Genomic DNA, 144179 nt, shown 5'->3' with positions numbered 1-144179 from the left:
AGGATTTAATATTTGTTAGCCAATTAGAACTGTGATATATTCTATAGCTTTTTTCCTAAGCCAGGAACTGAATAATAGCATCATGCTTCACTGGCAGTGAAGTGAGCTGAGCCTTTACATTAGGAGAAAATCAGAATGGTATGACTGCAGTTCATTACTGAAATAGGTAACTGATGAACTGAAAAGACAAAGGGCATTGTTAAATGAAATGTCATTATTAGAAGTGCTCATGTTTAACAAATGTACTGTAAGTTAATTCAGTAGTGTTTTCTATAAAGTTCTTCCCCGAACGTTCACTGCTCATTTTTACTGTCTCTGCATACCTAACATCTCCTTATACATGTTTTAAAGGAAACGATGTCAACTCCCCATCACAGGGAGTAATTAAACCTAGGTCACGACCATCTTCTGAGCGCAGGTGCTTGTGGCACTGTCACTGAAGACCCCGACCAGAGGCAATTGCATTTCTGTTGCTAGATTTGCATGCGATCTGCTAGGACGTAAATAATGCCAAAAAAAAAAAAGCGCAATCATTTTGGAGAAGACGAGAGATGTTTCCAGCTTAAAGAGAAACAAAAGCAATGAAACCCCTTTGGCATCTGTGCAAAACTGTTTGCTTGGCTCTGGAGGTGATAAAAATAATTTATGAAGCTCTAGATTTTTAGCAAGAGGAAATGACCTCAGCTTTTGGCCAACTGATGCAGTTAGCGAAGCCTCTCTCTACTACTTTTATGGATTTCCTTGAGCTGCATATTCTGTGACCTGTATTTCAGATTTATTGACAGATACATAAGCCACATTTAGTAATATAAAATGCGGTGAATGCATCAAACAACTCAGCAGGGACCGACTGACAGCCGGCGAGAGGCGGCCTCTTCGAAGAAGTCACTCCGAATCGGATACCTGTTTATGCATCTGTCCAACCAGGCTCTGAATTTTTGTTTGAAATAAAGACATTATTTCCAAACAAAAGAGTCTCCAGCCAAACACATAATATATTGGGTGACAGGAAGAGGGTGTATGGCCAACTTGAAAATCTCAGCAAACCCTCAGGATTCTGAGCGTGAACACTGTCGGCTTCCAGTTGGAGGGGCAGCATGACGTCTCAGCAGGAAGAAGGGGGCCCTTGCATATTGTGTTTGGTTCTAAGCGAGACAATGGAGTGGCGTTTTGGTGAGGGAGATGCAGACTGACCAATAATGTCTTTTGGTAAATATCAGTACTTACTGCTCTGATTAAGAGAAGAAAAGGATCTGGGAGGAAATGGGTATCAAATAGGGCTGTACATCCAGCTCTTCCACAAGAGCTGGAAGAATTTTTGTAAAATCCATACTCCCATCTCTGATGCATTAAAAGGCAGGGCCCAAGGTGGCAAAGTGGAAAGAGAACCCGTGTGGCAGTCAGGAGGCCCGATTGCTGTCTGAGCTTCCTGGGTATCAACTTGGGTAACTCACACCCTCTCTCTGGAGCTCACAGTGGGACTCCTGGCATCCCTTCTGGCACAACACCCCTTAATTCTGGAAACAGTGGGGTCCAAATGATTGATGTAAGAGAAGTAAGATCACAGGATGCAGGGGACACCTCGACCAGCAGTGAATTACTTGGGAAGATTCAGGCACTGGTATAAACCCAAACAGAAAAAGGACGGACATGTGGTTTCATGGGCAACTTTTAATTCACCTTCTTGTGACTGTTACATTTTGCTATTAACTATTCCCTCGTAAAGATAGCCTTGTGGAACTCAGATAACTCTCCCCCAAAACACCTTCCAGGTGAATTCACCCTATGCTGGCCTCTCCATTCTCTGAAAATAGACCACTCTTAGTACCACTTAATACTGTCCATATGAACAAGTAAGCAGAATGATTGAAGGCTCAAGTCCTAGAGTTAGATGGCCCAAGTTTAAGATCTTGACCTTGGGCGAGTCTCCTAACCTCTCTGAGCCCCACTTTCCTCTTTTGTAAAACAGGGATGACAAATAATACTGTTTGTTTAATGAGTTATTGTGGTGATGAAATGAGATCCAATTTGTACAGCACTTAGCACAAAGCATGACAGCGTAAAATCCTCAATCAGTAATTAGGTACTATTATTATTAACATTATTATTATTACTCTCTTTCATGCCTTTTCTTAACAAGCAAGCAATTCATTAAAGGCAGAATCACTGCAAACACATATTATTTGTGTTCCCTACAGTGTTGGGTTCCCATTATGTTTTCAGAAAGTAAGTATTGATGGATAAAGTCCTGTTTAAAGGTGGGGAAAGGAGATGAAGCCATACAGCAATAGAATAAAAGTACCTGGGCTCCTGTTGCTTGAACAGCAGTTCTAATGATGGCCGCCATTATTAAACACTCACCTCATGCCAGACGCTTTACATAGGTTATTTCCAATCACTACTCTGCGAAACCTGTATTATTTTCCCTGTTTCAAGTTGAAGTTCAGAGGACGTAAGACATATTCGGAAGGGATACATCATGGAAGTGAAGGAATGGGCTTCAAGCCCAGGTCAGTCAGCTGCTGATGTCCATCTCTGTCATATAGCCCCTTCCACCACAAAATACTGTCCAATCAGACAGATACTCAACTTCCGAATGTGCCACACAGCTGCTGCATGGTGGGAAGGAATCAGAGATGAGGTCGCCGTAGGAGCCCTCAATGCTGAGTCACAGAACAATACGTATGGCAGGCAGTGTGAAATCAGAAAGTTGAGTCAGCCTTCAAAAGTGCACAGTATGGAAAAAAAAGTGCCGAGCATAGTCATGTGGGGCTCACACCATAACAATTATCATCACCAGGGCTCTCTTTGAACCCTAACAATGGTGACTTAAAGTCAAGGTGATAAATAATTAAAACATTGAACATGAATATTAAATAACAATAATACGATAACTCATTACTTGGAAATAACAGTCATGCCTTATACTTACAAAGCTCCTCTAAAATGTTCATTGGCGGGCTTCCCTGGTGGCGCAGTGGTTGAGAGTCCGCCTGCCGTTGCAGGGGACACGGGCTCGTGTCCCGGTCTGGGAAGATCCCACGTGCCGCGGAGCGGCTGGGCCCGTGAGCCATGGCCGCTGAACCTGCGCTTCCGGAGCCTGTGCTCCGCAACGGGAGAGGTCACAACAGTGAGAGGCCCGCGTACCGCAAAAAAAAAATGTTCATTGACATTAAGTTAAGGGTACTCAGATGAGGGAATTCACACGGGTAAAGCTGGGACATGACCTGAGGAGAAAAAGGAGATTCAGAGAGGCAGGCAAGACCATCCATAAAATCCCAACTGGAAGTGTCAGTGCAGGTTGTGGCTTGGACTGGGGCCAGTGGAGAAACATGTGGTCCATGCAGGACATGTTGAGGACCATATTTGCAGGAAGGACGTGGTATCAGGAATGTCTTTTGTCTGATTAAAAATATCTGGTCTCTCCAAGCAACCATTTCCAGATCTGAATGTTGTCTACCCTTCAGAAATGTTTCATCCTAGACCTGAGTTATCCCCATTGTTTACCCAAATGCCAGGTAGAAATGCTCAGGATGTTAAAACCGAGAGCACAGGAATCCATTTGCCTTGGGTAAACTTTCTTAAGGTGCTTCACGGCAAAGGAGTCCAGAGTTCTGCTCACAAATTTAGTAAGAGTTGAGGCAAGAACCACCTTTAATAATTCAAAGCTAAAATTAGACATTCACCTGAAAATTTCAGGTAACAGAAACAAAAATGGGGGGACTTTGTTTATTTAAGTTATGAGGATAATTGCCTCAATTCTCCAATTCCCCTCACTCGGGTAGGCTTGGCTTGACTGTACCAGTATCCATGGTGACTCATCTAATAAGTAAACTGCATTAGCTCTGCTACTAGCAGAGAGCAAAGGAAAAGGTCTTGAAATCTATCTTTTGTGGCTTCCTTCCAGAGCAAGGGATTTCATTATATCCTGAAGACATGAGGCAGTTCAAAGAGATCTGAAATATGGAATGAGAAGTGGAGAAGGAGAAGTTTGGGCTTATACACTTGCTTTTTAGTTTTGTTTTTACATATGAAGAAACAGAGACTCTAGGGGGAGGCTTTATTCTTCAGGTCCAGGATTTTATTTTTAGTTTGTTCTGTGGTTGGTATCTTTCCAAAGAGTTCACCTACACGAGGAAGCTTTCACGTTTACCCTTATGTACATAATTTCAAATAAGGATGACAGGGGATCCTGTAAAAAAATACACATGCATGATTTTATATTCCATGGCTGGAATGAACCTTGATGGAACAAACGCATAATGGTACCTGTTTATTAAACCCAGACACTGTGGAATGATAATAGAAATCATTCCAAAAGAGGCGCCGCCATGTCTTTCCAACAGCAGAACAATAACTTGCTTTGCCTCCATCTACTTCTGAAAACCATTTTATGATTATAAGCATGTAAGCTATTCTAATTATTACTGTAAATAATTAATCATTTCCTCTACAATCACTTATTAATTAGCTGTCATAACACTGTTGTGAATTAGGAGGAAGACAAGAATTCAATATTCAGTTATTAACACCTAATTAAAATATGCATTGTTTTCCATATGTTGTTTGTAGCTGTGCTTCCTCACACTTGATCGCAGAATTTCTCTAACAAGGAACATCCTCCATTTGCTTAGCGACATCGCCACCTGTTGTTGGGAAGTGGAAAATATCCTTTTCTGTTTTTTTCACAGAAACAATAGCTTAATCCTTCCCTCAGCTTTTATTTGGAATTGAAAAAGTTTGATCCACAGTGTTCTCTTCCTGAAACATTTTTCTAGACTTTACTTGCCCCACTACTGACTAAAGTATTCTACTGACTAATTTAAATAGCATCATCTAAGTGGTAAAGTAAGTGAACACACTAACAAATTACAGTGAAATATTCAGACTACGGCAATGCAGGTAATGTAAAAGAGCAGGAATTAGCTGGTTAACTAACTAGGTTACATAAAGTCATTACCGAGGGAAATTTAAGTTGATCACCAAATTTACAGATTGACTCTATACTAACTCATCTTAATAATAAGAGCGCACATTCATTGATTGCTGAGTGCCCACCACTATTCATTCTTGCAACAATCCAATGATGGAGACACTGTTTTTGTGCCCATTTTACAAGTAAGGAAACTGAGACACTGGGGAAGTAAAGTAATTTGTTGATGCAGGATGAGCTACATAACTCGCAGGGTCCAGTGCAAAATGAAAATAGGGGGTTTCTGGTTTCAAAAGCAGGGAAAAAGTGCCATTCAAGGTACTAAAATATAAAGCTTTACCCATTCTTCCCCATCTCTCTCTCTCAACTTATGATTTTTGTATTTGCTATTTAATGCCATTCTAAGCAAAGAAAAATTTAATTTTAAGTTATTAGTATGAACTTTACCATTCGTTTTTATATGGTGCGATGCCGGTTTTAAATGCAAATATTTAACTCATATGAAAAAGAACCAAAATTACACAATTCGTTATTTTGCAGTTTATACCTGTAGTATGTATTTTGCTCTTACCAGAACAGTGGCAAGGTGGCACGGAACTAACTCAGCTGTTTTGATTCCACTTGATACGTGCATGTTCTGCTGGCACTCTCTACCTTTGGCTTGCTGATGAGTGAGGAAGGACTGAAGGGAAAAGGAATTATAATCCTTTTTCCTTCTATGACATGATTTGCAGTGTAAGTGTTTGGCTAATACAGAGGAATAATATAAGAAAGGATGTGGTAGGGCTCCCTGTCATTTGTGTTTCTTAGACCATCACTGCCTTCTTTCCACGTTCAAAGCAAGTTCTGGTTCAAAGGGAAAGTCAGTCATAGACCACACACTTACCTTGTCACACTGGGAGTCTCACTGAACTCCCACGTAGGCGGGTCCACCAGAGCTATGTGCTTATGAGGCGCTGTGAACTCTCTAAGGGGATGAGCTGGCAGGGAACAGCGGACACCCACACGCTCTCATCTCCTCTACCAACAGGCAGGCTCCAATGTCTGGTGCAACTTCACTTACAAAACATAAGGTCAAAGATGAAACTATCAAGATATCCAAGAGAATGACAGCAGAGTGTTAAACCAAGGCTGAGGCTCCCTGCACGTGGTGTCCTGCGAGACTGCACAGGTCACACACCCACGAAGCCGTTGCCGAGATGATGGACACATGAAGAACCCAGGCAATCCAAGTCCAGAGCTCGTGCTCTGAGCTGCCATGCTCTGCTGCCCCTCAGATGGCACTCAGAGGCATCGCCAAAAGGTTCTGCTTTATGTCAATTATTCGTAGAATAAAAATAAAGATGATGGCAACTAGAAGGCCTTAGAAGTACAACCTCCTCACTGTAAATACAAGGGACCAAAACCCTGAAGATCCAGAATGACAGCCCTGATTCCTGAAGCCAGATCTCCTCATTCAAATTGTCGAAACGAATGCAGTATCTCATTTCCCCTCTCTACTCCTTCCCCAGCCCTCCCTTTCTTCAGGGACCCACTTCTTTCTTAGGCCGCAGCCATCCCATTCAGCCCCTGCACCAGGCCCAGAGAAGGACACATAGGCAGGTCTGGCAAAGCCCCATGATTCACAAGGGCCACGGTCCAGCTGTGGGGAAAGAGACACCCTCTTTCTCTGGGATCTTGAGACAAGTAAACCATGAAATGATGGAGCATCCAGTGGCCAAACTGTCACCATGTAGAGAGGACTGTGGGAGACCGAGGTCAACACAGAGGAAAGCAGAGCTAAGAGACGCAGAGAGAGACAAGTCCCCATGTGTGTACAGCTTTGAGCATCTTGGTTGAGTCTCCAGTTATATGAATGAGCTAATAAATTCCCCTTTTATTCTTAGGCAAGTTTGAATCAGGTTTCTGTCTCTTGCAACAAGGAGTCCTCACCTAAGACAAATGAAGATATAGATTTGAGAATCATCACATACACACGATCATTGAAACATGATGCGAGTGCAGGGAAAGAGGTCCAAAGATGAAGCTCTAAGGAAGCTCATGTAAGGAGAGAGCAAAGGAAAAGAAGCCAGCAAAGGAGACTGGGGGAGCGATAGGGGAGTTTTCAAGAGACTCATTACAGGAGAAAATGTCCACCAGGCAGGAGTAAAAAAAACAGGTATGCGCAAGGCCAAGTAAGACAATTTAATCCAGATGAAGATTGCAGAGTCTAGGGACCTAGCAATTAGGACAGTGGAGACTCCCACCAGGAGTTCCTTGGATGGTGGGAAACAAGGCCAGGGGGCTGGGGGTTAAAGAGTGAATGGAGGGCTTCCCTGGTGGCGCAGTGGTTGAGAGTCCGCCTGCAGGTGCAGGGGATGTGGGTTCGTGCCCCGGTCCAGGAAGATCCCACATGCCATGGAGCGGCTGGGCCCGTGAGCCATGGCCGCTGAGCCTGCGCGTCCGGAGCCTGTGCTCCGCAACGGGAGAGGCCACAGCAGTGAGAGGCCCGCGTAACGCAAAAAAAAAGAAAAGAGTAAATGGAAAAACGTTGTGTCAAAATTGGTAGGTTGGATCCACATATTGATGACCACTTACTTTCTCCTGAGACACAACTAAAATGGGAAGAAAAAAAAAACAGCTTAAACCTTAACCTGCAAAAACAATGAACGCAAGAGAGACCACAGTGGATGAAATTTGATGACTACAGATGAGAAATGTGATGACATTTCGGGAGTGGGAAAACAGACAGAGAGTTAGTATCTGGCTTCATAAAAGAGAGGAAGAGAGACCCTCTCCGAGCCCACTTGGGTTAATGGTGGGGAGTGATTTACCCCCGGGAACCCTGAAAACCACAGGGCTGAGGCACCTGGCAGCTTGGAGAGCAGGAGTTAGGCTCCAGGCTGATACAGGAAGGTTGTTTGAAGCCTCTACCAGAGCAATTGTCCCTAATTTCTTCTGTCATTTATAGCTGGGTCGCTGATTCCCTGATTCCCACAAGACACCAGAGAATTAATCTCTGGAGACAATGAAACCCTGGAACCCCTAGCAGAGAGAGGTCATGGATGAGGCTCTGTGCCCCAAACGAAGGGATTAGTGTGGCTCACAGCTCAAGCCCCCTCCTATCTCCTGTCTTTTACCGGGACGCCAGTAGTCAGGTGTGTATGCCCCAACCAAGACACTGAAAGAGCTCTCCAGGCACAACGCAGAGTACGAACAGTGGTGGTTTGTACTGGGGCACTTTAGCTAGATAGGAACTACACTTAGCAGAATCCCCTTCCCTGTGTGCTTCTGGGGTAGGGTGACAAGAGGGGTAAGTGTGAAGTCTGGAAAGAAGAAAAGGCAAGCAGCCCCCGTTATACTCTGAACGAGGCACCACTGCAGCCCCCACATGCTGTCACTGATCTGCTGGCTCACCCTGCTGCAGGGCAGCGCCTGCAACCCCACAGATCTTCAGCCCCACAGATCGCCTCCAGCTTCTCCGAATTCTCGGTCATACACGTACACAGCTCTTTGGCGAAATGCTCCAGCTTCTTTGGTAGGTTACCTGCATCACTAAGGTTGAGGTGGCCAGAGGCCCCATCGCAGACACCCCACCCCCTTTCCCAGCTTACAGAGGAGGTTAGGGAGATGAAGGAAGAAGTCCTCGAGTCAAAGTTGCCTAGAAGAGTCCCAAGTACCCCTCCTGGGCTCAGTCACGGGAGCAGGAAAGCGTGGCCCTGAGGTCAGCGCAATGATGGACCAGAGCCACTAGCAAACTGCACTCACTGCAGTGGGAGATCTGAGAGGTGCGTTCTCAAGGGCGCCTCAAAGGTGTCATCAGCCAGTAGGGTAGGGGGGAGACCTGTGGTTTTCCTTCTTCCTACGCTCTGTATTGGTTTCCTAGGGCTGCCGTAACAAAGTATGAAAAGTGAGGTGGCTTAAGGTAACAGAAGTTCATTGTCTCACAGCTCTGGAGGCTAGGAGTCCAAATCAAGGTGTCAGCAGGGCCATGCTCCCTTTGGAACCTGTAGGGGAATCTTTCCTTGCCTCTTCCTACTTCCGGTGGTTTGCTGGCCATCTGAGACATTTCCTGGTGTGCAGCTGCGTAACTGTATGTGGTTGGATTCGAGAATTTGTTTTAACTTTAGCTTCACTTCTTTATGTTTCAGGTTTTAAAGCTTCCATCCATAAAATGAGAGAATTGTGTTAGCTTTTTAAAAGGATTAACACCAACAGCGATAACAACAAAAACACTCCCTTTTTCGACAAAATGTCTGGGTTCCTTCTCTTCGCCAAGCACAGTCCTAAGCCTAAGGACATCCCAGTCAACATCACAGGCACACACTCTGCAGCTTCATGAAGTTTACAGTAAAGAGGGGAAGAGAGTCAAAAATATTCAGAATAAATAACCGGTGGGACATACATACAGTGAAATGCTACAAAATGCTAGTAAAATAAAATACTATTACACATGCCAATCTGGGTGCCTCTTACAGCCACAATGGGGAGCATCTGTAAGAAGTTCAAGAATAGGAAAACTAGCCTACGGTGATAAAAGCTAAAAAAGAGAATCATTTATGGGAGAGGAGAGCACAGCCTTCTGGGATGTTAGAAATGTTTTGTGCTTAACCTGGGTAGTGGCTCCTTGGATTTAGACATATGTAAAAATTCTTCAAGATTGGCCGGTTCGTTGGGTGTATGTTATACCCCAATACAATGTTAACAAATGTCCCTATATAGAGTTAATCATTTGCAATAAGTGCTACCAAGAAAAACTAGTATCCTACAAGGGCACCTGATCTGATCTGGGGGGTGGGGTCCAGGATGGCTTTCCCAAGGAAGTCAGAAGTAGAAAAGAGGGGTTCACAGAGGTGAACCTGCGGGAGGTGCTGAGGGGAGAACAGCTTGACCTCTGGAAGATGGGAAAGGGCGCCAGGGAGGCTAGAGCCACAAGAGGGAGTGTGTGAGGCAAGCATGAGCAGACTGGCTTGGGCCAGAGCCGGCAGCTACTTGCAGCCCGTGTTAAGGTGTTGCACTCAGCTCTGGGACCTAACGAGGGGCTTGCAAGGAGAGGCACATCATAGATTACTTAGAAAACAGTGGATGTCCAATTCAGGTACTTTTTCTACTGGCTGAGTTGACAACTGAGGATCTCTTTATAGCAATACTTTATTGTTCAGTTTGCATTTAGGGGGATCCCCTCATTTCATAGAGATCCCCACATTTAATATAACTTCTCTCCCACTTTTCCTGCCCATTCTTTACAAGACAACAGTCCCGCTGCCTAAGTTTCTGACATACATACAGGATCGTGCATGCCCGCCTCTCCCAGATAGAGCCTTTAGGGTAGATTCCACCTAAATGTACGGATCAAGACCCTCTCGCATCACCAGCCGGCACGGTCCTCAGAGTGCACCATTGCCCAGGCAGGCTTCCATGGGAACACCAGTGTTCCACGAGGCATCAATTGGTATCTGTAGTCAAATACATTTGTGAAATACACAAAGCACACAGTTCTTCTACGGCAGGATTCCTCCAGGTGTGACTTTCTAAGGCGGGGTGGGGTGGGACACAATACACCACATTTCTAAACTTATTTGACCCATGGAGCCCTTTCGTGGGGTCAACAAGTTGAACAAGTCAAGGTATTACTCGATGAAACACACTGCGGGAAATGGTGATCTGAAGTCTGACAGCACAGTGCTTTGGCACGACTTACTAATTAGTGATTGATTCATCACAACGAGCAAGAGCCTCCTTTATCTTAATTCATTTTTAGAATAAATATAAATAAATGACAGAAAACTGAAGTTGCTATTTTATTTTTGTCTTGCATCAAGTTCTAATTCTTTCTTCAACATTATCTGCTCATCTTCTGCATTTGTTCTTTTTTTTCAGATGTTGGGGGTAGGAGTTTATTAATTAATTAATTTATTTTTGCTGTGTTGGGTCTTCGTTTCTGTGCGAGTGCTTTCTCTAGTTGTGGCAAGCGGGGGCCACTCTTCGTCACGGTGCGCGGGCCTCTCGCTATCGCGGCCTCTCTTGTTGCGGAGCACAGGCTCCAGATGCGCAGGGTCAGTAGTTGTGGCTCACGGGCCTAGTTGCTCCGTGGCATGTGGGATCCTCCCAGACCAGGGCTCGAACCCGTGTTCCCTGCATTAGCAGGCAGATTCTCAACCACTGCGCCACCAGGGAAGCCACTGCATTTGTTCTTTGGATGCTCATTCATCTGCATCGGCTGTAGACTATTCTCTTCCCTGGTAATTTGAAGTACCTAAAAAACTTCCACCAACTCTTTGTATCATTTGAAAGAAAGTTGATTGCTCTTTAACCCTTTTCAGAAATTACCATAAAGCTAACTGGACTCAAATTCCCATCCTATCACTGATGACACATAAGATAATGTTTTTCATATCTCAAGTCCAAAATCATGTTATCTGTTGTAGACAATTTTAGTGGAACAGATTGCAAAAGTATATATATATATATATATATATATATATATATATATATATATATATATATATATAAATGTTAGTTCTGCTATAGCTGACATATTCAGAATTTTTGGTATTCAACCCAAGCTTTGCATTTTCTTTGCAATTTTCAAAATGCAGAGCCTCACATTCTCTTTCAAAGGCTCTGGTATCATCCAGAAGCAATTATGAAGAAAAACGAAATTACCTTTCGTCATTCTATCTTCTCCCGGCCTTGGAAAGGCAGACTGACAATGAGCTGACAATTATATGCAATCCACTTTCAGTTAATTTCACCATAAATTGAGGCTGAGGACTGCTGACAAATAAAATATACTATTCATCTGAAAACATTCTCTTTGGGGCTTCTGATCTCCAATCTAGTTCATTAGTGGTCACGATCAAACTAAGTTGAGAATTGATTTATGCAATAGTTATCCTTCTGCAATAATTAATTAGGAAAATAATACTTTGGTGGAGATTTGAAAAGGAGCAGTTTCTAAGGCTCTGATAAAATAGAAAACTTTTAAAATAATTATGAGGCAGTGTCCCTAAGGGAGGAGATATGCATTGCTCTTGCCCATTTCCACAAGTCACTAGACTTAAATCACAGTCAGAGATAGCTCCTTGAACCTCAATTCAGTTCATCTAACAACTTTTGGTATGTACTATGTACTAGGCACATACAATGCATACAGCTACGTCTTGGAGTATCACAGAAATGGAGCATCCTCAATGAGTGTCCACGGGCAGGTAGCCATGTATACTATTAACTGTCCTAATAAATGTTGTAATAGACGTAAGAGCAAAGTGCTTTGCAGTCATAGAGGCTTCAGGGATTAATTCTGCTTGAATCATTGGGGGATGCTTCATGGGAGACAGGGGCATTGGAACAGGTCCTAGGACAATGGATACATTTTTAATTGGCTGAGATGAAGCACTGTGGGCTGGAGGGAATGCAAGTTCAGTTCCAGGCAGAGGGAACAGTATAAACAATTGCAAAGAACTAGGATGATTCCAGGCGGGTTCTGAGAAGAGGTGAGAAATCTAGGGTGGCTGTGGGAGGTTAGGAGAGGAGGACATGTTGGAACGAGATTGTGAAGGGAAAACAAACTCCTCAGACTATTTCTAATAAATGGGTTTTTATATCAGGGGGCTGCATTGTTCACATGATAAATCAGATGGCAGTGTCATGGGAGGAAAGAGTGCTGGAAGGTATTGTAATTGTTCTGCCGAGAGGCAATAAAAAATTTTGGGAGTTGAAAATACAGATGCAAGGAACAGAATCTGGGAATAATCTAGTTCATCCCTTTAAAAGTCAAGGCACAGTGAGGTCTGAGGTTGGAAGGATATTGTGGGCATTGAAATCATGGAGGTTGTGAGCCAAAGATGGTGAGGAAAATAAACTATGAATTAAATGCTGACGTCTTAAAGGAGGGTGGGTAAATCTTGGAAGGTGATAGAGGAGGATGATATCTCTTCACTGTTTGGCTCATTTATTCATTTAAAAAACCTGTCATTGAAAACCTACTCCACTGGGCATTGGGAATACAGACACCAACAAAACACATTAAGTCACCAGCTTTGATCAAAGAGGAAACTTATTGTCTTCAGGCAGAGGAAGGTTTCAAGGTTAGTTAGAAATTTAACTGAGCATATTTTTTTTTTTTTTTTTTTTTTTTAGGTACGCGGGCCTCTCACTGTTGTGGCCTCTCCCGTTGCGGAGCACAGGCTCCGGATGCACAGGCTCAGCGGCCATGGCTTACGGGCACAGCCGCTCCGGCATGTGGGATCTTCCCGGACCGGGGCACGAACCCGTGTCCCCTGCATCGGCAGGCGGACTCTCAACCACTGCGCCACCAGGGAAGCCCCAACTGAGCATATTTTTACACCAAACAGGTTCTGCTACAAAGGAAGCAAGGAAGAATGGACGTCACAGGTGACTAGCAAGTACATTTTGCATGTTTATTCTATTCCCCTGGTTGATTAAAATCTTACTGGAGTACAGAATTCTAGGTTAAAAATAATTTTTCATTAGAATTTTGAATGTGTCGCTCCATTTTGTTCTAGCTTCCAGTGCTACTGTTGCAAAATCATGCCATTCTAATTCTCATTTCTCTGTGACCTGGTCTTTTTCTCTGTAAAATCTTGGCATCTTCTCTTCATCACTAGTGTTGTGAAATGTCATTATACTGTGCTTTGGTGTGAATCACTTTTCCATTCGTTATGCATGGCATTTGGAGGGTCTTTCTAATCTGGACACTCTTTTATTATATCTTTGAAAATCGCCTCCCCTACTGTCTTCTATTATGATGTCTGACTTCCTGGACATTTCCTTTGCTCTATCTTACAACTCTTCTATTGATTTTTAATCAGCTATCTTTTTTTAATTTCCAAGGGCTCCCTTTCATATGTGAATTATTATTAATTATAATTAGTAAATATCTATAATTGTAATTGTATAAGTACAGCATACAAGGCTGTGAAGTGAGGTTTTTTTTAAAAAAATTGGGGTTTTGGCTGAGGTTTAAAACCTAGAATGTAATGTACCCCCATATTCCAAAGAAAGATGCTAGACCATTCATATAAGACTCACTATGAGATCGTGAAACAGGTCCTGTGCCCTTAGCCTACCTTCCACCTCTATGCATATATGAAGAGAAAGCAAGAAAGAGGAAAGGAGGGAGGGAGGGAGAGAGACAGAGAGAGAGAGAGGAAGGAAGGAAGGAAGGAAGGAAGGAGGGAAGGAGGGAGGGAGGGGAAAAAGAAAGCCTGGAGATTCTTCAAAGTGAGTCAAGATTTTTTTAAATAATTATACGTGGGAGTGGGAACATTTTAAGCTGATGCTTGTCTCTACCCCTCAGGCCCAGCAAAGGGAAGCTTCTCAACACACACTCAAGACCCTGGGATTCTCTGCCATGGGTAGAGACTAACATCTTGGGCCCCAGCCAGCTTCTGCTGAGCTGCAGACACCTGTAGGTCTGCTCTATGCTGCAACCTGGGCAGTCGGGCAAAGTGTGGGAAGAGAGTGCTTTGGGGGTGAACTAGACCCATGTTCTCTGGACTTAGGGTGTCTGATGGGTGGGGGGTGGAGAGATTAGTGCCTTCTAATCACCTGAGGCTACCTGGTATTACCTGTGTAGAACAAAGAAGAGACTAGAGTGGGAATAGTCTATAAACTTTCATAGTTGGATTGGATGGAGATCCACGAGTTCCAGGAACTAAGTGGAAAACCAGGAAGGTGAGAGTGAGCTTGAGAGGACCCCCCACCTAACAGTTATGCACTAGCAGAATGAGCTTTCTTCAGGAGCACACGGAAGGAGAATAGAGGGAACTCATGAGATGTCAGCAGCATGGTGTTCCCCCAGTGAAGTGTGGGGAGAACAGAGCAAGTTCACAAGTCCCACGAGACGGTTAGCAAAAAAATACTACAACAGCATGCTCACCAGAAGGGATCAGCTTGGGGCACCTGTCACACAGAGGCATCAGTGACAGGCATAACAGCCCAATCAAATACAATTTTCCTCTTCTAATTCTGGTTCCCCTTGGGCATGACACTGGGAGGGGCTGAAGCATCAGTTAGTGAATGTGGGAAGAAGTGGGGTGAGAGCAATAAAAGAATAGTCCATGGGGCTCCCCTGGTGGCACAGTGGTTGAGAGTCCGCCTGCCGATGCAGGGGACATGGGTTCGTGCCCGGGTCTGGGAAGATCCCACATGCCGTGGAGCGGCTGGGCCCGTGAGCCATGGCCGCTGAGCCTGTGCGTCCGGAGCCTGTGCTCTGCAGCGGAAGAGGCCACAACAGTGAGAGGCCCGCGTACCGCATAAAAAAAAAAAAAAAAAAAAAAAAAAAGAATAGTCCATGAACCCCTGCTTCCATTTTGCAGAATTCCAGGTCAGATTCAAGCTAAGAAGGGGGAGAAGGTATGAAGTGGATGAAAGACTGAAGATTAGATTAGACTGGACTTTTTAATACCTGACAAGGAGACGATTTTAGCCTCCCAAAGTGCCCATAAGAGCCTTAGAATCTGCACAAGATCTGATCCAGATGGGGGGGAAAGGAACTCTAACAGAGCAACTTTAAAGAAGATGGGTGGGAGGAAAACCAGGTTTCTTCCTGTTTGCAGCTTATCGAGTATAACCCATTTACTGAACTGGTTATAATAGCTTTTTTTGGTTTCCTCTTCCATTCTTTTTGTCCTTGTGGAATCATACTTTTACTCTCATACTATCTGGATACCAGGACAGAAAGAAGATGGACACATGTGTCTAGTCTAGTCCCTTTTTTAACCACAAATCAATGCAACTGCATTTTTTTACACCAAGAGCTCTTTTTCCAAGAATGACTAAGTTGACCTACTGATATTTGAAATGAGAAATCAATAGATGATAAGACAGTCCCAAATTCCCATGTAAATATTGGGTGTATTTCACTTACATAAGCTTACTCAAGAGTACAGTTATAACTGTGGTCCATCTGAACTCTTTTCTCTGAAAGGATAATCACTGTCACATCTGCCACCTGGTGGCCATTCTGATGCACACGTTATGCTAATATTGCGCACCTGGCCTACATCTTTTCATCCATCCACCCATCCATCCATCATCCATCCATCCATCCACGGTGCACTTGTTCGAGGCAGGCTCTGGGCATTAAGATAAACAGAAAACACACAGCCCTTGTCCTTCCTTGAGGAGCTGACAATCTAACGGGGAGAAAAACATGCATTTTTTAGGGAGATTTGTAAGAGCTAAGGCACTAAGGTTCAAGTCTGTATTTTCAACTTTTTTTTTTCTCATCTGGCTTCTTCCCTGCAATTTAATAAAAGATATTCCAGTCCCTGCTGTCTCTTAAAAAAGCCAAAGAAACAAACTCTCCATCAATCACGTACCCCTGACCATCTTATTTCTTTCCTTCAATTCATAACCAAGCTTCTCCACAGAGGAGTCTACACCCTCTGTCCCCTTTCTTGCCGCTAATTCACTTTAAAGTTTTTCTTTATTTCATCTTTAATATATTTTACTATAAATAGTTAAAATATGCAGAAAATAAGAATAATAAAATTGCCCATGTATTTATTACCCTCCTTTATCAAATATTGACATTATATCATATTTGCCTTAGATCTTCTTTCCCCAGGAAATAAAACATTACAGATAGAATAGATGATCTCTGACCCTCCTTCCCACTCCTTTCCCTGCTCCATCTCCCCCGACCCCGAGAGAATCACAGTCATGAGCATAATTCCCAGGCAGGCTTTCACACTTTTACTACATATTTATGTATCCAGAAGCATTGACTAATATTATTTTGAATGTGTGTAAACTTAGCAAATCCTTATGAATGTTGCTTTTCTTAAAAATTCAACTTTATATGTTTCACAATTATCCATCTTCAAACACATAACTCTAGTTCATTTTCACCCCTGGATATTAAACCAGGGAGATATCCCAAATTATATATATATATATATATATATATATATATATATATATATAAAATATATATCCATCCTTCATTTGATGAATATTTAGGTCATTGTATTTTTCTATCTCAAAAAATGCTTGCCATGGGCTTCCCTGGTGGCGCAGTGGTTGAGAGTACGCCTGCCGATGCAGGGGACACGGGTTCGTGCCCCGGTCCGGGAAGATCCCACATGCCGCGGAGCAGCTGGGCCCGTGAGCCATGGCCGCTGAGCCTGCGCGTCCGGAGCCTGTGCTCCGCAACGGGAGAGGCCACAACAGTGAGAGGCCCGCGTACCACAAAAAAAAAAAAAAAAAAGCTTGCCATGAACAATCTCATGCACACCTCCTTGTCCACATGTGTAGTTCTTGAAAAGAGGATCCTCTGTCCTGCAGCTGGAAAGTGGGGAGGAAACTCCCCAGGCGTTTTCTCTGTTGAGGGTCTTTGCCGGTCCATCACATCCTCTACTCTCAACAAGAAATGTCACTACCCGAAGCACTGGATTCAGCCCTCTATCCACAGAGCCTGAGAACAGAAGTGACTTACCTTCCAAGTTGATCCCACCTTGTGATGAGTCCAATTTTGAGGATCCAGAACTGCAACAAGATGATTTTTTCTCTCTCTACTAATTTAATTCTGATTTCTTTTTCTCTTACTTTTATTGCTATTAAGTAAGGGTTTCAAAAAGAAGCCTGTTAGAATTAAAATTTTTAGGATGATGTTTTCTAATTTTAGATTATTTAAATGTCAATCTTATAAGCTGACGACTTCCATGTCATTGTTTGCAGGTAGAGTAAATGGAGCAGTTTTGTTGTTTTAACAAATCCAATCAAATAATCCAGAAACACTGCAGCAATCATTTGTCTTTGCCAAGAAACGGGAAGGGTCTTAGGAGAACATTTCAGAAATCTACAACATAATTGTAAATCTTACTAGTAAATTATTTCCATTTTATTTGATTTCAAGATAATGAAAGCATAATATGTCTTTATTTAAGACTATTTAAGAAGTCTCTCCTACTGATCCAGGAAAACATCATTTTTTGGTCTCTCTTCTAAAGTAATTTTGCACCTTTTTCATTTAGCTTCACACAGAAACTTGATGGAACTGTGGTTCCTTGGATAACGTTACATAAACGCACTTTATTTAGAAATACATTTCCTGAGTCAATTGTTTCCTCCCCTACCGTTTCCCGACGGTGTAAGGGCTGGGTTTAGGCTGTTGCTGTTAACTGAGTCCCCATAACATGAACAGTAGTAGGAGTTTTACATGAGCAATCTTGTCACTGGGGGACATTTGAAACCCAAAGTCCATTTCTGTGAACCAAGGGCTGAACTGACTCCAGGGACAAGACAAACGTGCTTATGAAATACTTTTTCTTCAAGCTCTCTGATCGCTGTCCTTGTGCTTAGGTGAAATCCGAACACCTTGGGCGGCGGGGTGGGGCTCTCAAGGCCCTGCGTGGGCGGGGCCCCTCCCCCTCCCCCTCCCCCTCTCTGAAGTCCAGTCCCTCAGGCTCACCCAGGTACCCTCTGCTCTGCCCGCGCACATCCCTCAGCCCCAAACGCTTTCCCCTGCGGTGTCTCTTACTCCACCCCAGCTCTTAAATGGATATCCCTGGAGAAAAGCTCACTGACTTCCCACTCAAAGCCATTCGTCCTCCTCTGCCTTCTCATCCCACCTTTCAACCTACCATGAATGGCACGTATTTCATCTGCAGTCACGTAGCTTTGATGTGATTACTTTTCGTCGTATTATTTTGTATTCGTCTGTATTATTTTTGTTGTATTATTTTGATGTATTATTTTTCTGTGCACGTTCATCTCACAGCTCCATTTTGTTCACTTACTGTACCCAGTGTTTTTCCGTCAGAGGTTTGGGGGTGCTTGTGGCATCTGGAGAGACAATTCTCCCTTGTGTGGTGCATTAGTCAGACTACGCTGTGATGACGATGTCAGCAAACAACCGCCAAATCTCAGTGCTCACACTGATACCCCACTTATGGGGCTGGGTCTCAGGTCTTCTCCCTTCTCTGTTTCTCATGGAGGGACCCAGGCAGAGGGAGCCGTGGCTGCCTGGGTGCGTTCTCATAACGGTTGGAATGAACAGAAGGGCTCTTAGCACCCCCACCCAGAACTGGCACAGTCTCGTATCTTCCCTCATTCCTCCAGCCAAAGCAATTCTTTTTTTTTTTTTCAATTTTCAAAACATTACTTGATTTTTTCTTTTTTTTTTTTACATCTTTATTGGAGTATAATTGCTTTACAACAGTGTGTTAGTTTCTGCTTTATAACAAAGTGAATCAGTTATACATATACATATGTTCCCACATCTCTTCCCTCTTGCATCTCCCTCCCTCCCACCCTCCCTATCCCACCCATCTAGGTGGTCACAAAGCACCGAGCTGATCTCCCTGTGCTATGAGGCTGCTTCCCACTAGCTATCTATTTTACGTTTGGTAGTGTATATATGTCCATGTCACTCTCTCACTTTGTCCAGCCAAAGCAATTCTTATGACTCAAATTCAATACAGGAAACTTGACATCCACAATGGCTGGGTGCTAAATTGTTGGTAATGACTCTCAGTCACTGTGAAAACTGCATATGCCCCTTGGGTGCTGAATCACAACTTCCAACCCCACTGAGAACCCTTCTCCCTGCCTGGCACACAGTAGGCACTCAATGGATATTTGGTAACAAATTAACTTTGCCAAATTGCCCTCCAAAACCCTTGCAAGACCTTAATGATGAGGGAGTGTTATGGCATTAGTTCAATGTCCTCAAAACATTAATTATGTCTTCCGTGCAAAGGTTATAACTCACGTGAGGCTGAGAATATTTTTCATATATACAGTGACAATTCCTTTGAGTAATTCCCTATTCAAGTCTTTGGCTCATTTTTCCATTAAACTTTTCTTCCTCATTTGCAAGAACTCTTGCCACTGGTAATGAATAGTTTTCCAGTTTGCCTTTTAAATGTTTTAATGAGTTTTTGACAGGCAGACATTGCTAATATTTATATAGCCTCATCTCTTACCCTTTTCTTTCCTGGCCTGCTGCAGTGAACGTTTTTTACAGGCAACATGATGTTGCACCAAAAGGACATACTCTGATGTATTTACCCATTCCCTTTTCATGGGCTATTTACATAGTTTCCAGGTTTTCCTCTCATAAATAACATCATGATGAAGATCTTTGTGCCTAAGTCCTAAGAATGGAAGTATCACGTCCAAGGATATGTTGTAAGTTCTTGATACAGTTTGCCAAATTACTATTGATACCCTACTTTCCAGGTCCCACACCCCAGAACTTGCCACCCCAGGATCGACACTCTAGATCCTCACATCCTAGGCACCCATACCCCAAGTCCTGCTGATGGACCCTTACTGGCCAGCTTTGTATAGCGGCAAGCAAGGCGAGAGGGGTAAGAGTGGGTCTGGAGGGGCAAAGAGAGGTTGTCCAGAACACCCTAGATGCTCCTTCTGCCTGGAAGGAGATCTTCCCATGGCACCTTCTTAAGATTTGGGTCTCCCTTCAAATGGCACCTGAAAGCCCTATACTGCCCCCTTCATCGAAAAGATGTACACGATGACAGATCTAAAAGAGCCTCTGACTCCAAATATTCCCTATCACATTACACAGTTTCTTTTTCGTGAAGAACACTTATTTGTATCCAATACTATCTTTTTTTGTTACATCTTTATTGGAGTATAATTGCTTTACAATGGTATGTTAGTTTCTGCTTTATAACAAAGTGCATCAGTTATACATATACATATGTTCCCACATCTCTTCCCTCTTGCATCTCCCTCCCTCCCACCCTCCCTATCCCACCCCTCTAGGTGGTCACAAAGCACCGAACTGATCTCCCTGTGCTATGCGGCTGCTTCCCACTAGCTACCTATTTTACGTTTGGTAGTGTATATATGTCCATGCCACTCTCACTTTGTCACAGCTTATCCTTCCCCCTCCCCGTATCCTCAAGTCCATTCTCTAGTAGGTCTGTGTCTTTATTCCTGTCTTACCCCTAGGTTCTTCACGACATTTTTTTTTCTTAAACTCCAATACTATCTTATTAATTCACATGTTTAATTTCTGTCATCATCTTGTCTGGTTTGCTAACTGCAGTATCTCCAGCACCAGGAACGAGTCTTTGGCACAGAGAGAGTGGTTGTCAAATTGGCCGCTCATCAAAATCACCTGTGAAGCTTTAAAAATCCACCTGCCTCCCCAATCATTTTACCAAGAAAATGTTAGATATCATTTTCTGCAGGAGATACAGAATGTAAGAGATGTTCTCAAGCATTTATTCATTGCTGTGTAGCTGGATCCTCGTCAAGTCCTTTGTAAGGCAGTGAATAGAGTGTGGTTGTGAAAATTATGGAAATTGTTGGAATTCTTTAATAAAACTACCACGTTTGGGAAAATGCACTAGAAGAACTCATCCAAGTGTGTGTGTTTCCGTGTGTGTGTGTGCTGGGTTGTGTCCAGAAGCAGAGGAGGGTTAGGTTTGCTTGTATCATCTGTGCCTCTATTTTTTACTACAGAAATGTGACATGCTAAATACAGGGTAGTGTGTTGTAAAACTTTACTGCATGAGAATAGATCAGCATACAACTAAGAATTTTCAGGAAGAACTCATTTAACTTAAAGACTCTTAGTTTGTTTAGGAATCTTAAATTTTGTATGCCACTGTAATTGATAAAGAAACAATAATAACGTAGTCACTGTAGTTACTACTGTGTTGCCCACGTACATATACCTGTATTGTTTTATATATAAACAATATATTCCAAGGGAAAAAATTCAGTATTCATGCTTCTTTCCAGATCAATTAAACCAGAATCTCTGGGGCTAGCATTCAAGGCACTGGAACCTTTTAAAACCCCCTTGGTGATTCCAAGGTGCAGCCTAGTTTGAGAGCCACTGACGTAAAGGAACTCAGGAGTATTTGTTGGATGGATGGATGGATGATGGAAGGATAAAAGGACACTGTGAACCAGAAATTTGGGGCTCTAGTCCAAGCACTGCCAATAACATGCTATGTGCCCTAAATTGTGTCACTCTACTTTTCTAAACACCCACAGTTGCCGTCTAACTTCCTGCTTCAAGACTTCACAATTCCCCTTCTTGGTTACAGTAAGAGCCCTGGAGTGGAAGAGCTGGGAGAAACATGAGGACAGAATGACTGAGGCTTTGTAAAACTGTCACCCAGGATAAAGGTGATCCTAACAGGAAGCTCTTTACTATAGCAACTTTTTACCTGGAAAAGGAAAGTATCTGTGGAGTTCCCGAGAATCTTGCACTTAGAAGAACATCACACATCTCTGTACTGGATGTGCAGAGGAGGGACAGACTGATCCTTAATCCCCAAATACCCCACTAGGGAGATAAAATGTGTGTATGGGTACCCTGAGCCAGAAGAAGGGGAGAGATGCATTTATCTGAGCCCTCACAAACCTCCTCTTCTGATATTATCTGTTTGAGGTCTTCTCTAAGGCAAACCTTAGAGAAGGTTTGGGCTACTCAAACGTTCTTTCTTTTTTTTTTTTAATTGTTTTTCTTGTGATGAGATGCTCTTTCTTTTTTTTCATGTTTATTTAATTTATTTATTTATTTATTTTTGGCTGTATTGGGTCTTAGTTGTGGCACGTGGGATCTTTGTTGCGATGCACGGGCTCTTTGTTGCAGTGTGCAGGGTTCTCTCTAGTTGTGGTGCATGGGCTCCAGAGCACGTGGGCTCCGTAGTGGCGTGTGCGCTCAGTAGTTTTGGCACAGGGGCTTAGTTGCCCCATGGCATATGGGATCTTAGTCCCCTGACCAGGGATCGAACCTGCGTCCCCCGCATTGGGAGGTGGATTCTTAACCACTGGACCACCAGGGAAGTCCCTACTCAAGCTTTCTTTTTATTTTTTCTTTTTTTATTATTTTTTATTGGGGTATAGTTGCTTTACAATGTTGTGTTAGTTTCTGCTGTACAGAAAAGTGAATCAGCCATACGTATACATATATCTGCTCTTTTTTGGATTTCCTTCCCATTTAGGTTACCACAGAGCACTGAGTAGAGTTCTGTGTGGTATACAGTAGGTTCTCATTAGTTATCTATTTTATACATAGTAGTGTATATATGTCACTTCCAATCTCCCAATTCATCCCACCTCCCCTGGTATCCATACGTCTGTTCCTTACCCCCGTGTCTCTATTTCTGCTTCACAAATAAGCTCACCTGTATCATTTTTCTAGATTCCACATATAAGTGATATTATAGTATATTTTTCTCTTTCTGACTTACTTCACTCTGTATGACAGTCTCTAGGTCCATCCACATCTCTGCAAATTGCACGATTTCATTCCTTTTTATGGCTGAGTAATATTCCATTGTATATATGTACAACATCTTCTTTATCCATTCTTCTGTTGATGGACATTAAGGTTGCTTCCATGTCCTGGCTATTGTAAATAGTGCTGCAATGAACACTGGGGTCCTACTCAAGCTTTCTTGATTGTTGCCATGGCTATTTTGCTGGATTGTTTTTTTTTTAATACAAATTTACTTATTTATTTTTTATTTTATTTTTGGCTGTGTTGGGTCTTCATTGCTGCGCACGGGATTTTTCTAGCTGTGGCGAGCAGGGGCTACTCTTCGTTGCAAGGTGTAGGCTTTTCATTGTGGTGGCTTCTCTTGTTGTGGAGCACAGGCTCTAGGTGCATGGACTTCAGTAGTTGTGGTGCGCAGGCTGAGTAGTTGTGGCTTGCAGGCTCTAGAGCGTAGGCTCAGTAGTTGTGGTGCACAGGCTTAGTTGCTCTGCGGCATGTGGTATCTTCCCAGACCAGGGCTCGAACACGTGTCCCCTACATTGGCAGGAGGATTCTTAAGCACTGCACCACCAGGGAAGACCCCCTGCTGGATCTTTAAAAAAAAATATAAAGGCATGCTGCCACCCTGACTCTGCTACTGTCACCCTACACAGATAGGATGGTTTCTTACTGGGAAAGATAGCTGCTCATGTTTATTTAAAACATTGCAAAGTCATTTACAACAGGGAAGTCCAGTGTGGTCTACCTGAGTCCTATTACTCTCCAGGCCCTATTCCCCAAGGTACTTTAAATACAGCTATTTAGGCTTGCTGCTATGTGAGATTATGCTACCCGTTCCCTAGGCATCAACACCTGTCTGGTCATTCAACAATGGCTACAAATTATCCACCTTTAGTTCCCCTCATCCTATACCATCTCAGGGAAGGACAATTTTAAGATTACAAAGATAACACATCTGGGAAGTTATGAGTGTGGGCACCTTAGACACTGAGTTTCACTGGCTTCACAATGGGTGACAGCAAAATATCACACAACACAGTCAAGAGAGTTCTCATAGCACCTTAATTTGCATATTCAAATTACTGCTAAATACTGTTAGCAATATTTACCAACTACATTTTAGAAGGAAATGGTCATTCTTAGGATGCTTCCAACAATTTGTATACTCTGGTTCCAGAGTAATCTCTGTTCTGTCAGGATAAACTCGAGGAGGAGTACAAAAGGCACAAAGAATTTCTTCAAGGACAAACATTAACTGAGTACCTACTTTTTAAGATGCTGGGGATGCAGAGAGGAAAACACACACAACCTCTTTGATCTCAAGGGGCTCATAGCCTCACACTCCTCGCTCTGCCCCCTCCCCCCGCCCCACCCTACATACTCACAGAGGAAAGGATCTTCCCTACGGAAAAGTTTTCACATGTCACCTCTTTCTTCATCGCTTAAACAAAAAACGCTGGAGAAGCCCCTTATGGAGCGGGTGCGAGGGGCTTGTGGCTAGGGACACCACTCCTTTACATAGTTGCCATCCTCTGGAACAGACAAGGGGTGCTTCAGGTAAATGATGTAGCTAAAATGACGTCAATACCGGAGTCGCGTTCTCAGAGATGACCTTCTCCTCAGGAAGAACCCGAAACTGGGGATGGTGGGGGTGAGTTCCCGGGGAACACGCTGCACTGGCTCGGACACTGGGGAGGCAGCGACCTGAAGAATCCTTCTTCGGGTACTCGGTTCCCTGGTCCGTATATCAAGAAGTTTGCCCAAGTGCGCGTTAATCAGGGGACACCCCGATTCTGAGCCACAACGAGCCAGGTCTGAATCACCAAGCTCATCAGTGCTCAAGCCTTGATCCGGAAGCAAGCGGACTTCCGAAGTCCAGCTCGCGGAGAGGACCGAACCCACTTGGGGCATCTGATGCCCGTGAGAAGCAGAGACGGGAATCAGGATGCAAAATTTCCCCAAGATAGAAGAATAATTCCTTTTATAAAGCACCTCGAGGAAAATGCAGAGCCCCGGCGCGAAGCTCCGCAGAACCTGGAACTCGGCAGCCGGCCTGGACTGCAGCTCACGCTCCAGATCGAGTCCGGACCTCTCCCGGACCTGCCCTCGCGCAGGCGCAGTCGCGCAGCGCTCCCGCCCCAACGCGCATGCTCCGCCGGGCTAGGGAGCTCCCGGCCGGCGGCGGCGGCGGCGGCAGCGGCGGCGGCGGGAGGAAGTTACCGCTTTGCACTCCACCCCGGTAGCAGCTTCGGGGCTGGGGACAGCTTCCTCCGGACGCTCCGCGGGCTTCGCTGCCGCCGCACGGCAGTCCGACGAGATCATGGGGTTGCCCAAGGGGCCGGAAGGCCAGGGTCTCCCGGAGGTAAGGAACCCCCCTCCCGCCCTGACACGTCCGGGTTTCCAAAAGAGGGCCAAGCCCACGGGGCCGGCTGCGATTAGGGCGCCCCGCCCCCTCTCTCAGGTGTGTCCGCCGCCGGGTGCACCGGCCCTGTCCGCTGGGGGCCGAGCAAGTGTGGGCGTGGGCGGGGACAAACTTCAGCCGGTGCCGGGTCTCCCGGGACGGAGGGAGCCTTCCCAGCCCGATACCTGCGCCGACGCAGCACCAGGCCCCGCGGGGCCTGGGGTCCCACCTCTCCGGCTTTCCCCGGCAGTGCCCCGCGATCCCCGGCGCCGCTCGGCTCGCCTCGAGGACAGGGGGTGCTGCGCCCAGTAGTCACGAGACGCGCGCTGGGACGGTCCGGGCTCGGGTTGTGCAAAGGGCGGTGACCTTGTGGCGCCGGCCGCCAACTCCCCGGGCCCACGGGGTCCTGGCGGCCGGCACCCGCCGCCTTGGTATCGGGAGGGAATGCCGCCCTGCGTTTGTCCCCACGCCCCGCCGGGCCGGCGGGAGGAAGTTTGGGAGCCGTGCGGAGTGGCCGGGCGGAAACCGTCGCTGCTTCTCCAGAAGGGAGGTGTTTGTTATTAAGTACTCACTTGGTCCTGAGGGACAGGATGATCAAAGGTTTCTGTATTTACATACACATTACCTGGAAGTAGAGGAAATGTGCATTTCCTTTTGGCTGCAAATATCACTTAGCTAGGTGGTTTGCATAGGTGGTTTGCATCTGTCCTCTATTCCAATTGATTTGCTCAAAAGCTAGTCTAGTTTACTAGATTCCTGAAAGAAATGGAATCCACGCTGCACCTCTGTCCCCTTTCTAGGGTTCTGAAGCAGGCATTTGTCAGAGGGACTGATTCCTTGACATGGTGCGTGGTCCCTTCACACTTAGCTGCCTGTGGCCAATCTTGCTTCTTTTCCCCCTCTCCCCGCATCCTCAGTTCTTAAATCCCACTAGTACCACTAATTGAGGGATCACTGTTCTGTGCATAAAAGCTGGAGGTGTACTAATGGAAGGACAGACTTAAGCTGTCAGTGTGTGCTCCCAGAATGCAAATCCATTTTGTTATCTCCAGAAAACCTAGCAAGTTTTCTGACGTTTTCATTGTCCCACTGTACTACCAGTAGAGTCTTTCTAAAATAAAAAGCAACTTGCCCCTGTTTGTCCTTTGTTTAACCCTTCACTGTCAGGAGACTGGGTCTAATTTGTCACTTTTCCAAGTTCCTGGCAATTGGGAGGAAAACAGGGTGAATATAATAGTCCAATTATTATCAAAAGACCAGTACATATGAATATGTCATTAAGCTGTCACTAGTCCGGTTAATTCATTAAATTCAATTTTGTAAGCCCTTTATCATATGTATGTGAAGGATAGAGATATAGTTAGACGTGGCCCTGCCTTCCAGCTTATGTGAACTCCAGTATCAGACAACTGATAATTTAGTGTGCCTGGTTTAAGAGCTCACAGCATTCATCTTTATCAGAATTTTAGTTTTAACAATGGGATGTATTACCCAGCCTGGTGACTTTTTATGGCTTAAAGAGAGGATATTCTTTCATTCCCTGCACATTAGCCAGGGACCCTTTTGCATTTTGTTTTAGTGTTAATCTGTGAATTGAATTTGGAGTCCTATTAACATTCTCCATTCATTGTCTCGTGCTAAAAAGTTACTTCGCAGGGTGCATTGCAAAAGTACACCTCTCCATTCGTGGGATAAGTGGATGGGAAGCATGGGCCAGGCACCTGCCATGGTGTGGGCAGTGGGTGCTCATTAGGTGCAGGCTGAGGCAGGGATGCCCTTCCCCAGATGTCTTGTCCTCTTCTTGGAAGCGTTTTCATGATACATGATTGAACGAATGAAGGGTTCCTGTTTTACATCCCGGGAGTTTTAAGAAAATACTTATACCATCCATTTTCCTTTTCTATACTATTTTTATGAACCATAACTATTCTTTATTTTTTCTTCTCTTTGTGTCTCTTGACTTGCAGATGGTTCTCAACCATCACAGATCTTTTGCCAAGGAAGAGAATGTGTGAATAATTAATATTTACTTTTGCATGTCTCCTAGGAATTAGTGAATGCTAACCTTCAGAATCTTTGATAGGCCAGACCAGGGTCCTTTGAGAGGGAAGTATACTGAGCAGTGTTGCAAGGCTGTCTCTTCCATCACCACACACTGCAAGAGATTAAACAGTCACATGGAATAGTTCCATGTCCAGCTATGTGTGCTCCTTCTTTTTTTTTTTTTTGCGGTACACGGGCCTCTCACTGCTGTGGCCTCTCCCGTTGCGGAGCACAGGCTCCGGACGCGCAGGCTCAGCGGCCATGGCTCACGGGCCCAGCCGCTCAGCGGCATGTGGGATTTTCCCGGACTGGGGCAGGACGAACTCGTGTCCCCTGCATCGGCAGGCGGACTCTCAACCACCGCGCCACCAGGGAAGCCCTACATGTGTGCCCCTTCTCCTGGCAGTTTGTCCTTTAAAATAAACTTGAATTTCCATTATCAGTGTCACGACTATGAAAACATTTTGTTAATACGAGACTGGCTTAGGTCATGCACTTTATGTAATGTTTGAGCATGTCATTCCATACTTAACAAGTGTGTTCTTGGAGACTAATGCTGTTCAGAACAGAGGAGTAAACGTGGGTGGATAATATATGGAATATATGGGTCCTCCCCTGAACCAGCTAATAGTCTATTTGGAGAGACTGGCGTGTCCATTAACACCAGACATCTCACTCAGAAGAGGTTGATAATTGTATGAATGACGGACTATAAATAAAATAGAAATGCAGAGGAGTGACCACTTTAGGCTGTAGGGTTGACATTGAATAGGAGCTAGGGGCTGAAGGTGGTATCTGGGTGGTTAGAGAATATCAGGAGAGCCGTGAAGGAATGAGAGTGAACAGGGCTTGTTTAGCTTGGCCACAGCCGTGTCTGTATTGTTTTGGCAGGAGGTAAAGGATGAAGCTGAAAAGATAGGTTGCAGCCCGAGATCTGAATGCCAAACCAAGACGTTTGGGATTTATCTGATAGACAGTGAATGATGCCTTAATGATGAGGGCTGGGGGCCGAGCTGAAGAGGGATGATGAGAAAGCTGTGATTTCGGAAGGAATGAGCAAAAGACAAATTAACGGGGAAGGAAGATTGAGAGGCAGTTGCCATAGTCCTGGCATAATGTGCAAAGAAAAGGGAAGGGAGGATCAATGTGAGCTGCGTAGTTAAGGAAGATTTAGCAGGCATTGTTGGGTAAGGGAGTAGTCAGAGGTGGGTATGAGGATTTAAACCAGGGTACCTTGGCATTGTTTTCTGTAGAGAGGTAGTAGTTTTTTATTTTCTGCAATAATGGAAGTCAGGAAAGGTACAGTTCAGGAAAGTAAATGGAGGCAAACGTACTGGAATATTTAGATGTATTGAACTTGTAGATAAACAACCTGAGAGCAAAGGTAGGATATTAATTAAAGACATTTAAATAAAATCCTTATTTAAATGTATTAAGTGAATTTTTTATTTTTAAGGCAATCCTGTTATGTGGTAGTAATCTGCCCGTAATATATCTGGGTTGAAAGCCTTCCTTATATTTGCTGTAGAGATCAAAGTGCAGATGGAGACACGTGTTTGAATTCTTTGTTCTTGCCCCTCTTGTCAGTAACTTCTAGGACCAAGATGAGTATAAACTTAAACAAAACAAACTACCTGTTCCGTCTGAAAGGAGTTTATAATCCAGTCGAGAAGCCTGCCATACAAGTCACATGTTAGAGAACAGGGTGGTAATGTGCTGGAAGCTTCCTTTCCCTGGATTCCTTCACACCTGATGAACCGTCCATACCACCTGTGCGCGTCTTCTGCCCCCCCCCCCCCCCCCCACCTAAGACGATTAACAGCAGGTTAGGACCAGGGACCCTGTTCTGTGCGACTCTGGCAGCACTGTGTCCCCACGCTCTGGCATGAATGCCCTGATACAGCCAATGTCACCTGCTCCTTGGCAATGAGATTGTGGCATCGGAAATATACCTGGTGTTCCTTTATCCAAGGTAGCTTTTACCAGCCTTTTGCTTTCGTTTTAGGTAGAAACAAGAGAAGATGAAGAACAAAACGTCAAGTTGACTGAGATTCTGGAGCTGTTGGTGGCAGCTGGGTATTTCAGGGCAAGAATTAAAGGCTTGTCACCTTTTGACAAGGTAAGATGAAGTCTTTCTAAGCGTTAGGCTAGTTTTTGTCAGGACGGCATGGTTTACCGTGGAAAGGAGGAAGAGGTTGTGTTTTTACTTTCTCTACGTCCTTGTTGCCATTTCTCCTGGATTCAGATTCATTATGGAAGTGTTCAAATTTCCTATTAAAAGAAAATAATCATGTATCCGTAACTACACCTTGAAGTCCTTTCTGTGCACGAAGCTTTGAGCTATACAGATAAACAAAATAAATAGTTCCTTCTTTCAAGGAACTGAAAGCTTGGGTGGGGAGATAAAGTTTATGTAAGATAAAATAATTTGAGGTAATAGGGAGCTATCCCAAGTCGGGGCACTCACAGACCATTGCCAGGTATTCTGTGGGTGGTAAACGCGGGGTTTAGAGGAGGAAGAAATCACTATGGGATGAAGTCATTGAATTCAGCAGAACCTTGAACAGTTCTTATGCACAAGGCATAGTAGTAGGTGTTGAGGGCACAAGGATAAGAACAAAGGCCTTCTACCCAAAGAGCCTGACTTCTAAAGAGTAGGGGAGAGAGGCCAGTAAAACATCGTGCATAGACTAAAGGGCACAATTCGGTAAATGCCACAGTGAACTATGCACAGAAATGAAGCATTCAGATCAGTTGGGGCAGGCCGGGAAAGCTTCCTGGTGGAAGAAAGCGTTGAGTCCTCCAGTGGGCCACGGCCCTGGCTGCACATCACAGATTCTTTTGTGATACAGATATCTAGGCCTCAGCCATTGAAATTCTGGTTTGTTAGGTCTGGGCTGGGCACTGGAATCTGTATTTTATTATGCATCTCACATGAGTCTACAGCATAGCCAGGGATAAGATTCACTGTTGTTCTTTTCTAACATCAGGCTGTGTCTAAAAATGTTTTGTTTCAGAATGGGTTTGTAGCCTTAGTCTCATCTGCATCTCCGAGAAATCCCCTGACAAAACTAGAGCAAGGTTTCTCATCTCCTTTAGGTAGTAGAAAAAAATGAGCTGTATGGAAATTAAGTAATGAGTCACAGAATGTCACCCTTGTTACCCACATATCTGGTCCATAAAATACATCATTTCTCTGCAGTCTGGCACTCGTCTATAATTGGATTAAGACTTCACCCAGCTGAGAGTGAATGTCTGTCCCATCAGTACAAAGAGGATCTATGCATCATAGGTCCGTTTAGTAATAGAAGTCAGCTTCTCAGTCCACCGGCCATGAGTCAAGTGCTCAGTAACTGCATGTGGCTAGCAGCAGTGTACTAAACAGTGCAGATACAGACTGTTCCCGTCTTTGCAGAAAGCTTTACAGTGTTCAGCAGTGCTGTTTAGGTGAATTGTAGTGGATGGAGTCAGGACACGTATTATCTCTCTGAGGGTACCCAGTTTTGTATATAAAAACGATTTATATTTTATCTACCTTCCACTTCTTCCCCTCGTCCCAAACTAGGAAGAGAAAATAGGTATCTTTTTGTGTCTTCCAGGTGGTAGGAGGAATGACCTGGTGCATCACCACTTGCAACTTTGATGTGGATGTTGATTTGCTCTTTCAGGAGAACTCGACAATAGGTCAGAAAATGTAAGTTACCCGTCTTTCCATGGAAGAGGCTGAAGGGGGAGAAAAGAGCTAACTCTTGAGCGTGTGCTACGTGCCAGAAGTTGTGTTAGACGGTTTACCTATAGGCTGAAAGAAGCCAAGGTCACACAGCTAACATATGAGAGTCACCTAATGTTATTCTGATGTTACATAGGCTATTTCTGATGCTTTTCCTTGATCGCAGTTTCTGTCGACTGCTCACGTATCTCTTTCCAAAGGCAGTGAATGTGGATGGAAGTTGAATAGGTGGGAGGAGGGGACTCTTTCCCTCCCCGTTGCCTCTGGGTAAGGCAGAGCCCCACTTGGCCTGCCATCGAGAGAAGGCAGCCTGGGCTCCTCACTGGAGGTGTCACGGGAGGGTGCCCTGGCTGGTCGTCCGTAGCTCAGCAGGGGCTTGGTGATTTCATGAGACCATTGGGATCCCCAGTTCTGCTCAGCCCTGCCCTGGGCAGCCGTGTGACCTTGGACAAACCTTAGTTCTCTTTTCTGTAGGAAGGAGGGTTTGTGATCTCAGATCTGTATGATTCTGTGACTGACTTCCTCATTTTTCTGAAGCCTTATCCTCCCCTAAATGGATTAAAGATAGTTTACGAACACGCATGGGGAGCAGTAATACTGGAAAAGTGAAGCAAAGCAAAAGGAAAAAAAAAGGAAACAAAAGGCAGAGTTGGGGATAAGGGACACACCTGTGAGGGGCCGTAAAGGCCCTGTTCTTCCAAGGGTGGGACACAGATTCGACTGCGAAAAGAAGAAAAAAACATACTAAATTACCCAATATACAGTTTCCATACAGTAGAAGAAAAATAGGTCCCTGTGAATCACCAAAATTCTTAACACTAAGACCAAAAGGCATCTCTTGGCTCCTTGTTAAGGAGGACATACTGTTTGACACAGAGATACTGTCATCGGTGCCCGGCCATGAGTAGTGGGCTCTGTGTCCTAACACCTGTGTGGGGCTGTGGCCTCATGTCCAGCGATCCGCAGTGAAAAGTCCTCCACTGGGAGGGTACGATGGAGTCCAGGCGTGTGGCTCTGCTCCCTGTCGGTCCAGCTCAATCCAGAGGTAGATGGTATTCTTGTTCTTTTGTTTGTTTTTATTTAGGTGTTACATACTTGAAGGTTAAAAAAAAAAATTCAAATACTACCAAAGGGAGCAAAACATGCAGCTCATGTCTCTCCTCCTTCCTATTTTACACCCCAGTTTTATTCCCTGGAAACAGTCATCCTTGGCTGTCCAGGTTTTAGATTCTTCAGAGTGGTCACTAGTACATCTCCAACAATGTATACAGTCTGTTTCATTCAAGTCTAATGAGAGGAGGCAGTTGGCTCACCTGTCCCACTCACTACATCCCCTTTGTCTTCCATCTTCCACTCTTTTAATTGTTTTCTGGTTTTTCTGTGATCACCTGCATAATTTGAATCTACTTAAGCTTCTGTTTCTTGACCCATTAACATAAGGTGGTTTCTTCTAGGTCCTAACTGAGTAAACATTTTAGTATCTCTATCTTTCCTTCTATCCTTCAGCCTCCATGTACCATCATGACGTCACTTTTATAATGTTTAGCGTATAATATTTATAGTCTCTTCCGTGGTAGCAGTTAAATTGTCCGTGCTTTATCTACAGGTAAATTCTAAAAGCAAATCTATAAACAGGATTTACAATAAGAACTGAGAATTGTGATGGGGTCAGAAAGAAGGAACTGTAATCTTTTGGACCATAATCGTGCTGTTGAAAGGAGAATATTCAATGTATCATAGTCAAAAGCGATCTGTTTTCATTTATTCATAGACTCAGTAAATATCAAACTCCTACATTTACTGAACAGTCAGGCATTGTTCTGGATACATTAATGAAAAATGTCTTGCCCTCATGGAGCTTATAGTCTATTGGGGGAGACAGACCAAAAACTAATTTAATCAATAACTAAATTATATATAGAAATAATATGTGCTATGAAAAAAATTAAAGCTGGGAAGGGGTATGAGGAGGGACATAGGGCAGGAGGCAGCTGTTTTCAGTTAGTGTAGGCCTCGTTGAGAGGGTGATATTAGAGCTAAGACTTGAGGGACGAGGGTTCCAGGCAAAGGGAACTGCCACCGTGAAGGCCCCAAGCAGAAGCTTGCCTGCAGTGGAGGGCGGAGTGGGGAGCAGAGGACGTCAGCGCAGAAAGGTCATGGGGGCAGATCAGGTGCGGTGCCTTGTGGGTCAGAGTAAGGACTTGGGGTTTACTCTGTGTGAGATGGGAAGTCCTTGGAGGGTTTTGAGCAGAGGAGGAACATAATCTGTTCTGTGTTTAAGAAGGAACCCTGGTCCGATTACCGAATTAAGGGGAATCAGGGAGATTCTTTAGTGTATTATAGTAATCCTCCCAGGAGATGATGGTGCCCTGAACGGTGGACTAGCAGTGGTGGCATTCTGGATCTGTTCTGAAGGTAGAACCGACAGGATTTCATGACATTGGATTTGGAGCGTAAGAGAGGAGCTGAGGGTGTTTCGGAAGTATTTGGCCCGAGCAGGTGGAGATGGTCTGTGCAAGTCATTGAGAATCAAGCACACTGCAATTTGCTTCATGTTTATACGGCTTTTTTCCCTTGCATTTCTGATTGCCTTTTTTTTTTTTCTTGATGACAGAGAAGCACGTAGTTTCACCTGTAATGAAGATCAGCCAGCTTCTTAATCAGTCTGTCGACTAACATGAATTCACTGTCTTCTTGAGTACGCTCTTGGTTGAAGCCTCTTTCTGTTCCAATTTGAGCTGATTGCTTCTTCCACCTGTGGCACCCCTCATGTTCTGGGATATCTTTCCATTGCATTCCTTCTGGGCTACGATTCTCAATCCCTTATCTGTGTTTCTGATATCTAAAGAACACTGAAAATGGGTTTTTCTTCTTTCAAGTGCCGATACAAAACTTATTTGGAGGCAAAACATGACCTGAACTGACTTAAGGTTATTTATAGTCTTTATGGATCCCATTTATATGAATATTCATATGTTTTACTGCAGAAATATTCATTTCTTTGATTATCGGGTGCTGCTCTAGATTTCACTGGGTCTTACCTAATACACAGTATATGCCCCTTAGGTATACTAAGGTACAAACATCTAAAGAATTCTGACTTCTGAAACACATCTGCTCCTCAAGGGTTTGGATAAGGGATTGAGGGCGTATTGTGTTCCCTGGTAAGTATTTGATGTGTAACTTTTAAGTGCACAGCCATGAACTACAATTGAAGGCAAAGCAGTTGACAAGGGTTAACTTGTAAAGACCCAGCAGACTCCTAGCAGTGCATCAGACAGTTGGGTCTTTTCTTATCTGCAGGAGAAATGGCGTAGCCATAGGGCCCTGAATTATCCAAAAATCTTTTCTGTTTGGTTTTGGAATATGTTCTGTGTTTGGGGTCCCCCCCACAAAGTTTCTGGTTACTTGCAGATCAGATTAATACCGCCGTGTGTTTGCAGTGCCTCCGCACACCCCAGCTGCTGTGAGGGGGGGCCAGCAGCACCCCTGAGGAGCACACTTGCCTGTGTACAGGGCACAGTTATCTTCCAGGCTCCGTTGGGACCTTGTCCTCCTTCTTGAGCCTTCTTTCTTGTGGGTTCCATGAGCTTCGACCCTCTATCCCCAGCCTGTCCTAAAACCCCCTTACCACAGAGTGCTATGTTCTGAGGTCCATAAATGAGATTTTAGGCTTATAACTGGGTTCATTTCTACAGCACATATTTACTAGCCACCTGTGTGCAGAGCACTTACACATGCATTTTATTATTTTAGCTTCACAGCAACCCTTGAACAGGCAGGACAGGGGGATTACCTCTTGTTTTATGATGGGATCATTGGACCAGTGGGACCTGGTGGCTTGCCAGAAGTTCCGTGGTAGGTGATGGAACTTGGAGTTTAGACCCTGGTTTAATTCACTCTCTTTCACACTGTTTGCAGTGGAGGAGGAAACAGTGCACTGAACACTCAGAAAGCTAAGGAGTCAAGCCTGTCACCTGTAATGAAACGTGGGCTTGTTAGATGAGGAATCTTAGATTAGGAAGCCCATCTGGTGACCTCTGAGACTGTCGTGTTCCCTGATTTTCAGCAAGTCAGAGGATCTCCTCTGAGCTCCAGGGAGAAGCCGAATGGGGGCTGGTAGGTTTCTGCAAGAAGCCTTCCTGACTCCGGCCCCCTCAGCCGGCCTCTTTCCCTGCGGTCCCCACCCCCACTGCAGACTTGGCAGTCGTTTTTGGGAAGCGGGTTTAAGAGGGTTGTAAACCCTGAGATGACCCTGGGCGTCCTTCCCTCAGGGCCCTTATGAACTGGGAGAGTGGGCCATCTCTGAGGAGTGGCCAGGGAGAACCTTGTCTGAAGGTAGAGGGTTGGCTGGATGGTGATTTGGAAGCTGCTGACCGGTTGCAGGCAATCAGTAACCCTACACAGACCCACAGATCTGTAGCCACTAGAGGGCGCTCTCCTCCTGCCGAGCCAAGATGTGAATGCCTAGTGAAGACCTGCCCTGAGCAAGGACGCAAAGCCGGAGCTGGGGACCATCTTCATTTGCTAAACTTGGAGTCTGGGGAGCAGGGCCAATTAGGCATCCACCTCTTCCCCTCACAGGTTGCAAAGAAATTAAGGAACAAGGAATGGGCGTCTTATGGAAATCACATTAAAAAGTAAAGCTTATCAGAGAGAGAGCCTTAGCTATGTTGCCAAATGGGTTTGCCAATCCTTCCTACTAAACTGTCCCATTTGGGCCCCAGGAAGAGGCTTCTCAACTGGGGCAGGACATGTACCTCGTGGCAGAGAAGATGCATGTGTCCTAGGAACGGGCTGCTCAGAAAGGAGGGCCTGCAGGGGCTGCTGGGAGTCAGATGACACTTTCCTTCCCCGTCTCGGACCTTTTGGATAAATTACACACACACCCCTTCTGTTTGCAGTGAAAATGTCCTCCCGTGTACTTCTCTCCTGGGAGGTGGGTAGTCCTTCCTTCTGTGAATGTGTGCAGCAGGGATCAGTGTTCCCTCTCCAAATTTTTTCTCTTAACATATTGGACTTGATATCAGTGGAGCTGGGACTGGGACTGTTTCCACTCGGCAGTTTTAACCTTGGTCCCACCTTGTAAAGCTACTGTAGACATAAACATGGTTTTGTAGCATGTTCTCCAGGGATCATGGGATCATTCTCTGGGAGCTGTTTGGCTTCTGTCCCTAGATTGCTACCTTGGTTCCTACCAAGAGTGAGGGCATGAGACATACTAAAGGGACCATAGGTAAGGTAAGTACTCATCCAGGCCTGAGTTAGATGTCGGTCTTAAGGGTGTCTGTCCCCTGAGAAGGATTATGGAACTGCAGAAAGACAAAAGTATACAAGATTTCTTTGAACAAGAAATACTTTTGATAGATAGACCCCAAACTTACTGCATTTGAAGCATCTAATAAGAACCTGGTGACCTTGTTCAGCAGGGCCTTCATCTATTAGAGAAAAGTCTGGCACTTGGAGATGAGGCCGCAGTAGCTGCTGTAACTAGCTATGATTTTTTTTTTTTTTTTTTTTAGTGTCTTAGATGGGGTGTAACCTAAACTATCCATAGGCTGAGCCAGAGCTCCCATTTCTCCACATGGCCTCACAAGGCCACCGCTTGTGACTTGTTTTTCAGGCTTCCTAGGCTTTGTACCATGGCTTTGGGGGTTAGCGGACCCGTTAAATAACCTCTGTTCTCTCCTTATGAATGTGATCTGATTAAGGTATAAGAAATAGGAACCAGACAGTTGGAGATCAAATAGCAGCTGGTTAGAGAAGATTTAAATCTGTGGTGAAGTGGACTTGCACACAAGTCCCTCTATCACTCCTGCCATTAAACTGCCCCACCCAGGCCAGGGCTGAGCTGTGCGTCCAGCAGGGCGGGTGCTCAGCTCCTGACTGAGGCAGGCGATGGTCTGGGCCTCAAGGAGCCTGACTCCTGCTCTCTTCCTCCAGCCACTTCAAGAGAAGGCTGAGCAAGGTGTAGGAGACAGATCAAGTGTCCCTCGTGAGAAGTGGAAAGCACCTTCTCTCTGGAAGGAAGAGTGAGGGCGTATGCCCTTTCCCAAGTTGTTGCCCTTTCCCCTGATTAATTTTAGAGTATCAAAAAAATTAAAGGCTTTTTTTTTTTTTTTTTTTTTTTTTGCGGTACGCGGGCCTCTCACTGTTGTGGCCTCTCCCATCGCGGAGCACAAGCTTCAGACGTGCAGGCTCAGCGGCCATGACTCACGGGCCCAGCCGCTCCGCGGGCATGTGGGATCTTTCCAGACCGGGGCACGAACCGGTGTCCCCTGCATCGGCAGGAGGACTCTCAACCACTGCGCCACCAGGGAAGCCCCCAAAGGCTATTTTTTATTTCAAAAATATTTTGTATTGGAGTAGAGAACTTCATTTTTTTGTTTGTTTGAGCATGAGGCCTCATGTTTTGTCTTAATATTCTTGGCACCTGGCACAGAATCTGGTAATTATTTGTTGCTTGAATGATATTTAGAACAATTTTTTTAATGTTTAACCTAATGGTTTCCAGACTTGGAAAAAGTAGGGCAGTTAAGTGAAATGTAAAAGAATATGCAGCACTAATAACTTTTTATTTTACCATGTAAGGAAGTTAAAAACATCGCCATAACTTCAAGAAACAAAATATTTTAATATAAAAAGTAGGACGAGGTCTTCGCTGGTGGCGCAGTGGTTGAGAGTCCGCCTGCCGATGCAGGGGACACGGGTTCGTGCCCTGGTCCGGGAGGATCCCACATGCCGCGGAGCGGCTGGGCCCGTGAGCCATGGCTGCTGAGCCTGCGCGTCCGGAGCCTGTGCTCCGCAACAAGAGGCCACGGCAGTGAGAGGTCCGCGTACCGCAAAAAAAAAAAAAAAAGTAGGACGAGCACGACCTTAGAATTAAGGATGAAGGTAGTTTTGTGTCCTTACACACACACAAGCCTAAGCTGTGCTTGTTTTTCTCAATTTGCCATCACCCAGGAGAAACGTGGTCATGGTCTGGTATTGCGAAACCTCAGATCCCTCTGAGTCGCAGCCAGACTTGAGAGATGTCTTAAGAGCCAATTGGTGTGTCCTCACTCTTGGCTTGTTGTTTTTCTCTGAGCAGAGCTCTGTCAGAAAAAATTGTCTCCGTCCTGCCAAGAATGAAATGTCCACACCAGCTGGAGCCCCACCAGATCCAGGGGATGGATTTTATTCACATATTTCCTGTTGTCCAGGTAAGAGCATCTGTGGGGTTTCTTGCCCTCCGAACGTTGGAATTCCTGTAACGGGTCTGGCTCTTGGGCCGTCTGGCCTAGATCCTGGATCTGATGGGTGTGGTATGGAATTGGTGGCAGCAGAACACGATGACACTGCTCAGAACGTTGCCAGTGCTCAGTCTACCCTAGTTTCACACTGTCACCTGTTCTGGTCTTTGAATGTTTCCATTAGTAGCTTTTCATTGCCCTTCTGGTAAAGATGGAAGCCCATAGCCCCCCATTGCACCCCATGCGCTGGTCCCCTTTGACCTCTCCAGCCTCAGTTTATTCTTTGCTTTTCTTTATTCTTTCTATTCTAGCCCCTCTGACTTTCTTTCAAATTTCCTCATATGCACTGTGCTTCCTCCTGTCACGGGGCCTTTCAGAGTGGGAAGGTCTTCCCTTCTCTCCTTACCTTTATCTTCCAGATCTCAGTTCCATCAAGCCTTCTCAAGAAAGCTTCCCCTGACTGCCAGATCTAGAGCAGGTTCTTTTGCTATATCCTCTTATACGGCATATTCCCTACCCTCACAGGAAGCTTCCTCACTGCAGTTTGTGACCGTGTCCATTCAATGTTCGGTTATTTGTACCTCTCTCCCATCAGACTGTAAGCTTCCTGAGGGCAGGTACCATGGCTGTCCTGCTTGCTCTCGTGTCTCCGGCACCTCTTGGAATGTCTGGCACTTTGTAGGCATTCAGTCCTAACAAAGGACTAAATTTCTAACAGGAGACTTATCTCCACCCCGGCTTTTTCCCCAAGGCCCCGTGATTAAGTGGCCATGCTGTACAAGTCCCTGTATTCTGTGCAGTTCTCGAGTCTCAGCCCCTCCTTCAGGCACCACAGAAAGAAGAGGAGCAAAGGGACTTAACTTAGTTGCCTGCTGTGTGGACAGTACTTTGCCTCGGATCCTAATAGAGTTCTTTGAAGCATCTATTGTAATGCCTGTCTTACATCTGAGGAAAGGGAGACTCAGAAAGGATAATCAGTTTGCTTAAGGGCAGAGAACTAGTGAGCGGAGAGGCAGATTCCTCTCAACTCCTTGTCTCTAAGCCTGTACTTTCCCCTCCACCACCATGCAGCCACCCCGAGGAAAGCCGCACCGCGCCTGCGGGAGGGGTTTTGTGATTCTGTTCAGATTATGTAGTGTAGCAGTGAAGAGCCTGGACTCTGGAGACTTCCCGGGTTCACATCTTGGCTCTGCCACTTTCCAGCTGTGTGATCTTGGGCAGATGACTTAACTTCTTACCTGAGAAGTAGAAATCATAATAGTACCTACCTGGTGGGATGGAAGCTGAGTAAGGTATTATGTGTAAAGCACTTGATTGAAGGGCTGGTACCTTTCAGTAAGTGCTCTGTAAGCGTTATATAGTTGTCTCTGTTGTTGTTACTGCTATTGGGAATCTCCCCCTGCCCTAGACTGCAAATCAAATACGTTGACATTTATAACTGCAATTTGTAAACTTGAGGCTAGGACTTGAACTCAGGATTTGACTTGTTTGTCTGTTAGGGGATGGATGGTACCCAGTCATTTTGTGAAAGTAAGAAGTAGGGAGTCTGTGTAGATGCTTACAGAAGCCTCCAACCCCATCATACTGTGAAGTTGTCGCCCTTTCCCCTGAAGCCTGGATCGCTAGTGACTAGACCTTACTCAAAACTCTGCTAGAACTTTGAGGACCCAAACTCTAGGCCATATATGAGAAGGGGATGAAAGGGAAGCGATTGTCTACAGTTGGTTTGGGCATTTTGAGAATCTAATGTTTGTGTTGTGAGCGGAATGTTGGAGGGCTTCCTGTCTGGATGTGAGAGCCTCTCTCAATGGTTACCCCATATCTTAATTTCGTGGATCTGTAAAATTTTGAAGCGCACATAGAGGTTGACCTGCGGTTGCAACCTGTATTTTGGCAAGAAGGGACGTTTTTAAAGGCAACAATTACTTTGCTTTCTTTACCATCCTAAAAGAAAGGCCATTTAACTCTCACTCTCAGAATAAAGGACAGTCCTTCAAATGGAATACATGTAGCCTTATGAAAAACTCGCCACATGCCTGTAGTTTTCTGTTTTGCCAGACACCAGTGAAAGAGCAGTCGTGGACCAGCCACTGGGCACCACTGGCTGTCTTGTGTGGGACTAGAGGCCCACCACCCTTGTTCACGCTGTTGAGCACAGCTGTGGTGACACTCTCTGAATGCAACCAGGAGGAAAGAAGAGCTAACTTCCGGCTACTGGTAGTTCCAGGTCACGTCTTTTTCTCCCATGTGGGGCACATGAATCCTGTGAGGGTAGGTATTTTTCTCAAATGCTAGGGGCTTATGGCAGAGCTCAGCTGTCCTAGAGGTTCCCTCAGCAGCCCTTCATGCTGGGAACTCCAAAACACAGCGGTCGAGTCTCTAAGGAATCCTTTGAATCCTTTGAATCAACGGGCTTTGCCTTCCTCATCTGAGCATGTTCTCCAGGTTCCAGCCAAGTTACAACTCAGTGTCGATCTAATTAACAGAGGCAGATCTGAAAAGGCAACAACAATGAAAGGCCAGAAACTGGATCTCCCGATGCAAAGCAAAGCAGAGAGGAATTGAGTCGAACAGTGACTCGGCCTCCTTAGATGTCCAGGGCCGGTGCTGGGGTACAAGTGAGGGGCTGGGGTAGCCCCGAATGCCCTCCGACTTTCTGCCCCTGCCCTTCTGGATTTTAGTCAGTGCCTGAGGTCATTGTTTGGAGGTGGGGTGGAGTGGAGTGATGGGAACAAATGGAAGATACTAGCAACAAAAGAATACTCCTCATAGAATTATTTGCAGCCACTGCTGTCCTGGGAAGCTGCTTCCTAAGTGTGTCCTTTACTTGAGCTGGCCGCCCTCCCTGAGCGCACGTTCCTGCCGTCCCCGCAGGAGCCCTGTGCCATGTGCATGTGTCTGAACCTTGACACGTGCGGCCCCACCCCGGGGAAGCACAGCTCCTGTCCAGAAACTGCTTCTGAGATGTAGTAGCTCTCTCTGGAGAGAGAATGGCATCCCTCCCTAAAGTTCTTTAGTAATAACGGGAATGAATGAAGAGTCAGGAGGAGAAGCAAAGGCTCTTTTTGCACTTTGCATTCTCACCCGCAGAGCACCTGGGCCTCCCGCAGCCTGTGGGGCGTGGGTGTGTGCACGTGTGTGTTTCAGTTCCCTCGAGTTGTAAGTCAGCGGGCGTGAGGAGCGGCTCCTTGTGCGTATCGACCCGGTCGACCCAGGACACGTGGCGTGAAGCCCAGACGCACGGTGTCCTGATGTGGCCGGCAGCTGTGTGGCTGCTGGCTGTGGGTCGGTGGGCGGATCACGTCGTCTCTCCGAGCTTCCGATTCTGTAAAACGCGGCCAGTGCCAATTACCTTATAGCGTTGGGTGGATTCGAGAGCTCTGCTGTGGGTGCCGAGCTAACCTGAAGCCTAGGGCTTGTACTCAGTACCCCTGGTCTCAAGTCTGAATATCGGGGGGATTTTTTCCCACCTATCACACGAGGGTTACACTAGGCATTCTCACTGGTTCCCTTCCCTCCCTCTGGTCTGTGGTGCAAGCAGCACGGGAAGGAGAGAGCTCCAGTAAGATCTGCCACTAGGCGCAGGGAGGTTTGGGGGACAGCTCTGTTGGTGTCAGGCTCCAGGTGTTTACAGGGCTGTCTAGTACTTGTGTTTCATTTGCTCCCACAGTTGCTCTGTGACGTGAAGGGAACTGATACTCTCACCTCCTCTTTAGCAGAGAGAGAAACTGAGGCCCGGGCACCTGACGCGAGACCCGAAGGCTCCTGCGCGGCTGTCAGCTCAGGTCCCCCTGGATCTCAGCATCCAGACACCCAGCGGCTGCTTTTCCTGCGGGCAGTACGTGTTGGTGGTTATTCGCCGCCTGGGCAGTCCATGTTCTGTGATTCGGGCGCAGGACCTGTGCCGTCTCTGAGCTGGCCTTTACCACAGTGTGTTTCATCCCCGTCGCCTCACGTTTCCTCACTTTCTTCCCCAGTGGCTGGTGAAGCGAGCTATAGAAACAAAAGAAGAGATGGGCGACTACATCCGTTCCTACTCCATTTCCCAGTTCCAGAAAACCTACAGTCTCCCTGAGGTCAGTGTTCTTTTCTAGCCCAGTTGTGAACCTGAGTGCACAGTGAGGGACCCCTGGGAAGGCGCAGAGTACGCTCAGGCTCCCCTGCACTCCCACCCGCCTGCGTGGCCTCCCTGCCCCCACCTGATCACCCCTGAAACTGGGCCTCCTGGTTCATTAGAATTGCCTGTTTAAATGGGCATGAGTGTCAAGCCCTACAGTTTTGTCCTTGTCTCTCAATTTTCGTACTGGATCTGGACCTTTTGTTAAATTATAAGAGCATTACAAGAGTGTATTTTTGTATAGTCATATAAAGGTTTTTGAGAGCCCACCTCCTTGGGACACACCTATAGTAACAGCTGAATAGTAATCACAACAACAATACTAGCTGATCACTGTCAGATACTGTATTCCAGTCCCGGCACATCACATGCCTTCTATTTTTTGATCCTCATGACTGTTCCCTGAGATAGGCGGTATCATCCCCGTTTTGCAGGTGGAAAAGCTAAGGCTTAGAGGTTAGGTAACTTGCTGAGGTTTCAGAGCTCATACGGATTTGAAGTGAAAACGCTTGTCACACCCCACACTGTGTGGGGTCCCCCCTTTTTCTCACCGGCTATAGGGATCTGTTTTGCAGCCATCGGCAGAGGCCCTAGCTTTTTCCCATGCAGGATATATTCCAGTTTGTTCGAAAATTGAGACTTCTTCAGGCAAAGTTGTGATGAGAAGTCAGTTTATAAGACGGACTGCTGACCAGTCCAGTTGAGTTTCAGTCTTTACGCAGGAAGATTTGTTTCATCCCCATGTCTTCTTGTCTTGCAGGATGATGACTTCGTCAAGAGAAAAGAAAAGGCCATCAAGACAGTTGTTGACCTCTCGGTGAGTTCCCTGCCCGAGTTCTTCTGTAAGGGAAGAACGTAGGGTCGTAGCCTCCAAGTAGCCCTTTGAGGTAAATCACAAAAGCCCCTGCCCCCCGAGGTTTCTATCTGCCGGGTTGCCCAAGAGCTGATCTCAGGTGCACATGTGAGGGAGGCCCTGCCTGCCGTGCGTGCCCGGTACCCGATGCCAGCGTTCAGGGTAGAACGTGCCACAACCACTGCCCTGTTTCCCTTACTTCCAGTTTTCCAGACCCGAAGCCCTTCCTCATTTGTGCCAGCAGCAGCTGTAAACTTCACATAGCTCCAAAGAGCAGATGACGAACTAGAGCTGACGCATTGAGGTGACCACCGCCATGACGCCTTCGGAGAGGCAGAGTAGCGTCTGAGCTTTGTGTGGGAAACTCTGGGATGGCCTTTGTCCCCAAGCACAGTGTATCTTAACCACAGGGTCTGCACTCATGTGCCCACTTCCCCAGTACAAGGGCCAGAGGAGAGCTTTGGGCCTTTTCAAAACACTCTGGGCCAGAACCCAGCAGGACCTTGTCAGCCTTCACCCCCCAGCCTTCCTACTTGAGCTGATGGGAATGGAGCCGCAATGCCTGGGTGTAAATTCACTTTCTTTAGAAAATAATGTCTAGAGTTATTCTGCATTTTTTTTTTTTTTTTTTACTTTTAAGAATAAATGTGTGGTCTCCCCAGGTGATTACTGTGAAAAGAATAACAGTAGTTTGATGATGAAAGACGTGAAATGCTCATTTAAAACAGAAAAGCCTTTGTCAGTTTATGGTTGTAATTTGTATCTTTTCCACAGTGCCATTTTGGAAATGGGAGAAATGGAAAACCTTTAACATAGTTATACTCTGAAGCCAGGTGCCGTTTTCAGATTTGGTGGCAGTATTAAATAATAATACCAAGAGGACATGATAGAACAGGAAGTAATTTTTTTTCCTGGTTGTGAGGTAGATGTTCAGTTTAGAACATCTTTAAAGTTTTCTTTAAAAAGATTGATAGGTGAGAGGAAGAAAATCAACCTTAATCTAACAACACAGAAGCAGCCACTTTTGATGCTTGGACATGTTTCTTCTGTGTTTTTAATGTGTATTTTTATAGTGAATTAGAATTATACTTTGAATGTAATTTTGTAGTTTTTTTTTTTCCACTTACCAATATAGAGTCTTGTATGCTCTTAAAGGTTCCTCCTAATCGCATTTTCATGACAAATAATAACCAATTGGTTGGATGTGCTGTTGCTTTCCCTTGTTTTAAATGATGCTTCATTTAAAAGAAGTGAAAAGAAATGCTTTCATTTCTCCCTCTGATACAGGGAGCTGGGGAGCCAGTGGCAGGAGAGGAAGGGAAATTCTCTTTTCCCTATAAACTCTGTACTACTTGGATTTTATACTAAGTCTGTGTATTACCTATGCAAAAACAATAACGTAAAAACTATTTAATTGTTTTTAATTAAGAAGCTGTAGGAAGTTTATTTTTCCAAAATTACAACTACAGGCATATATTACTGTATCAAATCTGATAAAATCCAATTCTTTTTTTTTTGATATTTTCAGCATGTTGTTTTATTTTATTTTATTTTATTGGAGTATAGTTGCTTTACAACGTTGTGTTAGTTTCTGCTGTACAGCAGAGTGAATCAGCTATACGTATACATATATCCCCTCTTTTTTGGATTTCCTTCCCATTTAGGTCACTGCAGAGTACTGAGTAGAGTTCCCTGTGCTATACAATAGGTTCTCATTAGTTATCTATTTTATACATAGAATCAATAGTGTAAAAAATATTTAATGTTTAATTGAATATCTTCATGTGCAAATCTCACTTGGAGCCCTGGGTAGAGAGTGAGAAACATTGCATTTTTTGGCTGTATCACCAAGAATAAAAGGCCAGTGTAGCTGTTGATCAAACTGGGCCTGATGTCTCTTTACCTATTAAACATTTCAGGCCTCTAGAGACACGTTATTTCTTCTTCTCATTTGTAATGGAGTTTTTAAAGATAATCGTCTTCTGCTTGGCAATATGACTTAAATTCTTAATGGAATTTAGGGAGATAATGACAGTGACAAATATATAGGGCCCAAACATTGTTCTAAGCATTTATATATAACTTATCTAGTGCTCACCACAACCCTATGAAGTAATAGTATTTTTTTTTTGTTTGACAGGTGAGGAAACTAAGGCACAGATCGGTGATGTAGGTTGCCCTAGGTCACATTGGTGATGATGGAGCCAGGATGCAATAAAATGCTAGATAAAATGCTGTTTGCAGCTCATTAGAAAATAATAAAAAGATAAAGGAAAATGGAAAAAAAACTGTAGGTCTCTGATAATAGTTCAAATTGCTTAGTTTATTTCCTTTTTTTATGTGCGAACTTACTCCTCCGTTGACTGTCAACACATTGGCAACAGGAATGATAAAAAAATTTTTATGGATGGCCAGAGCTGGCCTTTGGGTTTTGTTTGTTTGTTTTCTACTTTCTCTGTCTACTGAAAATACTCCCCCCTTTCTAGATGCTGTCTTCTTAGGTTTCTGAGCTGAGCTCTGTTGCCATTAACTTCCATCCTTCCCACCCACCACTTCTGCACACGCTTGTTTGCGGCCTTGGAGTGAGGGTCCCAGGAGCTTGTCAGGGACTCCAGGGCTCCATGTCTTCTTCTTGTGAGTCAGTGTGAGACATGAAACAGCTTGCTGGGTTTTGTTTGCTGTCACTTCCTCCAAGGGGAGTCCCTCCTCTCGTAAAGGGAATAAAGTCTTTCCTGGGTGACCAGGGTGGGGCTCTTGGCAAGTCTTAGTTTCTCAAGAATGTTTTCTTCTCCTTCCAGCCTCTCTCCAGTTCTGCCCTTCAGATGTCTCATCACTGTTTCTTACCTACCCCTTACTGACAAATGTAGAATCCCAAATTTAAACTCTGAATGGTAAATTAAGGATTAAAATTCGCTCTTACATACAGTGCCAGGTTTCTAGAGCCAGCCTTTTATAAAATATGCATGTAGCTGCCGGGTACTGACTGAGTGCCTTCTATGTGCTTGACATCTAATGAGGCGTTTTACAAGCATTATCTCATGTACTCATCAACACTCAAGGACTTATGCGTTACATTTCCATTTTATAAATCAGGAAGTTGAAACTCAGAAAGGTTAATAAATTCCGTACACAGTTGCAGAGCTGAGAAGAGGCAGCCAGGTTTTCATTTGACATCTGGCTCCTCAGACACAGCAGGTGTTGGTGCATCTCTAGTTTTCTCACTCTTCACCTGGTCTCTGATTTCCTGCATCTCCATGACACTGATTTGGCCCTAATGTTTCTGACTGATTTCAGGACCCTGGGGTGTTATTTATCAGGGTCCTAGAGACTCAAATGCATGCAGAGCGGTTGGGTACTCTGCCCTTGTGAGGGCATCTACTCTGCCTTTGCCCGTTTGAAGACCATTTGTCCAGCTGGAGAATGGGTGCCAAGTGGAGACTGTCCTGTTGTCTTTTTCTTCCATCTATTAACAAGTTATCACTCTGCCTCAACAAGCAGACTTTACTTACTCTTGCTTATGTGTCTTTTTAAAAATAAATATTAAACATTTTAATATTTTTCAAAAAGTTTTAGCTTATAAGAATATAAGCTTGTCTTGTCTTTAGCCATCTTTGTAGGACTGTTCCAGTTTTTTGCATTCATCCTTGGTTATGTAGCTCATCTATTTTTTTGATGCATGATTTTTTGTTTTACAAAAGGTTATTTTTCTTTCAAACTACTACTGTGGTAATAATGAAAAATTAGGCAATGGAGAGAAAGTACAAAGACTAAATCACCCACGATACCACCAGCCAGGGATAACCACTGTTATTCCAAGTAGGAAATACATAGTTATAGATATCAATATAGAAAATTAGAGATCACAAAAAATGACGTGATACTATATATTCTGTTTTGTTGTGTGGTTATTTTGCTCAACAGTATAATCAAGGATATATTTCCATGCCAATAAATATACCTCCATAGCATTTTCAGTGGCTGTACATTACGCATTGTGTGGTACTAACTTAACTAGCTTAGTTTGTTTTTTGGGGGTTTTTTTTTTGGTTTTGTTTTGTTTTGTTTTGGCTATTATGTAGGACATCCCCATAGCTAAATTTTTTCTTTTATCTTTAATTATTTACTTGGGTTACATTCCATGAAGTAGAGTTGGTTCAGAGGTTATGCCTCAACCTGTTAGTACCTCTTGCCAAGATTGCCTGGCAGAAAGGCTGTTGTGTGAACTTTTAACTTCTGAGCTCATCACCTTCCAGTGTTCTCTCTTTTTGTCTTGGCCTCATTTTTCTTCATCCTGGGGATTATTCCCAGTACTTCTGCTTCTCCTTTGAAATGTGTTCTTTTCTTGACGTCTCCATATCTCCTTTTTACGGAATAGGCGGCCGCTTTGTAGAAGGCCTGCTTGATGGGAGGTGGTATTTTCAAAGGACATAAGAAAATGAAACTATTGCCCAGGACAGGCCTCCCCTTACCCTTCCACTCTCGCATCATAATCGTAATCGCTCATTTGTCTCACCTAATGTGCTGTGGTACAATCTACTTCCTCCCTTTCTGAACTGTCAGCCTTCCATATTCATGAAGTATCTGACCTGTGCAGTGAGGTCTTTTACTCCCTCTCAACCTTGAGTAAAGAGTAGCCGTGAAATTTTACCCAAAGCCCCCAAAGATACATTTGCTTACTATTTGTTGAGCATTTCTTCGTAATGTTTAGAATTTTGTATGAGAACAGAGGGGACAGAGGGAAAAAAAAAAAAAAAGACTTCTTATTGGTCCCCTAAGAGACCAGGTCATTTAAAACTACGACTCCACTGTGTTCTTCCATAGGAAACGCTGTGAGGAGGACCTTTCTTTCCAGGACATGAAATGTAAACATGGCAACATAAGTAAAAAAAAATATATTAGTACATTTTATCAATAATAGCAAATATACGCATGTATGTATATCTTAGCCCTTAATGTGTATCAGATAACGTTAAATAGATTGGCTAATCCTTACGACTCTCTCCATATACCTATTTTACAGATGGAAAACCTCAGAGATTAAAGTAATTTGCCCCAAATCAGAGAGGTAGTAATGGGGCACGGGTTAAAACCCTGTCTGTCTGACTCCATATATATTCATTCCATAATAGTAATTGAGCACTCACTGTGTGCCAGACCGCATTCTAGGGTATGAGGTGAGAGCAGGAGCGTTGCAGCTATAAGGGATTCAAGGGATTTCGGGACTCATCAAGGGAAAAGATGTGACGGGGGGTTAGCAGTAGCACACACAGGGTCTCTGGGCGATGCTTTGACAGGTTTGCCTGAAGGGTGGGGAGGCTGTCAGTGCGCAGGCCATCCCGAGGCCTAGGCGCCGGGGCCACCATTCAGAAGGGGAGGCAAGGAAACCAGAGAGCCTCGGCCGGGGCAGGTTAGAGAAATCTGAAGGGCAGCTGCAGCCTGGGGTCTTTATAGCCACGGGGCTTATCCTATCTGTGGTTTGCAAATGTCAGGTGCAGTTTTGCAGAGCATGCAACGTGGGCAGGCTGTAAACCGCTAAACTCTGCTTAGTGGGGCCATCTTTTAAACAACTGGGTCTGTGAAAAGTTTGAGGTTGGCGCTGGAGGGTTTTGAGCTGTGGGTCTCAGCCTGCTGTGAAGAAGTAAAGCTAGGAGTCAATATACAGAAGCCATCTTGGCTCATGTATACAAAACAGTGACCTCATTCTTACCCACCAAGTTACACTGTTTGGTACAAACTCAAGGGGACCTGAGATGGGACTTGTGCCGGACCTCAAACAACAGAAGACAGGGGCTTCCCCGGGGGCGCAGTGGTTGAGAGTCCGCCTGCCGATGCAGGGGACACGGGTTCGTGCCCCGGTCCGGGAGGATCCCACATGCCGCAGAGCAGCTGGGCCCGTGAGCCATGGCCGCTGAGCCTGCACGTCTGGAGCCTGTGCTCCGCAGTGGGAGAGGCTGCAGCAGTGAGAGGCCCGCGTACTGAAAAACAAAAGAACAGAAGACAGGCCTGTACAGTGGAGCTCACGTAAAAGAGAATAGAGGAAGAACAAAGTTTAGGGGCGTCTGGAGAAAACCCTACCTCCCCAGCTAACTTTCCTACCCATAGACATGATTGCCATCCGTCTCTCATCATTCCCTCACTCAGTTCCCAGGGCTTCATTTTTGTGGTTGTGGTTGTTGTTTTATTCATGTGAGAATGAAGAAAACAACCTGATTTGTCTCAGTTATAATGACTTTCTTCTGGGGTGTTTCAGGGCCCTGCACTTGCTGATGGGAACGTCAGCGGAGCCCCTCTGGGTGGAAGGCAGCGTTTGTTCAGGGGCTGGTGGGCGGAGGTGTGTCCGTTAGAGTAGGGTTTGGGTTTGGGCTGCCAGGTGAGCCCTAGGAGACTGAGATGTGCTTCCTGCTGAGTTGGGTGTGGTCCGGTCCCCTGGAGCTCTGGAGGGCAGTGGCTGCTCCTGGCTGTCTTGCTGCCCGCTGGGTATTTCCTGAAGGGGTTGCCCACCGTAACTGAGAGGCGAATTATTTAATCTCTGCTTCTTTAGTAGCAAGGTGGAGGTAATGGCATCTGCCCTGCTTCTACCTCATGGTGTAGTTATAAAATGTAAAAGGTGTGATGTATGTGGCATGCTTTAAAGTATAAGGATAATTACCCGAAGGCCAACATTTGTCATTGTTTGGCAGAATAAAACGTCCTTGTGGCTGTCGGTTTCAGTATGCTATTGTTTTGGAGTCAGTCCTTTAGACTCCAGTTTCCTGTCTGGGGTCGTGACTCTATGAATGGTAACTGAGGAAAGTAGCAGTTAAGCTCAATCATATAGTGCTGCTGTAATGGTAGAGCTCCGTGGAAATTAAATCGTACACAGTAACTGACGTCCTATGGGTCTATTATGTTTTTCATTTCCCCATAAATCTGTTTTCTGTTACTTAGAACTTCCTATTCATGTAGGCACCAGCAGCAACCTAGGAATATTTGCGGCAGTGAGTTACAAGAACAAGCGTCCAGGGCCATCCCAGCACCTGTTTCATTCCTTTTCCACAAAATTGTTGAGATTATATATGTTACAGAAAGGATGTTTTTCTGTATGTTTGAAACTTTCCATAACAAAAAGTGAGATAATAATAAAGTTAAACAAGAATTATCAAGAGGGGAACAATTCTAATTAGCATTAAAATACCACTGTCTAGAGAAACCTGATAGTGTGCTTGTCCTGGTGATGTCCAGGTAGAGATTAGGTGTGGTGAACTCCTTTAGTGGAGAAGGAAAGATCCAGGGACAAACTGGAATACCTTGCACAAACAGCTGCCTGTTTGCACCCAGAGTCCTGAGCAAATATTATTAAGGTATTGTTTGATGCCAGTTTGGCAGTCAAGAAGGACATTCATTTGGGGTAGAATGACAAACCAGGTCATCTGTGGGTGAAGACTTACATTAATTGAGCACCTACTACATGCCGTGTACTTTGTGTTTAGGAAATATATATATGCAGTTTCAGAATGTGTCCTACACAAAAGAGGTCTGCGTTTCTACATTTATAACTAAATAATACTCTTATAATTTTAAAAAGTCATTGAAAGTTTAAAGTGCATTTTGTTGTTTTTATGAGTTTTTTAAGGATAAACCTCAAAACACTTGTGTAAAGAGATATATATCTCTGAAGGGTTTGTATTTACTTTCCTTTTCTGGTAATGGAGATTTCTATGCCACGAGAGAATTTTTTTTTTAAACATTCTAGGTTAACATGTATATCTGTGATTGTTGCACAGTTTATGTCTCTGGGTGGTAGAAAGGTCTGGATATGTAGTGACTGGAAAATTTGTATTGTTTTCTGGAAAATTTTATTCAAGAATAAAAAGGATTTGAATAGAGAGATAAATCTTGCTTTTCAAGGCAAGATTCAGTATTATAGAGATGTCAGTTCTTCCCAAGTAATGTATAAATTTGGTGTGATTCTAGTCAAAGCTCAACAGTTTTTCATAATGAACTTGACAAGCTGATGCTAGAATTCATTTGGAAGAGAAAATGTGTAAGAATAGCCAGGAAATTTGAAAAAGAACAGTGGAGACAGGATAAAGACTCATAAAGCAAGAGGAATTGAAGAGGGTAATATTGGTACATGTTTTATATATATGTATATAGTTGTCATTTTAAATCAAGGAAAGGATAGACTATTAAACTGATGATGTTGGGATTCTTAATTTTCCATTCAGAGAAAAACATATATCTATAGATACCTACCTTTCACTATACCCCCCCAAAAAAATTCTGAATAGATTAAAAGGCTAAATATAATCTATAAAAATAGCATACGAGAGCTTTTTTTTTTTTTTTACAGTCCCTGGGTTAGGAAGTAAGATGATTGATAAGTTTGATTGCATGAAATATTAAATTGGACAAAAAAACCCAAGAAGATTAAACAAAGTTGACAAGCAATAGATTGGGTGGAAATATTTCCTCCAGTATAAAAATCAAAGGGGCAGACCCCTTGAAGGCAGTCGCCATGTGCCAGCTGTCCTCCTGAAGGGGAGCTGTACACCCACTGCCATGGGAAAGGACTCCCGCCCCTGGCAGGCTGGACCCGCCTCCTCACGCTTAGTAACTCCCGGCCTCCCCATCCACTTCTCAGGATGCTTACAAGCCCCGTCGGAAGTACAGACGCCAGCGGGGAGCAGAGGAGCTGCTGGATGAAGAATCACGGGTCCACACGACGCTTTTGGAATATGGCAGGTAACGAAGGCGGCCCAGTCTGAAGTGTCTATTTGATAAAACCATTGAAAAGAAAAGCTAATTTAAATCGCTTCACTGGGGTGAACTTGGTTGGTTTTCACCTGACTGAGTCTACGGGTTTGAGCCTGTGATTGCCAGCACCGGGGACTTTTCTCCCTGGTGTGGAATTAGCTCAGTTTCTGCGGGTAGCTTCTCTGGTGGTAGTAGAGGCCTGATCTTTGAAGTTCCTCAGCAAGCCCCCATCCCCGGCTCTGCCCTCCTCGGGGAGCTGGGAAGCGTGGGGCGTTCACAGAGGCCCAGGTGGGCTGCCCCTCATGCCCCTGCCGTATGTTAACATCTTCAGGTAAACTAAGAATTGAAGGCAGTTACAGCAGTTTTACTTTGTGTCAGAGTCTAATCGTTTTGGTTCCCTGTGAAGAATTGTCCTGACCAGGAAAATGAAGAATTTAGAAGTAGTTTTGTCACTTCTTAAAAACATCTCTAGGGCTTCCCTGGTGGCGCAGTGGTTGAGAGTCCGCCTGCCGATGCAGGGGACACAGGTTCGTGCCCCGGTCTGGGAAGATCCCACATGCCGCGGAGCGGCTGGGCCCCTGAGCCATGGCCGCTGAGCCTGCGCGTCCGGAGCCTGTGCTCCGCAACGGGAGAGCCCACAACAGTGAGAGGCCCGCGTACCAAAAAAAAAAAAAAAAACTCTAAGTTTTAAAAATACAGTTCTTATAGCCTCAGTTTTCAGTTACACACACACACACGCACACGCACACGGAAATGCTTCTCCTCGTTGAATCTTTTGCTTGGCTCTGGGGTATTAACCTTCCTTTGTGTCCTGAATTTTCTATTTAGGGTCACTGATTCCTTGATGTGAGTATGTCTCCTGTGCTTCCTCCCCCTCTGCTCGGAGTGATTGCTGTGTGCTGCCCTGCTCATAACCCAGCCCACACTGGGGGGCTGGAAGTAACAGCACTGCCACTAGCATCTCCAAGTGAGCATCTGATGGCTTCTCCCTCTAGGGTACTGGAGACAGCCAGAAGGAAATTAAGGCTTAATTGCCTTACTTATGCCATCTCTCAAATGGAATTGCAGTTGCCGCTTTTTGTTTGTTTGTTCATTTGTTTGTTTTTGAGAGAGTAATGCGGGCTCAGATCCTTTCTTCCTGAGAATGAAAGCTAGTCCGTTTCATTCAAAGGAAGTTGTTAGTTCTGGCCCTGACCTGAGCGTGAGGGCTGCCCCACAGCTCACCAGCTGTTGCTGCGAATTGAGCTGCTTCTGAGTCAGGCACCTCCAGACCAGCGACATAATTTGCAGGGCCCAATCAGTGTAAAATGAAAATGCAGGGCACGTTAGGCCCCTGAGAATCATGAATAATGATTAATCATTAAGGATTTCATGACAGCGGCAACAGCCAAATGCGGGGCCCTTCGGGCGTGAGGTCCCGTGCCACTGGACGAGTTGCACGCCTTGGACACTGTGAGGGGGGCTCTCTAGCCACCCCTCAGCTGCAGGCGGGCACACGAGACTGCGCTGGTCCGGGCGAGCCAGAGCTGGAGAGGCAGCCTCTGGGAGTGTCACATGTTCTGGAGCCAGAGAAGACTTAGGGAAGTGTAGTTTTGGTAGTTTGTATTGTTCATACCTCCATTTTTTCCAATATCCAGTATGTATCTCAGAACTAGCCTTAGTTCTTATTGGTGGGATCATGCTGACTCCTGATTTCTGAGCCTGGGGTGGGTGTTTGATGAAGCCTTTTTTTGTTTGTTTTTTAGGAGATGGGGTTATTTTGCCTTTTTTTTTTTTTTAAGCTTTTCTGGTAAGGAGAGGGTGAGTTTGTGAAGGTGGAGAATTCTGATGGTTTATTCAGCTCATTCCCCATTTTGAGAATGATGAAGACGGCATTCAGAAAGGTTAAAAAATAACCTGCCCAAGGTCAACTGCTAACTATTAAGAACTAGTAAGAGCCTCAAAGTGGGACTTGAACTCAGGTTTGCTGGACTCCAAAAACATGTCATCATCATTATCTACAAATGTTGTTTGAGCCTCTGGTGAGAGTTCGGTTCTTGATTTTAGGAAGACAGGCCCAGCGTTGGTTGTTTGATCTGAGACTGAACAACCAGAGAGTGGTTATTACAGCTGACAGAGCAAATGGGATAAAACTTATAGCCCCAAGAAGTGTCCTTTTATTCCCCTTCCTTGGGCAGGCTGCTCGCCTCCTTTCTGTCTCTCTTACTCCTCCCTTAGGGTTTTAAGTCAATACTCTCCACTGCTTGAGATCTTTCCCATTTGATGAGGATTATATAACAATGTCTTTATGAAGGACTTTGAACAGTTTGTCTCATGTAGAAAAAGGAAATGTCAACTGTTAGGTGCTATCCCCACCACCACCACCACCACCATCATCACCATAATCACAATCATCATCATCACCACCATCATCATTCTCATCACCACCACCACCAACACCATCATCATCACCACCAACACCATCATCATCACCACCAACACCATCATCATCACCATCACTATCATCACCATAATCATCATCACCACCAACACCATCATCATCACCACCACCAACACCATCATCACCACCACCATCATCACCATAATCACAATCATCATCATCACCACCATCATCATTCTCATCACCACCACCACCAACACCATCATCATCACCACCAACACCATCATCATCACCACCAACACCATCATCATCACCATCACTATCATCACCATAATCATCATCACCACCAACACCATCATCATCACCACCACCAACACCATCATCACCACCAACACCATCATCACCACCATCATCACCATCGCTATCATCACCATAATCATCATCACCACCAACACCATCATCATCACCACCAACACCATCATCATCACCACCAACACCATCATCATCATCACCAACACCATCACTACCATCACCACCAACACCATCATCATCACCACCATCATCATTATCATCACCATCATCTACCTCTTCATCACTATCACCATCACCACCATCATCTTCATCACCATCATCCTGAGCAGCAGCAGTTTTCAGTTCTCAGATGCCCTTAAATGTGACCTTTAGATTCAGATGAGGAGCCTCACCTGAGCCCCTCCTTTCAGTTCTCCTCGTCCCTATGTTCTCCTTACCCCCAGCTCTAGCCCTCCCTCCAGCTCCTTTATGAGAAGCCTTACCCTCTTCCCTTTCCTTCCTAATCCAGCAAGGCTGGGCGCCTGCTGCCTCAGGGACTCACTCCACCCCTCCCTGCCTCCCCCTCACTGTTGTGGCACCCCTTAATTGCTTATCCCCACCTAGGAATCCTAATCCCTCATCTGTTGTCAGTGCTTCTGTTTTCCTCTTCATCTCGCCTCTTGACAAGAGGGAAAATATTTTGACTCCTACAGTAAGAAGGTCGGAAAACAGTGTTTCTTCTTTGGGGTTAGAGGTCAGTCATCAGCCTAAGCCCACAGAGCATCTGGCTTTGAGGCCCGCATCCCAGTTTCTTCTCCCTTTTTTGACTTTCAGTTGCTCAAATAAGGCTAGACTTTGAGCCTGGCCAACTATGCTGAGGACCTTACGGACTGTGTGTCTTGTTAAAAACATGTTGGGTATATTTGTTTAAATGTTATGTTGTTGGGAAAACAAGACTCATAGTTTCAATTTTAGACTTAAACACAATTGTATCTTTATAGTATTTCAATTATATTATGGGTCCAATCAACTTTTAAGAGCTAAACTTAAACAACTAACCACACTATGAAACTGTCACTGTGGGGAAGTGCATTTTAAGTGCATATGACATGTCTCTCCCAACCTGTGTCCCCTCTGAAGGCCCATGACATGCTCATAGAGTATTTAGTAAATGCTCGTTGACTGAACAAAGAACAGAATCCACAGTCCTTAGTATTTAGGGCTTTTTTATGCCCTTGATTTGTTCTGGATTCCAGACAATGTGATATGTCTTACTTTGCCCTAGGGGAGAAAGTTAGTTTGTTTTCTAGAACTGTGATGTGCAGTATGGTAGCCAGTAGCCACGTGTGACTGTTGAGCACTTACAATGTGACTAGTATGGCTCAGGAACAGAATTTTAACAGTTAAGTTAAATTTAAATTTTTTTATTACATGCTTTAGTTATTGGAATATGTTTAAGTATGTCTGGAATAACTTGGGTATGTGAACACTGATTTAAAGTTCTAGAAGATGTACATCCTTGATGATAAAGACCGAGTCCTGGGTCTGGAGTGTGAGGAAGTGACTGGGTGGTGAGAGGGCTGGAGCTCTGTTGGTGTTGACGGTGTAGACGTCAGCCGGGTTGGTGGGTCAGAGCTAACAACGGGAAATCCAGGAGCACACTGAAGCACGTGGCACTGCATATCAGGCTGGTGCTCGAGAGGAAAGGGCCCAGCTGACAGGGCAAGAGGAAAGGTAGGTTGTAGGATACAGCATGAAAGGATGCTCTAGGAAGGATGAAAGAGAAGTAAATGTGTTTGTAGTAGAAATAAGTTGAAGCATCTCCTTGCTCTTCGTGAGGATGATAGGCAAAAGGGTATCATGTTCTCCTGGTGAAACTCAAACAGCACGGAAGAGTCTCCCAGAGATGTGGGACCAGTGAGCAAATGAGGCAGGCGTTGATAGGCAGCTGAGGACAGCTCTTTTTTGTCATGGAAGAGTTGCCACTATGTCACATGGAGAAGGAAACCTTTACAAGAGTCAGCAGGACTCTTCATTCAGCAAACGTTAATCAAGTACTTACTATGTGCCAGGCACTGCACTAGACGCCGGGGATACAAAAGTAAATATTCATAGCAGCACTCTTCACAGTCACCAAAAAGTGGAAACAAACCAGATGTCCATCAGCTGCTGAATGGACAAAATGTGTTTTTTTCATACAATGGGATACTATTGAGTCATGAAAAGGCCTTAAGTACTGATTCATGCTATAATATTGATGAACTTTGAAAGCACGCTAAGTGAAAGAATCCAGGCACAAAAGGCCACACGTTGTATGATCCCATTTATATGAAATGTTCAGAATAGGCAAATCCACAGAGACGGAAAGTAGATTAGTGGTTGCCAGGGGAAGGGGATAGGGGAAAATTGGACTAACTGCTATTTATGTATATTAGGTGTGGAGCTCTTTGGGTGATGGAACTATTCTAGAATTAGACAGTAGTGGTGGTTGCACAAAATAGTGAATACACTAAAAACCACTGAAGTATACATTTTAAAATGGTGAATTTTATGTTATATGAATTACACCTCAATTTAAAAAATGTAAAGAAAGAAAAAGTGAATGGGGCTTCCCTGGTGGTGCAGTGGTTGAGAGTCCGCCTGCCGATGCAGGGGACACGGGTTCGTGCCCTGGTCCAGGAAGATCCCACATGCCGCGGAGCGGCTGGGCCCCTGAGCCATGGCCGCTGAGCCTGCGCGTCCAGAGCCTGTGCTCTGCAACAGGAGAGGCCACAACAATGAGAAGGCCGTGTACCGCCAAAAAAAAAAAAAAAAAAAGTGAATGAAGCAAATTTCCTCCCCTCCAGGGCTCAACAGACAGATTGCACATAACACATAATTATTGGACTCCGTGGGTGTCAACACAGAAGTGCATATCTGTGTGGGCCTAACCTAGTTTTGGGTGGTCAGAAAAGTCTTCCCAGAGCCTCTGTCTTTAAGGAGAAGTAGCTGGGACCTGGGAATTGAAATACTCAGATTTAGCTGTTTACTGCTTTATTTGGAAAATCTGTAAAGTTCCTGGGCCTTAGATAAGGCCCGTCTGCCTGAGGGTATGTCTTCTGCCCTGAAGGTCTCCACAGACTGAAGGCCTGGGAAACAAAAGAATACCCAGGGTGCAAGGACCCTTCTAGGAGTGGGAAGCTTCAGAGAGACCCTCTGTTGGTCAGCGCTCCCCGGTTCAGGACACAAAACCTTTCCACTAGTTTCAGCAGAAAGGATTGATTGCAGGGGTGGATGGGAGGAGTTAAGAGATGTGACGTAGGCTGAGCAGGGTCACTTCCCAAGTGTCACATTAGATCTGGGCTGCCTGGGATGCAGCTTCTGCCTCCGTCATCAGGAAGCTAGTGAACAGCCTGTGGAGTTGGGAAGCTGGTACTGCAGCTACTGACAGAGAAACCACCCACTTTGCCAAAATCAGAAAACCACCGTGACAGCTTCTGGCCCCAGAACCAGGTTACTGCTACTGTGATCCGCACCAGTGCAGTGAATCCTTTGTGCTTTTGCTGTCTCCTTCTCTACCTGCTACACGTTCAGAACTCCAGCAAATGCATCTCATTGATGGAACATAAGTAGTATTCAGAGCCCCAGGTGCAAGAGAGTATGGAAAATAGAGTTGTTTGTTCTCCTGCCTCCACGGTATAGTAAGATGCTAGATGTTGACTAAGCCAGTTGACTGAATCTGCCATAAGGTCCTGTACAGGATTTGGGTGGATACTCAACACATAACTTTAGTCTGCTGCACTTTGGGCCTGTAGATCTGTGCCTAGAGGATGGGCACAGTGTAACCGGCAATGACTTTTGGTCTCTCCAGTTATAAGACAACCTGTTGCAAGGTCGGGTGATACTTTTGGCTTCTTGATTTCTCCATTTTTCTTGGAGAAGGATGCAGACAGGCAAACAGGCAGTTGGACATGATTTCTGTCCAGGAAGTAGGGGGAACACGTACAGGCACAGGGATGGATCAGCCAGGGCAGAATGTTTGAGCAACTGAAAAGTTTCCAACCCAAACTACCCAGCCTGTAGTTTGTATCTCCTTCCGGCCCTCCCGTACCGTCAGTGGTAATTTATAGAAATCCTATGGAAGCTGTTTCAACAGGGCTTGGGATCATGTTTGCAATCCCATATCAGTGGTACAAAGCTCAGAGAAGTGAAGCAATTTCCCCCATGTTACACAGTTTGCTGGTACCAGAGTGAAGACTCTAGCTAAACCCATTGTCCTGACTTTCTACCAGACTCAACTGTAAACTAAGCCTGTGATTTGTCACAGAGTTCTAAGAAATCCTGTGCCCAAGTGTGTGTTTCCCTTCACACTCATCACATGGCAGGCAAAGCACTGGTCCCAGATGGAGATTTTCAGATTGAAAGTGGAACTGACTTTTGGAAATGACTAAAACCATCCAAAGCAAAGTCTGGGAACACTTCAAAGAAGAGGTGGCTTTAGAGCTGAGGTGTGAGGAGTGATTAGGAAAGTAGGAGGAGCCAGGAGAATAACACAGTATGCAGAGCTCTGCTCAGGGGCCGATGCACAGGAGTGGGGAAGGTGACCTGCTGGCGGTGAGTGAAGCTCAGCCGTTGTTAGGCGGGGCCGTGGAAGGGAGGCCCTAGTGACAGTGCCCACAAGGGTGGCAGGTGATCCCTGCCAGTGACAGATGTGGGCCAGGCCAGCGGGAGGTTGAATAAGGGTTGGGAAGGAAGAGGGGGCGTGGAGGCCCGAGACCAGGTGGGAGGCCAGCACACGACGCAGCAAGCAGGGTGAGGGCAGAGCAGGAGCCCTTAATTTGTTTTTCTTAAATGGTTGCATGTGATTTTATTTCTTTAAAAACTATTTAAAGGTAAGTGAATTTGGGTGTTTTGCATTACGGTTTTTGTTCTAGGTCGAATGGTTTTTGCATTGCTTTAAAAAATAGATATTGGGCTTCCAATGGTGGCGCAGTGGTTGAGAGTCCGCCTGCCGATGCAGGGGACACGGGTTCGTGTCCCGGTCCGGGAAGATCCCACATGCCGCGGAGCGGCTGGGCCCGTGAGCCATGGCCGCTGAGCCTGCGCGTCCGAAGCCTGTGCTCCGCGGCGGGAGAGGCCACAACAGTGAGAGGCCCGCGTACCGCAAAAAAATAAATAAATAAAATAAAAAATAGATATTAATTAGAACCTGAAAAGTTAATGTAAACTAAAGTGCATTTGTGAGCATCTTTGAATTTAAACTTGGCATGAAGTGAGCACACAACGTTATTGGCGTCATGCTTGGATTGTGTTTGAGAATAAAAAATGGGCTGGACATGAGGTTATGAAAGTAGTCATTTAGAGAGCATGTTTAGCTTGAGCCAACACATGCACATATCATACAGATATTTTTAAGGCTTTTAGCTTAAACCGTGGATCTGAGATACAGTTTCTGATTCAAAGAGTAATAATCGCACTTAAAGAGAACGTTGCACTCTGCAGGGAGAGTTCCCATTTATAGTATTTATATGGCAAATAGAACGGCGGGCCCTTTATTCAGAAACAGTGGGATATGTTTTTGGTTTAGGCACTTGAAACATGTTCTCCAGTCACCAAATAGCCTAAATTCTTTGTGGTGCTTTTCATATAAAAATCCAACTAAAATGCCTGTGATCAAATTTATTTTTTTAATAGTAACTGAACTCCCCTCTTTTGTGGCTTGCAGGAGGTATGGATTTAGCCGCCAGAGCAAAGCAGAGAAGGTAAGAAAAGCTTGGCTAATGGGAGAGAATGTTTGAGAGACGCAAGTGCTACTTCCCTTTGCCTCTGTCCCACGCGGACAGGCTCCCAGCAGGGGTGGGACAGCAGGGCCCTGGTCCTTGGGCAACCCTGGGCAGCGGGGATGTACCAACAGCCTTTGGTCCCTGAATCTCCCTCGTGGCATCCCCAGTCTGTTGCCCGTGCAGGCTGCGGAGCTGAGGCAACACCTCATCATGGGACTGGAAGTGAAGGGCGATTGGAAGTCATGACACCAGGGTCAAACAGACGGCCTCTAATAACTCTAAAACTGTAGAGATGAAGTCCACTCCCAGAGCCCTTAGCACTCCTCATCTGATGAGAGAGGCCCTACACAGGTGTCAGCAGGCTGATGGCGGTGAGAGAGAGCACGTTACAGGCTGGCCCTGTACTAAGACAACCTGGTGTGGAAAAAACGGAAAGTCAAGATGGGGTTTTATAAGTTCCTAAAAGAGTATCAAGGATTTCTCTTCATTCATGTATTTTTTTATATGTATCAGTATTCATTCATGGTTCTTAATTGTCAGCCGCAGGGCAGGCATATAAATCTTATAGTGCCAAACCTTTCCTGTGTTCAGGCCCTTTGTTCAGGGCTCTACGTGTATTTTTTTCACTGATTCCTCTGAACAGCTCTGTGAGGAAGATACTTATTTCTGTTTTTCAGGACAGAAAGCTGAGGTTCAGAGAGGCTCAGTGATTGGCCTAAGATCACACAGCTCCTAGAGTGCCCTAATAAGAATCTGAACCCACATCTGTGTGGCATCAAAGCCTGTGCTCTTACCCACTGCCTCCTCAATAATAACATGCTAACTAAAGCGGCCAGCGGCCTCTTGAAAACGAGAGTCCACGGCTTGGGATCTAGTAACACCTCTTTCCTCATTCCCCTCCTGACCCCCAGATTTTCTCGAATGAGACACCACTCTGCCTGCTGTTCTCCTGCCACCCCTCCTCTGTCCAGATCCCCCATTCCTCCGTCCTTCCAGGAAGCCTTCCCTGACCCCGGCCTCCCTCTGCTTTCTGTGGCCATTGTCTCAGTCCTTGGAGGGCACTGACCGTGACTTGGAGCATACGCTCTAAAGCCAGACTGGCTGGCTTCAAATCCTAGCTCCTCCCCTTCCCTGTGTGACTTTGGTCAGTATACTTTGTTGTGCCTTAGTTCACAGCATCTGTGAAATGGGGGCAGAAATTGTACTACCTCACAACGGTGTTGTGAAGATTAAACTATAAAGGATGTGGAATCATCCAACCCATAGTGCACATTTACTAAGCATTAACGATCATCATTATTATGATTCTCATTAACAGTCATTTATGCATTCATTATGACATCTTCTTTTTTGGTTTTCTTATTATTTCTTCCACATTTGTGTTTTCACTCAACCAAACAGCCGTTTCCTCCAAAGCAAGGTTCTTTTTCTGGATTTGAGTGTCATGTGGCGTCTAGTGTATAAGAATTTGATGTGTATGTGTAATATGTAATTTTAAGTCTGGAAAGAATGTCTGTGTATATGACTATATTCTGAAATAAGGCAGTTTGGTTATGATTGGAAAAATCGTGAGATGCCCATGAAATATTATTTGCATTGGCCTTGCCTTATCATTCTCATGTGAGATGGCACATTTGAACTGGAAGTCTTATCCCCTGTAGATATATGCAGGCGCTCAGGCCATGCCCCAGGGTCAGTCATAGGCTTGTTATAGAAATTCATCTCAGAACTGGGATGGTCTCAGAAGGGTATCTGAGGGCAGTCCTCTCATTCAACCCTAGAAGACCCCAGTATCCAGAGAAGGTAAGCCTGAGGTTGCCAGCTGGTGAATGGCAAAGATGGAGCTAAAACCAAGAACCCTAGACTTGCAGCCCAGGTTTGGGGAGCAGCCGTTACTCCAGGTGTCCTGAGTGTGGTGCGGTACATTTAGAGCTTGAGCTGGGTCCATAGCCTGGAGCTTGATCACCAGGGCAAGCAGTTTAGAGTCTTATTCTTCAGGCCAGTGGTTTTCAAACTTTGCTGACCACTCTTGGCAGTAAGAACTCTGTTTTTCATCATGTTTCAGTACACACACACACACACACACACACACACACACACCCCTGCAGATACAACCCCAAAAACAAAAGTTTCACAAAGCGGTACATAACCCTTTACTACCTGTAGTGCACTTGGATGTGTTGTGTTCTGTTATTTTTATTTCATTTATTTAGATGCCAATCATACCTGCTAAATTACTTTCATATCCCACTAATGGGTCTCTGTTGAAAAACAGGCAGTGATCTTAAGGCAGCGATCTGCTCTTAGCAGGAACTAAAGTAGGGGAAGACCCAAGCAAAGTGTAAGGGTAAGTCTGGCAAAGGTGTATGACCTGATGGGAATTGTGTCGGCGAACAGTTCAGAAATGGAGGCGGGCGTTGGGTGAGACCCGAGGCTCCAGCTGCTTGGGCTGTGGTTGTAGTGGAAGCCCCGGTCTCTGAACCTCGCTCTCTTTCCCCGAGACTGGGTGACTTGTCCAGATCTGTGTGTTTTCTTTCACAGACTCACTGTCCTTTGCAGTGTTGTCCTTTCTCTACTGAATCTCCCACTGCAGCGCTCAGCTGTTTTCCCACCTTCCCTTCCAGGCCGAGGACAAGAAAATGGCACTTCCCACAGGGCTGTTAGCTGCAGAGAAGGCCGACGCCCGCGAGGAAGACGAGCTTCAGGCTGCTGAAGAGGTGAGTGGTCCACGTAGCCCCTGAGGTTTCCGCCTGAGTCTTTGGGGGAAATCTCGCTTTCATCCGCAGCTCTCCAGGATGGCCAGCTGCCTCTCACAGCCAGCTGCTGTTGGCTGCTGGCCTTTCGCGCCCTTTTCAGCTTCCTTTCATCACCTCTCATGAGGCTCACCGTAAAACGAGACCGGCTGAAATAGCCCTTGGATTCCACTGCGAAGACCTATTGCAACACCCTGCTTAAGTCTTGTGTGGTCAGACCTGCTCACTGCTACCTCTCCCCGTTCTTCTTTTAGCAGCGTATTCAGTCCCTGATGACCAAGATGACTGCCATGGCACGTGAGGAGGTGAGGCAGGCATGGTCATGTGGGTGGGCGTGGTGTGGAGGTGGAGGCTCGGCACCACCTGGGCTCTGCTACGAGGGGGCCTCTTCCAAGTGTCCACCTTCAGGGCCCTCTCGTTTCAGCACCCTGCTTCCCGGTATCTTGGGATCTTTCTTTTGGAAACCTTTTATACATGCACGGTGTTGCCGTCCATGGGAACCTCTAGGAGGGAGATTTGAAGGACCCATGTGAAGACAGGATGTCCCAGCTGGGATGGCATCACAGGGCCCCCGCAGGAGAGCTGTGGTTCAGCCCTGCCTCTCCATAACTGCGTGTGGCGTCCCATGCCAAAGGAGCCCTTGTTTCCCTCCTACACCATCTAGGTAGATGATAGGGTACTAAATTTATATTCATTCTTCCCAGAGCTCATGACCTGTGTTAAAAGGTTTAACCAAGTGCTTTGAAAGGAGAATTCCTTTTTAGGGCAGGAAGGGCCTGTGGCAGTCAAGAGGTAGTTCAGGAATTCTGAGATCCCTTTTCCTCTCCCATTTGTACTTTTTTCCTCTGAGTCCTATGCCTGCCAAGTTCCCTTCAGGCTCTTTTTAGTGATCCTCAGCAGTAAAATCCCTGGAATGATTTTCCAGGATACCCAGGGTTGGAGGAGAATCTAACACAGCCTGCTGAGTGACTCAGGAGGAGGGAGGTGACTTAACCTGTGCCCTGAAGCTCGTTTTCTCCCTTCCGTGTTTCCGAACCCATGAGCAAAAGCCAAATTATTTTTTCCCCCTGGGAATATTATCTATTTTACTTTAATAGTGTTCAGGGTTTCCAGTTGTGTGAAAGACAGTGCACGGCCTTGAGAACACACCCTCCCTGTGATTGCAGAGCCGTCTGACCGCTAGCTCCGTGGGCCAGATCGTGGGCCTCTGCTCTGCCGAGATCAAGCAGATTGTGTCTGAGTATGCAGAGAAGGTATGTGGGGACCCAGCTGGAGCCTTTGCCTCAGATAATGCCCCAAGGACTTCTCCTGCTTCCCTAACCCCTCCCAGCAGTGAGGGAGGCAAGTTGTAATTCATCAGCCACGTTTGTCAAAAGCATACACCATGCAGAGTCATCCGCGTTTGCCCGTTAGCTGAATTCATTTTCTTCTGCAGTGCCTATTTTTCTATAAATATAAAGAGAAAACCTGTCTCTCCGAGCAATTATTGCATCTGATAAATGGATGGGTTAGGTGCAGCACCCGCATTTTTCCTTCTCTACCAGGCTTCTTATAACTTGGGCTCAGTTTGGTGTTGGGGCTGAGGGATGAAACTTTGCCACTTAGCAGATAAACCCCATAAGTCAGCCAAGCCCAAGGCAAAATTTTGTGTTCTGCTTTATTAAAAGGGTATAGAACGAACAAAAGCCTGAAAGTCGTATTTCAGTGTTAGATTTTTTTCCATCCTAAGAATAGGCAGCAGGACCTTGAATATTTCAGGGAGACAGTGATTAATCATTTTGCACATAACTGATTCTGGTCTGGCTGAAACGTAGCATCGGTAAAATCAGATTTACGTCCTTCCTTCCCCAGCCCTACTCAGGCTGCCCCACTAAAACGTTGATGTCTGTTGAAGCATCCAGCTTTGCTTTCCCTGTCTCAAAAGCCTTGACGACAAATTAGCTCTGCCCTGACCCTCTGAGCAATATTCTTCTGAAGCAGTTGCACAGATGATGTAGTTGGGGAACAGGTGTCACCTGTAACCTGGTAGCTATAATCCGCTGTGAACACAGCGGGTGGTCACCTCCCACCAAGTGAGGGGCCTTCTGAGGAAGACGGAGTAAAATGGTACAGAGTAGTGGTTACCAGAGGAGGGGAAGGCGGAGGGAGGGCGAAATGGGTAAAGGGAGTCAACAGTACGGTGACGGATGGAAACAACTTTTGTTGGTGAACACACTTTCAGAAGTCGAAATAAAGTGTTGTACACATAAATTCATGTAATGTTATAAACCAGCTTTTTAAAAATGGCATAGAATGTCTGGGGAATGGAGTTCTATTGTTTTCCCCGCCCTCCAAATCAATGCTTCTTAACATGGGTTTTCTAATCCAACTTTCATAGAATCCAGAGTATCCTGTATTTTAATTTACCACCTAGAAAAGGTGACAGTTGTCAAAGTGTCATCTGAGATTTGACCGGAAAAAGATTTAGGTCATCCTAAAAGTACCAGTAAAATCAAAAGACTTGAAGACATAGTTGTGGAAAGAGTGATTAATTCACTGCCCTAAGAAGAAGTTATCTTGGTTTGCAGTCAGCACACACACCTGGATGGCAAGAGGGTGAGTCTGTACCTGCCCTTAGGTCACCACATGGCATTGCTGAATCCAGTTTTTACCAAAAGACAAATGGATGGGGCACTCACTGCTGTTCCTACAGGGACTCTGATTTTTATCTTCATACTTGCCCACTGCAAGCAGATAGGAGCTCAGATGATAAGAGGGGAAGCAAGTAGGCAGACCCTCCTTAGTATACCTGTCCTTGCTTGCGAGTCTTGAAGCTTACCTGCCTTCCCCATCAGCTCAGCAATTCCTGCTGGGCCTCTATCCCCTGAGCGTTCCCTACCTCACCCTTGTACAGTGATCCGATGGCTGCATTCTGTATTCTTGCTTCTCTGCATCTGTTCTGTTCTTCCAGAAAAGAGTGAGATAGTAGTTTTGGACAGGTCTTTTTCCAAGGACGTATACAATTAAAACTTCTCATGGAGAATTGGAGTTCACCAGTTCACTGCTTGACTGTCTGTGTTATTTGCATTAAATATATAGCATTAAAGACAAGTGCTTTTAAAATTAAATTGCCTTTAATCCTGTTCCCGTATCACAGGTATCTCACATTTGCATATTTAATCCGGTGTTTGTCCCCAGATATCCATGGTAACACCTAGTTGCAATCATCATGTGTGTCTAGAAGAGGTAGAACAGTGTAGTTACAAGCACAGCATTGGAGTCCTATCTTGGTTCACGCCTGTCTCCTCAACTTCCTAGCTCCGTGACCTTGGGCAGTTTATTTAACTTCTTTGCTCCAGTATCTTCATCCATAAAATGGGAATCATATAACTTTCCTGGCACGGCGTTGTGAAGATTAAATGAAATGTGAACAACATGCCTAAAACAGTTCCTGGCACGTTACAGCCAGGCACCTAATGGTAGACTTTATTTGCACTTGTACAATTTGCTTTTTTTTTTTTTTTGGTCACATCAAATTCTAAACATTTTCCATGTTTCCAGTCTTCAGAATAGCTTTCACATGGATCTGATAAAGTAATTCATTACATTTCAGCTCATTTTTTATTATGTTTAATCCTTTAACCTATGTAGAGTTCATTTTTATTTAGTCTAAGTGTACATTCATCCTAGTTTTCCTGCTCCTATCCACTTCATATCATTTATCAAATAATTTCTTTATACTCATTTGGAGATACTTTGTTATATCTTTGTATTTTAGATCTAATTTAAACTATGTATTTTCTTGCTTTATCGGTTTAAACTTCTATTTTTATTCAAGTTCCATGGTAAAATCATGTTTGCTTTTGTGTTTTTGTTATTTGCTTTATTTGTTTGCTATAGTCTTGTCAGTATCCTCCAGCCAAAGACCACTAGGAACATACCCATAGTTGAACAAGTTGGGTTTATTGCTGGTTGTAGTGAGGGAGACCACACACCAATGGGGAATGATGCAGCATCTCAGTAAGGAGGCATCAGAAAAGACTTACGGGATTCAGACTTGTTTTAGGGGATTTGGGGGAAGCTTCAAGAAAGTAGAGCTTTGCTCTGTGCTGTATGCCTTAAGGAGGGGCAATTCAGTGAATAGTATCTAAAGAAATCTATGAGACAAGGGCAGTGAATCAAGGTTGAAGCTGTATGCCCATGTTAGCTGGTATAGGGGGATGTTTGATCATTTAGGGGATTAGAACAATGTTCATGAACAAACATGATTACAGAGTGGTCGATGCTTGTGCGTGTCTGATGTTGCTGTTCTCTGGAATTATTTATATTTAACACCAAAGTCTAGTATGAGTGCAGGCCAGCTCCCAGCAACATCAAGGCCTTGCTGAGAGTACCAGATTAGCTCTCAGATGTCAGGGGCTGCTTTTCTCTTTCTCTGAATTTAGTTATGTCTTGCTACACAGGGATATTACATAAATGCGGTGGCCTAAAATAGCATAGTTTATTATTGCACTTTCTGTGGGTCGGTGGTTGGCACAGTGTAGCAGGGTCCTTTGTTTCAGACTCTTACAAGATTACAGTGAAGGTGCTGACCTGGCCTGCGGTCTCATCTGAGGCTTGACTGGAGAAGGATCCACTTTCAAGTTCACATGGTTGTTGGCAGCATTCAGTTCCTTGACACCCGTTGGCTGAGGTCAGCAGTTCTGGCAGTCAGCTGGAGGCTGCCCTCCGTTCCTTGCCAGGTGGGCCTCACCAACATCACTTATTTCATCAAAGCCAGCAAAGGAAGCACCTCCCCACAAGACAGACATTACAGTTTTATGTGACATAATTATGTACATGCAGTTACATGCATCCCACCGCGTTTGCAGAGACTGTGGGGCTCTGTTAGAGCTGCCCACCACAGCGTATTTGTTTTTCTCTTTAATCTTACTGCCATACATCGGGCTGAAACAGGGCACTGGCAATCCATCTAAAAATCCATGCCCCTACCTTCCTGGCCTCGGTAATGAAACCCTTGAAAGTAGAGATGGATTGAGGAATGCTCAGGAGGAAAGCCTTTGGTGGCACTTGAAAGAAACCCAAATTAGGCTGAGATCAGGATGGATTTTTTGCTTAGTGAAGAAAAGGGACGCAATGATTTGGGGAGGATGAAAGTGTGAAAGTGATTTTGTGAGTAGGGAATGAATCAAACAGCCTGCCTGGTGCGAGTGGTTGGAAAGTCGACAGGCACTGAGAAATAAAAGTGAAGTAAAAAACATGTGCAGGCTTCTCTTTCATTTGTAAAGTTCACAGGTTCTTACAACAGTGTAACATGGTACGTAATCCATGTTTCTCAGAGCAAGTCCCTGAGATACATAACTCAGTTTAATATGGTTCCTGTAAAGCAGGGAAGAGGAATGTGAATAAGCTTCCAGATATACAATTCATGAGTGTCAGCAGGCTCTGGCCAGGGAGCACCATCTCCCTTTGTTTCCAGAGGATGACACTCTTCCCAGAACGTACTTGGTGAGGCACCACTGTGCTTCGTGGTGTTACTGTCCAACATGCTCACTGCATCGTAGCATTCATTTTTGCAGGGAAGAAGAATCTAGTACTGTGATTTGCAGAAAACTAAAAGCTTGACTGTCCCCCAAATACTTCCACTGTACTATCGCAGAAGGAAGGAAAGGAAGCTGAGCCAGGCAAGGCTGGGCCAGGGAAGGTGCAGGGTGCCTAGAAAGGCAGGAAGGGACTCTCCTCAATGCCACATGTTAACCAACTGTACACCATTTTGACTCATCTGCGACTACATCATTCTTGGTCAACATCTCCCTGAGACAGGATCTGAAAACATTTTGTACATCTAGAGGCACAGATCTGTCTTGGGGAATCAGAAGAATCTACCCTGAGTGCCTTCTCAGTGCCAGGTACTTTAAAAAAAGAAAATTTTATTAAAGTATAGTTGATTTACAACATTACATTACTTTTGGGTGTACAGCATAGTGATTCAGTATTTTATAGACTATACTCTGTTTAAAGTTATTACAAAATAATGGCTGTATTTCCCTGTGCTCTACAATGTATCCTTGTTGCTTATTTATCTTATACATAGTATTTTGTATCTCTTAATCCCATACCCCTATCTTGTCCCTCCCCCAACCCCTCTCCCTACTGGTAACCACCAGTTTGTTTTCTATATCTGTGCATTTGTTTTTTTATAGATTCTATATATAAGTGATAACATACAGTATTTGTCTTTCTGTCTTATTTCACTGAGCATAATACTCTCTAGGTCCATCCACGTTTTTGCAGATGGCAGAATTTTATTTTATGTGTGTGTGTGTGTGTGTGTGTGTGTGTGTGTGTATACACCACATCTTCATCTGTTTATGGACACTCGGGTTGCTTCCACATCTTGGCTATTGTATAAATAATGCTGCTGTGAACATTGGGGTGCATGTATCTTTTTGAATTAGCATTTTTGGGTTTTTTTGATATATACCTATGAGTGGAATTACTGGATTATATGGTAGTTCTATTTTTAGGCTTTTGAGGAACCTCCATGCTGTTTTCCATAGTGGCTGTATCAATTTACATTCCCATCAGTAGTGTACAAGGGTTCCCTTTTCTCCACATCCTAACTGAAATGTGTTATTTGTAGACTTTTTGATGATAGCCATTCTGACAGATGTGTGATAGCTCATTGTGGTTTTGATTTGCATTTCTCTAATAATTAGCGATGTTGAACATCTTTTCGTTTGCCTGTTAGCCATCTGTACGTCTTCTTTGGAAAATGTCTGTTCAAATCTTCTGCCCACTTTTTAATTGGGTTGTTTGTTTTTTTGATATTGAGTTGTATGAGCTGTTTATGTATTTTGAATACTAACCCCTTATCGGTAATATCATTTGCAAATATTTTCTTCCACTCCAACAGTTGTCTTTTCATTTTGTCAGTGGTTTCCTTTGCTATGCAAAAGCTTTTAAGTGTAATTAGGTCCCATTTGTTTATTTTTGCTTTTATTTATTTTTTTGCCTTAGGAGACAGATCCAAAAAAATATGGCTACAATTTATGTCAGAGTGTCCTGCCTATTGTCTCTTCCAGGAGTTTCATGGTTTCAGGTCTTACATTTAGGTCTTTAATTCATTTCGAGTTTGTTTTTGCATATGGTGTTGGGAAATGTTCTAATCTCATTCTTTTACATGTAGCTGTCCAGTTTTCCCAGCATCACTTGTTGAAGAGACTGTCTTTTCTCCATTGTATATTCTTGCCTTCTTTGTCGTAGATGAATTGATCATGGGTGTGTGGCTTTATTTCTGGGCTTTCTATTCTGTTGCATTGATCTACGTGTCTGTTTTTGTGCCAGAACCATGCTGTTTTTGATTTCTGTAGCTTTGTAGCATAGTCTGAAGTTAGGGAGCATGATACCTCCAGCTTTGTTCATTTTTCTCAAGAGTGTTTTGGCAATTTGGAGTCTTTTATGGTTCCATATAAATTTTCGGATTATTTGTTCTAGTTCTGTGGAAAGTGTCATGGGTATTTTGACAGGGATTTCATTAAATCTGTAGATTGCTTTGGGTAGTATGGCCATTTTAATAATATTAATTCTTCCAATCCAAGAGCACAGGATATCTTTCCATATCTTTGAATTATCTTCAGTTTCCTTTATCAGTGTTTTATAATTTTCAGAATATAGTTCTTTCACCTCCTTGGTTAAGTTTATTCCTAGGTATTTTTTTTTGACACAATTTTAAATGAGATTTTGTTTTTAACTTTCTCTTTCTGATAGTTCATTATAAGTATATAGAAATGCAACAGATTTCAGTGTATTAATCTTGTATCCTTCAACCTTACTGAATTCATTTATTACTTCTAATAGTTTTTTTTTGTGGAGACTTTAGGATTTTCTTTATATAGTGCCATGTGATCTGCAAATAGTAACGGTTTTACATCTTCCCTTCCAATTGGATGTCTTTCTTTCTTTCTTTCTTCCTTTCTTCCTTCGTTTCTTGTCTGATTGCTGTGGTTAGGACTTCCAATACTATGTTAAATAGAAGTGGTAAGAGCAGTCATTCTTCTCTTGTTCCTGATTTTAGGGGAAAGGCTTTCAGCTTTTTCCCATTGAGTATGATGTTAGCTGTGGGTTTATCGTAAATGGCCTTTATTATGTTGAGATATATTCCCTTTATACCCACTTTGAGAGTTTTAATCATGAATGGATGTTGAATTTTGTCAAATGCTTTCTCTGCATCTATGATCATGTGATTTTTATCTTTCCTTTTGTTACTGTGGTCTATAACATTGACTGATTTGCAAATATTGGACCACCCTTGAAATCCTGGAATAAATCCCACTTGAGCATGGTGTATGATTCTTTGTATGTGTTGTTGGATTCAGTTTCGTAGTGTTTCACTGAGGATTTTTGCATCTACATTTATCAAAGATATTGGCTTGTAATTTTCTTCTTTTGTAGTGTCTTTGTCTGGTTTTGGTATCCAGGTAATGATGGCCTCATAGAATGAATTTGGGAGTTTTTCAGAATAGTTTGGGAAGGATACGTATAAGTTCTTTGTATGTTTGGTAGAATTTCCCAGTGAAGCCATCTGGTCCTGGACTTTTCTTTGCAGGGAGTTTTTTTTTTTATTCTGTTTCACATCTAGTAATCTGTCAAATTATCTGTTTATTCTTGACTCAGTTTTGGCAGGCTATATGTTTCTAGTAACTTGTCTGTTTCTTCTGAGTTTTCCAATTTGTTGGCATAGAACTGTTCATAGCATTCTCTTATGATTTTTGTATGTCTGTGGCATCATTTGTTATTTCTTCTCTTTCATTTCTTGTTTTGTTTATTTGGGTCCTCTTTCTTTTTTTCTTCTTGGTGAACCTGGCTAAGACTTTATAATTTTATTTATCTTTTCAAAAAAAAAAGACAGCTGTTAGGTTCATGAATTTTTTTCCATTGTTCTTTTGGTCTCTGTTTCCTCTCTTATCTTTACTATTTCCTTCCTTCTGCTGACTTTAGACTTTGTTCTTCTTTCTCTAATTCCGTTAGATGTTAGGTTAGGTTGTTTATTTGAGGTTTTTCTTGTTTCTTCTAGAAGGCCTGTATCACTATAAACTTCCCTTTTAGAGCTGCTTTTGCTGCATCCCATAGATTTTTTAAAGTTGTGTTTCCATTTTCATTTGTCTTGAGGTATTTTCTGATTTTCTCTTTGATTTTATTATTGGTTTTTTAGTAGCATGTTGTTTAGTCTCCACGTATTTGTGCTTTTCCTATTTTTCTTACTGTAATTGATTTCTAGTTTCATACTGTTATGGTTGGGGAAAAAATGCTTGATATAATTTCTGTCCTCTTAAAGTTGTTGTACTTGAAAAGAACATGTATTCTGCTGTTTTGAAATGGAGTGTCCTGTAGATATCTATTAAATCCAACTGGTCGATTGTATCATTTAAGACCACTGTTGCCTTATGGGTGATCTGTCCATTGATGTAAGTAGGGTGCTAAAGTCCCCTACTATTATTGTATTATTGTCAATTTCTTCATTTATGTCTGTTAATGTTTGCTTTATACTTTTAGGTGCTCCTGTATTGGGTGCATGCATATATGGTAACAAGTAAAATGTCCTCTCCTTGGATTGACCCCTTGATCATTATATAGTGCCCTTCTTTGTCTTTTGTTATAGACTTTGTTTTAAAGTCTATTTTGTCTGATACGAGTATTGTTACACCTACTTTCTTGTCATTTCCATTTGCATAAAATATCTTTTTCCATCCCGTCAGTTTCAGTCTGTATATGTCTTTAGCTCTGAAGTGAGTCTCTTGAAAACAGTATATAAATGGGTCATTTTTTTTTTAATCCAGTCGTCTACCCTGTGTCTTTTGATTGGAACATTTAGTCCATGGATATTTAAATTAATTATTGATAGGTATGTACTTATTTCTGTTTTATTACTTGTTTTCCTATTGTTGTTATAGTTCTTCTCTGTTCATTTCTTCTTCTTCTTGATTCTTCTCTTGTGGTTCTTTAGTAGTACGTTTGTGTTTCCTTCTAGTTTTTGTGCATCTATTGCTGGTTTTTGATGTGTGGTTACCATGGGGTTCATGTATCTCGGCTTATAACTGTATCTGTTGATACTTGTGGTAGACTGATAGTCAGTCGTTTAAGTCCAAACACATTCTAAAAGATCTGCATTTTTTTGCTCCCCTCCCCCATGTTTTGTGGTTTTGATGTCACATTTTACAGCTTCAGGTCTATCCCTTCACCATTTATTGTAGTCAGAGTTGCTTTTGCAGTTTTTTGTCTTTAATCTTTGTACTAGCTTACTTAAGTGGTTGATCCTCAGCCCTCACTGAGGCCTTTCCTAGTTGGATTTTTCCTTTTCTATAGATTCTTACTTCTTGTTATATAGCCTTTTCTTTTCCACTTAGAGAAGACCCTTTAACATTTCATTTAGGGTAGGTTTAGCATTGATGAACTTTCTTAGTTTTTGCTTATCTGAGAAGTTCTTTATTTCTCCTTCAATTCTAAATGATAAACTTGCTGGGTAGAGTATCCTGGGTTGCAGGTTTTTCCCTCTCAGCATTTTGAGTATATCCTGCCACTCCCTCTATCCTGCAAAGTTTCTGCAGAAAAATCAGCTGATAGCCTTGTATAGGCCTCTGTTTTTCTCTTGCTGCCTTTAGAATTCTCTCTTTGTTTTTACCTTTTGCCATTTTAATTATGATATGTCTTGGCATGGGTCTGATTGAGTTCATCTTGGTTGGGACCCTCTGTGCTTCCTATACCTTAATATCTGTTTCCTTCTTCAAGTTTGGGAATTTTTCAACCATAATTTCATCAAATATATTTTTGGCTCCCTTCTCCTACTGGGACCCCTACAGTGTGAATGTTGGTAATGCCTGGTGTTATCTCAGAGATCTTTTGAACTGTTCTCATTTTTTCATATTTGTTTTTTTCTTTTTGCTCTTCCAAGTGGGTGACTTCCATAATTCTATCTTCCAGATCACTTATGCGTCCTTCTGTATCACTTAGTCTGCTATTAATTCCTTATAGTGTTTTTCATTTGTTACTGTATTTTTCACTTCTGACTGGTTCTTTTTTATATTTTCTATTTCCTTGTTAAAATTCTCACTGTGTTCATCTATTCTTTCCGCTAATTCAGTTAGCATTTTTATTATTAATGCTTTGAATTCTTTATCTGGTAATTTGTTTACTTCTCTTTCATTATTTATTTTTTCAGGGGTTTCTCTTGCTCTTTCAGTTGAGACCAGTTCCTCTGCCTTCTCATTTTGCTTAACTTTCTCTGCCTCTATGAACTTACGTGAAACAGTAGTTATCTGTTACAGTCCTGAAGGGTGTCCTTATGTGGGAGTGTCCCTGTACAGACTACATCTGCCTCCTGCCTTTGGTGGGAGAGCTGGATTTGACCTCAAAGCAAGTCACATCTTTCCTCAGGGTGTGCTGGCAGCTCTCACCTTGGTAGAAGGTGAGGCTGTAGATGGAGGGGCTAAAGCTGGAGCCAGCTGTGAGCTCAGGCTTCCCCTCTGCTCTGTGGCCATTACTGCCCTATCAGGGGCAGGGGCAGGGGCAGATCCCCAGCTGCTGTAGCAGAAGCCCTGAGGTTTGGCTCCAAGCCGGCTCTGTTCCCTCTAAGTGTATGCTCTCCCCTTTCTCAGCACTGGGACCCTTTCCCCAGAAGGGGGAGCAGTGCTGGAGCAAGACGGGACCCGTGTGGGCTCTCGGCTCATGATGGGGCACGGGCTGTGGTGACCCAGCCACAGACAGAGGTCAGGGCTGCCTCCCTCTGCCGCCTGTGCAAGCACCGCAGTGGCTGCTCCCATCCCGCTCAGACGCAACCTCGGGGCCACGTCTTCTTTGTCCCTCACAGCCAGCCCCTGCCCCCAGCCCCTGCCTTCCCTGCCCTGTTGTGGAGCCATGCCACAGGGCAGATGGGTCCCATGTGGGCTCTCAGTCTCTCTCGGGGTGTGGACTGTGGAGTCCAGGTGCCGTCAGAGAGCAGGGCTGCTTCTGATGCACTGGCTGAGCGAGTGCCAGCAGTGGCCGAGCTCTCTCCCCAGTCCACCGTGGAGCTGCGATGTGAAGTAAGCCGGGCTAGGGTGTTCACTTGCCTCAGGCTGGGGCACATGCCAGGGTGGGAAACGAGGAGCCACTGGAGCAGTCCTCCGTCTGCCCTCCACCCTGCCCTGAGAGCAAGCCACCGCAGACATGCTTCTCTCGAGCGGAGTCCAGGCTTCCCACAGCCCTCCTGTTTGTCCATCCCACTGGTGCTCCAGTCAGCTTGAGGGGCTCATCTTCCTGGTGCTGGACCCCGGGAACGGGGAGCCCAACATGCGGCTTGAACTGCTCACTCCCCAGGGTGGATCTCCGCCCATGTGATCTCCCTTTTCCTCTGATCCCTTCCCAGGGGACCTGACCCGATTGCTTTTCTTCCCTTCCCGCCCGATTCCGTGTGGATCTTTCTTACAGCCTTGGTTGTACAGGAGTCTTTCTGCCATTTTCCGGTTAGTTTTCGGTGAGAACTGTTCCGCCTGTAGGTGTGTTTTGGATGTGTTCATGGGAGGGGTGAGTTCCACTTCTACTCCACCATTTTGATCGATCTCCTTTCCAGGTACTTTTTGTACCACTATCTCATTTAATTTTCAAAAGAGCATGCTGCCTCCTTGCTTATAACCCTCTGCCTTCCTCCATCCATATGTTGATACTTGCTTGTGTGCAATTGAAGCTACCTGTTTATGTGTGCGTGGACCACACTTTACTCTTCTCCTCTGTAACCTCGGAGCCTCACCAAGCGCCTGGCAGTGTTGCTGCTTAGTACGTAAGCATGTGATATTATATCTGTTTTGTAGATGGGATGGTCATCAGAGGCGTTAAGTAGCTTGTGTACTACCATGTAGCTAATAAGTTCCAGGTTTGCATACAGGACTGTCTGACTTTGAAACCTGTCTCTGTGGCAGGGTGGAGTGTCCTCAGGGGGCAGCAGGGATGGCCTCCTTGGCCATCTTTAGTGTCTGCCTCCCAGGCTTTGCAGTGGCCAAGCCTCTTTAGACTCTCCCGCTGTCTGACTGCCCAGTGGGGCTGAGTGGAGTGAAGAAGCCAGGTCACGTTGGGAACTAACCACAGAAATAAGTAAAACACTGACGCAGCCCAAGCACTCACACACAGTCACGCCTAAGCTACTAAAAACTGTGGGATTTTCTGTTTGGGGTATGTGAGTGGCTTTTCATATCACTGGAAAATGCCACATTAAAATATTCTCATCCAGCTCTCCGGAGTGGAATATCCTAGCCTTCTGTTGACAGAAGACTGTCAACATCTTGATCTTATTTTAAGGTGAGATGCATTTGGGGTCATCAGGGGACTTATTTGTGGAGGAAATTCTTTTTCTCAATAGGTTTTGGAAACTTTCCTGTCCAGCACAGGGACCTTGCCTGCATCAGAAGGTCATGGGGTGCTTAGGAGCTAGGAGACCCTGACTTTCATTAGAGAATCTTTCCTGAGCTGAGCTGGAACCGGTGTGATTTCTAATAAGCTCAGGTATGAATGATTCTAATCTCATCACCTAACCCCACCCGAAAAACTCTTCTTCTAGCAGCATTAGCACGTAGGGTTGGGGAAGAAGGGCAGTACAGGGGAGGAGGTGCCCTCTCGCAGATAGAAAAACCCAGGTTGGGATTCGGGGGGCGGTGGGGTGGCGAGGTCGGAGAGGATTTTTAAGCCCCTTCCTTCTAGGCTCCACTTTTTCACTTAAGGTCACAGGTGTTAGACAGGTCATATTCCAGCTCTGTAAACTTCTGGAGGGCCAAGATTTCATCTTTCATCTCTGTGTTCCTGTCGCCTGGCACATAATAACGCTCGCCCGTAGTTGCGGGTGCCTCTCCTTCCTAAGGCTTTTCTCTGATGTGTGGGTCAGCTCCGTGTCGTCTCCTTCGTAGCACTGCTCACAAGGCACTATTTCATTTGTCTCTGTCTCCCAGGACTAGAATGTGTGCTGTCAGCCAGGGCTGGGAGCATTGTACATGCCCCGTGCCTAACGTAATGGGGTTTTCATAAACATTTGTTGAAGGGAGGAGAAAAGGAAGGGAGGAAGAAGGAGGAACGAGGAGAGCTTTCAGAACTCTCTCTTGCTTTGTCACGATGAAGGCTTGGGGAGAATGTGGTGGGTATAGCACCTTTATGGGTGAGCGGGTGTCACCTGACTAGACCGTGAGCTCTGTGTCTTTTTCCACGTTTCCAGTGCCTAACACTGTGCCCCAGTAAAGGTTAGCTGCTGAAACAAAGGAAGATGGGGAGAGAGATTTAAAACGATCAGAATTTGGAGATGAAGGAACCCTGTATATCTAGAGAGAATATGCTAATATGTTTGTGTCTCCAGACTGCTCCAAGATTTCCCAAATTCTGAGTTACGTAACACAGAAACTAACAGCGAAGAGAATGATACAAGCTAACGAGTTGTTGACCTGGTGGGATTGTCTCAAGTCACACAGCATAACCTATACCTTTCAGGGTCTTTATCAATTTGGATAAAGACATAGGAATTAGCTTCGTCAAATTTAAACATCATTTAAAGCTAGACTAGAAAAGGTGGCTAATAGATTGGAGAATAGAATCCACATTCAGAAATATCTTAGACTGAAATGTTAAGCCCAAACAAATAAATTCATTTTTTAAGGAAGGTACGAGTGAACTATTTTATTTTAGAAAAATCAGTCATACCAGTTCAGGATTTGATGAGGATGCCGTCCGACCTGACATTAGTTCATGGGTAAAAGTGGGAGGTTTTGGATTTTGTTCACACCTCCTAAATCTTAGCTGCATTCTGGGCAGATAGACTGTATTGGTCACCTTGGGACCCAGAACTGTGCATTAGACCCAGCAAGTTTACGTGAATATGGGTCTTTGAAATTCATGGGACTTCGTTAGTGAGAGTCAAGAATACTGAAAAGCACATTTACGTATCTGGTTTCGTTAATGGGAGCAGAGTGTAGATCAGGGAAAGTGAATGATCCCATCCTGTCTGCAGTACTCAGATTCCATTGGGAATGCTCGAAAAGGGTTATGAGCTACGGTCTGTCCAGGGGATAGCCAAGATGGTGAAAGGAGCTGACATCTTATTATGAAAAGGAGAGAAAGCAGAGCGGTGGATGCTTCTTTGTTAGAAAAGTTGGACCGTTACACAAGAGTGATTGCAGTTTGTCTCTGTGGCTTCCGGGAGGAGCGGGTATGTGTGTGCGAGTTTGCAGGTCCATTTCTGCTGTTCGTTTCTGCCAGCTTTTTCTCATGATGCTTTGACTTCGTGTGTGCTTTTGATTTTTGACTGTCCGTTCATACTGCTTGGAAATTTATCTGTAGAAGTTCTTTGAGACCTGGAGTTGAAGCTCTGTTCTTCCAGAGAGGATTGTCTTTTGCTCCTACACGCGTTTGGGCACACCCCAGCTCAGGCCCACTGTACACATAGTCTTGGCTTGTAGGTTTTTTGGACCATCCAGGTAGTGTATACATTTAGATTATAGAACTGCACGAGGGCCAATCTGTTGTCACAGAACCTCATGGCAGATTTTTTCTTTTCCTCCTACATCTGTGTCAAGGATTATGCAAAGCAGTTGTTGAATTATAAAAATCAAAGCCTGAGATCAACTGGTTTTGGCAAACACTCTCAAGAAAAAAGCCAGCCTCCATGGGTACACCTACCTCTTGGATTCCCACTTTTACTAACTTTTTGGCCTTTTAGGATTTCTTACATTCTTGCTAGTGCATAGATTTTTTTTTAAGATTAAAAAAATAAATATTTTATATTGTCTGTTTACTTGTTTTCAGTGGGAGGGTTTGTCAAGGTCCAGAAACTGAAGTTCATCTATTCAGTCTGGAGAACTTGTGGCACCCTCATGAGATAAGGGTCTTTTATTATTGACAGCTTAGTAGCCACATTTTAGTGGGGGAATGGGAGAGGGATGACATAGGAAAGATTCCTGTATTAGGAAGGTTGATATGTAGATAACCTTTTGGGTCTATTTCATTATGAAAGTATATAGTTTTAGCTAAAGTAATCATTTTTTTGTTTCTCTTAGGAATTTACTATTTTGAACTGGACTAATATTATCGAGTGACATTTATATCTGGTTCCCCTAAGAATAGAAATTGCACACATCTGTCAATTATTAGAAAACATTGAATCTGCACTAGAAGTCATCTTAATCCACCCTGTGGTTCTGAAAGCACGTTCTTAATCTGAAATTGTTGAACAAAATTAGATTGGCACTTTAGCCCCTGCTCTAATGTAAACACAATGCAATATTTATAGATGGTTAGCATTCTTTGAGAGATGTTGGGCTTTTCAAGTAAAAATCAGTTAATACACCCCAGGGACTTAATTTTTTTCTGTCAAGGATTTTCTGTAAAGCCCGTTCTCCTTTCCCCATCTGTCCAACTTTGTTTCATCCTTTAAGATCCAACTTGGTGATCTTTAGTTTTCTTCCCACTGTGACTGTCAGTGGACACAATGTCAGATGAGGCATACTGTTTCAAAGACCTGTTTCTGCCTTCATTGGTCTAGTTCTTTTGGCTTTGAGGAGGGTATTTGAAAGAAATGAAAAATTTCAATGACTTAATAAAAAGTGTGTTTGAACTATAGAGCAATCAGCTTCCCGTTGACTAGGTTAAGAACTCTCTTCAGTGCAGCTCTGGAATAAATGATTTTTTTCTGTTACAAAAATAACTTCCCGTTAAATAAAGCAGTTTGCGTAGCACCATCTCTGGACTCAGGCACATGGAGGAATTCACAAATTTATATGTACTGTGGGCCTGTTTATGTGCATATTATTCATTTTAATTGCACTGGAGAAATGTCAGATGTGGAAATGGCACTTAATAACCTGACGTGTACATTAATGCTTTGCAGATGCAAGTTTAAGGGACTGCACAGAGCAGTGAGAATTGCCACCTAGCAGCAAGAGAAGGGATTTTGAAAGCCCATGTTTGCTTGGGACATACACTGTCATAACAGAGATGTAATAGTAAGTGTGTATGGAGACTTGAGCATCCTTTCGGTGCACTACAAGTATTTTCTCTCTGGTTGGTTGAAGCAGCTGTCTAGTGAGGGTGGAATCAGAAAGCGCTTCCCCTCTCAGTTTCGTGGGTGGGCCCACTGCATTGGCTGGAGTCAGGGTTAATGAGGCTGCCCCAGTCAGTGAGTAGATTCCCAAGAGAGCCAGCCCCTTAAAGTAATGGTTCTCAAAATTTTTAGTTTCAGGACCCTATAAGAACCCTTAAAAATCACTGAGGAGGTCCTAAAAACTTACATATTAATTCATTTACAAATAACAATGATAAATGCATTACATATTAACATCAGAGCAGTGATACCGTCACATGTCATATAACAGGTGGAAAATTTCACTGTACAATCATGAGAGAATGAGTGAAAAAAATCATATCCTAGTATCATTATGAAAAGGATTTTGACCTCAAAGACCCCCTGAAAGGATCTTAAGGGACCATGTGGCTAAAAATTTAAATTGAGAGAGAGGCAGGGGCAGCGGGGAGGAATAGCCAGCTAGACTGGAAGTCCTCTTTCCAGGTTGCAAGCTAGCTACTGGTTTTCCTGCAAGAAGGGTTCTTGGAAGTGAAGTCAAAGGTCATAGTCTTAAACAAAGCTGTGCGTGTTGACAGGTACACTGATAAGAGGGTGTGGAAGCTGGGTGGGAAATGCAGTTTTCATTCTTTTGGGACCTTGGCCATAAAAGCAGTTTCTCAGCAGGAAGGCATGCTAAGAGTTGGAGACATCATCCAACTCCTGCCAAAGGTGCAGGACAGCACTGAATGAGTATGTGCCCACCCCTCACCCCCACAGACCAGAGGAAGTCTCCCTGGGAGGTGACCGAGACGTGGATCCCCTGGAGCCTGCCTGCCCACAGCTTGACCTGATCCAAAGCCAGAGAGACAGCCAGAGGAGGTCAGGGCACTCAAGATAATCCTGACATCAAACATAGAGACATACCACATGGGGTAGTTCCTATGATTGGGGAATTAATTCCATTTCAGACATCAATAAATCATGAGATGGAGGGTTTATGTAATTCTGCTAGTAAAGCAGAATGCTCTGAGGATATGCCAGTGACATTTTGGAAATCAGTATCAAGGAATCTAAGCTGGATGTTAAAACCCAAATCTGAAATGAACTATAAGAAGAAAGCTACTAAATATATAACAGACAAAAGTGGCCAAATTGGTAACATAGTTCAGGATGATGTAGTCAAAGTGGAGGAGATATAATTAGTCAATTATAATTATGTTTCTGACAAGTGATCTGAAAATCAAGAGGGAGTGCTCTTTCCTTTTCCCCCTTTTTTTATGGAACAGGAGAACAGGAACAGTTCTCCTTCCCTTGACTACAGGTTGTAAATATCTTGATGTGCCCAAAGTTAATTGCATTTTAAAAGTTAACTCCGATTTGAAGAAATTCAGATAAGCTGGAATGTGTTAGTTGACATTTTCCACAGATCCCAGGTTTCAAAGCTAGCTGTTTTGTAATGTCTAGTTCTCCTTTATGGCCTAGCAGCTCACAAGATAGAAAATGATGTTTCCTGCCATTTTATGCAGCCATATCCTGCTGGTTGACTCCCACCTCCAGAGTCATTAAGCAGCAAAAAACTTATCCTCTATTAATAGTGCCTCTGACTTATTCAGGGAAATCCTTAACCAAGATAAGTGGTGACTGTACCATCCAGTTTCTTCTCCTTCTCGCTTTTCTGTCTCTTTCCACCAGAGGTAAATCTTCCAAAACTTTGAAACTCGTGATCACTGTTAAAACATGCAGGGAAAATCAGATATTCGTACAGTTTCGTTGTGCTTGGGCTTAAAAATCAGAGATTAGCTTGGAACTGGGGTACTTCCAGTAAAGAAGGCAATGTGGTTATAATGGGTGTTCATTGGCTGGTCAGTGAAGCTGTCTATTCTGTGATCACCCAAGAAGTGTTTTAAAGATGCCTATTGGAATAGGGTCAAACTTCTTGTTTCTTGTTCCTGGGACTTCCCTCTCTGGGGTCTTGAGGCAAGGGTTTGTTTTCAGTATCTGCACCAAGCTGCCCCCTTCTTTGCACGGTTTCTTGGTAACGTTGAGACGTTCACCTTATCACTCCAACCAGAGATCTCTCCCTTGCTCACTTACCATCCTGACAATCTCTACGTCCTGTCCAGCCCTTCTTCTCCATCCCCTCACCATTTACACAATTTCAGGACCTTCCTCCTGACCTCTCTCAGCAACTCTCGCCTCTCTCAAATCTATCCTCCGTGAACACCAGAGGAATAGAATTGAGAAATGGGCCCATGGATGGGGAGAAGAAGGTGAGAGAGAGACTGTTTCTTTTCATTGTAAGTGCTTCCGAATGGTTAAACTTTTTAACCGTATATTTATAATACTTTGATGAAAGTGAATCAATTCACCATTCTTAATAACTGCAGAATGGTCTTAATGAAGATACTAAGATGACCATGTTATTCCTCTATTTGAGACCCTTTGATGAGAACCTATTGCTTATGTGATATCAACCTAACCGCAGTTACATATCCCTGTGCTTCTGCGCATGCTGTTCACTCTGCCAGGAACGTAGACGCTCTTGATCGGGCTTTTGGTCATTGGGTCAAAATCTTCTTCTCTGAATTGGGTTTGCACTGGACCCCGGGGCCCCACTGGCTTGGTTGTGACCGGCTGCCCAGTGGTGTTCTGCCCAGACTGAGCAGGGACAGGGCTGTCTTAATGCACTGGGGCGGGCTAATTAAATCCTTTGGGTCTTCCATCTGTTTCCCACAGCAGTCTGAGCTATCAGCTGAAGAAAGTCCAGAAAAATTAGGAACCTCCCAACTACATCATCATAAAGTCATTTCCTTGAACAAGCAGATTCTGCAGAAGACCAAACAACTGGAAGAGGTTAGTGTTTTCTTTTCATAATTTTATTCAAGTAAAATAAAACCATTCTTCAAGAAGAGAGACACTGGGGAAGGCGTTAAGATCTCCATGTCAGAATGGTCAAAGGAGATTCTAGAATAGGGGTCGACACTCGCAGGCCCTAGGGCAGTCCAGCCGCCACCTGTTTCTGTAAATAGTTTTATTTGGAATACATGCACACTCATTTGTTTACATATGTTTCGTGGCTGTTTTCAAGCTCCAGTGGCAGAATTGAGACCTACAGAGCCTGAAGTATTTACTGTCTGGCACTTTATAGAGAATATTTGCCAACCTCTGTTCTAGAAGATCACAGGGCAAGAAGAGCATTTATTAATTCACAAAGGTTAGCTGAGCACCGCTGTGCTGGGCACTGAACTAGGCCATGGTGGTGAAAGAAGAACAAGTTACGATCTCTGCTCTCAGGGGTCTGAAGGTAGTGATGAGGGGACATACTCTAGACAAATACATCATTTTTTTCTGTCTTTATAAATTTAAATGCTTCAGCTCATTAAATTTAAATTATAGGGATAATACAAGCTCACTGTAAATAAACAAAATAGTATAGAACTGTATGAAGTTAAAAATGGGAATCCCCTTGTACTCTCAACCAGTCCCATTCCCTAGAGCAACCCGCTGTTTCCTAGGCTTTGCAAGCTCTTACATATGCTCATTCACCTGGGGAGAGGGGGTTGTCTGGTTATAAAAATTGAGTTTGTTTTTCACTTATTTTATCACAGATATCTCTCTGTCAGTAATAGTAATGTCTAATAAGGACTTTCTTTTAGAGTAATTACAAAGTGCTTTTCAAAATTAACTCATTCAGGGACTTCCCTGGTGGCACAGTGGTTAAGGATCCACCTGCCAGTGCAGGGGGACACAGGTTCGAGCCCTGGTCCGGGAAGATCCCACATGCCGCGGAGCAACTAAGCCCGTGCGCCACAACTGCTGAGCCTGTGCTCTAGAGCCCTAAGGCCACAACTACTGAGCCCGCGCACCGCAACTACTGAAGGCTGCATGCCTAGAGCCTGTGCTCCGCAGCAAGAGAAACCACCGCAATGAGAAGCCCGTGCACAGCAACAAAGAGTAGCCCCTCTCACCACAACTAGAGAAAGCCCGTGCACAGAAACAAAGGTCCACCGTAGCCAAAAATTAATTAATTATTTAAAAAATTAACTCATTCAGTTCACACAACATCCTTGTGAAGGAGGTACTATTATTACCCTCATTTTACAAATGAAGAACCTGAGACACAGAAGTGAAGCAGTTTTGCCTGTGGTCACACAGCTTATTAGCAGTGGAACCAAGACTGGAACCTATAGATCTACCTCATTCTTTCTGATGAAAGAACGTAGTTATATACACAGTGTATATGTACTGTAGTTTATTTCACCTGTCCTCTATTTATGAGGTTTCTTCCCCAGGGATTTTTTCCCAGTTGTAAACTTATGCTACCATGCACGTCTTTGTACAGTCATCTTTGTGCAAATATGTAAATATTTCTGTAAAACGGATTTTAAGAAGTGGAATTCCTGGATCAAAAAAATATGCATTTTCAGTTTTTCTAGAAACTGTCAAATTATTCACCAATTGTTTTACTAATTGATACTTCTACCAATAGTATAAGAGAAAATCCAAACTCTTTAAATCCAAGAACCTCTCCTACAAGGCCATGAGGGTAGAAAGTGACCAGGATTCTCCTGCGGCCTTGGTGTTGAGAACCACGGAGAGAGCCTTAGCCCAACAGAGAGATGGGAGGAGGAGTAAAAGAAGGAGGAGGAATAAAGAACATGGTCCAGTAGGGGAATATGCTGCCAGAGGCAGAGAGCAGGAAGGCAGCTAGTAGATAGCGGACAAGAAACCTGAGGTTGAAGAAAGAGGAATCCAGAAAGAAGTGTTAACCAGCAGCTGAAGTTTGGGGGGTAAGTCTCGGGGTTAATGATGAAGAAGAAGATGGAGATGGGAGAATCACGGAGGACTCCAGCAAGACAAAAACTTAGCTAAGCTATTGGGACAGCCCCTGTTAGAGAAAAGCTGGGCAGATCTGTGATTAGTTAAAGAGAAGAGGTGTCTTCCCTGTCAGGATCCAGCGCCCGTGTGTCTTTGTCGGTGACTCTTTCCTTGATGAGCAAGCGGACTCTTTCCTTGGCCTCCCCGGGGCCCGTCTCTGGCCCAGCTCTTCTCATACTTTAATCCCCAGTTTACTGGTTCGGCTCCTTGAGAGAAAGGACTGTGCCGTGCTCTTTGCCTTCCACTGCACACCTCATCTGAGCAGAGCCTTGGGTAAATGTCAGATGGGTGGGTGGGTGCAGGGGAGAGAGGGGGGCAGGAAGGTGGGTGAAGCAGGTACGAAAATAGCAGGAACTCTTCCTGGTGCTTCAAGAGTTAAGTCATTAGGATTTCAAGAGAAAAACAAACTTTCTCCAGAAATGCCCTCATCTACTAGTGACACAGACAGGTTAATAACAGTCCTCATTGCACAGCTGGCACACTTTGAAAAGCAAGAAGCCAGAGCCCCCTGCTTCCCTCCTCTCTCTCTCCTGCCCTCTGCTTGAGGTGACTTCCTGAGAGGGCTGCCTGGAAATTCATCAGTTGTGGAGACTGGTAACTAGAAGCACAGTTTAAGAGTAATGATTTTTTTTTTTTTTTTTTTTGCGTTACGCAGGCCTCTCACTGCTGTGGCCTCTCCCATTGAGGAGCACAGGCTCTGGACGCGCAGGCTCAGCGGCCATGGCTCACGGGCCCAGCCGCTCCGTGGCATGTGGGATCCTCCCAGACCAGGGCACGAACCCGTGTCCCCTGCATCGGCAGGCGGACTCCCAACCACCGCGCCACCAGGGAAGCCCAAGAGTAATGATTTTTGAAGGTGACATAATTCTTAATAGGTTGCTTACAGGTTCAAAGATGGGCTGAGTTGGGAATTCCTTGGTGGTCCAATGGTTAGGACTCCATGCTCTCACTGCTGGGGCCCGGGTTCAATTCCTGGTTCGGGGAACTAAGATCTCACAAGCCACACGGCACAGCCAATAAATAAATAATTTTTTTTTTTTAATGGGCTGAGTTATTTTGAAATAATCATTGAGATACAAAATACAATTTCTCATTGTTAATTTGTACACAGGTAACAACCAAAGTGTCTGATGAGTCTAACTGTGGTTTTCTACCACATCCCCTTTTCAAAAGTAGAAATGTACAAACGCTTTGAGCTTTGAATGGAATGTTTTCAGATATCTAAAAGTTCATAGACAGCACAAGATATACCTTTTTTGTAAGGAAAAGGGAAATGACATTTTTGAGATGTAAGTTTACGATTGTATAACTTGGAGCGGTAAAGGTAGTTCATTTTCTTTCTCCTCATGTTGAAGTCCTGAATCCTTTCTTCTATCTGGCATTGTTTGCCATCCAGTCAAATTCTATGCTAGATTCTTGAGGGCAGCAATGCAGTTTGTATCCTGTGAACAGGATACATGGACCATGTTCTTTATTCCTTCTCCTTCTTTTACTCCTCCTTCCATCTCTCTGTTTGTTAACTGAAGTGATTGTAGCCATACAAAGAAGTCAGACCTGAATTTGAACTCAGTCCTTATCAGTTATCAGCTACGAAACTTTAGTAAAGTAACTTAACCCCTCTGAGTCTTTATTTCCTCCTATGTTAAATAAGGATAATGTCTTCGTCCATTGAATGTAGTAAGGATTCACTGTTAGGATTTACGCAGAAAACCTAGTATATCACCTGACATGTAGTTGGTGCTAATTGAGTCAAAAACGTCCATATTTGTTTAGTTTAAATCTTTCTGAGCTTCCATTTTCTCATCTGTGAAATGTGGATACCTCCCAGATCTGTGCCATTGTGAGGCTCAAATGAGAACAGATGTCTTTTATCTTTCGTTTACAGCTGCAGGCAAGTCGTACCGACCTACAAGCCAGATATGAGGAAAAAAAGAAAACACTGACAGAGGTGAGCAGGTTTCCTTCCTCCATGGGTCTTGTTGGTAATCGTTTGACCTGCACCACTGATGGGATGCCTGCATCATCAGTCCGTGTGGAGGGGTCACCATCCCCTTCTCAGGGCTCAGGTCCATCTGGGGACAAAGGACAATCACATGGTAGCGCATGACTCGAGCCATCAGTTTACCCACACTGCCGTGTTCTAAACCATCAGAGTCTGGGTGGGAGGGGTCGCCGTGGGCTGCAAGGGTCCGGGAAGCTTCCTGAGGACAGTGGGCCTGACAGGCAGGGCGGCCACGTTGAAGAACACGGTGGGTCATTCACGGCAAAGGGCCTCTGCTCCAGAACACTGGATTCCGTGAGAGAGAGGAGGTTTCTTTTTGTGAGATGACACGACTACAGAGGGTATAATTCGTTGTTCACAATTGCCGGTGATCTCCTAGGCGGAATGGAAGAGGGACTGTGGGTCTGTTTGACCCTGTGGTCCGTGTCCTGACCCAGATGGCGACCGTGCGGTCCTCCGTCAGCATCACAGCATACTTACCTCCCACTGGCGACTGCCTCAGAAGCCAGGCGAGGAAAACAAACATTTGTGGTACTAGCTCTGTCATGCGAGGCATTTAGTTCTTTTTACTTCTGTCCCTCTTTCCACGGAAAGCGAATCCTCACCCAGGTCTGAAGAGCTCTCCCCATTGTGATTTTCGTGCTCGGGCTACAGCTGTACTTTACAAGGGCCTCGCTGCGAGGGCCCCACCTAGTGCTTTCTGGACCATGTGGAAGCGGGACTGGCCTTCAAAGGCATCTCTGAAGCCAAGGCAGTCCCTTTCTTTTTTTTTTTAAATTTCGCATGAAATTTGCCCATTTAAAATTGTCACTTCTCTAGCAGTATGCAGCACTTAGTTCACTGCTTTGCTGTAAACCTGACAAAGCTTTGTAATTCTGACCTGGACTGGTGGCTTCAGTTATTGTCAGAATGTTTGAAAAGGGCAGACGCAAGATGACAATTAGAGGAATGTTTTAAAAATTCTTTCTAAAGATGCCTGTGTTGCATTTGGACCCATCAGCTTTCTTTACACTATTCTGTGACTCCATTCCTTCTGGATTAGATGGCAAACTCCTGAGGTGGAACCCCTGCAGCTGTCCTACTTTTCATGCTACACAGTCCCTGGCTTGAAGTTTGCCAAGTCATGGATCCATCTTTCTATAACAATCTGGAAGAGATTAAAGGCAAAACATCTTGATATCAATTTCCCTAAACACTTAACTGTCTTAGGATATAAATCCAGAATGGTTATCAAGTCACTTTTGGTATTAAACACTAAATCAAATATTTTTTGAACCCTGTACATGTGCTAGAAAGGTGGAAGGTATGAGTTAAGTCAATAGTAGGAGATAGTCTTCCTGTCCTCACATAATAGTAACAGCTAACATTACAGTGTGCTGGGTGTGCTCTGGGCACATCATTTGTATTAGTCATTGAATCTTCATAACAACCCTGGCAACACACTGTTGATATCCCTGTTCTGCAGCTGGAGAAACTAAAGCAGAGGGGCCGTTCAGATTCCACTGCTAACAGTCCGGCACCACTGACCTCTTAGCGAGCTTGCTGTCCAGGAGGGCAGTCAAACTAATTCCCATCTAGAAAAACGGGAGGCTCTCCAAAACCTAGTGCTGAACAGCTTATAGAGAAGACAGATTTGGTCAGAATCCTGAACACTGTGAACCTGAATCAGTAATGAGCTTTGCCTTTGGGCCTCAGTCTTCTCATCTGTTCAAGGCAAGGACTGGGCAGAATGAGCACTCTGAGCCCTTTCATGCCAGTGTGCCCAGGTTTTACCTTTTCAGCAAAACCTGCCTTGCAGGATAACCTAGTAGCACTGGAAAACAGGGAAGATCTGCCTTCCCAGTAAACTTAGGAAAAGTGAAGCAGAGCACGGAAGGTAGAGGACAGATGGGAGCCCTGACGTGTGGCCAGGGGATGGGGGCTGCCGCAGGCCCCTGCGTTAGTGGAGGCCCCCAGGTTCTAGCCTGTGCGCTTTCAATTTCAGCAATCACAGCTTTGATTTTGTACGTGAGAGGTTAATTCTGTTTTTAATATGCAGGATCCTCTCCTGCCTCTCTGAGGGCATTAACTGTGTCTGAAGTTTTTCTTGATCTATAAACTATTCCTTCAGATCAGAATTCATTTGTTGAATTGAAACATTTTTTATGGTTATATCTTTCTTCAAACGTTTGATAATTCTTCATGGTGTGCTTACTGTTGATTCTGAAATTTTCTGTGACCAACTGTATGGGTTCTGTGTCCATTTGGTGCAGTGACTGTTCTGGAAGGGTGGGTCCCACTATTTGGTGGGATCAGCCGGTGGTACCTGATGTTTGGGGCTGGGGCACTGTCTCTGCTGCCGAGTGTTGCCAGCTCTCTGGGGGCTGCCCTGCCTCTGGGACCCTTGCGCCAGCCCTTGGGTTAAGGGAGCCAGGCTTCACTGCGTAGCCCGCTGGCTCGTCCTGATACAGACCCCAGCCCTGCACGCCAGGCCTTCCTGCGTCCTCTGGGTCCACACGGCAGTCCTCCACAGGCCCTTCCTGTCTGCTGCCATCTTCCTTGTCCCCGAGGTACCCACCTCCTGTGATCCAGCAGAATCGCCTGGACTTGAGGCAAGAGGAGCTCGCTGCAGCTTGTGTTTGGTCTTCCATTTTCAGCTGGAACTCGTAGAACTTCTTTAACTTGTTTTTTTTTTATTGGGTAACCCATTCACATGGTTCAAAATTCAAGAAGTATGAAGCGTGCTCCGCCGGTAACCCAAGCAAACAGCTACTCTCTCCAGAGGGTAACCAGTTTCTTGTGAATCTTTCCAGAAAATTTTCATGCGTATACAAATAACATGTAGGTTCTTTTATACCTGTGTACATCCGACATGTACATTCCTTTACACACATTGGAAGCACATTGGAATCATGGTTTTATATGTTGTTTTCTTCAACCAACAGTAGATGTTAGAGATCATCATAAAAGAGCTGTTTATTCTTTCTTTTTTTAATAGTAGCTTAGTATTCTATTGTGGGATAGATCTGCACACCTTAAAAATTAAAATCTGAATTTCTTTAAAATTTCTTCTTTAAAATCCCCCAACTGTCTGACTCAGAAAGAGAAAGTGGAATTTTTCAAGATGGGAGATTTAACCCTGCCCCTGTCAAGCAGCCATGATAGTGGTATCCTGAAATTGAAACCCAGGTCTGTCTCTCACAGCCACTGTTGTTATTTACCTCTTCCTACTGAAAGATACCTGCTGTCAGCATTACTTTTGGCTTTCCACCCGTTTGCTGCTGTGATTTAAAGGTATTGCCTTTAAGGTCTCATTTACCAACAGAATGTGTCAAGAAGGGTCTGGTTTTGACCTTTCTATGCTGTCCCTCCACCCCCGTCGTCTTCCTCTCATCCACCTGTTTTCTCAACATACAGCCAAATCCAGTGGGCTGTCAGGAAAGGGGTGCAGGTGTGAGCCGGGAAGGAGAGGACATCTCCTGTCCCCACAACGTGCCTCCTTGTCTCCCGCAGCTCAAGAATTACGGTGAGAAACTGGACAAGGAACAGGCCGCCCTTGAGAAGGTAGAAGCCAAAGCTGACCCAAGGTAAGAGGGTTCAGCATGTGCTTGTTTTCTCCGTGAAGCTCTCTGGTGGTTTGAGCACCGGGCTGAGGAGCTGGGGGTCATTGCTGCTGGCCCCGTGCCGCTCAGTTACTCCACCGCTGATCTGGGCCGTGCCTGTTGCCCAGGGGGTTCTGAGTTAGCCTCCTCTTCCCCGCCCCCCAGTTCCCCCTGGGGTCAGGAACAGCTCATTTTGTGTTTTGTTTTTCTGTTTTTAAAAACTAAGTCATACATTCAAGGTTCAAAAGGACGTGTGCCGAAAAGTCTCCTCCCGCCCTTGCCCCCCTCCCTTAGAGTCAACCATGGTTACCGGGTTGTAACAGCACACATTTTAGCCCTGTCCTTTGGGAGTGAAGGTACCGTCTTTTTTGACCAAGACACAGCTGCTGGGTTTTTGTGTTTTGTTTTATTTTTCAATTAATTGTATTTAGACCATTTAAATTAAATATAATCACTCACATTTGACCGTTTCAGCACCAAACTGTGTGGGTGGTGAAATCTCCCAAGTGTCACTCACTCGAGTGAAATCATGAAGTAACACATGCTTCAGGCGCAGAGTGAGCAGTTCTGGGTTTGGTGGACATTTTTAGCCAAGAAGTACCTACAGATTACTTGGCTTTATGATTAGAAACCCTCTTTTCATGAAGTGGAGCAAAGTACTATTAGATACTTGACATTTTAAATTTCAAATTAGTGCTCTTAATGGCCTTAAAACTCGTTTCCTTTCAGAAGGGAAATGAAAAATAGGAATTAAAATTACGATACTGTCTGTGCTCTGAGTCTGTTAAGTAATCAGTATCATTAAAAATATACAGTAATCTTGAAACTCCTTGTTGTTTCTGCAGCTGACATTTTAATGCTGAATTCTGTAGTGTTTGTTTGGATGTGGCCTGATGGACTCAGCTTATAAATGAATAATAATGTCATTTAAAGGGTAGTCATAACCATTTGTGGGAAGCCCATTAGACACTCTTGGGAGAGACAAGGAAATTAAGAAAGAAATCCCTTTTTATCTGGGGTCTCGGTTTTCCCCGTGATTCATAAAATCATCATAGTTTGTTTCAAGTCAGTCATTTTTTGGTCTTTTCTTTTCAGCATCCTGCAGAGCTTGAGAGCCCTTGTAGCCATGAATGAAAATCTGAAAAGTCAGGAACAGGAGTTTAAAGCACATTGTCGAGTAAGTGTGGCTTGGTGTCGGCAGACGTTAAACAAGATTCTTGTAAAACCTCCTGCTTTCCCTCTCTTGCGCTGCTGAGAGTCCTGTCCAGGTGCGGTCGGAAAAACAGGCTCACCAGGCGGGTACGTGGCAGTGTGTGAGAGGAGTAGAGGACCATGGTAGGTGCCCTCTGAGGACACCGCAAGTGACTCAGGTGTGCCAGACCCCCAGACCGAGAGCACAGTCTAACAAACGATGTTTTCTAATTTCCAAATGTACTGAAAAGAAAAGTCTTACAAAGTGCGAAAGGCATAGCATCTTAGGAGACCAGGGCCGCCCTGAAAACCTGGCGTGTCGGTGTGTCGCGTGTTCTGCCACGTGAGACCTCGTGGTCCGGTAGCGCCAGAGCCATCCGGAAGCTGGTCTGACTTGCGCAGGGCCGGGTGGCAGGGGAGGAGTGCCTTGGTGAGGCAGGGCTCCGGGCGGCAAGGTCCCAGGAAAGGTGGAGAAGGGTCGGCACCAAGAAGGAGGCTTGGACTGGGCTCTAAGCCACTCGTTCATTCCATGTCCCAGGGGTTACTGCGAGCCTCGCCTGCCCTTTAGGAAGAAAGGCCCCTTCTGACTGAGGTACAGCTGCCTGTATCCTCCTGAGTTAACCTTCCCAGGCTGAAAATCAGGGAGGGATCTGGGGAGCTACTGCCTAATGGACTTTCTGACTCCACGTAAACTCACGAAAAGCGAAAAAAAGACTCTAGATCAAGGTAAATAATTGCCTCCGATGACTAGCCTGTCCAAATCTTACAAATGTTCATGTTACTTTTAAAGGAGGAGATGGCCCGGCTGCAGCAGGAAATTGAAAACCTGAAGGCTGAGAGGGCTCCAGGCAGAGATGAAAAGGTACGGGCTGTGGAGAACTGCTCCAGTCTGCTGGGGCTGTGTGACTTCCACCGTGAAAGGATTTCTAGAGGACTCAACAGCGAAGAGTCTGGTGCCGAAAAAGACCAGACTTCCCTCAGCCTGGTCCTCTGAACACACATTTCTCAAATAGTTTTCTTCAATATTTGTCCCTGTCCTTTGTCTTCCTTCTATGGGTTAAAGCACCCATAGGTGTGGCTAGCAGCAACTCCAGATAAGAATTAACGGGTCACAAGCCCGGCTGCCCCCTCTGTTAGGGACAGGGTATTTGCAGGAGCCCCCTGAGCTCTGTTCCCACTCGTCCCATTTGCCTGTAAATTCTGTGCCAGTTTGCTCATTTCACCCTGCACTCCTGCCCGGGGACACAGGAAGGCAGCAGAGAGCAGCACGGGATGTGAGGTCAGAGCTCTGGCAGCCCGGGAGCATCCCGGGCTCAGGAACACGGCCCACTGGCTCTCGGAACAGACGCCTTGACCTTCCAAGGAGCTAGTGTGGACAAGGACAGAAAAATAAGTCTGTTTCTCTCACCAAATTAGATTGTAGGGATCGCTGTGGTTCGTCCCTTCTCACACTCTATTCAAGGCTTATTTGCTGAAGCTCCCTGTGCTTAAGATGTGAGAGCTGGGTGTGGCTTTGGACCCCATCGACTGCACCCTCTCCCTTGGGGAAATGGGGAACTTGGGGCTCAGAGAGGGGAGGGGACTTGTCCAAGCAGCCAGCATGAGTCCAGATGCTTTCCACCAGGGCTGCGGGGAGATGGGCCTCAGAGGTGCCACCTCCCTGTCGTGATGGGTTGTGCCACTCCAGCCACAGCCGTGAAGACTGGCACGGGGATAGCAGAGTGTGGCCGTGCAGTGGGTGGTGTCCTGGGACCACCCACCCACATCCAGCCTTTCCAGTTGTTTCTAAGACCTTGAGCTCGGAGGCTCACATGAGCTCAGCAGCCTCTGGGTTTGCACAAATCGCAGACTTTCAGGATGGCATTTCTCTTCTTAGCAGTCACACCTTGTTAGAGGGATTGACTCACATTCAAAGACAGTTAGGGTTTCGCTTGTTAGCGTGTGGCTGACAGGTATTTAAGAACAATTTAAAATCCGGGGCTCGTGTGCAGGCTGTGCCCTGTTCAGACGTGGTCTGCCCATCCCCCCCCCCACATCTGGACCCTCAGCTTTTCTGTCCCATCCCTTTCCTCAGAAGCATTTTTTTTCTTCTTTTTTTTTTACTTTTCCTTATTGCAGACCCTCTCCGGGGGAGAGCAGCACGGTGCCCTAACCCCTGCCATGACGCACAACGTAAGTACCTGTTCACTCTCAGGACCGCGCTGTCCTCTGCGGGTGTGGCAGCTTCTCACGCGTCTTTTCGTCCTGTCTGCGGCCACCTCCTTGTCTTCGGGCTCTCAGGGCGTGGCTCCATCTCGTGCATCCGCCCCGTGGGTGGAGCAGGACCTCCCGGGGACGGCCCTGACGGCTGGCACCTGGCACAAGGCATGCCGTCCCCACCCTGGCATCTGAGCCGGGAAGGGGACAGGCCTGTGTGGTCCACACATGCCCGTCACAGCCCAGGCTCCGAGGGGCGAGCAGTGCACAGGGAGAGAGCTCTCTCTGGGGGGACTGCGTTCCAGGGTCAGCAGCCTGTAAAGGGCTGGGTAGTAAATATTGTCACCTTTGTGGGCCAGCTCCACCGTGGTCGTGGTAGTCTATAGATAAGTGAAAGGACATGGCTACATTCCAGTAAAACTTTATTTACAAAACTAGGCACAGAGGCGAAATTGACCCAAGGGCTGTGGGATTTAGCTGCTGGGCTGTAGTTTGCGGACCCCTGTTCTGAGTTAAACAGGTGCTTCTAGGAGAAAGGAATAGAAAAGGAAGAAGAGAAGGAAGAGAGAAACAGGAAAGCCTCTAACATTCTCCTCCTTTAGGGTTTCTCTTCCCTTCGTGCCCTCAGAGGCTCCTAGAGAGTGAGCTTCGGGACTCCCATGGTGAAGGCTGTTGAGGTTTTCCTGCAGCTGAGCCCCATGGAGGAGCTGGTTGTGTGTGTTTGTGTGTGTGTGTGTGTGTGTGTGTGTGTGTACACACACAGTGGGGAAGGGGCACCTCTGACACTACTGTAGCTTTCCCCAGTTCAGCAAACCATCCAGCCATGTCTTTTACCCCATTGGGTTCAGCGAGGGGCTCGTTTCTCTCTTTTAATTCAACTCTGTCCAAAGGGCCTTTCTGCAGTGGTGGAAATGTTCTCTGTCTCTGCTGTCCAGTGTGGTAGCCACTAGCTACATGTGGCTACTGAACACTTGAAACGTGGCTAGGGAAGTTGAGAAACTGAATATTTGTAAGTTTTAGTTAACGTAAATTTAAATAGCCGCTCGTGGCTGGTGGCTATCGTATTGGATAGTGCAGGTCTAAACAGAAACGTAGGAAGCAAGCCATCATCACCTCCAAACACAGAGACATAGAATGACAGGCTCTTTAAGTCACAGTTGTCTTCTCCTCCTCATGGATCTTTTTTGGTGCGGGAGGAAAGGGCACGTGGACTTGAGGGATACTTCACTTAAGAACCCTGGATGCAGCCTGGGTCCCGGAAGAAGGAAGAGTTGTCATAAAGTGATGTGAAAGAGTGTCAAGGGTCTCCCGGGACTTAGGACCCGACCCTGAACTCGGCCATTTGAAAAAAGGAATTTGGAGCCTCAGGATGAGGGAGATATATAAAAACTGTCCAACTTCAAAAGATTTCATCAAAACATGAAAATTTCCTCTTCCCAGATAATTGTGTTTCTTTCCAATTTCAGGAAGACCTAGACAGACGGTACAATATGGAGAAAGAGAAGCTTTACAAGATCCGTTTACTACAGGTGAGTGAAAACAAGAGCTAGTAAATGCCTCTAACTAGGCTTGCGTGCCTATAACAGAGGTAGAAAGCCTCAGCATCTAAGAGCTGGGGAGGCTCGGGAAAGCTGCTGTTCGCTCTCCTATCTGGAGTGTAACTCAGCGGATTATGTTGGTTATAACACCTCACATTGGTATGTTGTTTCACCATTGTCTCGTTTGATTTGAGGTGGGTGGAAAGTAGCTATTAGCCTCATCTTCTATGTGAACAAATTGACTCACATCTGTGAAGTACAAGCAGCTTGTAAGTGCCGGAGCGAAGGTTAGAGGTCTAATGTTCTTGTCCAGTACTTTTTTTTTTTTTTTTTTGCGGTACGCGGGCCTCTCACTGTTGTGGCCTCTCCCGTTGCGGAGCACAAGCTCCGGACGCGCAGGCTCAGCGGCCATGGCTCACGGGCCCAGCCGCTCCGCGGCATGTAGGATCTTCCCGGACTGGGGCACGAACCCGTGTCCCCTGCATCGGCAGGCGGACTCTCAACCACTGCGCCACCAGGGAAGCCCTTTTTGTTTTTTTAATTAAGAAAATTTTATTTACAGTAGAACAGAATACTTAGGAATATATTTAGCAAAAGAATTGTAAAACTTGTACTCTGCAAACTACAAAAAATTGTTAAAATGTCCAGAAGAGGCAAACCTGTAGAGACAGGAAGTGCATTAATGCTGCCTAATGGTGGGGGTAAGGGGTCGGGAGACATGGGAGTGACTGCTGATTGGTACGGGTTTCTTTTGGGGTGATGAAAAAGTTCTGCAATTTTAGGTAGTGGTGATGGTCGTACGACTCTGAGTATACTAAAAACCATTGAATTGTATACTTTGGGTGAAATGTATGGCCTGTGAATTATATCTCATAGCTGTTTAAAAAAATGTGGCGGGGGGAGGATAAGGTAGATTTAAAAATATTGTGTTCTTGTCTAGTACCTTTCCCCTAAATTAAGTGCCCACTTTAGCTGTCTTAGTTGATAACCTTAGGGGTTTGTGAGAAGGCCATCAAATATGGGGAGTTTTAAAGTTGGCTCTAAATTCACATAGATCAAAATTACGTTATAGAATCTTCTACATTGCCGGATTCTGGCTCATGCACATTCAAAAGCCAAGCGTTAACTTGTGTTGCACTTTGGCCCGGGCCTTCTCTCTGTTCTCTGGGAAAGGAAGGCCAGGTTCTGGGGGGGAGCGGCCAAGGGGCTGCAGGGGCCAATGGGACCCTCTTTCTCCTTTCTCTGGCCCGTGCTTATTTTGCTGAGTTGTTGGGCTAAATTCCGGGGAGTCAAGTTTGTCCTGATGCAAGGACACTGTACCAATCTTAAAGAGACACAGAATTAAGTAAAATCAGGACAGTACAGCTGCATACTTGGAAACTTTTTGACTGTGTGCTTACTGTGTATTCAGTGTTGCATTAGATCCCAGGAATAGTAAATGGGATGCTCTATCTTCTGGGAGCCAGCTGGCTGTTTGAGAACCAAGATATGTCCATATGCATCAAAGTACAAGGGGGCTTATATGCGAATTGCATACTACAGGCTGGAGACCTGGGGGTCAGTCACACATGCTGGCTAGAGGGAAGGTGCAGTAGAACCCTAAGCCTGCTGAAGCCTGAGCCAGGGCTGGGTCAGTGAAAATGGACAGAAATAAACCAGCAGGTGAGAGGCTGAGCAGCTTTATCCATGGAACTGGGGATGGGTTAGAGGAAAAGTGGAGTCGAGGATGGTGGGGGAATTTCTGCCTTGGGCAATAGTGTGCATCCTTGTGTTATTCATTGAGCAAAAGCCTGAAGGAGAGAGGATAGGGCTGAAGGGGATGGGAGCGTGAATAGAAGTGTTAATGAGACCTGTTTAGGGCTTTTAAAGGTTGGGGTACTCACCCCAGTAGGAATAGTCTGGGATGGAGATCTGGGGGTCAGCGCTGTATAGGTGGTAACCTAGGATGTGAAAATACAGGCTGAGAAGAGGGAAAGAAGGATTCCACCGATGAGGGTTGAGACCAAGCAGGCAGCCGGAGGCCCAGGGAAGACAGGAGCCCAAGGTCTCGTGGCAGCTGAACAGAGAGCTCAGGGGAGAGAAGGGTCAGTGTTGCCAGAAGTCAGGAAAGCTGGAAGCTGAGAATTTCCATAGGTGCAGAGAGAAGGTCTGTGGTGACCTTGGCGAGAGCGGTGCCAGTGGGTGTTGGGAGCAGCCCGCGGCAGTGGGTTGAAGGGTGACCGAGGGGAGCGGAGAGGTCAGAGGCACTGGGGTACGTTGCTCTCGGGAAGTTGTGCTATTAAAGGGAGGAGAAAGATGGAAGCTGAAAGATGATCAGGGTTTAAGGAAGGGCCTTTCTAAGGATGAGGGACTTGAACATATTTAAATGCCGATGAGAAGAAGCCAGTAGAAAAGGAGAGGTTAAAGATACAGTGAAAAGAGTGAATGATTTTATCTTTAGATTCCTGAGAAAGTATAGGAACAAGAGCCAGAGCAGCAGGCACTATTTTGGTTTGATCACGACAGTTGATAGTGGGTTTTGCGCCTGGAGGGGTTTTTGCGTCCTAATGAATTAGAGGTCCCCGTCTGCCACTGTGATAAAGTGGGCCAGAGAGGGGGAGGACAGAGAGGCACAGCAGAAGGGCAGCGCTGAGACCGTGAACCTGTGGTGGGAGCTGAGTGGCCCTCTTCAGCGCTGCCCCTCGGGGAAGCCGCCCACCTCGGAGCCCGAGGTCTCCCCTGCGCCACGCACAGCCCTGCCTCCCCAGATGCACCTGGAGCAGTTCGGCTAGAAGAGCCCAGTTCGTTTCACAGGAGGGGGAAAGTGCCAGAAAGCTGCTTTAGGAGGAAACTGTAGGAGCTTTTCAAACACGCTAAGGGATTTGGGATGTGCATGGAGGCAGCAGGGCAGCATCCCTTGTCATCTGGGAAGCACTTCTGTTTCCTGGTCCCTGCCTGACGCTGGGAATCAGCTGCTCTGGAGTCCTTGGGGGCCTGGTGGGCTGGCCGGGGGCACCATCCACACATGCCCTCCTGTTCAGAATCCTCCCTCCGATCCATTATTTTGACGCCTTCGCCCTGTGTTGCCGGGGGAGTCAGGGTCTGAGACGCGCACCTCAGGCCGCAGCCGCGTCGGGTGCCTGCCTTCCAGGGTGGGTGTGGGCACAGGGTGGGTGGCGGCAGTGTTTTGCCTCCCCAGAGGACACGTAAGGCCTTTCACCAAACAGTGTTGTCTCCCCCTCCCCTTTTGCATCTAGGCTCGAAGAAACCGAGAAATAGCAATTTTGCATCGCAGGATTGACGAAGTGCCCAGCAGAGCCGAGCTAATACAGTATCAGAAGAGATTTATCGAACTCTACCGCCAGAGTAGGTGCATCGACCACACACAAGCTCCCGAGGCTGACTCTGCGGCGGTGGGGGGTGGGGGCGCAGGAGGCGCGGGGTTCTGTCCCACTTCAGCGTGGTGGCACCGTCCATGAAAGCCACGCCTGGGAAGGCCCCCAGCTCATCGTCAGGCCCACTCACTTCACATAGCCCAGAAGCCCAAGAGAAACACCATGGAGCTCTGACTGCCCTCTCCCTGGACAGATAGCTTAAGTTGATTGAGCTCTTAGAGTGATGCCTCTAGCCCACCCTCATCCCTGTCAGTCATCGCGCTCCACTTTCCAGCGTCACACGGAACCTCGCGACCCCGGCATCTCTAGATCAGCCTTCGCTCATTGTTCTTCTCCTCTGCAGACCTTCTTGCTCGTGTGGTCCTTGCCTTTAACAGCATCACGTTCACCCAGGGATGCAGGACTGGGTCTCCCTCAGCCTAAATCAGTGAGCACATCTCGTCAGGCTCAGAGTGACACTCAGAGCTGTCATTGCCTTTCTCTTCCCAGCGCAGCTGCCGTATCTGTTCTCCCTGGCATCATAGCTCAGCCCAGTGAGCCTTAGCTGGTCTGCAGCCCCTTCTGAGTCTGTCATCCACCCATCCAGTCATATCACTTCTCTCCAGTGACAAATCCTCAGGCGCTTCCTAGACCCACTGAAGAAAGCCTCTCTCCTAATTCTGCCCAGGACCCTCCCCAGTCTAGGTGGCCTGCCTGAAGGTCCCGATTCCTGCCCGCAGTCCCCACTCTGCCCTCCTCAGTGCACACGCTGCCTCTGACTACACCATGCACTTTGACATCCTAGGCCTTGACTCCTGTTAACCTGCGCCTGGGACCCCTTCTTCATTCTGTTAGACAAAATCCTTCAAGGCCCAGCTCACATCCTCTGTAAACAGATCCTGGACCATCACCCCTTCCTTAGGCTCCCACTCTTGCTTGTGTCCCGGGTACCTCAAACTCAACACATATAAGACTGAATTTGCCTCCCCCTCCGTCTTTCCCCTCGGCCACTGGGATTGCTGTCAAGCAAGTTAGACCCCCCTGTCTTCTCTGCTGTAGCCACCTTCTCATCACTGCCCAGAGTCTAACCCCTTGTCTGCACTCCTGCCTGAGGGATCTTTCTCACACAAAATTTGATCATTTTACACTCTTGCTTTAAAAGCCTTGACATTTAATAGCTCCCCCTAACTGGATGGACAGTCTTCAGAATCCTAACTCCTGCCTCGTCTGGGCCAGCTGGCCCCCCTGCAGTCCCTGTGCCCCTCACCCCTGTGAGCTGGTCCCAGGCCCAGGAGGCCAGTGCCCTACAGTTCCCACTTGGAAAACTCCAAGTCTTCTTTCAGAATATACCCCAGATTTTCCCTTGAGACGTTGGCGTCTCAACCCTCCTTCCTGGTTCAAGCCGGAGCACTGTCCCTGCTCAGAACATGCGTCCAGACGCACGCTTCCTTTCACGTCTTACCTCACCACCCTGACGTTCTATGCGGTCCTCACGTTTGACTCAGATGATCAGCGGCAGGTGTCAACGCAGTTTCTCAGCAGAAAATAGTTTCTGCCTTAAGTTAAATCTTTCTCCCTAAGCACGGGATTTACAAAAGCGAGCCGGCTGTGGCTCCTGCCCCTGAGGAGCGTGGGAAGGGAGGGAGCCACACAGACAGGAAGAGCTGGCATGGGGCTGCTTCATCCCTCTGCCTTCCTCCTGGGACCCCTCACCTGGAGGACTTCGGAGAAACCCGCGTCCCGCACGCCGACAGGGAGCTTCCGCTGGCTCCTCGTGTCGGCTGCCACGCACGTGCCGTCGGCCTGCGGCAGCCCTACACCGGCCTTTGTGCCCCGTGGGGCTTCCGCACAGACGGCACTGGCAGGTCCGAGTCCTGCAGCGCCTCCGCGGGGAGAGGATACCCAGGATTGTTTTGATACATTTTCTCACTCACCTGCTGATTTCTTTGCATTTGCAGTTTCAGCAGTGCACAAAGAAACCAAGCAGTTTTTCACTTTATATAACACCCTGGATGACAAGAAGGTTTATTTGGAAAAAGAGGTAAGAGCCTTTATAGAAAGAAGAAACATAATCAGGTGAGCAGCTACCTGTGCTGTCCACCCGGGAAGTTTGCACGAACCTGCTGTCGGGATGCCTTCGGCTGAAGTGGGAAGAGCACCTGTCGTGTGCCCAGCGCCGACTACAGGGTCAGAAAGTGCCCACGGTGCAGGGTGGGCAGCAGTTGTATGGCGCCTCGCGAGCGACGACGTCATAAAAAGAAACATCCTGGAAGCTCGAGAGGTGCAAACGGAGGAGGGCCTGCAGCTGCTGAGACTTTAGTGTGAGTTTTAGGGGAAGGAAAGAGCCAGCTAAAGGAAATGGGGAGGGGGGGCTGTCAGGGTTGACAGGGGGAAATGGCGGTTTAATCATCCGCGGCAGACAGAGGCGTGAACTAAAAGAACTGTGAGAACGAAAGCGGGAGTGGAAGGGGCGACCGGGGCAGCCCCTCCAGGGCAGATCCGCTGGTGGTCAGGGCCCTCGATGGAAGGCAGACGATTGGGGCAGGTGTGCAGCTGTGTTCAGGAAAAAGCAGCACTGTCTTCCCAGCGGCAGCACAGTGTGGTGGCGGCAGCAGGCACCCTGGACTCACAGGGGTTTGGGTTTAGTGCGGCTTTATCTTCCTCACCTGTAAAACGGAGAGAACTGCAGTGACGGAGACAGACCGAGGCAGTGCCTGTGAAGTCCCTCGCATGTGGTGATACGTATTAGCTCCTGCCTCCCCCTCCCCTTGAGGGTGACAGAACCTATTTTTATTTTATCGTCATCCTGCAACCTGCACTAATTACCAGTCTACTAGGAAGAGTATTACAGACGTGTCTTTTACCTGGACGCAAATGGAGGCATCAGTGAGTACTGTCCTTGACTGCCTATTGTCAGTCAAACCAGATCGATCTCTCTCCTCCGAGATGCACTCCTCGAGGAGGGGTTGGGTTCTGTTTTCTCGGTATCCAGGGCCGTACACAGTAATGGGCACAGAACAGGCATCTGGTAAACATTCGAGTAGATGAGCCGAGTGCGTTTGGGGGATTTACGTCAGCCCTGGGGTAGCTCTGCTGCACACCCTGGCCTTGGGTTCTTCCTGCCTGGTGAGGGAAGACGGGCAGCCCCTCCTGAGGAAGCCTCGAAGCCCACTGACCTTCCTTCGTCAGCAGTGTTTAAAGTTGTTGCATTCTTTTAAGAACGAGGAGTGTGCAGGGGGGTGGGGCTATTTAAATTCCAAGCCATACTAATGCGGTTAGAAGTTTGCATTTGGATAAACTGTACATTTTATCTCAGGTCTATTTATACCTGTGATATTTTAGCTTTCAACATGCCTGTGGAGCCATAAGGACAAGAATATCACCTCCGTTTTACAGAGTGTGACCCTGAGTCCAAGTACAGTAAATGCTCAGTCCTGAGCTCACAAGCCGAGTCAGTGACAGAGCCAGAAAGAGGACCTAGGTTTCTAGACTCCAGACTCACAGGCCTGCCCTGGATGGTCGCCAGGACAGGTAGAGAGTCCTAGGTGCGGGCTGTGGCGTTTCTAGGGCACAGGGGCCTTGAAGGGCGCACCCCCGTGGAGGCTCTTAGGGCTGCCCGGCAGCTGGCCGCATTGGCAGAGACTTTGTGGGAAGGAGTAGAACGGCCACGGTGTTCTCACCCTCCACGCCCACTGACCCTCTGCTGAGCTGATGGCCCTGAAAAAATAAAGGGCAGTGTTTGGTGAGATCGAAAGGGCTGTGGTACAGCCCTAAGAGCCCTAATGTTGGCTTAGGCTTCCCAGCTGGGCGTTGGGTTCCGTCATTCCTGTGGTCATGGCTGTGGGAAGGTAGACAGACGCTCTGGGGGAACTCTGGAGGTGAGAACACGTTGCTCTTTTTTTTCATGTTACTTGCATCTGTGCGAACAAGGTGTGTTCATCTCAGAAGCAGCCTCCAGAGACACGTGGCAAGCTTGCGGTGGCTGGGGTCAGCACAGGCGTCTGTCAGCCTTTGCTTTGTGTTTTTGTTCTTCTTTCCTCCCCAGATTAGCCTGCTGAACTCAGTTCATGAGAACTTCTCACAGTAAGTGCTCTCAGCCCTCCTCCTGTCGGTGGCTTGTGTGCCCTGCGCTTTTGTTGGCTCGCCTCTGCCCGATCGAGCAAGGCCCAGCGCTCAGGGTGGGATTCTTACTTACGCTTTCACCCCTGCTGCTACGTGCGGATGTGCCTTGGTTTACGCAGAGCTTGAGTTCTTGCAAAAACTTAACGATACAGTGAATTTTAAAAAACACCAAGGAATAGCTTAGGGAAAAGGTGAACTTTCAAATAATTTGACTATGCCTAACTACTATGATTTCTTCATAGATTACTTTTGTCCTGCTAGGATGAGATTAATAACTTTTGTTTTTGAGCACATAGAGATGCTTTAAAATTTAGATAACGAGGCAATTCCCTGGCGGTCCAGTGGTTAGGACCCTGTGCTTTCACTGCCGAGGGCCCAGCTTCAGTCCCTGGTCGGGGAACTAAGATCCCACAAGCCGTGTGGCGTGGCCAAAAAATAAAATAAGATAAAATAAAATTTAAATAATGAAATAATCTATATGATTTTTTTAAATACTTTTCAAATCTGTGGTAGATTTTGGCTTTTAAGTCATGTGCATACTCTGAACTACTTTGTTCAGGTGTAAATATGTTCTCCAAAAGTTGGATGACAAGGCCCATCTGTAGCCAAATCATACCAGCCCTCAAGCATGGCCATTGGCCTGCCCGCCATCCGGGCAGCCCCAGGCTGGCTCTCCGTCCATCAGGCTTCCTCTCCTTCCAGCACAGGTCTCTGCTGTCCCCTGGCAGGTGACCAGCAACTAAGATCTTAATGGATAACAAGTTGTAGACTTTAAGTTTCATTTCTAACTAAAACCAAACAAAAATCCTCACAGCCCCATTTAATATTCAGATTCAGTTAGTGACTTAACAACCTTGTGACATTTCTGAAAATGGTTCCTTCATCTTTATCCCCTGATCATTGAGAGAAGCTGAGGTTTGAGTGTTTTTGTGGCCGATTCTGCTTTCTCTCAGCCTGTCCTTTGGAAGAATTCTCATTCTTGTATCCGTGTGCTCTGATCCTTCTGGTGTCATTTCCTCTGCAGAACTGGAGGTGAAGGGGCAAGTTTTAGGGCATCGCTTCTTTAGCTGCTATTCCTGGGAACAGGACCAGGTTTCCCAGCCTGGTTTTAGGAAAATCTCAGAAAATGTCTCTCCGTCTCGAACAGTGCCTCTAAATCTGCAGATTTTTAAAAACTAAATGAAATTCATTTCTTAAGCAGAACCTGCCATCGTTCAGAATTAAAAAAAAAAATTGTTAATTTTAGTCACGTTTTATTTTATTTAAGAAAATATGTATTAGTAAGAAAACTATAGGGAGAGTGGGAAAAAAAGATTACTATTCAGTTACAAGACCAGGCTAATGTTCATGCCTTCCTCAGAGTTGAGAATCTTGGGCTGCCTGGAATCTCGGGGGCCCCACGGGTCCATCCTGCCTTGCAAATGCCTGCTTGCCTCCTGGGGCATTATCCGGGTACAGGGCTGACCCCTCGGTGCCTCCCCTTTTCTGAGAGTCCTGTTTGCTGGTCATACCTCTGTTGGTCTTTCTTTCAGAGCCATGGCCTCCCCTGCTTCCCGGGACCAGTTTTTACGTCAGATGGAACAGATCGTAGAAGGAATTAAGCAAAGTCGAATGAAGGTCAGATGGTTTCCTTTCTGTAATGCGGCCAGGGTTTCACACTGGTGGTGGAGAAGGCCCTGGGGAAAGCAGGCCTCTTCTGTTTGTCCTGGGAACGTGCTCTCAATTCTGAAGACACATCTTCAGTGTCTCTGCAAGGGGTCCCACCAGGCCTCTGACCCTGCAGTGGGCAGGCTAGCTCCACGGTCTGCCCGCACTGGTCGTTCAGAGGCTGCTCTTAGCAACAGCTCTGTGGACGGAACACCTACCATGTGGCAAGCACTGTGCTAATCCTCCTAAAGCCCTCTTAAGTGAGTGGGGTTCCCCCCACTTCACAGATGAGGAAACTTTCACCAGCAGGCCTTCTCTCTTGCCCAGGAACACATCCTCACTGGCTCTTTGGTTCCTGACATTCTACCGTTAGGGATTCATTCCTTAGCAGCTTAAGAGCATTTTAGTTTCCAGGAACCCCCTGTAAAAAGTGCAAGTAATTGCTGAACTCTGCTAAAGTGAGAGGATATTGAGCCTTAGAAGTCAGAAGAGAAAAGAGAGGAACTGAAGAGGGGTGTGGGTGCTCCAGAGATAGCTTTGCAGAGAATCTTCCAGACGGGGCGCAGCGTGGGGATTTCCACGCTCTGTGGCTCTGCACGGGCACACTTTGTCGGTAGGAAAGAAGACTTGCTGATGGTCTGAAAGCCGGGCACGCAGCCACAGCCTCCCACTACCATAGCCAGACAAATCCTAACTAGTGCTTCCAATGTCTCTTGCTTTTGGTCGTGTTTTTAAAACGTATCACACACCTGGTCCTCGGGCACGGCAGTGGAACCTTCTGGGGACTTAGGGCATCTCCTCTCACAATCCTGGGGCAAAGTGGTCCGATGAGGGCAACCAGAGTGTAAACACATGAAAGGAAGGATTGCCTGTAGGACCTGTCCTAAAAATCCACTCATTCAAGCTGCCTGTAATCCCATCTCACCAGAGATGAACTGCGGGCAAAAGCTCACCATACCCCCTTTCCCTGTAGCAAAATATTCATCTTCCTATTAAGGACGTCAGTAAAATCATGTCAAAAGAGCAAAAAAAAGAAAAAAATGTGTCACTGGTGACAAGACTATTCAACCTCAAAAATGAGGGCAAAGATGAGGCAGCACCTGTCCACGTGCGTGGATCCTTACCCAGGGCGGACAGGCTCTCTTGCAGGAGGGAGTGGAGTCCCTTCTTGATGATCTGGGGCGCGAGGGAAGTGGGGGGCAGAGAGCCTGGCCAACCACAGGCCTATAACAACCCAACCTCAATGCGGGGACCTTTCCAGCTGCCATGCTTGTCCTCAGGGAGATGCTTTTGCTCATAGTAAAGAACAACAGGAAGTTACTGGGGTTTTTTCCCCTTTGGCTTCCCCTTTGTTGACTATCGGATGCATTCTTGGGGAGAGAAATGGGCCCGACCCCTTCATTCTCTCCATCCTCCCCCAGGCTTCATGGCGAAGGCACCTCAGTGCTGGCCAGCGAAGGAGGCAGCCCTTGTGCCCGTCCCGCCCGTGAGATGGCCGAGCACCAGAAGCATGGTCAGGTGCCAGGGCAGGGAGGGCTCTCTCCTCTCGTGTCTGTCCTGCTGGTGGCTGACAACAGCACCTGATCTGTAGCAGGCACCCAAGAACTGTTTGTTTTAAGTGAATTCATTCTGTTGACTCCAAAAGCAGTTCTCAACAAGTGTTCCAGGTAGGGTTTGAATAATGACTGGCACTTGAATGGAGTAAGTCTGCTGTGCAGAACAGTGCCCATTTGGATGGATGTCTTTTGTTGTGTTTATTTAAAAGAAACAAAATCACAGCCCTCCGTATCTAGGTGTCATGATGGGTCCTGCTCAGATAGAGGTGGCAGGGGAGCGTGTGTACCCCAGAGCTCAGGTTTCCCCGGAACTGGCAGGTGAAGGGTGTGCACGGAACAGACAAGCAGTGAGTGCAAGTAATAGACTGGGTGTCCATGGAAGAGTTGCTGAATAAAGAGGGCACTGCCTACCTGTTTCTTGTGAAATCGTTTATATTCACACACACAACAACTCATGACAGGAAGTCCCCTACGAACGAATTCCGTTCCGAGAGCACATTCGTAAGTCCAATTTGTTCTTAAGTCCAACAGAGTCGGCCTAGGTACCCAACTAACGCAATCAGTTATACAGTACTGTACTGTAATAGGTTTATAATACTTTTCACACAAATAATACGTAAAAACAAACACAAAAAAATAAAGAAAACATTTTTAATCTTAGAGTACAGTACCTTGAAAAGTACAGTACAGTACCAGCTACATCACTGCTGCTTTTACAATTGCTTCCGGACATCCTGGGCTTGAAATAAAGATACTGTACTCTATACAGTACTGTACAGTAAAGTACACAAAAGCACAGCCACTTGTAGAGGATGCACGCACATGACAGTGTACGCCGGACGCGTGAACTAACTTACGTGATTGGACACGCAAGTGCACGTTCTCATCTTTGAAAGTTCACAACTTGAAGGTTCGTATATAGGGGGCTTACTATAAAGGAAACAGTTAATGCCCAGTGATAGGAGAATTGCTGAAAAATTATAGTGTCTCTGTGCAATATTATGCAAATAAATAAACCAACCTCAAAAATGATGCATAGAAGGAAACTACTGGAAGGAAATCCATGAAAATGTTAGTAATAGTTGCCTTTTGGACGTTGCCAGCCGCCCTCGGTCAGAACATGCCTTTTATCACCATTTCCCAAAATGTTTCAACAGATGGAGAAGAAGAAGCAAGAGAACAAAATGAGAAGAGACCAGTTGAACGACCAGTACTTGGAGCTGTTAGAAAAACAGAGGCTGTACTTTAAGACTGTGAAAGAGTTCAAGGAGGTAAGAGGAGGGCTGGGCTGGCATGTAAGGCTGGGCGAGATTTGTGTTCGCCCCCAGATGAGCCTTTGCAAACCAGAGCATTGCTTTGTTTTTCCACTGGTCTGAAATGGGAGATAGCAGGTTGGCAGTGGATGTGACAGTGAAGCGTGCGTCACGATTGTGTTGTTCTGTGGCCCATCTTGAGGCTCTAACTGGACACTCTAAGAAACGTCACTTCAATTTCCTAACACTCAGTAACCACATTAAACTCACAAGTAAAATGGCCTCCTCAGCCCACCTGGAAACAGTGTTTGCTGTGGGTTCAGGTCTAGCATTTCCCCTCCTCCCAATCTTAGACTGGGGAGGGACCTTGAGAAGCCACATGGGAGGTGAGTGAATTTGAGTGTGGCAGGCTTGGGTTCAAATCCTGCCACTCACCAGCTGTGCAGGTGGAGAGGGACCTCATCCCTGTTGGGTCAGATGAGAGAGGAGAGCATCTAGTCTGTGTCTGGCACCTGTCACACCCACACACGCAGGTGAACTTTGCTTGCCCCTGTCTTTTCTCCCTGCATTTGGGCAGGATTATTCTCCATCATTCCAGAAGGAAACGTGCCCTTTTAAGAAAATTTCCAGAAAGGAGACTTTATCCTTTTGCTTGCCAAGATCTGTCTCATCAGCTTTATTTTCCAGAATTTTTCCCCCTTTCTAATGTAAATCCATGTGGTTTTAGTGAATTTAGAGATTGCTGAAAATACAGGGGTTGGCTAAAGGTAGTTGTATCCTGGGGTGTGGTCAGTGGAATAAAAAATACAATCTGTCCATACCAGTAATTTGGTCCTCACCTGTTTTGAGGCTCTTCTCTCTCCCTTCCTTGTCTTTTTCTTCTCTACTTCTCCTTCCCTTTTTTGTAACTTAACTTTTGAGAACCACAACCGTAGGCATTTCAGATTCTCTCGTCCTTTCAATAAATGTTCTTTCTTCCAGCTCCTGCCACGGCCCTGGGATAGATACATCAGGTCGTAAAACAGACTGGGTCCCTGTGTCCAGGAGCTTGCATTGTGTTGGGGGAGACAGATAGCAAGCTAGGAAACAGACCCTCGTAAACAAGTAGTAACAAATAAGAAGTACTTCCCGCCATTGCCTTGGCGGGGACTAATGTAGAGGGTGTGGTCGGGGAAGGCCTCTCTCCAACGAGAAGGACCTGGCCTTGGGCAGAGTGGCCAGGCGAGGTGCTCCGGGTCCGTGGGCCCCTGTGGCCGGCAGCAGTTGGAGCTGAAGGGCCAGTGAATGAGCTGACAGGGAACAAGTAGGGACCCGCTGCGCCCCATCTGAGCTCCTTGTTCCCAAATAACGCACAAGGAGAAAAGGCCCAGAGGAGAACTACATTTCACACATTGCGTGAACGCCAGCACCGCCCTTTTGACAGCAGGAACAGAAAGCAAATGAGCTGAGGAGGATAAGTATAAGCTGTCAGAATCAAAGCAAATAAAAGTGACATAGAAAAGCTCACTGTTGCACTGCAGGCTCTCAGGCTGAAGGCTTGGGGTGATCTCTGCTCCGAAGGGAAGGTTCCCTCGGATGCGTTAAGCTGGAGGTTTCCACGTTCCCGCCTCTTCGGCACAGTTACTCTCAGTCAGAGACTGAGGGTGGGTCCCTCAGAGCCCGAGAAGACCCCAGACTGGACCAGGTGCTGGCCTCAGTTTTCTTCAGTCCAAAACAAGTTGGAAGAAAGGCGGCAGGGGGAATGTGATATATGTTCCTCAGATAGCTAAGTGTATTTCACTTAAAGGACTCACCTTTTTAAAAAATTGCATGTCCCCTTGTTTTTTGATGTTAAAATTGCTCTCTCTTATAAAATGATAGTGACAGTATGCATTCCTTTTTTTTTTATCATTTTACTTGGCAAAACTTTAAAATTAACCACAGGTTAGCATTCCCAAATCTTAATTTTTTTTTCAAGATCCTCTGAGGTAACTTGGGGCCATCACAGGTGTTGAGGCTTGCCTGCTGCTCCCCAGTTTCCACCCCATTCCTCCAGGTAGAGGAATTCTGTTCTTTTACGTATTGCAGCGTCAGGTAAGATCTCATCTGTGGAAGAAACACAGTTCGAAAAGTCAGACTCTCATCCCAGGATGGACTCTCCTCCCAGAACCCTCTGTCTGCCTCCTTTATTTGCCTCTCCTCGACCTGCTTGGGTTACTGCTCCCCAGGGCTGAGTTCTCACTGCATCCTGGTCCCCAGCACCGTCCTGGGCAGTAATGGCTCTTCATGCAGAGCAGGGCGTTAGCCAGAACATGGCCTTTGACCACTGCCGTCGTCCCTTTATGGTTTAGTTGACTCCATATTAACTGAGCCCCTTGATGCCTATGGGCTCCGTGCCTGACCCAGCCTCCTCTGAGACCAAGGCCTTTTTTGACTGGCAACGTCGGGTTGTCTCTAAAATCCCATTGGCTTGCTTGTTCTTGGACTTGTTATTAATAACAAGTCCGCCAGGAGAAAACACATACTCTGGAATCACCTTAATTGCATCATTACACCAACTGATTGTGTTTCCCAAAGCACAGTCTGTCACAAGGTCACCAAACCAAGATTCCGATTCTAGCCTGGCTCTGACGAATGCCAGCCATCCATCTTTATGACGCTGGCTCTGGGCACGTAATCTCCGGTGACCGGAGCTCAGGGTGTCTGGCACCTAGCGAGCCCCCTACCGTCTTCAGCAGGAAAGAAGCAGGAGGGAGGAGACATCTTCCCTTTTCTTATAGAAAGAAACACCTAAAGGGCCCTTTCTGTATTTGCTTTGAACAGACCGACAGTATCATTCTGTAGTCCCGAAAGGCTCCGAGGAGATTCCATGAAAGGTAGTCAGTGCTCACGCACCAGGTGACAGCCAAGGATGTTTCTACTGAGAACTTCCAGCAGCATCTCAGTGTGGTGTGATGACCAAAATCACCCCGGGTGGAACTCTGCCACAGCAGTGTTTTGATGCTTACATGAGTTGTTTGTTTTGGTTTTTAGGGTTTTTTTTTTTTTCTCTATTCAGAAGGTGAGGTGGGTAACAAAAGTTATTTATTCACTGTTTTATTGTTTTATCTTTTTATTATGGAAATTTTGAAAAACACACAGAAGTAGAGAAAGTAGTGTCACAATATGATAGCCTGACTCTGCCCGTCTTGGTCTGTCTTTACCCCTCCCTCTCCGCCCCCCTTTTTTTTTTGGCTGGAGGTTTTTCGCCCAAGCAAATCTCAGTAACTCTTTTTAAGTAAGAAAACTTTCTTCTCAACTTTTCTAACACAACACATGTTACTTATTTCACCTTCTTTTTTCCCCCATCCCCAGGAAAAATTAACTCGCTACCCCTCCAAAAACACGTGCTTAAAACATGTCAGAGTATCTTGCTTCTGGCGGAACAATTCAGCTTCACCCCCACCCAGCCCAGAGCCTCCCCAGCTCTGAGTGGAAGATACGCAGAAACCCTACAGGTGAACCAGGGTCCTTGCAGCCAGAAAGACCAAAGGGCCTCCAGAGAAGTGGGAGCACCTGGCCGGGCCCAGGGAGATGGAAACATTGACTTTAGGGGGCTTGGATGCAGAGGGGCCATGGGTGACAGAAAAGTTTTCTTCCACACTAAGTGGATCTCCAGCCAAGCATGGCAACTGGAGGCCTAGCCACACGCCGGGCCTGCACCCTCGGGCTCGACCCCTCCAGGCCCTTCCCCCTGCCGCATTCACCTCTCCCTCTAAACAGGGCTCCTCGTGACGTGGCCCGGGGAAGGTGTGGAGGTGGTGTGCTAGCAGATGGAGGTACCCTGAGATGTCAAGGCCACTACGAACAAGGGGGAAGGAGGACACACAGTGATAAGCTTTGGAAGAAGGGGATATGAAACGATGCAGCAGTGGCCTTGCATCCTGGACGCCAGACTCCCCACGCGGGGGAGGCCCCAGTGACCCCTCAGCACACACAGTGATGGGTTTCCTTCAGCTCACTTTGAGCGGGAGGTGTCCCCTGACACGTCTCTTTCCCTCTGTCTTCTGTGAGTTTCTCTCGTAAAGCCAAGGGTGTTCTTAACCTTCACTCTTGCCGGGGTAAGACCTTTTCTACGTGCCCTGCCTGCTGTGTGGACTGGGGCTGCCTCTTATAACTCCTTAGGCCGTGGTCTCCGAGGACTTTCTCCCTTCCTCACTGGAGGGGTCACATAAGTATCTGCTTTCTGCTTCTGTCCCTTGGGATTTTAGAGGCTTCTTGAAGTCTTTTGGAATGACAGTGCCTAATCCTCTCCTATCCTCATTCTCACAGTCCAGAAACCAGTCCTCTTTGTAGCCGTTGGGGCCTTGAAGGTCAGCGTGTGGCCAGGAAGCTCTGCCGTGATGGTGGCAGCATGCAAGGAGGCTGGTCCACGGTCCACAGGGCTCCCTGCGGGATGGGGAAGGATGCAGAGGCCGTCTGAGCCTCATGCGGGTGCCGACGCGGTCCCCACCTCTCTGCTCTCTCTCTCTGCTTCCCCTCCAGGAGGGCCGCAAGAACGAGGTGCTGCTGTCCAAGGTGAAAGCCAAGGCCTCCTGAAGATTCCCAGACGACATCGTACGTCATTGATGTCTTTTTCTAAATGCCGTGTATCAACTACAAGATGGTGAAATGGTTCTGAACGCTGCAGCAAAGATGCAGGTGTGATGATCTCGACACCCTGGATATTCCCTTTCTCCTATCTGCTTCCACTGTTGTCGATGGAATCAGATGGGGCAACCACTGTGGCTTGGATGACACCCATCCTCCGCTGAAGAAATGTGGGCGGTATTTGTTCTCTGTGTCGATTCAGCCCTTATTTCTCCAGTGACATTGTGCATATGAAGGTACCATGTTTGTCTGGACTCTGAATAAAGTGATGTTAATTGAGCAGCCGCTGAGAAGGAGGCACTGAGGGCGAGAGCAGGGTGGCAGAGACCCAGCAGCCAGGCTCCCAGCGAGTGGCCCCAGAGCTGGACCACTGGGGTTTTTTTTTTTCTTAGCAAACAAGGCTTTTAGCTGAATGACCAGCCCAGGTGAGTGTTGCTCACTCGGGCCTTTCACTTGCCCGTGGTGCCTTTTGTTCCCGTCCCCTCGGGTGCCAGCCAGCAGGCTTGATGGTGTAGCAACTAGAAAGAAAGCTCAGCACGTGCCCTGGCTCCACCCTCACGCTCCGCTCAAGTTCATCTCACCAGAAATCGAAAGCAGGGGCCTCAGCTTGAGGACATGTAAGTAAGAGTGACACCTCACCTCGCCCTGTTCTCCTGTGAGTCCCAGCCACCCTGTGGGTGGTCCCGTGCATCCCCCTCTCCAAGAGCACATCACATGCCCTCCGCTCTGCACAGGTCAGGGCTGGGCCTGGAGATGGGCTCTCCCGCCACTGCCCTCCAGGCCAACGTGTAAGTGGCGGAGGGACCGGCCGTGAGCAGGTGCCAGAGGGCGTCCCAGTAGGAAGAGCGGCGAGGTGTGCGGAGATCCAGAGGGCTTCGTGGAGCAGGCTGGGTCTGGGCTGGATCTGAAGGGGGAATAGCAATTTAATAGCAGAGATTGGTGGGAAGGCCATTTTGGATAAAGTATAAGAGGGTGTGGGGAGAGTACAAGGCGTGCTTGTGCAGGAGGCTTTAGAGACCAGTCTGGAAAGGTGGGCTGGGACCTGTCTTTGCAGGGGCTTGAAGGGAAGGTGGAGGGCTCAGGTTTCTCCTCTGGAAGGAGCAGTCCATCCAGACAGAACTTCTCCTGCCCCAGCCCTGGGGAACCTGGCAGCATGGGGTCAGTGAACCCAGCACGAGGCTTGCACACGTACCAGTCAGCAGGTTTGGGCCATAAAACATAAAAGCTCAAACGTGCAAGGAGGGCGCTCAGTGCAGCCACAGGGACACCGTGCTCATTTTTAGTTCCCTAATGTATACGTTAAGCGGGGCTGATGGCGTACAGACTTTAACAGTCTCTTGCTGGACTAACAGCCCTTGGCTTCTGTGTCCTCCCAGCGAGGCCCACCCCCTGAGAAGGCTACTCCCGGTGCCCGAGTGATAAGGGCACCGTTCCTGGGCCATGCGCTTCTCCACTTGCCCTGAGCCCTGGTCCTTTGTGGGTTTTGAAAGGACTCAATGAAGTTGAAGCAAGTGACTGCCAAAGAGCAGGTGGCGCTCCGAGGGCAGGGGAAGGAGACGACAGTTTGACTGGAAACCATTTCGGGTTCAGAGAAACATCTTGGTTATCGTGTTGAGAAGCTCGTGGACCCATTCCCTAACTAACAACTTTTGAGCAATTAGATTATTCGTGTAGTATCCACAGGTGGTAGGGAAGAGGAACAGGTAATATCGGAGGCTGTGGTGGTCCTTCTTCTAGATGACTGGGGAAGGTAGGGCACGATTTATCCGAAGCAGCCGATAATTCTTCTAAAAGTAGGGGCGTTTACTTTGGGTTGTTTCTAAGGAGTTTCGTTCGGTTTGGTTTTGGTGTCGGGAGGTATCAGTAGATATCTTTTCCCATGTTTTAATCTACAAGGCCTAAGACAGATAATAAATCAATTTCTGCTCCTTGAGCACATTTTGAATTAAACTACAGAAGTCCATCTTGAGAATTCTGTTTGCCACAGATAAGCCACAGGGCAGATGCTGCCCTTGTGAGTAATGAGGACAGAAAATGTGCTTTACGGTTAGGCCTCAGAGGCTGAGGAGGTGCCCCGAGGCCCTTTTCATTTCAGAAGCCCCTCAGGGGGCCCTCCCAGGGCTGTGTCCTTCTGTGCGCCCACAGAGTATGGCTGGCTGTTCTGCTAAGCCCACAGGCTTTTCCGGAGCTAAAAAATAAGTTACTTTTAGGAAACCTGTGCTCCGGGAGGGACAGGGTTTCCCCAGGGAGCGGTCCGTTGTCCCTGCTCAGTCAGAGCAGTGAGCTTGCTGACGGCAGGTGCCCTGGGATTCTCGGGGAGCCTGTGGGCTGGGGCTCCCCTCCATCCCACTTGCCCCTCAGGGAGTACACGGGGCTGCTTGGGTTTAAACGGAAATCAGAGCTGCTGCGAGCAGGACGTGCTAGACGATCACGAGGCGTCTGGGGACGTATTTGTTGCTGTCCTTGGCATGGATTCAGGCTCCTGGGTCACTGGGCTCAGCCGATCACCCCCGAGGGAGGCGCTGAGGTTACAAGCCAGGGGCCTGTCTCCCTTTTTAACTGGGAGGGCACAGCCCAAATTTGTCAGGCCTGAGCTCTCTTAGAGTCCGCAGAGTATGGTTTTAATTGGGCGTGGGTTCATTGCCCATGTTCTGTGGAGAGCCGGGTCCTACCGGTGTCCACTGGGCCGGCAGCAGGGCCAGAAGACAGGAGGCCTTTCCCAGGCTGAGGATCCGCTCGCTGACAAACCCCACAGCTCCGGGCCTCCTGAAACCGGGCGTGGGGGATGGGGAAGGCCTCAGGCTGCCAGGTTGACAGCCCCGATCGCGTCTGCAGTGACCAAAGCAGCCCTGCCCGAGGGCACCGTGGGCCGTCAGCTGTGGCCTGCGCACCTGTGCCACCCTGATCTCTGTCGCCTCAGCACAGCCTTGTGTTGCCCTCTCTGCAGGTGACGGGTGATCAGTGTGAGAGCGCAGTGGGCCTTTTAGCAACGCGTGCTGACGGTTACTAGGCGGAGCCTGAGCAGCAGTTAGTGGGCGGTCCCCAGCCTTTTTGGCACCAGGGCCCGGTTTCGTGGAAGACAGTTTTTCCACAGAAGGCGGCGGGAGGGTGGTTCAGGCAGTGATGCGAGCGACAGGGGCGCAGCAGATGAAGCTCTGCCCGCCGCCGCTCGCCTCCTGTGTGCGGCCCGGTTCCTGACGGGCCTCGGACCGGTACCACCCCAGGGGTCGGGGGTCCCTGGCTTAGAACACACTCTGAGGAAGGAGGTGCTTTATGAGTCGCTCATGGCCAGTGTTGGCCTCAAGGAAAGCACGACCTGCCGCAGAGCCGGACGGTGAAGAGCCCCCGTAGGGTGAGGGCCCGCTGTCTTTCCGGGTGGCCGAGCGCTGGCCGGGAGAGGGGCCTTGTGTGATGCGTCTTCAGAGTCCCCAGGCCCTCTCTTGGTCCTTTTCCGCCAGCCCACAGCATTCCCTCTCACAGCACATGGTGATAGGCTGACGATGCTACTAAAAAATAACGTCATGGTCTCCCCTGTTCTCACAATAAATATGTAAAAACATTAGGGGAGAGTCAGTGTCTGGTCTGCAGCCTCTTGGACAGCGTGGGGACCATGACGGGTTCTCTGCGTCAGCCTTACGTCAGTTCCTCAAGAGTGCCGGGCTCACACCCGCTCTGCCTCTGCCTGGACCGCCCTCCCTCCCAGATCGTGGGCAAGGGCTTTCCCAGACCCCCCCGCGGCTCATACAGACCCCTCAGTGTCAGCCTGCAGCCCTGACCACACACTGCCCTCTCCCCTGCGCTGTCTCAATGGCACACGTCCCTGTTGGACTCTCACGTAGTCTTCTGCGACGTGTGTTGCCTGCCCTCCCCTCTGGTGTGTAAGAGCAGCAAACGCAGGCACCTCGCCTGTATCGTTCCCCGCCGTCTCCTCAGCATCTGGCTGGAGTGGATGAGCAGGAAATTCTGGCTGGATAAAACAGCTTCTCCAAATTGCAGCTGTGCGTCCCCGCATTAGCAGAGTTTAGATTGGACCTTTCATCTATTTTATGCTTAGCTTGAGAACAAGGAGGCAATTTCATTCAGCAGCTTTGGAGGATCCCAGAGTCTTTGTTACACTCTAACCTCGATGGTTGGGATGAGAAAGGTGTCAGAGGTTTCAGGCCTTTCAAAAGAATTACGTTTTACAGAAGTATTTTCTCCCCATGTAGATGGGGGGAAGGGGGAAGAAAGGAAGCACATTACTGTCAGTGATCAGCTCATGAGTCTGTTTTGGCTCAAAGTAAACCCTGCGTCAAGGTAACTTGTCTGGTTGAAACGACTGAGCCACATGCAACCAAGAAGTGGGAAGCAGCCCCGGGATACAGCATTCTGGATACAGAAGTATGAACAGTACAACCCCGTGGAGGGTAGTCAGACAATTTCTATCAAAAGTGCAAATGCACAAATCTTTCGGGCCAGCCACGCTACTTCTAAGGATTTTTCCTATAGACAGGGATGTTCATTGCAGCATTATTTGCAATAGTAAAAAGTTGGAAACTACACCAACACAGGGCAATGGTTAGATAAATTGGGGCAAATCCATACGATGGAATTTAAGCCACTCTGCATGTACTGCCGTGGAATGATCCCTAAGATGCATGGTTAAGTGGGGAAGAAGAGGCTCTTGGCTTAGTAGTGTTTGTCTCTGAAAAAAAAGAAAAAGAAAAAAAAAATGGAAGGGGATGGCGAAAAATGCCTGTGGCTGTGCATGTCCGTACGTGCGTGTGTACAGATAGAGCGCCTCTGAAGGGATCCACGGGAACCTGACAGCCTTGGGTGCCTCCGGGAAGAGGGCTGGGGGGGACTTTTCACTCTGTACCTTTTGTACCTTTTGAATTTTGTACCATCTACATGTATTATCTATTCAAAAAATAAAGTTTTTAAATTTTAACTGTGTTTACTATTCTAAAAAATAGAAACAGGACATCAGATGCTTGTTCAGTAAATCTGCTTTCTTTAGGCATTGAAGTCCTTGAGCCCAAAGTAGTTAATCTCCTTTTCTTGGGTCTTGGGGGAAATAGCGAAGCGAAGAGGGCGCCCTCCTCTTCCGGAGGAACAGCTCCAGGGAGATGAAGCAGTGAGAGTGGCTCTGCTCTGATTACGTGAGTGGGTTTGGGTGGCAGTGAGGGGGACGCGGTCGGGGCTCGACCTGGGGACAGACCAGGGCTGCTGTATGGTTGCCTCCGTCTCACGAGGATCACAGCACAACCCGTGTTCCTCTGGCTTTTGGGCTTTAAAAGATGGAGATGGGACCTCTGAGTCATGGTCCAAGGGGAGCTGTGCCTGTCCTATGTGGAAACCTGATGTGGGTGATCCCTTTCCTGACCAGCAGAACCAATTTTGTCCAGCTCTGCGTGGCAGTGTGTCCAGCCCCAGGAGAGGAATCGTGACAGCTGTCCTAAAACAGTCATGAGAAGTCTGTTTCTGTTTGCCAAGAATTAGTTTACAGACATGCACGTAGTTGTGTGTCTAACCCAGTTATGGCCAGTACGGAGGAGACCTTCCTGCTGCTGATCTGCACGAGATGCAGAGAAGAGCTTCTGTTCCGGCAGCTGGCTGGGGAAGAGCAGGGCGTTGGAGCAGCCTTCGCCATTTCCAGACCATCAAAAAGGACATCCGGCACCCTGAGCGAAAGGCTGGGAAGAGCCTGGCTCCCCAAAGGCACGACGAGCTTCCGAACCAATGTGGGGACCACTTGCCTCCTTATTTCTTATTCCATGAGAAAAATAAATCCCTGTTCACTCATTCATTCAACCAACAAATATTTGCGCTTCTGCTCTGGGTCAGGCCCTGGGAATAGACCCAAGCAGGCAGAGGAACCGGTTTTCCTAGAGGTACACTTCTGAGGGGAAAGTGTACCAACAGGTAACACGTACACTATCGCGTTTTGCCTCAGCGTGCTGACTAAGCAAAGTGTCTGGTGTTTTATCATGCGTAGGCAGGGGATACGACTTTGCATTCTTTACTGAAAACCACCTCAGTTTATATTCTGGAAATTTTACCAGACAGCCAGGTAACTTGCTGCCTGTCATAGATGCCACATTTTATCCGTCTGATCAGTGATTCTCGGCGTTCAGAGCCTCCTGGTTTCATCCAAGCTTGCAGTAGACCTCATGGGAGCATCCTGCTTTACAGAGTATCTCCTGTGCCTTATTGCCTTTCTTTCACTTTTTAGTCACCCTGATTTTCTTTGAATTCTATAAACTGCAGACTGTTTTACATGCTTTCGTTTGATTACAAGCCAGGTACTGGTTTCATGGTTTAAAAGCTACGGGTACTGTCTCTTTGCACAATTTTAATCTTGCTCTTTCTTAAAGATAATATTTAGGTGTTGTCACATTAATTCCAGTAAGAGAGAAAATACGTTGTGCATTTTTCTAGATCTGTGTGCTTTTGTGTTTTACAGGTTTGAATCACTAGTGGTTTTATTACGAAAATCCTATTTAGAAAAAAAAAAAACAGACTGTTCTTTAATTGTCGGCCCCTTCTTTAGGATATCTGTGTTCTTAGCATTAAATAAATATTAATAAACAAAACCTCACTACTAGTGGAGGAATGAATCACATAGATAGATACCGTGTGAAGAGAATTCCAGGCAGAGGGAGTAGCAACTGTCAAGCTGTAGGTACGAGCATATGCCCAGCAGGTGAGTGAGGGGCAGGAAGGCATCCTGTGTGGGAAACCACTGGAGGGTTTTGAGAAGATTTCAGCAGAGACCCCTCTGGCGGCTGTGCTGACTACAGACTGCAGTGGGGGGCAAGGACAGAAGTGGGGAGTCCGGCTAAGCAGTGACTGATACTCCAGCTGAAACATGCCTGGAAGGGGTTTTATGAGAGAGTGCTTACCCTTTCCACACTACACTCATGTTTTTCCTGTCTTACGTAACTTTTGAAAAACGCTAAACATTGACTGATTGGATTCCATTCTTCACTCCCCAGAGCGGACGAGTTTGTCATGGCACCCTGGCAGCTGGAATGTGCTTCCCCACCCTTGACTTTGGGCTCGGTCTGGTCTGTGGGTTATTAGCAGCCTTGAGAGGAGCAAAGGTTTGAGAATGTGCTGTGTGCTGGGCTTGTCCCCTTGCATGTCTCTCTGGAAAAGAACTTGCCCTGCTGGCCCGAGAAGGTTCAGAGACACGTGGAGCAGACGGAGACCAACCCACAGCTTGAAGCTGAGCCCAGAAGAGCCCAGCCTGGATCAGTGAAATCCCAGCAACTCACAGAGACACCTTAGCAGGGAGTGAAGGCCTGTTGCTCTGCGCCACCCAGATTCTGTAGTGATTGTGTACAGACACTGAGAACACAGCTGTCTGAGACGATCACCCACTGATTTCATGACAAGTTGTGACCTGGAGTTTAAAAGACACTTCTCTATATCAACCAGCTTCAGCGTGGAGGGAGAAGGTCAGGCACCAGAAGAGAGGGCTTCTGGGGCTGGTACCCACACGTGGAAGAGATGCTCACCGAGGACAGCAGTCGTGAGCAGAATCCAGATTCCCTTCAGGCTCGCCTGAAGAAACATGGATAAAGGGGAGAAAAGTGATAAAGGGGAGAAAAGTAGCACGCTTTATGCAGGACTAAATTTACAAAATAAAACTATCAGGTTAGCCACACCCACCCTGCAGGCCTGGAACTTTATGGAATTGGATTTGGACATGAAGACCCTTTAGTGATAACTTAATCAGCAAATAAATTCTAGCAAGGAAGAGATTAATTCCTCTTACAGCCTCCCAACCCTCTCTCCCTCATGTCCTACAGGCAGAGAGATCTGAGGCAGAACAGAGACATTAGGCTTAAGGGAGTTCCTGCAATGTTTCTTGTAAATCCATCAGTTTGTCTATAGATTTCTATTTCTGGTACTCTGTATTGAAAAGAATTACAAGTACATCCTGACCTAAGGTTAGTCACCAACGGATGTGTCTCAGAAACTGAGCATTTTGTAATTATAGTGAGTAGTCAGGGAAGGCCTCACTAACTGAAGAAAAAGTTCAACTCTGAAAGGTCCGACAGAAATTGCCACCAAGTTAGCCGGCACACAACTTCCCTGCAAGAAGAACTCGACAGAAATGATTCCTTCTGCCTGGGACACTTCCATCGTGATCCTGCATTAAGTCAAAGCCCGGGCCAAGTGAACGCAGTGATGAAGCATCCTATGCAATAGTGAGAGTAAACCAGAAACTTGCATTCCCCTCCCCACCCCCCAACCATACCTAGACTCTTCCTCTAAGACTCCTGCCCGGAATCCAACCAGAACGAGGCAAGTGGAGCCACTACACCAGATGTGGGTCCCGTGCTGCAAAATGCAAGCCAACATTGAAACATGAAGTCCAGTCAGGTTTCTGTTGTGTTCCCTTCACCTTCCCACGTTTGGATTCAGGCAGACTTGAGTCCAGGTACTGTTCTACCATGTGCTGTGTGACCACAGGCAAGCTTCTCACCCCCTCGTGGAACATGATTAAATGAGGACAGTGCCTACCTTGTAGGAGAGATGTAGGATTCAACGAGTATTTGTATATGAAACCGAGTATAGCAGCTACACACGGTGGGTGCTCAATAAAGAGTACTGTTAAATGTATTCCTGATTGTGTGTTTTATGAGGGGAGGGATGATGGGGAGAAGACCATTAACACCACCTAGTGTCTTTCAACCAAGAGGGGAAAATCCTCACTAGCCCCAAGCTTGAGCTATATATAGCCCTTAAAACCCACCAGTGACGATGTTTGAGGACGCCATTTGATCAGTAATGATGTGCCCACCTGTTCCACTGCATCCAGGTTGTCAGTCATCTCCTGGTTCTTTCTTCCCCGTCTCAGTTCACAGAAGATTTGAGGTAGCTTGTAGGAAATACACAGAATATGATGGTAAAGTATAAAGAAGACATAAAACGCTAGAATAGGGAGAACCTAAATAAGAATTGGGATTATAGACTGGCTACGAACGTCAAACACAAGTGGGTTACCCCTTCCTATATAGATTCCAAAGTTAAGCCATGAGTTTAGTTCTGCCTCCTGAACAGAATAAAAACAGAAACATGGTCAATTAAAAGTTCCCATTATCATAAGAAAACATGCCTTCACAAAGAGTGTAATCAGATGACTTCAACTACAGCTTTATGTGAAAGGCATTGATTAAGTTTCATAAGACTATTTCTTGAAGCACCTTCAATGAAAGAGAAGAACATATTTCCAAAATGCGACTCCAAGAAGGCTGTCCTAGGGCCCATGCCAAGCACCGTGTGATGTCCCGTCCTCTAGCAACAAAGGAATGGTTGGACCACGTACTCTTCCCAGACTGCCTGCAGAATCCCTCCTCTCAGCAGGGCTGAGCAAGTTTGGGACTTCAGATGGCTTGAGGTTATACGGGTCCTCAATAGCAAAGCACAGAAAGCTCAGGAAACAAAGGTTGTTTCTAACTCATGTGATGATAAAATCTGATCTGACCCAGTGTGAGGTTATTTTTAGTTCTTTTCTCACAGTGTAAATATTCATGCATTTTACTGCAGAAGTACCCATGTGTTTGATTAGAGGCTGCTGGCTCAGACCAGCTGGGGGGTATTAATTAATCTATGGATTACACACCATATTGCATTTCTAAAACTTAGAAAAAGATTCTATCTGTTCCAAAGATTTTGGAAAAGGCCCAGTGGACCTATATTCTGATAAGCTCCAAAGTACAGATAACTCTATAGTGTAAGTTGAAAGATGGTCTGCATACCGCAGACATCAAGTGAGTCAATGGTGGGGTGAACTGTTTCGTGTCAATTAAAACACCTAATCAATAGGCAGCCAGCCACCTCCAAAGTCAGGTAGACTCTGGCCAAGATGACTTATTCCAGGCACCCCCCTCATCAAGGCCCTTGGATTCCTCCATATGTGGCCACGTTTAATCTTTTCAGGAAGGCCAAGATTCACTACGGCAGTTTTGGGGGGAGAGGTTGGTGGTGGTGTTTGTGTTTTAGTTTCACAACAGACATTTTCCCCATCTCAGTGACATACACGTGAGTGTGTGTACATATGAACATGTATCCGTGTGTGTGACCAATCACATGTGAATGATTCTGAACCCAGAAATGAATGCTTCAAAAGTACTTTATTACGTATACAAGTCAGAATGGTGAAGTAATGGAAACATTTCTCACAGCTGCTCTCCCTTGTACAGAGCAGAGGAGAGGCCTCACCAGGGGTTCCCAATGCTGGCCGCACAGTGGAATCACCCAGGGAGCTTTAAAAAGCACTACTGCCGGGCTTCCCTGGTGGCGCAGTGGTTGGGAGTCCGCCTGCCGATGCAGGGGACACGGGTTCGTGCCCCGGTCCGGGAAGATCCCACATGCCGCAGAGCGGCTGGGCCCATGAGCCATGGCCACTGAGCCTGCGCGTCCGGAGCCTGTGCTCCGCAACGGGAGAGGCCACAACAGTGAGAGGCCCGCGTACCAAAAAAAAAAAAAAAGCACTACTGCCTGGATCTTAACCCCCAGAAATGCCAATTTAATTGCTCTAAAGAGCAGCCTAAGCATCCAGCAGTGTCTCTCACCGATTAAAAAAAGATCATCTAGAGAATTTAATAAAATATAAATTACCAGACCTCTTTACAAGTCTGATTCAGTAGATATGGGTTGAACTGGACAATTTTTTTAGAAAACAAAAGTTCAGATGATCCTTATCACCCAAACTGGGATACACTGCCTTGGAATTTGGGAAAGATAAGTTGAATTGGGTGGATAAGGGTGAGGGGAGGGCTGTTTCACAAAGAAGACAGGCTCCTGAGTGGGCCACAAAACAGGCCACTGGGGCCCTGTGCTGAGGAATATGGTAATTAGATAAAGGAAGGGCAAATCAGCTTTGACTCTTGTATGAATTCTAGGCAATTTGCAGTAACTGTCTGATGTGCTGTCTGAAAAGGATTCTGAGGCCAAGTTCCTCCTCAGTGGGGAGATGTGCCGAGATCAATTAGCAATGTCTGCCACATACACGGCAAGAGGACATTGCTGCACGCTTGCCACCCATTTGCTTTGGCACTGCTGCTCCTATAGTCCAGGCCCAAGTGGTATGGCCAGAACCACCCAGCTAAGCCATTCCCAATGCCTGCCCCATGGAAACTGTGAGTTCATACGTTTTTGTTGTCTTAAGACACTAAGCTTTGTACTAATTGTTAAGAAATAAATAACAAACCCACCTATAATGGTAAGAGGTATAAAATAATAGTTTATTATAATTTATAAGAAGAATTTCAAACAATAATAATGAAGACAGTACAGCGGCTATCATTTAGGGTTTACTATTTTAGTTACTCCATATACACTATTATCTCATCTATTCTTCACAAGAATTTTAAGAGGCAGATGGCAATATTTCCAGTTTACCTACAGATGGAAATGCAGATGGAGATGAACTCACCTGGCTGAAGTGCTAATAAGTGGCACAAAAAGAATTGAAATCCAGGCCTCCCTGCTTCTAAACCCCATGCTCTTAACCACTGTGCACACTGTCTCCCAACACATGTTTATTGATTGAGTGAATGAGTGAAAGGTATCAACCAGGGCCACGTTATAACCTTCAGGAGCCCGAGGCATCCTTGCCTCTGTGGGTCCATCCTCCATTAAAAAAATATTAAAAATTATATTTTATGACCATATTATTATAAAGACTAATATAATCGAGCCTGGGCTCATGATTACATATTCCTTAACAATTATATTCATTTTTTCCTCTAAAAGAAATTAAAATTCAACTATTTCCACGGGCCCCTATAAGTATGGTGGCTCTCGGTGGTGTCCTCACTGTGCCTAATGAAAAAATGGCCCCAGTATCAACTTGTGCACAGATATCAGATAATTAAAAAGAACAAAATGTTTGATGTCGCATTTTAAAAGCCAACCAAATCATCTCTATTGGCTTTGCTTCTTTCTTCCTCTAAGCAGTAAAAGGCACAGGGCAGAAGGAAAGTCATAACCCATGGGAGGTGCGTGGTGAGGGCAGAATATACGCTATGTGTCGCTCTCAGTCTATGAGGCTGAAAAAAAGGATGCAGGTGGGAATGAATCCCGTCTCCCAAGAGAAGCTGGCAGTACCTCTGGGCTCAACTGTGTTCAGCTCTCCTGGAAAGGTGTTCACGGGCATAGTTTTGAGATCCTGCTCGCTGTGCATGAAAAATGTCGCCTGCCATATCAGTAAACAGAGGACCTTGTGGCCCTCGAGCCATCAGCCACTGAACTGTGAACCCTGAGGGGATTCAGGACAAAGAAAAGCAGGATACAGGCCCCAGATAGCTAAGGTGCAAATCAAAGGGCTGATTTCAATGAGCCCAGACTCTTGCATCTTCCCATACATAGACAAGCGCTAAATGCATTAACTTAAGATATCTGGGGCTTCCCTGGTGGCCCAGTGGTTAGGAATCACCTGCCAAGGCAGGGGACACGGGTTCGAGCCCTGGTCCGGGAAGATCCCACATGCCGCGGAGCAGCTAGGCCCGTGCGCCACAGCTGCTGGACCTGTGCTCTAGAGCCTGCGAGCCACAACTACTGAGCCCGTGTGCCACAACTGCTGAAGCCCACACGCCTAGAGCCTGTACTCCGCAACGAGAGAAGCCACCGCGATGAGAAGCCCGTGCACCGCGGCAAAGGGTGGCCCCCACTCACCGCAACTGGAGAAGGCCTGTGCACAGCAACGAGGACCCAACATGGCCAAAGATGGATAAATAAATGAATAAATTTATAAAAAAACAAACTTAAGATATCAGGTTTTCTTTAATTAACAGTAATCTTTTGAAGTTCCCACTACCCGGTTTTTCTATATATCCTGGCTGCTTCCTTACCTCTTCGGAGCCGTCCCTCAGAGCCACCTGAGAGGTTGTCTTCGGGCTTAAGTCCTCAGAAAGTCCACTGAATAAAACATAATTCTTATCTTTTAGGTTGTGCTTTTGTTTTCAGTTGACATCCCCATGACCCACCTTGACCGGGATATGACTGCCTGTCTCCCATGAAGGTCTAGATGCTTGTGAGATGTTTGTGACAATGCCCAGAAGTTAAGTTCCTGGAGAGAGCATGGCATACTGGAAAAGGGGTGAAAAAGAACAGTGACTTTTAGATATGGGACAAACTTCAGCTTTTCCACCCCATAACTGTGTGGTCGTGGATGAACTCACTCTATGGCACTTGAGTTTGACCATCTGTAAAATGAGAGCTGTGTGGCGAAGACGGTTAGTGTTCACCAAATAGCCATAGGCTCCCCAAGTTTTCACAGTGTCTGGCCAATGGACTGTGACCCGAAGGGGCACTTCAGCGCAAGGCAGGTAAAAGTTGCTGTATCTCCAGGCCTTGCTTCCCCTTCCACAGAAACCTTAGAAGCCACATATTCAGGACAGCATAGCTCAAGGATGACAAGGGGCCTGGATCCATGAGTTACCGCCTGGAGGAGAGCTGAGCAGGAAGAGGGCCGCCAGACCCACACTGAACTTTGAGTGAGAGTGAGATAAACCGTTAGTCTGGGGCTTCTATGTTACGCAGCGTATCTTAGCTTATCCTGACGAACAGAGACTGTAATGCCAATTTGTCTGGACGCTGAGGATTAAATAAGAGGATGTAGGTAAAGTGGCACAGTGCCTGAAAGAGGGAACTCAGTCAGCATTTCTTTCCTTCTCTACTTTAAAAAATTGAGGCACTGTTGCAGATCCCTTTCTGATACTATTTTAGTGTTGGGACCTAGTCACAGAATCCTGAAAAAAGATGACGGGTGTGCACAGCCTCATGACCAGAGGTCTTCTGCCTTCCTAAGTACTTCCATCACCCACAGAAAGCAGTAAAGACACTTTGCAGGACCTAAATGCAACTTGACTCATTTCCCCGGAGGTCAGACAAAAGCAGGTGGGGGAACGCATGGAGAGAGTACTCCCGGCACATTATTTTAAATTTCTGTCTGGGTGTCCTGTGGTCAGCAAGCTTGCAAATGCTGACTCAGCAACATTACCCAGGAGTTTGAGTGACAGCTTGCCGGAGCCTAAAGAAGCAAGGTGTTCTCGAACCCCATCTCATCTGTAGATGTATCTCAGCATCACATGAGTCAGGACTCTTAGCCTGACTTAGACCAATGCTGTGTCCTAGAGCAGAGACTTGCAGCACAAGGTGCAGAAGTGGCTCGCCCCAGCAGGTGGCGCCACCAGGTGGCTAAATCAGTGCACCACGCTGCCCCGCCTCCTAGAGCTCTTTCTCCCTGCCAGTGGCCTCCCCATTGGCCAGGCTCCCGACCAGGCACATCTGCTTTGTATCACCTGCCTGAATGGGTTCTGTCAAAAATGAACACTCAACTCAGGCTTGGCAAGCCTTTCTAGCATCCGTTTCACCATGATTTCTCTGGGTGCGCACTGGATTGATATAGCCAGTAAAAGTCAGCCCTACCTCGGCCAGCAGAGAGAAAAGGGTTGATCACCCCAGGATTTCTGAGGCACCTTTCAAAGGACATCATTAATTCTGAATAAAGCTCTCCCCTACCAACACTTTCCAGTTGACATTCCTATTTTATCCTACAAAACTCCTCTGCCATTTAATGAAGGGCGTGCGGGTTGGTGAGACGCCTGCTTTTAAAAGTACACACGTTTGAATAACCTAAGTATCGGAGTTAACTTTCAAAAGTAAAACAAAACTAACAACAGAAGAACTTACCCCATCTCTTGCCTTCCCCCCTCATGCCCCCTTTCCCTGGTCCATATATTGTATTAGGAAAGGGGCAATAAGTCCTGTTACTCTCTAGAACTGAGAGCCTGAAACCCCCATTCACTCAAAAGGAGAGTTTGGGGCTTCCAGGGTGAGGCGGGAACTGTCATCTGTTAGGGTCTGGCCGAAAGGCAGAAAGCCCCGACTGTAAATACAATGGAGAGAAGTTCTGCCAAATGCAGGTTCCTTCACCTCATTCATTTCCAGGCTTATGTGCGGGCCCATTGTAGATTGCCAGGCAACGCGCTGTGGATCTCCTTGCTCCGGCCAGCTCTGCCCCCCATTCCCCGTTTGCCAGGCACTGTGCTAGGTGCCTCGCATGCTTCATCTCACGTAAACCAACAGCCCTATGAAGTAGGAATTCACTTATTTAAAGTTGAGGAAACAAAACCCACAGAGATTAAGCAACTGCCCCAACGTCCCCAGCTGGGATTTCAACCCACGGTTCTACCTCGTTCCAAAGTCACTAAAAGATAGCACTGGGGTTGGGACAGTGAAAGCAAAGTGACACTTGGATTCATTTTTATCCTCACTTCCCCCTTGGCAGGGAGCTGGCCGATTGGGTTGGGGAATCGTCTCTGGACAGCAGGGTGTGGACGAGGGCGCAGTGGAGACATTAAATAAGGGGCGCATGGTCACAGGAATTCGCTCATCTGCAGGACGTATTCCCAGCCCCCTGCAGTCGCGCTTGGTCTAGCCGGGACTAGGAAGTTGGCGGCTAAAGACTCGCACGGACACAATAGCTCCTGGGGAAAAGCAACAGAGGGCGCAGCGAAATCAGACGTGTCCTCACCGCTACCGAGCAACGCTGCCCCTGTCGCCCCCTTCCCCTTCTCCCGCGCGCACCAGCCACGCAGGTGGCGAACCCTTCGCGTGCGCGCCAGGCGCAGGTGATGAGCCCCTTGGTGTGCGCTGCAGGAGAGCAAATGGCAAACTCCCCGGCCGCTCGGGCTGCGCTGGTGGCCAACCTTTTCGCGCGTGCGCCAAGTGTGCAAACTTCCACCGCCAGCTCTCCCTTTCGCCACGCTTCCTTCTCCCGCAGCGACCCGCTTCCCCAAATCCCCATTGCTCAACCCGTGCCTCACCTGCACGGTGGCGGGCTACGGCAGCACAGCCCTGCGGCGGCGACCGAAGCGAAGCTTGGCCGCCTTGTATATCTTCCAGTAGACAGACAGCACCACGCCAAGAGGCAGGTATAAGGCGCCACAGGTGGAGAAGACGGCGTAGGAGGGTTCCTGGCTCGCTTAGCAGCCCTGGAGCCGAGCGTCGTTCGCCACACCCCAGCCGAAGAGCAGCGGCGCGAGGACGATGAGCGCGGAGAGGGCCCAGGTGAGCGCGATCATGAGCACCGAGGCTCGGCGGCGGGTGCGCGGCGTGTACGGCAGGTGGCGCGTGATGGTCCAGTATCGGGCCAGGGTGATGGCCGCCACGTTCCAGATGCTGGCGGTGCAGCGCAGCACGTCGAAGGAGGTCCACACGTGGCACAAGCTCCGGCCCAGCCGCCACCGTCGCCCGGTCGACAGCTCGCTCGCCAGGCTCAGGGGCGTGATGCACCAGCGCTGCCACGAGCACGTCCGACACGGCCGTCGAGGCCACCAAGTTATGCGGCACACGGTGGAGGGCGCGGACGCGCAGGATGGTGACCAAGACCAGGAGGTTCCACAGGAAAGTGCCCGCGAACGGCAGCACCAGCTGCGTCACCACCAGCCCCGTGAAGACAGAGAAGGGCGGCTCTCGACCAGGCAGGGCGGCGCCACCTGGGGTCAACTGGACGACCCCGCCGGGGCTTGGGCTGCTGCTCTAGGCTTCGGGTCCCAGGCGAAGGGCGACCCCGGTGGAGGTCACCGAGAGGTTAGCTGCTTCCATGGCGCGGGGCGTGCGGGATCCCGGCTCCTCGGCGGGGACGCACGCGCCCCTGGCGCTCAGCGTGGACAGGGAGGGTGCGAGCGTCGGAGGGGGGCCCTGTGTGCCCGGGGACGGCAGATCGGGGTCCAGGTCGTCCTACCATGGTCCCTCATTGTGCCGCAGCCCTCCTTTGGCGCCTCTGCTTGGAGCCCTCGTGGACCTCGTGGACCAGTGGAGGAAAAAAAAAAAAAAAAGAGTGGGACCCCTCAGGAGTCCAGCTCCGCCGGGCGCGCCAGTCCTTCCCGCCTCTCCTCGCCTTCCCGGGGGCAACGGCTGTCGTAGGGCTGGGAATCTGAGAGCACGCGGTGTCCGTGCGCAGGGCGGCCTTGGAGAGTGGACCCCACCACGAGCCGGCGGCCCCTGGAGCAGAGCTGCACCCGAGGTGCGCGGGGGCGGGTGGTCCGGAGACCCCGCCGACTGGAGCCGGGCCTTCAGGCTGTCCCGCCGAGTCTCCCCGCCCCCGCCGCGCGGAGAGAACCCCAACGCGGGAGTCCGCGGAGAAGGTTCACAATCGCCTAGGAATCCCGTGGCCGCCACCTTCGCGGATCCCTGGGACCAGCCTGGGGCACAGTTTGACATCCGGAAACAGAGGCACCGGACAGAGAGGTTCTGGTTTCCTGGATCCCCATCCTAGGTGAACTAGGAGACTCAGGTGTTGGGTATGTCAAACAGGAAGCTCTTCAACCCGGCACCATCCTGCCTGCCGCTTCACTCGCCACACCTCTGCCGGGCGAGGCTTCCTGCTACCTTGAGAAGTTCCCTCTCCGGCTCTGTGCAAAAAGAACGCAGCTTCTAGGCAGTTTGGCAGGGGCTCTGACACGGGAGGGTTCGCCACCTCCTCGCCATGCCATCCCTAACCCGTCCCATCACATCCCTACCCGCATTCCCACCCCGCCCTCCCTTTGCGGCTGCGGAAGTTCCTGACCCTAGTCAGGAACAAACACAAAGCAAGTGTGAAATGAAGACATATCACTGCATCCTTCCGGCTACCACCCCAGCTCCTTTTTGCTCCTAATACAGACGGTTAAATTCCTGAACAAGAATGCTTCTGCATGAACTTGCACACACACACACACACACACACACACACACACACACACACTCACACACACAAGAACAAAGAAGTTTTAAGGACAGTATGGTCTAAATCCACATTTGGAGGAATTTTTCTCCCCTAAAGGAAGTGTGACCCGTATTTCACACCCAGTGAACATGCTCTTTTATGGAGCCCGTGCGGACCAGTTTCCCTCCGTGTGGTTCCTGAAATCTCTATTCCAGAAGGGACTGCACCCCTGCCTTGGCATAACCAAAATGCTCAAAGGAACTGCCTGCCGGCCAGGGTGAAATTCAGGTGTCCACCTCCAGAGAAAGCAATAGATGCCTATGACTTTAAAATAGCCACCTCTCCTCCTCAAACCCACTGCTTGTCTTTATCAAGGTTTTAAAAAGCACAAGGACTAGTCTCAGGCAGGTACCCCAGTGTATCTATCGTTAGAAATAAATCTAGAAACGCATCCTCTATACATTAACCTATGTCATAGTGTCATCTGCCTTTATAAAACTATTTTTAGCCACATTTCCGCAATTATGATTTACATTGAAATTTAACAATTAAAGCATATTCCTTTCCTACGCTATGAATGTCTATAATTAGTCCTCAGCCACCCAGAGATTTGTGTTCTATCTGGAGTTGAAGAAGGTGGTCTTTTTCTCACCTCACACACAGGAAGGAATTGATCTGGGTTTGGTGTTGGTCCCAGCCTCCCCACTCCTGTGACTTTGCTTTAGAATAAAAGTGGGCAAAAATAATTTTTCCAGATAAGCAACGAGCTTATCGGCAACTCACCATCAAAGTAACGTTAATGATCAGGTGGTGATGGGGAAGAGAAAACATGTTCAAGGAAACATCCAGGCGTGATTGGTGTTTGTTTTTCCACGTGTGGGTGTTAAGGCCAATCTGTTTGCAGGAATGTGGGAGAGATAGTGCCTTAGAGTAATTGTTCATCCTACAACTCTTAGAATTTTAATTAGCAGATGGGTTCCAGTTTTTTCCCCAGCTACTTTCTTTTCCATGACCAAAGGTAATTGTTTTTCTGTGCATTCAAACCTCAACCCTTGAAAATCCCTCCATTCTTACTAAAGCAAAGACCTCTAGCAAAGACTCTTGGTCCACAGCTGAAAGTTCTCCAACGTCAGTGATGATAGTAAAGCCTATGCAAGAGCCTTCAGGACCCTGCATCAATAGGTTACATCCCAGGGTGGTCCACTGAACCGAGGGCTCTGCCTAATTCAGTGTTTTCCACGCTCAGTGGTCTCTTCCCACCAGTCGGAGAATTAGCCAGTCTAATTACCTCTGGCTCATCTTCCCACATGTTGCTTCCCAGCATCAGAAGGGGTTAGAAGCAGAATAAGGGAGACGAGGGGGTGCATGGAAGAGAAGGGGTGTCTCAGTGGACTTTTTCTGCATTTTAAGCGTTCACAGGAAGGCAAAATTGGAAAGCACGGCTGTAATGAGATCTGGAATTATCTACATTCCCCCTGCAGGTTAATTTGCACCCTGAACCCTATCTGAGCTGTTGATTTAGCCCCAGATCCTGTAACTGAAACATCAGCCTTAGAATGACCAAGAGTTGCAATTTCTAACTCCAGAGGAGCAAAAGAGAGAAGCGCTTAGAAAACAAAATAAATCCAAGATCTCTAAATCTCTTAATTTGGAGAGGTCAATCAGGAAACACCTCACTGAGAGGAGTACAGATTAGAAAAATCGATCAAGACCAGATGATACTCAGTAAATGTAATGTATAGATTTATAGGATGAATACTGAGAGCCATAAAGAAATATCCTACCAATCTGTTGCTTGTTGGTGAATTTTAACTATAAGGTGTTAGAGAAAAGCATTAAATATTTTGAAAGAGGCATGGATTTAAGGACTGATTCTAGGAAAAATTCCTCACTCACTGTCCTGCCTCACACTCTTGGATGAAAACCCCAGTTTGGCCCAAGATCCTTGGGGGCAGAAGGTATTATGATTTCTAGAAACCTTGGGCTTTCATTCCTCCTGGGGGGAGGGAAGGTGTTCTGAAATGAATTCAGATTCTTGAACTGCAGGAAAGGCCTCCGTGGTTCCTATTTCCCTGATGTGACAACTGGCTGCTAAATGAGCTTCGGAAGTTGGAAGCGGGAATAATACTTTCAAGTCGCCCAGGTCATGCCAGTTGGGCTCACCTCTGCCTCCGCTTCTCCTCCCTGCCTCTATCGTTTTGACCTTTCTCTTTCCTGGAATTTGATTTTCTGCGGGTTGTAAGAGGGAGTCATTATCATGCCTGCGCCGTGGGCTTTCTTTGAGGTTTATAATTTCAGATTCCAACACATTCCAGGCATACTCTTTTATCTCCAAAATTTGAATTCCTTTTTGGCCTTTACAGAAAGTCTGGTCTCTGGATACTCTTTTTAGGCAAAATTAACTTTTACCTTAAAAAAATATACCTTTATTGTGCACGGAATTATTTTCCTTCTATGAAAGATTTCTTTCAGTCTCTAAGGATTACAGAGAAAGCAGAGGACTTTCAAAATTCTCTTTCTTGGTTTTGAGCCCACTTTTCCTTCAACATCTCCAGATACTTTCCAAACGATGACGTGACCAGAGGCTCAGTTTGCCAACTGAGGGGACAATGAAGGGGGACCCAGGAGCCTGACATACATGGGTGCAAATCCCAGCTCAACCAGCGGCCAGCAGAGCCCCCTGGTTTAGGACACCAGTGCTCTGCATGGCCGTCCTCTTGTCTCCTTGCAGCTTGTCGCCCTAATAAGGGAGTGACTACCCTGTCACATACTGCTCCAAACAAGACCCAGGGTAACACGATGGACCCCTCCCCTTCTTCCCTCTTTTCCATCTCCCCCTTTCTTTCCTCACTTCCTTTTAAGCCCTCAGAGTTGACAACCAGCTCCCCCTTTAGGATCAAGGGACTTGGTCCCCTGGCAGCTGGGGGATCTGCCACAGAGAGTCCTCCAACCCCGGCTTATTCTGGAATTGACTCTGCTGAAGGGAGTCCCTGGCCCAGGTCACAGCCCCTCCCAGGACCGCTCAGCCATGACCAACACAGAGTATAAAGTCTCAGCCCCTCTTTCCAACTTGACACTCAGAAGGATCATCTCAGCTTCAGAGCCCCCAGTGGGCTTAGCTGTGAATTTTTGGTGACTGTGTCCCAGCTCAGCTTCTCCTTTAGCCCCTGAAGGTGATGTTTTCCCCTGAGCCACACCCCAATAAACTTCCTGCACACTAATCTCCATCCCAGCATCTCCCCGTGTCCTAGGGAATTCCCCCTGCAACAGCTGTGATGAGGTAGGATACCGAAGGCACAGTTTGATGGATGAGGAAATGCACATTAAATAGGTTGAGAGCAATACAAGATGAAGGCTAATGAAGGGTCGTTAAGTTACCATTCAAAAAACACATTCACAGGAAAAGTTCAATAGGGTGAAAATAGTGAGGGGGGTTTCCTGGAGGAGGTGTTGTAAGTGTTGGGACTTCTTGATGGGTAGGATCTGTAAAGAAGAAAGAACAACACAGGGTGCTTTTGACAGAGGGAATCACTCAAGCAATTTGAGACTGAACATCCCTAGTCTGTGAAACAGGACTTTTAGGAAGGCAAAGCAGACACCATTTTCTGGGGGGTGGGAGGGAGCTAGATATAGGGTTTGGATACGCTAGATTGTGGTTAAATATTAGATTTGGAAGAACTTTGACAGCCAGGCTGTGACATCCAATACCCATGAGCAGCGAGGAGCAACTAGGCATACTGGAGCAGATGAGGACACGAGGAAGCTTATCTAGGTACTGGTGACACTGATTCATTGTTGGGGCCACAGGTGGGCAGAGATTTCATAGTAATGCTTGATGCCAGTTATTGAAAATCACTCTAATTTTACTTATTTTAACAAAAATCCACTATTTTTTACTTGGTTGTAAATGTCAACCTGGATCCAAATTTCACTACATGTGTAGCTGTTTTATCAGCCTTTGACTGTTCCATTGCAATTACACTTTCCCCCTCCTGGGATGTTGGCACATAATGTAGGGAGTTTGAGGGAGGTACCAGGGCATGTACTGCCATGATTTCCCCCTCCTGGGTTTGTGTGTTTAGGAGCATTATTGATATTTTGCCAGCAGTTTTTATGACGGGTTAGCGTTGGGACTAAATTGGAGGAAGGAAAGCAGGTGGGTGAAAATTCCACTGATGCAAGTGGCGTGTGAAGGGAGCTTGGCATCTGGGCAGGAACAGTGTGTAGCGTGTATCAACATCTCATTCCTTTTTATGGCTGAATAATATTGGAGTGACGTGTATAAACCACATTTTGTTTAACCATGTATCTACTGGTGGGCACTTAGGTTGTTTCTACCTTTTGGCTATTGTGAATAATGCTGTGCCGAACATAGGCATGCAAGTAACTGAGTCCATGTTTTTGATTCCTTTGGGTATGTACCTAGGAGTGGAATTGCTGGGTCATAGGGTAACTCTATAGTTAACTTACTGGGGAGCCACCCCACTGTTTTCCACAGCAGCTGCACCATTTTACATTCCACCAGCAATGTGTGAGAGTTACCATTTCTCTACGGCCTCACCAACACTTGTTATTTTCCATTTTTTAAAACTATAGACATCCTAGTAGATGTGAAGTGGTATATCATTGTGGTTCGTATTTCATTCTTAATTGTAGAAATTATTTTTGCATACTTCTTTTTTCTTACTTTGCAACGATTTTAATAACCTAGCTCTATATTGATTTTTATTGTAAGCCTTTTAGAAACAGATACCCTGGACTTAAGCTGCCTTAAAAGAGCTCACATTTTGTGTTACGAAGCTCTCCATTCAGATTGCTTTTCACTTCCTAGATGATCTTGTCATGGAGGATTTTCTTTCTCTGTTTTTCTTTGTCAAGTCTCTAGTGTTATGCCTCTACGGTCCAGTGGAGATTCTTCTGTTTCCTGAGCAATCTGACAGTTGAACTTATCTAGTCAAAAGAGCAGTCCTTGCTGTCTCTTTTGAGTAACATTTATATTCTGTTGGCAAGATATGAAACTCCCAGTATCAGAGTGTTCTTTATTGAGGGTGAAATGATACAGGACTATGGAAGTAGCTACAACCAGACCCACCCCTTACCCTGCCATGATTGACTTCATGACAAATTCTGAAATCCTCAGACTGCCTTTCTTTAAAAACTTCCCCAGCCAAATACTAGCCATTATTTTCATTAATGACTTTAAGAAGGGCCAATGGCAGTCAATCACAAAGGAAAATAAAACTCTCTTTTCTTTCTTTTCCTTATATGTTTTGAACATGAAATAGAGGAAAAGTATAAGGTAATCTTTGGGTATTGTTTCCAAATCTTTAAAAATTATGCCTGTGTGCAAAAAAGCATTTGAGGAATCTATCACCCTTTGAAGATAAAGCACTAGATAAACTCAGAATAGAAGGGAATTTCTCAACATAATAAAGGATATAAATGAAAAACCTATAGCTAATATCATGTTCAGTAGTGAAAGTCTGAAAGCTAAGATTAAGAACAAGACAAGGATACCCACTTTCATCACTTCTGTTCACCATGTTTATAGCCACAGCAATTAGGCAAGAAAATAAATAAAAGGCATCCAAATTGGAAAGAAGGTACTAAGACATGTCACAGATGACATGATGTTATATGAAGAAAACCCTAAAGATTCCAGAAAAAACTGTTAGAGCTAATAAACAAATTCATCAAAGTTGCAGGCTATAAGATCAACATGCGAAAATGAATATTCCCATACACAAGCAGTGAGTAACCCAAAAAGGCAATTAAAAACAATTTAATGTGCAATATCATTAAAAAGAATAAAATACTTAGGAATAAAATCAACCAAAGAGGTTCAGGACTTGTAAATTAAAACTACAAAATATTGCTGAAAGAAATTTTAAAAGACTTCAAGAAACAGAAAGACATCCTATGTTCACGCATTGGAAGACAATATTGTTAAGACTGAAATACTCCCCAGTGTGATCTATAGATTCAATGTACTCCCTATCAAAATCACAACGGTCTTCTTCCAGAATAAAAAACCTGATCCTAAAATTTATACAGAATCTCAAAATAGCCAAAACAATTGTGTAAAAGAAGAGCAAAGTTGTAGGAATCGTAATTCCCAAATTCAAAAGTGACTAAAAGTCACAGTCATCAAAATAGTGTGGAGCTGGCATAAAGACAGACACAATAGACCTCTGGAATAGAGAGTCCAAAAATGACCCCATATATTCATGGCCAGTTGATTTTGACATTGATGCCAAGACCATTCAATGGGGGAAAGAACATCCTCTTCAAAAAATGGTGCTGGGACAACTGGATATCCACACATAAAGAAATTATGTTAGACCCTTACCTCACACCATATAGAGAAATTAACTAAAATAGAGCAAAGACCAAAATGTAAGGGCTGCAACTGTAAAATTCTTAGAAGACAACATGGAGGAAAATCTTCATGACATCATTAGTTATCAGAGAAATGAAAATCAAAATCACAATGAGATATCACTTCACACTTACTAGGATGGCTACAAGCCACAGTCAGACAATAACCAGTGTCACTGAGGATGTGAGAAATTAGAAACTTCATACACTGCTGTTAAAAATGCAAATGGTGCAGACACTTTGGAAAACAGCCTGGCAGTTCCTCAAAAAAGTTAAACATGAGTTACTATTTTGGCCCAACAATTCCACTCCTAGGTATGTTCCCAAGCGAAATGAAAATATGTGTCCACACAAAAACTTGTACACAAATGTTCATCGTAGCATTGTATATAACACCCCCAAACAGAAACAATCCAAATGCCCGTCAATGGACAAATGTTTAAACAAAATGTGGTATATTCATACAATGGATTATTATTTGGCCATAAAAAGGGATGAAGTACTAGTTCACGTGACAACATGGAAAAATCTTGAAAACATGCTAAGCGAAAAAAGCCAGGCACAAAAGGCTTCATATTGTATGATTCCATTTATGTGAAAGATAGAGAATAAGCATATTTATAAAAACAGAGAGTAGATGAGTGACTGCCAGTGGCTGGAGGCAGGGGTAGGGGGCTGCTAATGGGTACAGGCTTTCTTTTTGAGGCGGTGAAAATGTTCTAAAATTGGTTGTGGTGATGGTTGCACAACTCCCTGAATATGTGAAAAAGACTTTCAGCGGGTGAATTGTATGGTACATGAATGGTATAATAATATATATTATATCTCATTAGAGCTACCCAAAAAAGGGTTCATAGGGATTGGACTCCTCTGGCCCTTCCAACCTTGCCCTCACTCACAATAGAGTGGGAAAACCTCCAGTTTCATCTGCTGGTCTCAAATTGGCCCCCTGTTTGTTCTTTTTGGGTTTCTCCTGTTCTTAGATCCATCAGCTGCTGCATTATTTCCCACTGTTTCCTCCTGCACTTTGCCAATAACCAGCAGGTCTGTGGCTGTTTGCTGCTTTGTCCCACCCACCTGTGCTTGGGGATTCAACGGGACACTCTGTAACCTACTTTTTGTTGTAATTATTGTCTGTGGTTTTTCGTTTTGCTCTCTGGCTGCTCTGTTTTTATGTGGGGATTCAGAAAAATCAAAAAATTATTCTGTTAGGGTGACCACCGTCTTCCTGGGATCCCTGTAGGAGAACTTTGTCAAGTACCCCTTTTTGATATGAATTTCAAAGATTCCTCCCCCCAACCTGTTTAATTTGTCTTTTGTCATTTGAGCTTCATGGATGGGTCACTTGGAGATGAGGAAGTGGGCGTTCTGAGGGTGATCCATGGCTGCCCACACTGCACTTTATATGACCTGGGGGTCGCACCTTTCTGATCGATCACTAGGGAATCTATTGAGCCCTTTGTTTTAACAGCCTCGAGGCTCTGTAGCATGCTGGACTTTCCCAGGTTGTTATTCATATTTTCTCTTGAGCTTCTTCAATAGTGCAATTCAGCCCATCTATTGCTTAGAAAATATTGCTATGGTAACCTGTTCTGGCATGTAAAGCTGTTACTTAGAGTTGAGGGAAATGAAGGTGGACTAAAAACCGGAGTATTCCAACCGTTCCACCACCGCTTATTCCCCAAAGGCACCTGAAAGAATTGAGGGAAACAAACATGTAGGTATTGAATACATTGTTGCACTCTGTCCATCACAGATGCGGAAGGGTTCAATCCAGCTGGCGTTTGCAGAGGACACTTCTCTGAAGCAGAGAATGCTGGTGAATTTAATTCCTTGTCACACTGGCGTTTGCAGAAGAGTCTGTAATGAGACTTCCAGATGTCTAATTTGTGGCCAAAAGATAGCTTGTTTTAAAGCGTCTTCAATTCCTGTGGAGTTCTATTAAGATTTAAACTCCAGTTTCCACAGCTGTGAACATTGTTCCAAAGGCTGAGTGCAGAAGTCCAGGGTTTTACAGCTTGTGTCTTCCAAGTGGTTGCCAAGGATCCCGGGAAATGTGCACAGGTACAAAGAAGTCTTTCAACTCGAAATGGGGGAAAGGTGCTATATTAGTTTCCTATGGCTGCTGTAATGAATTACCACACACTTCGTGGTGTAAAACAACACAAATTTATTATCTTACAGTAATCGGAAGTCCAAAGTGGGCTTCCCTGAACTAAAGTCAAAGTGTCAGCAGAGCCTTCTGGAGGCTCCAGGGAGAATGTTTCCTTGCTTTTCCAGCTTCTAGCGTCTGCCTGCATTCCTTGACTCACAGCCCTTCCTCTGTCTTCAAAGCTGGCTGGGTAGTATCTTCAAATCTCTCCCTGACTCTCTGATCTCTGTTCCTGTTGTCACATCACCTTCTTTGAGTCTGACCCTCTTGTCTTTCTCTTATAAGGACCGCTGTGATCACAGTTAGCCCATTTGGGTAATCCAGGATAACTTTCCATCTCAAGATTATCACTTAATCACATCCACAAAGTCCCTTTTGTCACGTAAGGTAGTGTTTTCATGGTTTCTGGGGATTAGGACATGGGCATTATTGGGGGGGGGCATTATTTTGGCTGCCACAGATCCCAACATATCCGAGGTACGGCTGCTCTAACCAGAACCTGGTCTTTTCACCTGGGTCCCTATGGAGCGGAAAACCTCCAGGCTCTGGTGCCAGGGGAGCTAGAATGCCACCTTACACCTCAAAGCCAAGGATGCCCGGGGATGCTGTTAGGAAACAGACACTTCTTAAGTTTCACATAGAGTGGGGAAAACATCAAACAGGAAAGTGTCCTGTTTAAATCAATTACTCACCTGCCAGCCTTCTCTGAGGTTTTGCTTCTTCGACTACTCTCACTTTCTCTCTTCCATCTTCAATTTCTCGCTCCTTTGCCCAAGGATATGTTTAAGCCTCTTCTATCCTAAGAAAGCAAACAGCATTACCTTCCCAGGTAATGGGAAGCGGCTACAGCGGCTCAGTGCTCATTACACAGGACACCGTGTAGCTGCTGTACAGGACTCTTGACCGCCTTCTGTCTTTGTGTCCACCTACAAATGTTTCCTACCCTTCTCCAAATACAGAGCCCTGGCTCACCTGCTATTCCCCACCACACATCACTCCGCACCGTCCTCTCACGCAGCCCTGCCCGGCGTTTCCACCGTTTTCGCTTGGCACGAGCAGTTCCCACCACCTGGAATATCTTCCAGTCCTTGCTATTCTTCTTTACCCAAGAGATCTCTCCCGGCCCCTCCTGCCTCTGGTCACTGCTCGCGTCATCCATGAATCCCCAGGCAGCATTAGCGGCCCATCCTCAGGGCTCACACGAGGCTCTGCTCATGATGGATTTACTTCCGAGTGTCTCCACCTCCAGTGGACCACGAGCTCCTTATGTGTAGGCATGGAATTGCTCCCCTCTGCTGCCGTCGCGTCTAGCACAGCACCTCATACAAAGTAGTTACTCAGTACAGTTCTCATGGGTGACGGAATGACTCCCAACGTCCTGCTGCAGGTTCTCTTATGACTTCTGGTCCTCCTTGCCTCTCAGAATCCCGCTGAATTCGCAACATTGACTTGCTCCGAAGTCCCTCTTCTTCCCCAGAAATCAGCACCTCTTCCTGATTTCTTTTCTGTTCAACCCCTATTCATTAAACTCTTAACTCTGTGTGCTAGACACAAGGGGTACAAAAATAAATAAGACCCAGAGCCATGCCCTCAAGGAGGGTCTAGGTCAGGGTTTCCCATTCTTGATGCCACTGACATTTGGGGCTGGATAATTCTCTGCTGTGAGGGCCTGTCCTGTGCACTGTAGGGTGTTCAGCAGCATCTCTGGCCTCTGCCTGATAAGCACTGGCAGCATCCTTCTCCCAATCATGACAGCCAAAAATGTCTGCAGACACTGTCAAATGTCCCCTGTGAGACGGAAATGACCTCCGTTGAGAACCGCTGGTGTACATGCAGAGACATCAAGAAACAGAGAGAAAAATTTCCAAATGAGGTAGATGTAAGCACAAAGCACAAAAATGATCTGTAAGAAAATTAAATTGGAGACTTGGAAAATACTTGTATGTACACTGATGAACTGGCCAAGGATCTAAAGCTTCGTCACATGAAATAATTAAAAGGCAACACAAGACAGCATTTTCATAATGGGAGACGAGGGGGTTAAAACTTGTTCAGTCCTTGCTATGCAGAAGCTGCTTTGCATCTGTTGATTCATTTCATTCTCACGACAAACCTGCGAGGCAGGGATGGTTTTCCATTAGTTAGAGGAGGAAAGTGAGCTAACGACTTAAGGTTACCTGCTCAAGGCGACACCTCGGCTCCTTTGTATTCACTAACGGCACCACATTCCTCTCCGCGCCCCGTCTTTGTGGTCAGCACACCGTCTTCTTCGAGCCACTCCAGTGTCACCCCCGAATCCATCAGTGTCATGTCTGGAGGACTGCAGCATCACAGTGTCTCATCTCTGTTCTTGTTTCCTTCTCTAATTCCCAGCTTGCCCCACCTCCAGTTTCACCCTGGTCCTCTCCACCCTAAACATTAGCCGGCATGAATCCTAATGCACAATCTGACATTGCACCCGCTTTCTTTCCGCTGCGAACCAAATTAAAGTCCAAGCTTCACGGCTTGGCTTTCTAGCCTCCTTTCTCTGAGTTCCACCCAGGTTCCTAGTCTCGTCTCTCACTGCCTCCTAAAGTACACGTCCTGCTCTGCTAATAGCCGCTAGTATATCTGAAGTGCTTACATTGGTTCATAGAATCCTTACAGCAACCCAGTGAGATGGACAGTGCTGTTCTTGTTTTACCCAAGCTGCTTCATTTTTGCCTTTGCTCAGGCTGTTCACATCGTTGCCTGGACACCTGGTTCCTCCCTTGTGTCACCCGCTTTGCTCCAGGTGAAGCCTCCTGCAAGACTCCACTCTGAAGTCACACCTTCCCAAAGCTGCCATCATTTAACGCTTGGAGATGGTTATTTTCTCTGTATAGTACATTGTCCCTGTATTTATGTCATATCCCTCTCACAGTAAGCTTCTAGAATGGCATCAGAACCGCCCTACACTCCTGGGGTTCTACCCTTAGTAGATGCTCAAATACACGTTATTTGAACAAAGTTGAGGCTCATTGCTCATGTGGTTTCTGACCTTTAAAATTTTTCATCTATCACAGCCGCCCTGGTAGCCCTATTGACCGGAGCATCAGGGCTACGAGGCACGCCTCCTGAGCCCTCGGCCAGCATCGCCTGCTCTGTCAGGACTCAGGGGCTCTGTGTCCCGTCTGCATCTGGGGACACCCGCGCCAGCCCTGAGCAGGGTGGAGCCTGGCGAGCGGGCACCCCTGCTCTCCCCCTACTCGCCCCGCCCCCTTTCCTCTAGCCTGGGGCCAGGGGAAGGATCCCCCTATGGCCCTCCTCTGCCAACAAAAGGAAGACCAATCAACCCCCGGATTCTGCGCAGAGGGGCCGCGGGAGCGCAGACGCAGCCGTAGCCGCCGGTCGCTCCCGCTCGGCTGCCACGGCCCCTGCTGGTGAGATGCGGAATCACAGAAAGCGTACGACACCTCCCGGGCTTTATTGGCCTACGTCTGAAACCGTGACGTTTTGATGGTGGGGAGAGGGTGTGAGAAAGCAGGGAAGTCCGAGAAAACATTGTTTTGTTTCTGACCCACCCTATCCCTTTTCTGATGTTCGCGGTAGTAGCTTCAATAGCTGTCATTTCCAAGAGCTGACTCGGCTCCATTCGGTGCTAAAGTTTTCCCTTGCTCTACTGCGTTTAATCCTGCGGATGCCGTCACTTCCTCCCTTTCTGTGGATGAGGAAACTGAGGCACAGAGAGGGAAGTCGCTGTTCAAAGCCTCGCGGTCAGTGGTGGAGTCGGGTTTCACACAGGTTGTGACTCCAGAAGCTGCGGCCGTGGAAGGTTCGATGAGGGCAGCCCGGTCCGTTACCAGGGCCGGTGCTCCACACGAGGCTCTGAGAAATGCGAAGGCCCCACGTCCTCCCGCCCCGCAGGCCCCCAGATCCAGAGCAGTACTCCATGATCTTTCCCTGGAGGTGGCGAACTTGCCGCTTGTTCCTCTTTTGATGCATCCTTGCCTCAAGGATGTTTGCACGTTTCAACGCCTGGCTTTGCTCCACATCAGCCATTTTCCCTGTGTAGGAGGCAGGAGTCTGCGCGGGGAGAGCCTGGATGGTGGGAAGCAACCTGGACTTTCTACCCTCTCCCAACAGAGGGAGAGAGACGAACCAAATCTGAGAGTCACTGAGTGTTGCAGGGGCCTTAGAGGTTATTTCGTTAGGTTCTTTCTTATAAGCAACAAAGAACCACTCAATGATCTAAACTGAAAGGAATTAATTGAAATGACAGTGGGGGGCTGGAGACCCCGGCTTGGAGAAGAGGCAGAAATAGGGGCAGGTCGATAATGGGCAGGACCACAGCCGAAGTCACGTCCCACAGTCAATCTGGAGTTAAGTCCTGCTGCTGCCTGGACGCCGCAGCTGGAGCCACCTCTGCTCCTGACGCAGCTGTCTCTGGAAGATGCATGAGGAATCCGCCACTTTGCTTCTGCTCCTTTTTTAGTACCTGATTCAGCATTCTGATGCCTTCAGGTTACACCTAGGTCACAGCCCTTCTGACTGCAGGGGAGACTTTCTGCTTTCCAATGGGAAGCGATCCTGCCCACACACCAGGACTTACATGGCTCGGTCTCTGAACCCAGGAAGGAGATTAGATGCTGGGCAGCCCCACAAACCAAAAATGTCCACTACAGCGGTCATCTAGTTAAAATTTGTTTGCATCCCCTCCCCTCCCCTCCCCCTGCCTTAAATTACAGCTGAGATGCTGAGTCCTAGAGGGGAGAATGGCTTTCTTAATGACATCTCCTGTGCTAACACCAACCAACTGGACCCCAATTGAATGGAGCACTGTTGGGGGATCTCGAGGCTTTGGCTGGCTGGGGGAGGAACGGGGGCCAAGGTGGTTGTGCTGTCCTGCACTGTGCTTTCCCACGTCAGGCATTTCAAACAAAGGCACAGCTGTTTCTTGCTGGAAAGCCTGAGTCTTAGGTGTCTCTTCTGGCCACCCTGCCTTGTGGATGGCTAAACACACTAACGCCATTTCCTGCGTCTGGCAATTTCACTTTACAGGATGAGATCATTACAAGGTTTAGCAAGAGACTGTGTTTGTACTCTAGACTGGATGTTCCCACACCTAGCTGTGCTGAGAACCGTCCAGATTCCTCTGCCCTGCTAAAGGCCTATATGGGCAATCTCCTGGGCATGGGCAAGAAAAATCTTAAAAAAAACAAAAACAAAAACTCAGGGTTTCTTGTGTGGCACATTTCTTGTGTGGCATTTGGGAACTCACTTCCCAGAACAGAAGCCTGTCTTCCACAGGTAGAGAAGGTTCCGACGGCTCTTTATCAGCTGAAGTCCACCTGAACCCAAGGATGCAGAATTTCCAGGCTTAGAAATAGCTGGGACATTTCTCTATATATCTGCATGCCACATGACTTGGAAAACAATATCACAATTGCTTATGACACCTATCTTCTCTAGACCTACCAGGCTCCTAAGAGGAGCTCAGCCACATGCATCCGTGTCCTCTGCAATTCCTGGCACCTAGCAGGCTCTCGATTCATGAACAT

General features: G+C 46.3%; 1 protein-coding gene and 1 pseudogene across 1 annotated transcript; one reads left to right on the top strand and one right to left on the bottom strand.

Annotated features, from left to right (window-relative positions):
• The first annotated feature begins 25338 nt into the window (after positions 1-25338).
• CCDC93 (coiled-coil domain containing 93) lies at positions 25339-112699 on the top strand. Its single transcript, XM_060016927.1, has 24 exons — positions 25339-25512; positions 29600-29713; positions 31194-31288; positions 38415-38526; positions 42534-42632; positions 43434-43490; positions 52150-52250; positions 60638-60674; positions 63320-63412; positions 63703-63753; positions 64615-64701; positions 83232-83348; positions 87259-87321; positions 90868-90941; positions 92052-92133; positions 92938-93009; positions 94266-94319; positions 95810-95872; positions 99118-99226; positions 101193-101275; positions 103280-103317; positions 104889-104973; positions 107717-107830; positions 112316-112699. Exons 1-24 carry the CDS (start codon positions 25471-25473, stop codon positions 112367-112369), a joined length of 1896 nt encoding a protein of 631 aa, XP_059872910.1. The 5' UTR covers positions 25339-25470; the 3' UTR covers positions 112370-112699.
• A 15098-nt stretch (positions 112700-127797) lies between these two features.
• Positions 127798-129028, bottom strand: LOC132427897 (5-hydroxytryptamine receptor 5B-like; annotated as a pseudogene).
• Between the last annotated feature and the right edge of the window lie 15151 nt (positions 129029-144179).

This window comes from Delphinus delphis, chromosome 7 (assembly GCF_949987515.2).
Source record: "Delphinus delphis chromosome 7, mDelDel1.2, whole genome shotgun sequence".
Lineage (NCBI taxonomy): Eukaryota > Metazoa > Chordata > Mammalia > Artiodactyla > Delphinidae > Delphinus > Delphinus delphis.
The sequence above is the reverse complement of the archived record's forward strand: the minus strand, read 5'-3'. Positions and strand labels throughout refer to the sequence as shown.

Bases quoted from the DNA above. Each gene is read 5' to 3' on its own strand.
- CCDC93 (XM_060016927.1), top strand. From the start codon at position 25,471: ATGGGGTTGCCCAAGGGGCCGGAAGGCCAGGGTCTCCCGGAG. The intron at 25,513-29,599 runs GTAAGGAACCCC...CTTTCGTTTTAG, and splicing joins AAGGCCAGGGTCTCCCGGAG to GTAGAAACAAGAGAAGATGA. The intron at 83,349-87,258 runs GTTAGTGTTTTC...TTTCGTTTACAG, and splicing joins AGACCAAACAACTGGAAGAG to CTGCAGGCAAGTCGTACCGA.